This window comes from Canis lupus, chromosome 35 (assembly GCF_011100685.1).
Source record: "Canis lupus familiaris isolate Mischka breed German Shepherd chromosome 35, alternate assembly UU_Cfam_GSD_1.0, whole genome shotgun sequence".
In the NCBI taxonomy this organism is placed as follows: Eukaryota; Metazoa; Chordata; class Mammalia; order Carnivora; family Canidae; genus Canis; species Canis lupus.
The window spans coordinates 26,827,036-26,970,119 of record NC_049256.1 but is presented as its reverse complement, the minus strand read 5'-3'; the positions used below and the strand labels follow the sequence as shown (position 1 = coordinate 26,970,119).

Here is a 143,084-nt window from a genome sequence, read left to right as displayed (position 1 = left end):
TTGAAATATATATTAAAGTTGAAAATGATATGCATGATAGCCCAGCAGCTTCAAAATATCTATCTTGTAAGAGCTCTGAACTTAGAGTGTTCATTGAATATTCTAAGCTAGACAGCTTTTGATGCTTATGATACAAAAGCGCCTCCTCCCACAAAAGAGACAAAGATCCCTGCCCCCATAGAGCTAATAGTGGAGATTGACACCCACCCCCCCAAAAAAATCCCAAATTTAAACAGAATAATACATAAATAGAATGGGAGAATGGAAGCTGATGAGCACCATGATGAAAGAGGGTGGAGAGAACAAAATAAAATCAGGATAGGGAGATTAGAAGTTGTGGCATGAGGATGGATGGTTGGCTGAAGTATCAGATAGAGAAGTCAGTATAAATCACATTGAGGAGGTGATATTTTCACCGAAGTCTGAAAGAGATGGAGTTAGCCATATCTGGATATGGAATGCATATATGGATAAGAGTGTTCCTGGTAGAAGGAACACCAAGGAAGCCAGAGTGGCTGTGAGATAATAGGTGGTTGGTCTCTGCCCCTGGTTCCTGGCACATAGCTCCTAAAACCCTCATGATTTCCTAAGTGATAAGAACATTAAGAGCATCTCTTGTTCTACTGACATGACTCTGAATGGGCTTCTGAATGGGGGCTTGTCACCCGACAGAGCAAGCCATGATTAGGAGCTTAGAATTTTCAACCCATTTGCATTTCTCCAGAAAGTTAATGATGGAGAAATGGAGTTAATATTGGAAATGGAGATAATAATTCATCTGCCTATGCGAGGAAGCCTCCATAACACCCCAGAGGGAGAGTTCAGGGAGCTTCCAGGCTGGTGAGCATGTGCACACCAGGAGGGCGATGCATCTCAACTCCATGGGGACAGAAGTTCCTGTTCTGGGGATCCTCCCAGACTTCACCCTATGCATCTCTTTTCCTGGCTGTTCATCTGCATTCTTTATCATAGCCTTTAATAAATTGGTAAATGTAAGTGAGTGTTTCTCTGAGTTCTGTGAGCCACTGTAGCAAATTAATCAAACCCAAGGAGCTAGTTGGTGGAACCTCTGGTCTATAGCTGATCTGCCAGAAGCACAGGTGATTATCTGAGCTTGTGACCAAGATCCAAAATCCAGGGGGAAAGCGTTGTGGGACTGAGCCCTCAACCTGTGGGATCCGATGCTGTTTTCAGGTAGAGAGGTTAGAATTGAGTTAAATTATAGGATTCTCAGGTAGTGTCACAGAGAAATGCTTGAATAAGGGAAAAACCTCTGCACGTTTGGTGACCCAAAGTGTCACAAGTGAAGTATTTTGTGTAAAAATAAAGGAGACACATAGGAAAGAAACAAAGTAGGGAAGAATTAGTTTTTCCCTTACCTAGAAAGGAAAAAACTGAGTCTTTCCATTTTAGTTCCTGAGCTAGAGTGAGCAAGAGAGAGAGAGCACAAGAGACAAGGTTAGGAAGACAACAGGTCAGATCCTATAAATTCCTGTAGGTCTTTGCAAGGGTTGGCTTCTGAGTGAAATGGGGAGTCTTTGCAGGGTTTCAAGGAAGAGTGACATTCTGACTTAAATGATCATTCTGGCTGCTGTGTTGAGAATATTCTGTAGAAAAACAAGAACAGGGGCAGGGGATCATTGGAAAGTTATCACAGTTCCCACAGGAGAGAAGACAGTTCAGACCAGAGTGGTAGTAGTAAAGTTGGTAAGAATTCCAGGTATATTCTGATGGTAAAACCAACATCATTTCCTGACAAACTGGGTATGCGATGTGGAAAAAAAAAAATCCAGCAGATCCAAAGATGATGACAAGGTTGAGTGATTTCAAGGATAGAATTACCATCAACTGAGATATGGATGATTACTGGGTGGATCATTGAGAGGGGTCATCGATATGTGGCTTTGGGTCAGCTGAAATTGGACATGCCAATTAGACATGTCAAGTTAAGACTCTGAGATTTGTGGGGCACCTGAGTGGCTCAGCATTTGGGTGTCTGCCTTCAGCTCAGGGCATGATCCTGGAGTTCTGGGATCAAGTCCCGCATCGGGCTCCTCTCAGGGAGCCAGCTTCTCCCTCTGCCTGTGTCTCTGCCTCTCTCTCTCAGTGTCTCTCATGAATAAATAAATAGTATCTTAAAAAAAAAAAAGACTCTGGGATTTGGGAGTTTTTTTAGATTTTATTTATTTATTCCTGAGAGAGGGAGAGAGAGAGAGAGAGGCAGAGACACAGGCAGAGGGAGAAGCAGGCTCCATGCAGGGAGCCTGACGTGGGACTTGATCCCAGGATTCTGGGATCGAGCCCTAGGCCGAAGGCAGACTCTAAACCGCTGAGCTACCCAGGGATCCCCAGACTGTAAGATTTGTTTATAGGAATTTTACTGAGACATATGTTCAGGAATAAGATTCATGAGAGAATTAAGGAAATAGGACCAGGCAGAGCAGTTGAACTGTGATACAGTTCACAAAAGAAGCTCCAGCTGATCTTATCAGAGGCTCATGAGGTGGGATGGTCCTTTAGAATTGCCCTGCCTTACTGCGTGGTGTTTGAGAGTAGAGTACATCCTCATGTGAGGCAACTCTTTGTATGAGGGCAATTCCCACAGACTCAAATAGGAGTCATTGTCAACCAGTTCTCCAAACAGCCGGGGAAGCACATGCCTTGTTTGGGGTACTGTAGCACGGCATGTGAACCACTCTGATCCATTTGTTTGCTATAATAAGAGGTAGGAACAACTACATCAGAATTTTCTTCTCTTCCTGGGGAAATTCACAAAGGTAGACAAGTAGGAAGAATTGCAGCTCCTGCAGACATAGCACATCTTAAAGTCATAAGGAATATTCATTTTGTCCCTACTCTATGACCCCGTCTAGATTCCCCTTATCCTTGACTACTACCTCTGATGATCTGGGTGGTATTCCTGATAGGTGACACTCATCCCTGACAGGTCTAAACTTCTGGTTACTATACTCCTTTCAGGTGATAGCTGTTGAACTGGTCCATTTAATATAAAAATTTCTCAGTGGAGAACCAAGACACATCCCCTCAAGTGGATCACCTGAGTGACAAACTTTTTTTCCCTGTCTTTGTTGTATAACAGCGCCCCTATATTCTTCTGATGATGAGACCATCAATTTCTGCTGGGTGATGACCCCTCTCCTTGCTGCTGGAGTCTTGGAAAAAGGAGGCTAAAATATCTGGGCACCAGCCCCCACCTTTAAGTTTACAGAGAGTCTCCCTCTTTCTCATGACAGAACTTTCCAGGAACTGAGACATCCAGACTCAGAAGGAAATTTCCTCACTTAGGTCATTAAGGGGGAAGGATTTCAGTGACACTGCTATTCCATAGATGGAATGGGCAAGCCCAGAGCTGGAGGGCAATTAAGCTTTCTGAGCAGATGCTCTACATTCTACTGTCTCCTACCTCTGGGGCATCTGCACTTATCCCTCAGCTCATCCCTATGGGTATATGGCTATGCAATGGTGGTGGCTGATGGGGGCTACCTTACAACCAATTAACAGAGAGGGAAACTGCTGAGTTTAGGCCATATATGAATTGGTATAGTCTGTCAGTACAGGAATTCTACCCAGAGGGCAGAGCTTTGGGTGGTGCACCCAGACAAAATTCAGTGGAAGGAAAAAAGTCTGCAAGTAAGAATACATATACATTCAAGGCAATGATGGACATCTTGGCTAATTTGCAGGGGCCTGGATGGAAGAAGATTGGAAGATCAAAAACAAGGTCTGAGGAAGAGGTATGTGGATGAACCTATGAGAATGAGTAGAAAGTCTGAAGATCATTATGTTAAAGCTTCTCACAGAACACACATCATGGAGGAGGCAATAAGCAAGTAGATAGAATGATCCAGACCGTTCATATCAGCTAGCCTCTGTCATTTGCCACCCCACTGCTGGTAAGTGGGTTCATGAACAGGGTAAACATGGCAGCAGAGAAAGAGGCTCTCCCTGTCATCAATGCTGTAGAGCTACTGCTGAGTGTCCAATTTAACTGCAGAGGTATCAACACTGAGTAGTTGATATGGTGCCATATCATGAGGGGATCAATTGCATTGGTGGCAAGTGATTACATAAGACCTCTTCCTCTCTCCAAGGGGAAGTAATTCAGCTTGACAGGCATTAACACGTGTTTTGGGCATGCATTTTGCTTTCCTTCTCACTGGACACAGCACATTATTCAAGGACATGCAGAATCTTCGATTCACCGAGATAAATCTACATAATTTCACAGAAGTGTAGCAATGAACATGAGACATGTGAAAGATATTTTATCTATTCATGAGAGACACAGAGAGGCAGGGACATAGGCAGATGGAAAAGCAGGCTTCTCATAGGGAGCCTGATGTGAGCCTGATGTGGGACTCGATCCCAGGCCCCTGGGATCACGACCTGAGCTATAGGCAGATGCTCAACCACTGGGTGCAGGCATCCCTGGTAATGTCCTATATTTTGAAAGAGGCCTGAATTACACAGGGGCATGCACTTATAAAACCTCGATTAATGTATAATTAAGATATGCACATTTAATTATGTAAATTTTACCTCAGAAGAAAACAGCTATAAACAATTATTGAAATCTAGTTAATTACATACATGCTGAAGTATTTTGGGAGAATTGTACTAATGTCTACAATGGATTCTGAAATATATTTAAAAAATGTAAATATAGGGATGCCTGGGTGGCTCAATGGTTGAGCATCTGCCTTTGGCTCAGGGTGTGGTCTGGAGTCCCCAGATCAAGTCTCACATTGGGCTACTTGCAAGGAGCCTGCTTCTCCCTCTACCTATGTCTCTACCTCTCTCTCTTTCTCTCTCTCTCTTTCTCTCTCTGTGTGTGTGTCTCTCACAAATAAATAAATAAAATCTTTTAAAAAATGTGAATATATTAAGAAAAATGAAATTGAGAAAAATGAGCAGCATTGATTGTTGGGCCATATAACAAGTATTACAGGTACTGAAGATGTCCATTTTAGAAAACATGCTGTGTGGAGTTCATGGCACATCCTAATAAGAGAATCATTATATAGACCCCTACAGTTCTGGAGTAAGGTGATAAGATACATTATACATCTTTTTTTTTTATTATTATACATCTTTTGATAAACATTTCCTGCTGTGCAACTAGGTCCTGGTACAGAAAGAACTCCTGACTGTATGGCATCAAATAAGCCAGAATTGCTCTTTCTAAACTGAGTTCTAGCAGATTTACCAAGACATAAGATTGCATGTATCTGGGAACAATGTATGGTTGGTCAGACAACCAACTGACTGAGCCATGCAGGCACCCATCCAGGGCCAAGATATTAAATGCTACATCATGAGAGAGTGCATCTATCTTGACACACTCTTCCTTACCTTACCAAATCTATATCTCACCCTCTTCATTCCATCGTCTCAGACTCATACATACACTCTCAGTTCCTGTCGATATTGGCTAGCTCCTTTAGGATATAGCCTCTTCCCTTCCTTAGCAGACCCCAGTGCTAACCCAACCAGATTTTGCTGCATGTAATCCTAGGAACTGACTAGTGGCCAGATGTGGATGTGGATAGACTCTCAAGGGGCATCTGATGTCTTGCAGAGCAGAGGCTCTACCTCATCTTCAAGCAAGCAGCAACACTAGTTTTTTTTTTTTTTTTTTTTAATTCATGATAGGCACACAGTGAGAGAGAGAGGCAGAGACACAGGCAGAGGGAGAAGCAGGCTCCATGCACCGGGAGCCTGACGTGGGATTCGATCCCGGATCTCCAGGATCGCGCCCTGGGCCAAAGGCAGGTGCCAAACCACTGCGCCACCCAGGGATCCCGCAACACTAGTTTTTAACTTACAGTGATGGAATAATTTTGCAGGCACAGAGGGTTCATTGAGGAATCTGAGGATCCATGACTCTGGAGACTTTGACTGAGGTATCCCTGCCTGAGGTCTCAGAGTTGCATTCCCTCCCAGTCAGCTCTCTGGCAGTAGCTTGGTATGCCTACCAGGTTTGATAATAACTTTGTCTGGAGCTCTGCCACTCTTTCACTTGAGTCCTGGGTCTGATCCTCTGCTTTTTCTGCCCTCTGGCTGAAGGAGATAAGACTTTATATGGTGCCAGAGAAGCCCTCTGGATTTTACACTTGGCCTTATATTGGAGACTAGTCACCTCAGAATTTCACTACCTTCCTTTAATACATCAGTGGCCAACAGTGCAACAGCTTCGTAATTCTTTAGTCCAAGCCATTTCTCAGAGTTGTTTATGCAGCTTACAACTTTGAGAAATAAGGTAACATTTTCCTCTAGACAAAGTGTAAATTTAGTTAACTACATACTGCAAACATGGCAGATTCCCTAAGCTTAGGTTTCCCCCTCCCAGCTCACACACACACACACACACACACACACACACACGCAACACAGACTCATTGCGTGCATCTCATCCATATGGATCCATCTGGTGATTTCTTTTTTTTTTTTTTTTAAGATTTTATTTACTCATGAGAGATACAGAGCGAGAGAGAGAGAGGCAGAGGGAGAAGCAGGCTCCATGCAGGGAGCCCAACGTGGGGCTCGATCCTCGGTCTCCAGGATCACTCCGTGGGCTGCAGGTGGCGCTAAACCGCTGCGCCACTGGGGCTGCCCCATCTGGTAATTTCTTTCAGATTTGGGGGCAATTGGAGCTGGCACATATATGAATATTCATGCCGCTTGCTATCTATGGATAATAAAGCCCTTTGTTTCTGACCGTGAAGTCTTATATCTTTTGAAATCATCCATAAAACTTTAGCAGGCTAGTTTTTAGTTTGTGAGATGAATAAAATAAAATCCCAGACTCACATCATCTGAAATAATGCACCCACAAATTCATTACCTCCCACGAATATCCTATCTTACTTTCACCACCATTAAGTTTTTAACAATTGTACTGCAATCTTCTGTCAGGGCTATGGGGGCTCAACCTATCTCCATGCCCTGGATTTTCAATGCCAGTTGACATCAGGTCTCCAACTCCCAAATACCATTTTTGAAACTACTTCCTAGGATCATTTCTATTTTTTTTTATTTTTTATTTATTTATGATAGTCACAGAGAGAGAGAGAGAGAGAGGCAGAGACACAGGCAGAGGGAGAAGCAGGCTCCATGCACCGGGAGCCCGACGTGGGAATCGATCCTGGATCTCCAGGATCGCGCCCTGGGCCAAAGGCAGGCGCCAAACCGCTGCGCCACCCAGGGATCCCCCTAGGATCATTTCTAGTATCAAATATAGGTTCAGTTCTCTATGCAAGAAATTCTGAGATGTATGTGCAAGAAATTGATTAGGTCAGTGCTGTACAGAGCAGTATTGGGTGGAGAGGGAGGTGGAACAGAAACATTAACTCTACAAGAAGCTTTGGAACCAGAGCAATTGTCCTCAGAATTGTCTTGCCTAAAAGCAAGGAGTCAAGATTACATATACCTCTCAGCAATGATTGGCTACTGAACATGAGGTGCCATGTTTGAGGACATGATCTTGAGCTCCGGAGTTGTCATTGTGGCTGAGAGACCTGCATGAAGAGCTTCTCACTCACTGTAAGCAAGGTGGGGAATGCATGTCTCAGTTGTGACAGAAGGAACTGACCATCAAGCAATAGATTCTCTACAAGAATCAATGACTGAACTCTAACATTCTAACATTGAGAGTTAAATGATATAGAAAGGATCCATAATGGAAATGATGCAGTAAACAATAAGGTAGGAAAACTATGAGAGAAAGTGGTCCCCCAAAGAAGAGTGTGTTTCAAGGAAGGAGGAGTATTCAAAAATGTGAAATGTTGCCAAGAGACTAGATTGACACTTTATCATTAGAGTTGGAAATGTGGAGGTCAAGAAGTTTCACTGGAATGGCAGAGACAAAACCTTGATTTCAGTGGGTTTATAAAAGAAAGGGTATGTTTCCATTTTTGAAACATGAAGCTTAGTTATTCAGATCCACTCTCTTAGTGAAAGCAACCCATGCAGCATACATTATTTACAAGTAACTTCTAAAAAGCATTGCAGAGCTGGTAAGATAGTAAGGAATCTCAACTTAAAATCTAAGTAGAAGTGGAAATTCAGAGAGGCAACATTTAAGCTGATTTTTACCCTGAGACTTTTGCCAAACAGCAATTTGATCTTCAGTGTGATGATCTTGAAAGTATAAGACAGTGACGCCTGGGTGGCTCAGTCTGGGGGTTGAGAGTCGGCCTTCGAATCAGGTCGTGATCCCAGGTCCTGGGATCAAGTCCTGCATTGGGTTCCCAGAATGGAGTCTGTTTTTCTCTCTTCCTATGTCTCTGCCTCTCTGTGTGTCTCTCGTGAATAAATAAATAAAATCTTTTTTTAAAAAAAGAAAGCATAAAACAAAGCCTCAGACCTACCTAAGGTGAGCATCTGATGAGAAATCTGCCTTTGATAAACCCAACTTCCGTAGGGCAGTGGCATGGTGAACCAAAAGTAATCCTACTCCTATCTATATCTACCTTTAGCTGACTGTAAAGGAAGTTGCCTTGGCATAAACAGAACAGAACACAATAGTGCCTGAGAATTATAACTGCAAGCCTACTATTGCACAGATTGTCATTCCAAATTCACAAAACCAAGATGGGCTGAAAAGTCTCAAATCATGAATTCAGTTTAAAACATTCCTCTACTTAACTGACAGAGGCAAATGCAAATCCTCTTAGGGGTACCCATTGTGTTCCTTCATTCTACTTGCTTTGAGTTTAGTTTGTTCTCCTTTATCTAGTTTCTTATGGTGAGAAGATAGGCTATTGATTGAGATCTTTCTTTTTTGATACAGGTGTTTACAGCTATAAATTTCCCACTAAGTATGGCTTTCACTACATCCCATACATTTTGGTATGCTGTCATTTGGTTATCAGTCATCTCAAGGTTTTTTCTAATTTTCCTTGAAGCTTCTTCTTTGACTCATTGGTTACTTAGGAGTGTGTTTTCTAATTTCCAAATATATGTGAATTTCCCAAATTTCCTTTGGATAACTGATCTCTAATTTCATTCCAGTGTGGTTGGAGAACATACTCTATATGATTTCTGTAAATTTGAATGTTACTGGGGCTTGTTTTATGACATATCATAAGTCTGTCTTTGAGAATGTTCCATGTACATTTTAGATCTCCATTGTTTTTACTTGTTTAACGCCAGTATGATTACTGAACAGTGTTATAGTAGTTTCAGGTGTATGATGTAGTGACTTAACAATTCTATACATTATTTTGTGCTCATCACAGTAAATGTATCCTTAATCCCCTTCACTTACTTCACCCATCCCCCTGCTCATCTTTGTTCTCTATTTTTTTTTAAGATTTTATTTATTTATTCGTAGAGAGACACAGAGAGAGAGAGGCAGAGACACTGGCAGAGGGAGAAGCAGGCTCCATGCAGAGAGCCCGAACCTGGGATTCGATCCAGGGTCTCCAGGATCACGCCCTGGGCTGCAGGAGGCGCTAAACCGCTGCGCCACCGGGGCTGCCCTGTTCTCTATTTTTGAGTGTGGTTTTTTTTGTCTCCTTTTTTCCTTTGATTATTTATTTTGTTTCTTAAATTCCACATATCAGTGTGAAATCACATGGTACTTGTGTTTCTCTGACTGACTTATTTCACTTAACATTATACCCTCTACCCTTACTCATCTATCTACATTTCTACATTTCTCAGCCCCTTGCATTTCGTAGTACTATGTGATTGTCACCAAAGCCACATGCGTGGAAGTGATATATCACTTTCATCCAGAGCACCCTCTCTCCATGCTCTCTATGGAGGGCTCAGGGAATATAGATTCCAGAGGACATAGCTACAAGATGGAGGACGGTGGCCCAGGCTGTTTTAGACATGTGATGTAAATGAGAAATAAACTTTTAATGCCAGTGTCACAAAAGGCAGAGAAAGACTGTGGCAATATTCCAGATTAAAAGAGGCAACTAACTAATTGCGGTATCTGCCCCTAGAGTGGATTATTTACCAGAAGGGGGATAATGCTACAAGGAATATTATTAGATCAACTGATGAAATTAAAATATGAATATTAGAATAAAATTTAAGAAGTATTGGATTAGTGTAAACCTGTGAAGATGACAATTATACTATAGTTATGTAAGAGATCTCTCTATTCTTTGGATATATACACCAAAGTGTTTAGGGACAAAGAGCCACATGTTATGTAAGTTAAACGCAAATATGGGTAAAATGTTAATAACAGGAAAATCTAGGTAAAAGGTATTTGGATGTTTCTTGTACTATTTTTAGTTTTCCGACTTTTTGTAAGTTTTATTGAAATTATTTCCAAATTAAATATTAAAAATAAAAAGTCGGGCAGCCCAGGTGGCTCAGTGGTTTAGCGCTGCCTTTGGCCCAGGGTGTGATCCTGGAAAACTGGAAGCGAGTCCCACATCAGGCTCCCTGCATGGAGCCTGCTCCTCCCTCTGCCTGTGTCTCTGCCTCTGTGTGTGTGTGTGTGTGTGTGTGTGTGTGTACTATCATAAATAAATAAATAAATAAAATTTATTTTAAAAAAGTCATTAAGTAAAGAAAATAATATTATGCCCTCTAGATCCATCCATATCAGCAAAATGGCAATATTTCCTTCTATGTTATGGCTGAGTAATATTCTATTGTATATAAATACCACTTTTTCATAATCCATTCATCAATCAATGGACACTTAAGCTGCTTCCGTATATTGACTATTGTTAACAATGCTGCTATAAACATAGGGGTGTTTATATCTTTTTCAAGTAGTGTTTTCATTTTCTTTGGGCAAATACTCAGTAGTGGAATTAAAGATTATATAGTAATTCTATTTTTAATTTTTCAAGGATCCCCATACTGTTTTCCACAGTGACTCTGTCAATTTACATTCCTACCAACAGTTCACAAGGGTTCCTTTTTCTCCACATCCTCGCCAACATCTGTTGTTTCTTAGGTTTTTGAGTTTAGTCATTCTAACAGGTATGAGGTGATATCTCATTGTAGTTTTGATTTGTATTTCCCTGATGATGAGTGATGTTAAACATCTTTTTATGTGTTTGTTGGTCATGTGTATGTCTTCTTTGGAGAAATGTCCATTCATGTCTAATGCCCATTTTTAATTTATTTTTTGAGATTTATTTATTTGAAAGAGAGAGTGTGAGCACTTTTGGTGGGAGGCGCAGGAGGAGAGAATCTCCAGCAGACTCCTCACTGAGCATGGAGCCCCACAAAGGGCTCAACACTGACCCATGAGATCATGGACCTGAACCAAAACCAAGAGTCGAGACTCAACCAACTGAGCCACTCAGGTGTCCCTTTTGCTCATTTTTAAAATGGATTATTTGTTTTACTAAGTGTTGAATTTTATAAGTCCTTTATATATTTTGGAAACTAACCTTTTGTTGGATATGGCATTTGCAAATGTCTTCTCTCATTCTATAGATTGCCTTATAGTTTTGTTGATTGTTTCCTTGTTGTGCAGAAGCTTTTTATCTTGATGAAGTTCCAATAGTTCATTTTTGCTTTTGTTTCCCTTGCCTCATGAGACATATCTAGAAAAATATTACTACATCCAATATCAAAGGAATTACTGCCTATGCCCTTTTCTAGGAATTTTATGGTTTCAGGATTCTTATGTAAGTCTTTTATCCACTTTGAGTTTATTTTTGTGTATAGTGAAAGAAAGTGGTTTAGTTTCATTCTTTTGCATGTAGCTATCCAGTTTCCCTACACCATTTGTTGAAGAGACTTTTTCTCATTGCATATTCTTGCCTCTTTTGTTGAAGATTAATAGACCATATAATTGTGGGTTTATTTCTGGGCCCTCTATTCTGTTCCAATGATCTGTCTATTTTTGTGCCAGTACCATATTGTTTTCATCACTACAGTTTTGTATTATATCCCGAAAACTGGAATTGTGATGGCTCCAGTTTTGTTCTTTTTCCTCTTTCTTTGGCTATTCAAGGTCTTCTATACAAATTTTAGCATTATTTGTTCTAGGTCTTTCACCTCCTTTGTTAAGTTTATTCCTAGGTATTTTATTGGTTTTGGTGCAATTGTAAGTGAGATTGTTTTCTTAATTTCTTTTTTCTACTGCTTAAGGATTAATGTAGAAATGCAACAGATCTTTGTATATTGATTTTGTATCCTACAACTTCACTGAATTTATCAGGTCTGGCAGTTTTTTGGTGGAGTCTTTAGGGTTTTCTCTGTGTAGCATCATGTCATCTACAAATATTAGAAGTTATGCTTCTTACCAATTTGGTTGCTTTTTATTCCTTTTTCTTGCCTGATTGTTGTGGTTAGGACTTCCAGTACTATGTTGAATAAAGGTGGTGAGAGTGGACATCTTTTTCTTCTCCCTGACCTTATGGGAAAAGATCTCAGTTTTTCCCCATTGAGGATGATATTAGCTGTGGGTTTTTCATATACAGCCTTTATTATGTTGAGGTATGTTCCCTCTAAATGTACTTAAAGGTTTATATCATGAATGGACTGTACTTTGTCTAATAGTTTTCTTGCATTTATTGAAATGATCATGTGATTTTTATTTGTTTGTTTTGTTGATGTGACATATCACATTGATTGGTTTGTAGATATTGCACCCCAGGAATAAATCCCACTTGATTGTCATATATGATTTTTTTCAATGTATCATTGGATTTGGTTTGCTAATACTTTGTTGGGGATTTTTTGCATCTGTGTTCATCAGAGATGTTGGCCTGTAGTTCTCCTTTTTTTTGGTAGTGTTTTTATCTGTTTTTGTTATCAGGGTAATGCTGACCTCATAGCATTAATTTATTTTTTATTATTTTTTAAAGATTTTATTTATTTATTTGAAAGAAAGCAAGAACACATGAGCAGGGGGAGGGGCAAAGAGAGAAGGAGACGCAGACTTCCCACTAAGTAGGGGACATTGGACATGGGGCTCAATCTCAGGACCCTGGGATCATAACCTGAGCTGAAGGCAGATGCTTAACTGACTGAGCCACCCATGGGCTCCTAGATGTTTTTTTTTTTTTTGTTTTTTGTTTTTGTTTTTTTTGGGCTCCTAGATGTTAATCTTCATTAAGTGTTTAGTAGAATTCAACTGTGAAGCCATCTGGTCCTGGATCTTTTTTTTTTTTTTTTTTTTTTTTTGTTGAGAGAGAGAGTGTGTGTGTATGTATATGTAAGTGGGGGGCGGGGGCGGGGAGCAGAAAGAATGAAGGAGAGAGAAAAATCCCAAGCAGGATCCACAATCAGCATGGAGTCTGATCTCACGACCCTAAGATCATGATCTGAGCCAAAATCAGAAGTTAAATGTGTAACTGACTGAGCCACCCAGGGGCCCCCAGTCCAGGACCTTTTTTTTGTTGGGAATTGTTTGGTTACTCACTTCATTTCATTGCTGGTAATTGACCTGTTTAAATTTTCTATTTGTTCCCGATTTAGTTTGGGGAGGTTATCTATTTTTAGGAATTAATCTGTTTCTTCTTGGTTGTCCAATTTGTTGGCATATAACTTTTCATAACATTCTCTTATCATTTTTATTTCTGAGATGTCATTTGTTATTTCTTCTCTTTCATTTCTGATTTTGAGTCCTCTCTGTCTCTCTCTGTGTGTGGCTAAAGGTTTTTCAATTTTGTTGATCTTTTCAAAGATCTGGTTTCATTTATCCATTCTGTTGTTTCTGGTTTCATTTATCCGTTCTCTTGTTTTCTTAGTTTCTGTATGATTTATTTCTGCTCTAATCTTTATTATTCCCTTTCTTCTATTGGTTTTGTGGTTTTTGTTCTTCTTTTTCTAGCTCCTTTAGGTGTAAGGTTAAGTTGTTTACTTGAGATTTTTCTTGTTTCTTGAGGTAAGCTTGTATTGTCATAAACTTCCTTCTTAGTAGAGCTTTTGTTGCTCCTAATATTTTAGACTGTTATGTTTTTATTTTCATTTCTATGTATTTTTTTATTTCCTCTTTGATTTCTAGGTCAACTATTCAGTGTTTAATAGCATGTTATTTAACCTCCATGTATTTGTATTCTTTCCAGATTTTTTTTCTTTTGGTTGATTTCTAGTTTAATAGCATTGTGATAATAAAAGATTTATGATATGACTTCAGTTTTTTTTTTAAGTTATTGAGACTTGTTTTGTAGCCTAACATATAATCTGTTCTGGAGAATGTTCCATGAAAAGAATGTGTATTCTAGTTTTAGGATGAAATATTCTTTTTTTAAAAAAAAGATTTTATTTATTTATTCATGAGAATACACAGAGAGGAGAGAGAGAGGCAGAGACACAGGCAGAAGGAGAAGCAGGCTCCATGCAGGGAGCCTGATGTGGGACTCGACCCCGGGTCTCCAGGATCATGCCCTGGGCTGAAGACGATGCTAAACCACTGAGCCACCCAGGCTGCCCAGGATGAAATATTCTGAATATATCTGTCAGATGTATCTGGTCCAATGTGTCACTCAAAGCCAGTGTTCTTTTTGATTTTCTGTTTTGGATGAGCTGTCTGTGATGTAAATGGGATGTTAAAGTCCCCTTCTGTTATTGTATCACTATCAGTTCCATTATGTTTGTTATTAACTGTTTTATGTAGGTGGGTGCTCCCATGTTGGGTGCATAAATATTTACAATTGTTATATTTTCTTGTTCAATTTTTCCCTATGATATAGTGGCCTTGTTTGTCACTTGTTGCTGTCTTTGTTTTTTTATTTTTATTTTTATTTTTTTGCTCTGTCTTTATTTTAAGCACTATTTTGTCCCATATAGGTATTGCTACCCAGCTTTCTTTTCACTTCTACATGCATGAGAAATGCTTTTCCATCCCTTCACTTTCAATCTGCATGTGATTTTAGATCTGAAGTGAGTCTCCTGTGGGCAGCATATAAGCTTTGCTTTTTTCTCCACTCTGTCACCCTATGTCTTTGGAGCATTTAGCCCATTCACATTCCAAGTAATTGTTTTTTAAAATATTTATTTATTTATTTATTTATTTATTTATTTATTTATTTGAGAGAGAGTGAGAGAGCAGGCGGCAAGGAGAGGGAGAAACAGGCTCTCTCAGCACAGAGCCCAACGTGGGGCTTGATCCCAGGACTCTAGGATCATGACCTGAGCTGAAGGCAGACATTAAACCAACTGAGTCACCCAGACACCCCCCGGTAATTACTGATAGGTATGTACTTATTGCCATTTTGTTACTAGTTTTGTAGTTGTTTGTATAGTTCTTCTCTTTTGTTTTCTTCTCTTGCTCCCTCCTCTCATGGTTTGCTAGCTTTGTTTATTGATATGCATGGATTTCCTTTTATCTTTATTTTTTGCACAACTGCTATCATTTTCTTTCAATTTATGGTATGTGGTAACCGTTAGTTTTATATATAACATTTTATGCATACAGCAGTCTATATTTAGTTAGTGATCACTTAAAATTGAACTCAATCTAAAAGGACTAAATTTTTACTCCTTTCTCCACCATATTTTAGATATACTGTGTCATACTCTATGTTCTTTTATTTTGTGAATCCCTTGACTGATTTCTATAAATATGCTTAATTCTACTGCTTTTGTGCTTCCTATTTTTCTTACTCTTGCTGTGGTCTTTCCTTTTCCCTGAAAGAATCCCTTTAACATTTCTTGTAAGACTAGTTTAGTGGTCATGAGTTCCTTTACCTTTTGTTGTCTGGGAAACTTTATCTCTCCTTCTGTTCTGAACAAGAGCCTCTCTGGATAGAATATTCTGGGTCGCAGGTCTCTTTCTTTCAGCATTTTGAATATATTATGACAGTCCCTTCTGACCTGCAAAGTTTCTACTAAAAAATCAGCTGATAATCTTATGGGGGTTCCCTCGTATGTAATTGTTTTCTTTTGTCTTGCTGCTTTCAAAATTCTTTATCATGACTTTTTGTCATTTTACTTACTGTAGTCTTGGTGTGATCCTCCTTGGGTTGATTTTCTTGGGAACTTTATGTGCCTCCTGGCTCTGAATGTCTGTTTCCTTCCCTAGATTTAAGAAGTTTTCAGCTATTATTTCTTCAAATAAACTTTCTGTCCCCTTTTCTCTCTTCTTTTTTTTATATCCTTATAATGTGATTGTTATTATGCTTGACAATGTTGCTGAGTTCCCTTAGTCTATTTTCATTTATTATTTTTTAAGATTTTATTTATTGATTCATGAGAGACACACAGAGAGAGCCAGAGACACATAGGCGGGGGAGAGGCAGGCTCCCACAGGGATCCTGATGTGGGACTTGATCTCAGGACTCTGGGATCACAACCGGAGCCAAAGGCAGATACTCTACCACTGAGCCACCCAGATGCTCCTCTCTTTTCATTTCTAATTATTTTTTCTCTCTTCTACTCATCTTGATTGCTTTCTATTACTCTGTCCTCCAGAACACTGATCCATTCCTCTTCTTCCTCTATTTATTCCCTCTAATGTGTTTTTCATTTCAGTTATTGAATTCTTAATCAATTGGTGCCTGCAGGTGCCTGTTGATATGCAAATATCAACAATTTAAAATGTTGCATTTAAAATGTTGATCAGAGGGGATCCCTGGGTGGCTCAGCGGTTTGGCACCTGCCTTTGGCCCAGGGCGCGATCCTGGAGTCCTGGGATGGAGTCCTGTGTCGGGCTCCGGGCATGGAGCCTGCTTCTCCCTCTGCCTGTCTGCCTCTCTTTCTGTGTGTGTATCATTCATTAATAAATAAATAAATAAATAAATAAATAAATAAATAAATAAATCTTTAAAAAAATGTTGATCAGGGGCGCCTGGGTGGCTCAGTCAGTTTAGTGGCCAACACTTGATTTCAGCTCAGATCATAATCTCAGGGTGGTGAGACTGAGCTCTACTGAGCATGGAGCCTGCTTAAGATTCTCCTTCTCCCTCTGCCCCTCTCTCCAACTCCCATTCACATGTGTGCTCTCTCTCCCTCTCTCCAAATAAATAATAAGTAGTTTCCTTCAGCCATGCTAAAGGAAAGACTACATTATCTTTGTATTCTTTGCAGAAAATTTTACTCTTTTTTATTTTTTATTTTTTAAAGATTTAATTTATTTATTCACGAGAGAGAGAGAGAGGCACAGACGCAGGGAGAAGCAGCCTCCATCCATGCATGGAGCCTGATGTGAGACTGGACCCCAGGTCTCCAGGACCACACCCTGGGCTGAAGGCAGTGCTAAACGCTGAGCCACCCAGGCTGCCCATGTAGAAAATTTTAAACGACAAAATTAGCATATAAAGAGATATTTCAAGAATATAAAGCCAACAATTTAGGAAAAATATTACAGAGATGCATCAGGTAGTAAATAAAAATATTTAAATTTTTTTTCCGATTTGTGTTTGTGATGTAAGACTTTAAGGTTTATTAAATGATGTGACTTCCCCCCTCAATATCTCTATTTTCAAACCTATGTTTCACCAAATTGTATAAACTGGATTTCCCACTGTCTTTACTTCTCTATTATAAACTTCATAAGGGTGAGGACCTTGTATTCATTATTATTTCCAGTACCTAGAGAAAACCCTTAGCACAGAGAATGAATTCAGCTGGAGTTTGTGGGAAAATAAATGAATAGGTCAGTTCAACTTAACGCATATATCTGTCCCCTTCTCCCACTTCTGCTTTGCTTCAGGATTTGGAAGTAGTCCCCTAACTGGTCCCCCTGCCTGTCATCTCAGGCTCTTCCCATCCTCCTACTGCGGCCTCTGCAATGTGTCCAAGTGCAAATGCTCTCATAACTGAATTCCTGTGAGGGTCGGGAAGGAGTCCCATCCCACTCCCTCTAGCTTCATGGGTGCCCCAGTGCTGTGTTCTGGCTGCAACAGAGCCTCCCACACTCCCACGTTGTGCCATCTGCAATCCTGGCATGCCCCCTGCTCCTCCCCCACGCGCTCCTCCCCTGGTCCTCCTCCGATGCCCCCCCGGCCCCCACCCCGCTCCTCCTCGGTCCTCTGATGCTCCCTGTGCTCCTCCCCATCCTTCTCCGATGCTCCCTGCACGCTCCTCCCTGGTCCTTGCCCCTTCATCCTCCCCCGACGCTCCCCAGGCTCCTCCCTGGGCCTCCGATGCTTCTCGAGCTCCTCCCCTGATTCCGCCCCCCTCCCCCCCCCGCCCCGCTCTTCGGGTTACCCCGAGAGGTCCGCTAGGTCTCCTCGGCCACCAGTTAGGCTTAGTACTGGTACCTGTGTCCTAATTGCACAGCGGTAACTACAGCCTAATCGACTTATAAACCTTAATTTCATTTCACGTTCACATCCGCTTTATGAAGTTACTTGTTCACCTGCCCACGTCTCCTCGACTCGGAGAATCCAGAGACAATCACAACAGAGTGCCCCGTACTGTCACCCCTACAAGCACTCTCTCCTCTAGCGCTGTCCACACCAAGGAAGCCCCGGGGGGCAAGCACTAGAATTAGATGAACTGCTGCATTCCCGAGGCCGCCTGACCCCGAGGGCTGGGCGTCCTGCAGCGGAGCCGGAGCTGGGCGGGGAGGTGGCCACCGAGACGCAGGGACCTCTGAGGTCCTAGAGAGGACCGGAAAGCTCCCGGAAGGCGACTGGGCTCAGGCTGCTGACGCACTTCCGGCCTCCGTGGCTGCTCAGCTGTTGGGGATCCGCTGCCCGCGGCGGCCCTGAAGTTTCCCTGGTCCGAAGGTGAGTCTCGGCCCTGGGCCCCTTACTCCGGGAAATGGAAGGTCCGCGCCTTGGCGTAGGGGCCCGGGACGCCTTCTGAAGTCGGGGCCGAGTGGGAGTCCCGTGGGAGGGACCCCCACTGGGGGTGTCTGAGAGCGGCCGTGCGCGGGGGCGGTTGTTGGCCTTTGAACAGTATCAACTGCTCTTGCTGTCCCTGGCTTCTGCTCTTTGCATGGCTCCTTTTCTCTCTTAAGGGCTCCACTTAGATGTTTATCACCTCCCACCACCCTATCTTCTAGGCCTTCCATTTATTTGATAACTCGGTGTCACATTGGTTTTCCTTACAGTACTTATATCACCTAGTTCTTACTTCATTTGCTTAGCTCCTTACCCACTTTTGTCGTTGTTAATGTTACTCTTGGTTTTCCTCTTGGAACGTAAGCTCCAGCAAAACAGAGATTCTGTGTTTTTCACAGTTGTATCTCTAGCGCCTCACAAAGTGGCCTGGAATGTTGTAGGTGCTTGGGAAACAATTGTTGAGTAAAATGAGTGAATAAATGGCAATAACATCTATCTAGAACACAAACAGGAATCAGGATATCAGAAGAAATCAAATGGGAAACCTTGGCGTAATATAAACAGCCCCAAATTTATGCAGTATATTTAAAAAATACTAGAGTCTTAAACAGTTGTCAAAATTCAGTTTCTTGTGGTTGTAGGACTGAAGTTCCTGGTAGAACTGAGGTCCCCCCTGCTTGCTGGCTGCCAGCAGGAGACTGACCTCAGCTTCTAGAGGTTGCCGGCATTTCTTTACACTGACTTCCCTCCACTGACAAGCCAGGAAATGAGCCTCAAATCCTCCTCAGAGCTTCGTTTGACATCTTCTGCTACCAGCCAGGGACTACTCTACTTTTAAAGAGCTCAAGTACGTAGTTTAGCCCTACCCAGAGATCAGCTGGTGTCTCCCCATCATAAGATCAACTAATTAGTAACCTGAATTATGTTGCTGGGTGAATTTAGGAGACCCCAGGCCCTGAGGCTTTGACCTAGCCCATCCGAAAGGTTCTTGGTTTTGTCATATGAAGAATTCAAGGACAGACACAGCACAGTAATGATACATCCTCAAGATGTGAGCGAGGTGAGTTCCAGTGAGTGAGCAAGTGAGTGCCAATGCATTGCTGGCCACTGCTATTTATTTGGGTTTCTTTTATTGACAGTTGTCAGTAAGGGAATGGAATATTCACTATTTGGGGCAGGGATTTCTTGGAAGTAGGGTTTTGTGCTGCTTTGATTGGCTTCTTGTGGCTTTGTTTTGGAGTGCTGCCAGGACAAGTCTCTGACCTTCCCAACAGGGCCCTCCAGGCATCCTGTTAGAGCCTTACTGCCTGCTCTAAAACTTTCATCTTAATTATACCTTTTGCCATATAAACCAACAATGAGAAGAGAAATACTAGAAGACAGAGATCATGAGTCCATCTTTGAATTCTGCCTACTACAATAATATATTCATTTTGCAGTTGATGGATTTTGGGGTTGTTTCTAGTTTGGAACTATTATGAATAAAGCTGCTCTGAACATGTATTTAGCTTTTAGTGGAGTAAACTCTCATTTCTATAGGAACTGTATCCAGGAGTGGAATTACTCAGTCGTAGTGTACACCTGTGTGCCACCTGTTAAAGAATGACAGCACTGTTCCTCAGTATCTGAGATACAGAGCTGAAGACGTATGCTGACTGGGTGCAGAGGAGATTGCTGATCTTGTGAAGCATGCAGTTCAATATTGCTGGGGTTAGGTGGACTGATACCATCTGTGGAAGCACGATTTCATGGAACAGACTATTGTCCATTAGTTGGCACTCAGATGTATTTATTGGAGTGAGTTATTCTGAATGGGCTGATTTTCAAAAGCTATGGATTGTCATGAATTGATTGACTTGCAGAAACATGTTCTCTGAAGTGAATTGTTGAGTGATTGAATAAACTAGATCTGGGTGACTTGACACAATGGGTACAGACCAAGCAGTCTTTTCCTAGAAGGAGGGTACTTTTTTTTTTTTTTTTCATTCTAAAGCTTTAGTAGGTAATTCTTTTTTTTTTTTTTTTAATTTATTTATGATAGTCACAGAGAGAGAGAGAGAGGCAGAGACACAGGCAGAGGGAGAAGCAGGCTCCATGCACTGGGAGCCTGATGTGGGATTCGATCCGGGGTCTCCAGGATCGCGCCCTGGGCCAAAGGCAGGCGCCAAACTGCTGCGCCACCCAGGGATCCCCTTTAGTAGGTAATTCTAAAGAATTTTCCAAAGTGTTTGCATATACTGAACTATCAGCATTCATATGTAAGCATTCCATTTGTTCCATATGCTTGCGATTTACCTTTAAATTATGAGAGGTGTATTTACTTTAAGAATTTTTTACATTAAGTGCATAATTCTTCAGTATTTCTATTCTCCTGACAAGAACCTTAAGACACTGTAACATTTTACTGAGCTGCACATCCACCACATCTTGTCATTATACATTAGATTTTAATTTCATATCCTTCTTTTGTGTCATAAAACATTCTTATGTAAAAAAAAAAATGTGACAAAATCTATCCTTTGGATAGAAGGATGTGAAAATTGCACATCTTCCCTGCCCCAATTACTCTTTTTCCGTCCCCAAAGACCAGGGAATTCAAATGTATTCTTTTTTTTATATACAACTAATAGCATGTTAATCATACTCCTTCTTCCCCTAGCTCTTTTCACTTAACTGTATTTTGGCAGTCCTTTCATATCTGTACATAAAGAACTTTCTCAGATTTATTTATTTATTTATTTATTTATTTATTTATTTATTTTCTCAGTTTTAAAACTGCATCATAATCCAATACACTGATGACTATAATCTGTCTAAGCAGCCCTGTACTGGCCACCATTCATGTTGTTCCCAGTCTTTTCTGTCACAAAGCAGCGCTTCAGTAAGCAACCTTGAACATAGAGCATTTTACATATGACTGAATAGAGACTTTTTACCATAATCATTTCAACTTATTGTCATATTTTGTTGGTTCTTAGGGTTCTGTTATTTCTTCTATTTTACACCTTCTCTCTGAGTTCACTTTTGTTTGCTAAACTGCATCCTTGACTTTTAGGAGGGGGTCTCTGGGTAGCATATGACTTTACTTTGCTCCCACTGTTTACTTCTCTTTGGCTGGGGGCAGATTCTGTGTTGACAGTCCTTTTTCCCACCCCGATTGCATTCAGGACTCCCTCCACTTCTGCTCATGAGTGGTTTGCTGTGTCCTTAGGGGGTATCTGGCTCTGTTTCTAGGGCAGCTTTTAAGGCTGTCTCTTGTTCTCAGTAGGCTGTGGTTTCACTGTATTCTGTCTCCATGTGTACTCTTGATCCGAGAAGTCATGCCTTCATTTCTGGAAAATTTTGTTTTATTCTCAGTGATTTATTTCTCAGCCATTCGCCACATTCTTCTCTCTTGAGCCTCCTATATTAAAGTCATATTCTCTCAACATAGCCCCTTTCTTATTAATTGCTCTGTAATTTTCATCTCTTGCTGCATTCAGAGTGAAGTCTAGTGTTGTCAAATACTAAACAGTTAAAAATCACTGTTTTTTCTTCAAATGTATTCTTTCTGTTATCTTCTAATGTATTTTCAGTGTTAAAGTTTTTTGGTTTTTTTTTTTTTTTTTAAGTTTCTAATTCTTTTTTATATCTACCTGATAACTACATTTTACCTGTTTTGGTTTCACTGTATTTCTCAAAATCACTTTTTTAAAAAAAATTTATTTATGATAGTCACACACAGAGAGAGAGAGGCAGAGACACAGGCAGAGGGAGAAACAGGCTCCATGCACCGGGAGCCCGACGTGGGATTCGATCCCGGGTCTCCAGGATCGTGCCCTGGGCCAAAGGCAGGTGCCAAACCGCTGTGCCACCCAGGAATCCCCTCAAAATCACTTTAAAAATTTCTTGGACTATAGAATAAATTTCATTCCAAGAGAATTACTATTTTAACTGTTGATTGGTTTTCTTAGGGTTAGAGTTTTACATGTTTTGGAATTTCTTTTGAGTGGAAAACTGTTGTAGATTTCTCTCACTTAGATGTAGTGCTATATGCTGAGCATGGTAGGTTACATCTAAGACCCTTCTTGGGTCTTATATCTAGTGCTTTCGTGTTGCTGTCCCCAGCAATTATTAGGGTGTGCAGACCTAGTATGGGGCCACCAGCTTCTGGGCTTCATTACTGCAAATGAGGCTGGTCCTGTCCGTTGGCCCCTGGGCCTGTAACTTCTGATAAAGCTGTAGGCTGTCAGCATCAGAAAGTTAGCCTGAATGCCTATAGTCTGACACACACCACTCTGAGTCTTTAATCCCCGGGAGTTGAATTCTAAGCTGTCCCTGGCTGATTTTTATCTTGTGTTTGTGGCTGGCCATTTCTTTTTCTTTCTTTTTATATATCATCTTTTAATGTTTGGAGCCAGTTGGTAATTAAGCATAACTGGCTATGCTGTGTTACTCTGGAAATCTGAATCCAGTCTTTGATTTGTTGCTTTTGAGCTGCCATTGGGATGTTCAGGGTTATAAGCTTCGCGGGATCTAGAGGAAGGTCACCACTGGTCATAGTTTGTCCTGACCTTTATCGAATATTTCTTCCAGGTTTTTCAACTATCTACTAAATATTGGCCTATGAATTCAGTGTTTTATTTTATTCGAGCTAAAAAGGAGGATATTCAATTCATTAATACTGCTTTGCTAATAATACCAGGTAATTTTTATTTAGCAGTTGCTATGGGCCAGGTAAGCTTTGTGCTAAGCTTTTTATATGCATTACCTTATATAATTATCAGAATAGTCTTAAAAGTGGAGTGCTTTGGTCACTCCCACTTTTGAGAGGCCACATGATTTGAATATTACTCACTTGGCAGCACTGTTTCTCTAAAGACGATTTTAAAGAACTCATTCCATTTGGTTCATCAGATGTGTATTAAGTACTTGCTTCTTCCTCGGAAATGAGACAATGCCAAATTGTGCATAATTGAATCCGGGCACATAAGTGAATAAATCAGGTAAATAAAACATTGACAAGTCATCCATAATTTTGTGGCAAATCTAGACTTGTAAATCTTCTAGGCATTTTGTCATAAGAGGTGTTTGGGATCTGTAGCAGGTTGGGATGTAGTTGGGAGTGTAGACAGATGGGAGGGCTGCTTGGGAACTCTGGATAATGCATACAGATCCTGGGTGTGGCAGAGACTTGGGGAGAATAGAAAGAGGCTGTTTCTGTTTCCCCGTCCTTCTTCCTTTCCATTTCCTTGCTATAGCATGATGCAGTGAAAAGGGAGAATTTATTTACTCATCCAGAAAACATCCATAGAGCACTTGCAGTGGACTAGCACTGTATTAGGCATACAGGTAAAGACAGGGTTCACGGTGGCACAAGACCAGGAGGTAAATCCTAAGCCCAGGCACTGTGGGGAGAGCAACACAGAAAATTGAGAGGCTGCCCCACCCAAGGCCTTGGGTATGTGAGGAATCTGCTTGTTCTGCTCCATGGTGTCTCAGTAGCATTCAGGTGCAACCCCATAATCACAGACCAGTTTTTGCCTGTAAATCTAATCCCATGGGAAACCACATTTTTAATAATAATGAAACCCAATGCCAAGTCATAGGGATTCTCAGACTTATAGTCTTCCTGTACTGAAGACTCAAAAATCCTGACACCTAAATCCTGCAGTAAGGAGTAAAAACAGTGCAGTTGTTGGCCATGGACATTGGCAAAGGGTAAGCTCCACAATCTTTGTTAACTTACCATATTCTCATCACAATTTTATGTAAATATTGCACTAATGTCTGTCCCACTGTAAATGCCATGAAGACAAGGACCGTGTGTTTTTCCTCTCACTGCTATGGCCTCGGCACCCCACACCACGCCAGGCATCTGGTAGGCACATGGCATTTGCATGAATGGAATATAAATACATATTCCCACAATAAAGCATATCTGAAAAACTTCTAAATTGTCTCAGACATTAAGAATTCTGTTAACACAAGACTGAAGTAATCTATAAAACTCAAATTCTACCATGAAAGTAAACTGCCTTTGTAACCACCATTCTACCTCCCAACTTAAGTGCTACAGCCCTACAAATACTCTTACCATTTCCTTCCTGAATCATACTCCGTTTTTCTTTAAAATACAGATCTGACAATGAAGTAAAGCTTTAATGCCCCTTGGTTTTCCATATACTAAACTCTAAACATCTTAGTCTAGAGTTCAGGCTGCTTTCTACTGCAGTGTATCTTTCCATCCTGACCTCTTCGCACACCTTCTACCCATTCTCTGTGGCCTGGCAGTCAGCCTCCAAGACCCCTGCACAGTGTGCCTGCAAATAGCTGAGGTCCTGTTGTTTGCTTGGCCTGTCATGTTGAACCCCCTCTCAGTGCCCTGTCCGTGCCTGACAAGTTTCTTTTTGTTCTTTCAGACCTAATTCAAACCCACTTGCTCCTAAGCCACATTCTTTCAGTGCTCCATACCCAGTCAGAATTATTTTTTTCTACTCTTTGCTTTCTAGTTATCTAGTTGAATCCTCTGTGATAGCACTCATCATTTGATTTTATCACTAGTTTTACGTGTTCGGTTCTTTACCTGATGCTACTGTAATTTGTCTACCAGGCTTTCCAATTACTACTATTTGTTTGTTTTCTTGCAGTAAGAATTTCAAATAATACAAAAGTCAGAAGAAGTACAGAGAGTATTCTGTGAAAAGTAAATTTCCCTTCTCTTGTTTGCACTTAACCTAGTTCCCTCCCTAGTAGCCAGCCCTGGGCATCAGGTTTTCTTTGCTATAATAATGTGGTGTACAAACAGATATAAAATTCTGATGGCCTGTGGCAGTAAACATTTAATTAGCACATGAATCTGTGGGTTCACCTGATCCACGCAGGGCTGGCTTGTGTACCTGCAGTGAGCTGTGGGTCCGCCAAGCAGTTCTACAGACCTCATCCTGGCTTACGCACATGTCTGGGGGTTGGCTGGCTGTCAGCTGAACCAGGTGGGTCCATCTGTCCCATTGGGATGGCGGGTCCGGTCCCACAGGCCTCTTTCATCGGGAAGCCAGCAGATCCTCCTTGCAGTTGTGGGGGGGAAGGGCAAGCCAGCTAGCTGAGTCACACAAGTACTTCCCAAGCCTTTGTTTGGGTGACATTTGCTGGTGTACCACTGGGCAAGTCTGGTCATATGTTTGAGGACAGAATCAGTGGGAGGCCACTGCAATACGTGGCTATGGGGAAGAGTGAAGACTTGAGACAAGTGATGTATTCTGCCATATGCTTTTTTCCAGGTTCTAGACTATATTAGTAAAACCCTATATACGTTTTTATGAACATAAATGATAGCATGATATTCATTGTTCCTATACTTCACTTTTTCCTCCACTACTTTTTAATTTCCATGAATATATAATGTTTCATCATCAGGTGTATCCTCTTAAAAAGAATATCTCAGGAAATCTTAAATGAGGCTCCCCTTCATCCCAGGCTGGAGTGAACCTTCCAAATTAACCCCAGAATGGCTTCAACAGAGGGACAGGATGGACTTACTATTGTGAAGGTGGAGGAAGACCCTATCTGGGACCAGGAAACCTACCTTCGAGAGAACAGCTTTTCTAGCCAGGAGGTCTCCCGCCAACTTTTTAGGCACTTCTGTTACCAGGAGACCCCTGGGCCCCGAGAGGCCCTCACCCAGCTCCGGGAGCTGTGCCGACGCTGGCTGCGCCCGGAAACCCACAGCAAGGAGCAGATCCTGGAGCTGCTGGTGCTGGAGCAGTTCCTGATCATCCTGCCTGAGGAGCTCCAGGCCTGGGTGCGGGAGCAGCACCCCGAGAGTGGGGAGCAGGCCGTGGCTGTGGTTGAAGATCTGGAGAGGGAGCTTAGTGAGCCTGAGAACCAGGTGAGAGGAGGAATGTGGACTCTCCAACACTGAGTTCTATGAAGGGTGAAGTTTGCTGACTCAGGCTGGCTGCAGCCAATTCTCAGCTGCTGTTGAACAAACTGCCCCAAGCCTTAGTGGCTTAAAAAACCCAAATATTATCTCATGGTTTCTATAAGTCAGGATTTAGGACATTACTTAGGAGGATCTCTCCTGAGGTTGCAGTGAAAAAAAAAAAATTTTTTTTTTAACATGGATTCCCTTTTTACCAGTCTTATAAGGCTGGGGTGATCTCATCCACTCTCCCAAGGTAGAGAGGGAAACTGAGGATACACAGTGAGTCAGGGCAACTCTTGTTAATCCCCATTACCCAGAACCCAGACACAATGAGGCAAGGGGTAGCTCTGGGGTGCAGAGCTTCTTTGTGATTACCTGTCTCAGCCCTGTGCCGTGAGGAGCCTGCCCCAGGAGAGTATCTGAATGCTTGACTGGGGCTGGTGGATTCCCCTCCAGGATGGCTCCCTCCCATGATTGCTAGGAGGGGCACCAGTTCCTCAGTGGCTTTTGGCAGGAGGCTTAGGTTCTTTGCTATGTGGATTTCTGCCTAGGCCTCATTGAGTATCCTCTGGCATCAGCCAGCTTCTAGAGAGACAGAGAAGGAGAATGAGGGTGCTTTCTATGACTTGGTCTCTGAAATTTGTAGCATCACTTCTGCCATGTATTTTATTCTGTGGCAATGAGTCACTAAGTACAGTGCACTCTCAAGGATGGGGAATTAGGCTCCACCTTTTAAAGGAAGGAGTATCCAAGAACTTAGGAAAAACATTGTAAACCAGCACAAACACACCAGGCCCCCTTGATCTCCCCATCTGCTTGTGCATGTGAAATCAACCTCTGGGCCTCTCCCTGTGCCATTCCTCGACAGAATGTTCCATATGCTTCCATTTGATGTCTTTCAGTGAGTATTAGCCTGGGTTCCTGTGTCCCTTCTCATGATCCCAAATATACTTACCTGCCTCCAGGCCCCAGATGACGAACATGGCCATTCTGGAGCGCTCTCAGAGGATGTGGTGTGTTTGAAGGCCAAGCAGGAATCGATAGCCATCCAGCTTCAGTCTGTGGTGACTCAGTTCAAAGGTGAATCTTTAGATCCCCACAGATTTGGAGAACAAGGTAAGGATTTTGAGGGGTCCACTCGGTGTTTCTGGTGGCTCTGCAGAGAATAATAGTTAAGGCTGTGGATTCTGGGGTCAGTTTGCCTGGGTTAGAACTTTCTACTTCTCTGTAGCTCTGACAACAGGCCGGTCAGGTAAACTTCCCTGTCCTTCAGTTTATGTGACTGTAGGATGGACGTAATCACAGTCCCTTAATCTTAGAGTTGTGTGGACATTTAGTAAGTTAATACAGGTAAAACAGATAGATCAGTGCCTGCTTACCTTTCTGGCCCCTCACCCTCCAGCCGTGTTAGCAGGGCTGCTCACCCTGCTCTGGTCTCAGTATCCTCATTGATCCCTGTTGTACTTCCCACCGCCCGTTTTGCATTCTGAGAACATGTGTGTTTTGATAGGGACTTCCTGTGCCCATCTTGGTGCTCTTTTATAAAGGGAGAAGGATGACATTATCTGGTGCATTTATTATCCCAGGTGGCGAAACTGTACCGGAAAGCCAGGAATCAGGATTGAAGGAAGAAGTCTTGAAAGAAATGGAACATTTTGGAAATGGCAGACTCCAAAGAGATGCTCCTCTAGATTCTAAGTACGGAGAAATTTGTAAGCAGGAGAGCAGAGTAGAAGAGTGGAGGGGACAGGCCACTGGAGAGAGACGACACAGGTGCAGTGAGTGTGGGAAAGGCTTTACTCAGAGTTCGGTCCTCATTCAGCACCAGAGAACCCACACGGGGGAGAAGCCATATGAGTGTGAGGAGTGTGGGAAAGCCTTCAGCCAGAGATCAGGCCTGATGGAACACCAGCGGAGCCACACCGGAGAGAAGCCCTATCAGTGTAAGGAGTGCGGGAAGGCCTTCAGTGCCAGCAATGGTCTCATTAGACACAGGAGAATCCACACGGGGGAGAAACCCTATGAGTGTGAGGCATGTGGGAAAGCCTTCCGCCTGAGCTCATACCTCGTTCAGCATCAGAGAATACACACTGGGGAGAAACGCTACCGGTGTCACGAGTGTGGGAAGGCCTTCAGTCAGAATGCAGGGCTTTTCCAGCACCTGCGCATCCACACAGGGGAGAAGCCCTATCCGTGTAGCCAGTGTGGGAAGCGCTTTAGCAGGCGAACACTCCTCATCAAGCACCAGAGAAGCCACACCGGGGAGAGGCCGTACGAGTGTGAGGAGTGTGGGAAGGCCTTCAGTCACCACTGCAACCTTATGAGGCATTTTAGAATCCATACTGTTGCCAAACTAGACTCATTCCACGAACTCCCAGACCCTTAAATCGGGCCATCTTGGATAGTAAGATTTTCAAGTGGGTTATTTTGTTTTTACCAAGTGTATTCTGCTCTGGAATGCATAGCTTTGTCTGCAGACTGGGTGCTGGTGTCTTCTGGGTGAATGGCTGTGGGCACAGGTTACCTGGCAGCGTCTTCCTTCTCTGTCCCTTGGTTCATTTCTGATCATTTCCCTAAAAAGAGACCAAAAGTTACCTGGAAATAAGTTGGTATGGAGGGCTGTTCTTGAGTAACACTGAATGCCAAGCAACTCAAAAAGACTAGCATCTGTGTATACTTTTTTTTTTTTTTTTTTTTTTTTATTCATGAGAGACGGGGCGGGGGTGGGAGGCAGAGACATAGGCAGAGGGAGAAGCAGGCACCATGCAGGGAGTCTGATGTTGGACTCAATCCTGGGACTCAGTATCACGCCCTGAGCCGAAGGCAGATGCTTAGCGGCTGAGCCACCCAGGCATCCCTTTGTGTATACTTTTTAAAGATGGGCAGACTAAAAGGATATTTAGATGTGAAGGTTCCCCCCACCCCCGTAAAAGTACATTTTAAACACACTGAAGGTTTTGGGAATAAGAATCCTTGCCATTCGCATAGGCAGTCGTCACCATAGTCTGAGGAAAGAGGTAGATGATCTCCTTGGTGCTTTCATCAGAACGAGCAGCGTGCTCACCAACTATGCTGCATGACACTTGCAGTCACGGCATTTAGGGCCGCATGCCTTTGATACCTACATGCAGGTCGATACCATATTTAAAGTCCTCCATTTTGTTATCAGTAATAAGGGGTGCTTGAAAGTGTACACACTATACTCTTCCTGTCGGCATCACTGCCCTGCCCCTGCCCTTTGGAGATTAGTCGGGTGCCTTAGCAGACAGCATCACCGAAGCTCTGTAAAGAGGACCCATAGCCCTCAGGCCGCCTGCTCTTAGCTGGGGAGACCAGCTTGCCCAGGCCACTTACTGTCAGAGTAACACACCAGCTCTGGCACCAGATGTCTGGGCTCCAATCCTGCCCATCTGGTTGGGAGCCTTGTGACCTTGGGTAACTTAGTCGAATGACCTGATGCTATGGTCTCCCCATCTGTAATAAGGGGTGATTAATGTGCCCTTCCAACAGGGCACACAGGATTAAATTAATGCAAACTTTAAAACACTTAAGACAGCTCTCAGAAAATGTGCATTAGGATTTATAAAAGAAATAATATTGTCTAATGAGTGCAGGTGGAGTTGTAAGTATGTTGGAACTAAGGATATTAAATGCCTCTGCTGGTATTCTCATTATACTTTTCCCAAAGGTCAAAATCAGAAGCTGAACTTCCAAAGAGAGGAAATAAAAGTTCAGCTTAAAATATGCTGTACTAAATCTTTGTCTTTGGAGTTTATAAAAAGCTAGGGATGTGTGTATATATATTTGGTTTTCCTTAGAGCTTGGGGACCATAGCAAAAGAAAAACTCTTTAAAATTCCTGGACTGTTTTATCTGTGAATAGAACAATTAGTTAAAATCCGATTATCTGTAACAATGCTTACCGATTTTTAGAGTATCTACAAATCACCTGGGATCTTCTTAAAATACAGACTAAAAAATTCAGACTGGAGGCTAGAATCAGCATTTTCAGCAAGCTTCCCGTGCTGCTGCTGCTGCTGCTGCTGCTACTGCTGGTTCCCAGAGCACACTCAGTGCCACCACAAGCCCTGAATACTGGTGTGGTCCTTCAGATAAGCGAAGGGCGCCAAGCAGATCTGCTCTCCTTCCCATGCCTCTTTCCCCTGTAGCCTCCTTGGACAGCAGTGTGTAATCCCTGAACTGGGCTCCCCACAGGCAAATGCAGCCTGATCTTCACCCGGCGGTGTTTGCCTAGAGGAGGCTGCTCCTCATCCTTCCTCCATACACACCCTAAGAGAGAGGGCAGAGCAGCTGTTCAGTGCTTGTGAGCATGCTGTAGACCTGCCGGTCCTCACCCTTGGCCGTCTCATGGGCTTTCTGGGCAGTCAGGACACAAGAGCCAGGTCTCCACTGAGATGTCCTTACCTGTGGTGCTACCATATGCCACCCTGAACTTGTTTGGTTCCTCTGGGTCTCCTTCTCCAGTTCTCAGACAGCCCCTTCCCTTCTCAACTACTCACAACAGCAAAGGAAAGCTTACAGGGGAGAGCAGCCACAAGAGGCCAGGGGGTAAAGGAGAAAAGGAGAGGCCTTCCAATGGGTGTGTGGGGGGAGAGAGGAGAAAGGCCTGAAAGGGCAAGCCTGCTGCAAGGGGAAAATTGAAGGGGGAATTTGGGAATGTTTCGTTTATTTCAGATCCTGTTTCAATGACCTGGTCCAAATGGTGCCCAGTGGACTAGGGAGACATTGGGCCCTGGGGTCACAACCCAGCCATCCCAAGGATGTCACCAAAGGCTCTGGGTCTCATCACAACAAAGAATTCAAGCACAGATGCAGCACAGTGGATGAGTAGTGACACAAGGAGGGTTGTTTTTTTTAAGGTTTTATTTGTGCACGTGGGGAGAGAGAGAAGCGGGCTCCCAAGCAGGGAGCCCACATGACAGGGCTTGATCACAAGACCCTGAGATTAGGACCCTAGCTGAGGGCACACACTTAACTACCCAGGCACCCAAACAGGAAAGTTTATTAAAGCCAAAGTACACTTGAGATGTGAGAGCAGGGCAGATTCAAGAGAGAGTGCTGCATTCCTGGGGTTTGGCTTTCTACCCCCCTTTTTTTTTTTTTTTTTTTAATTATGATAGTCACACAGAGAGAGAGAGGCAGAGACATAGGCAGAGGGAGAAGCAGGCTCCATGCACCGGGAGCCTGACGTGGGATTCGATCCCGGGTCTCCAGGATCGCGCCCTGGGCCAAAGGCAGGCGCTAAACTGCTGCGCCACCCAGGGATCCCTCTACCTTTTATTAATAGCTCTTAAGGGGATGGGATATTCATTGTTTGAGATGGGAATTTCTTAGTAGCAAAATTTTGTGCTTTTTCCTTATTTTACCAGGGGTTCCTGTCATGGCACTGCCATCTGGGGCTGTCTGGTGTGTGTCTGGCTCCTTGTGGAGTGTTGCCAGGAAGGCCTGGACCTTCCCCATGGCTGGCCACAGCCTCCTTGCTGGCCTCTGGGCATCCCGTTCGAGCCCCTCCCTAACTGCCTACTCTGACAGGTTCACTAATATTTGTGTAGAAAACATTAAAGACTCAATTTCCAAACAGTCCCCCCTTTTTAAAAAACTAATCGTAAGATAACATAATTTCTGAATCTATTATTTTCCAGTTAAAAATGGTCTTTTTGGTCCAAAGATACCAAAAACTACAGCAGCAAACAAATCAGATGAAGTGGGATCCTTGGGTGGCTCAGCAGTTTAGTGCCTGCCTTCGGTCCAGGGCGTAATACTGGAGACCCGGGATCGAGTCCCACATCGGGCTCCCAGCATGGAGCCTGCTTCTCCCTCTGCCTGTGTCTCTGCCTCTCTCTCTCTCTCTCTCTCTCTCTCTCTCTGATGAATAAAATCTTTAAAAAAAAAAAATCAGATGAAGTCCAGAGTGTGAGTGTTGGTTCCACCCAAAAGTTGGGGGCTTTACTGACAACCAAATGGCTTCCGGGTTTGTGATGGCTTAGTTTTACAACGGGCTTTCACTAATGGTACACACAAGAAACATTCAGGCACGTCAAAAGAGCTCCAGTTGGGCCATGTGGCTCGGGTTGTCCTTATATTTTCTCATTAGTAACTACTTGCAAGTAGAAGCTAACATGCATTGTTCATACACATATATTCCTGTTGGAGTTCTCTGGTTGGTGGTGGGTTTTCCAGGGGTTTTGAAACATGGTTCCCTGGTCCTTTTAGTTTCAGTTGTATTTGTAGATGAAGGCTGGGAAAAGATCCAGGGATATTAAATGTGGACGGAGAGGGTGCCGCATGTGTCACTTCTCTTCTGTGTCTTTGGTTTCTCCTAGCAAAGTCTAAGACCACTGATGGTGCTCAGAGCACTGGATGACCAGTCCTTAGGTGTGCATCCCTGGACAAGCCAATCAGTCACTTTAGGAGACCGGAAATTCCTATGGGAGGGCTCCACATCTTAAGTACCACCCTTATACACGTCTGGTGGGAGCAAGTGCCCCTTCTCTTTGGAGCTGAATGATTCCGTCTCATTTTTCTAACCAGAAAACTTGATTCAAGCCTTCTATTATGTCAATTAATTTAATGCCAAATCAAGCAATCCATAAGCTCCGCTCTGGGTTATTCCCACCTAGAGAACATTATCAGTAACCCTCAACAGCTCAAGTAGAATCAGATCTGTCCACTCATTGAGGTCTGGCTATTGGGAGAATTCAGCAGGTACACCTGTGAAGGGCTGAGAAGTTGGGGCTCCTGCTGGCGCGAAGCGCCCGTTTCCAGAGGACCCCCACCCAGGTGTTTTTAGGCAAGTTGCTCTGAGATCCTACAGTGATGACAAAAAATGATGCAAAATGAACAAACCTTTTAGATTTTTTTTTTTTTTTTTTAAGGAAGAGTTTTTTAATTCAAGCCCAAGTTAGGACAGCTACCAAGGTTACAGTCTTCACAAAGAGAGTAGTCTGGTAAGGGAACATTCGGTGTAGGGCTGTACAGGTTTATTACATGAAGTTAGGAACTGTTAGACGAGGCATTCCAGAAGGCTGCAGGGCTTATGTTAGTTTTCCAGTATCTGCAGGGCTGTAGGACTCATGACCCTTTGGTTCAGAAGACTCTTTTTGGTTATTTTCATTAGGAAGCACATGCACAAAGTGTGTGGGGTCGAAACGAGTCTCGTTGTGAGGTTTTGCAGTCATTCTAACTTTGGTGAAGGCCCTGAGAGCCCAGGAGCAGGGCGAACGCAGGAAAACTTGAAGGTTCCCTTCATCCCGGGAGGTGAAGGGGTCCGTGAGATCTCGGAGGAGGGCGCGCCCTCCCCGCGGAAGTAAGCAGCCCGGGCAAAGGCCCGAAGGATGGGGTGCAAATGGTTTTCCGCTGGGTTTGCGTACGGCCCTTACGGTCGCCCTAAAAGAGGAAGAGCGGGTATTTCGCGTCACAGGTGGACTCCTGTGTCCTGGGAGGCGCTGGGGAAAGTGTCGGCTTCCTGCTCCGGAGCTGTTGGGTTGTGGGGTGGGGGTGGGGTGGGGGGTGGGGGGCGGTGGCGGGTCCTTAGCCCTCAAGCGGCCTTCCCTAGAGCCGCGGCGTGCTGCAGCGAGCGCCGGGCAGGTGGGCAGGTGGGCAGGTGGGAGGGGCCGCTTGCTCGCCGACGCCCGGCGCCCCAGGGTGCTCTCGCCCGTGAACGCGGCCTGGTTCCGAAGGGACCTCGCGGAGCGGGGGGGCGGGGGGGGTGGAGGTGTGGGACCCAGGAAATTTAACAAAAACCCCCTGCCCCTGGACAAGCAGAGCAGGACTGATTCCATTTTGTGCTACACCCGCCACCTCCCCTATGACCCCCCCCATGACCTGCTTATGGCTTAAGGCGCTGCCCCACCCGAGTCAGGCCGCTGGGCACACCCTAATGGGAAATCGGCTCATGACAGTGTAACCCCGCTTTGTGCCCCCCAAAACTGCGCGCCGATTCTGCCCAAAGTAATAGGCCAGCTCAAGTGGATGCTACAGGGTAAGGTGTCATTCAATCGGCCACCTGCGTGTGGACCCACATGACTGTGCAACTTTCTGTGTATCCCATGGGCCACTGGCCCCCCTAAAGCTGCTACGCCTCTTAGTCTCGGGGTCCGAGTCCCTGCTCCGCTGTGTCGGGTGCACGTGGACCCAGGCTCGAGCTTGTAAATAAACCCTCGTGTGTTTGCATCGGTGTCGGCTCCCTGGCGGTTTCTCGGATTCGCAATCTTGGGCACAACAGAGGAACCCCGGGAAGGTGAGCCCCCGCATCTCGGGCATGGTCACGCCACCGCCACTGCAGCGGGTGTCCCTGAGCCCATTTCCAGGAGAAGAGGGGAGCTTCCTGAGGGGGCCGGCCGCGCCCCTGCAGAACGGGCGTTGAGGTGGTGCCCAGTGTCGGCGGAGGCTTGGGGGGCGGTACTGGACGGGGTTGGGATTCCCCTCGGCTCCCTGGGGGTACGTGCGTGCGCTCCCTCCGCCCCCGCAGTCGTTATTCTGAAGCCCCCCGGGCACGCTGTTTGCACCTGTGCCTGGCTGGCGGCGCGCCTGCAGCCTAAGGGCTCTCGCAGGTGCTTTCGCAGATGCACCTCATTATCGTGCTTCTCCGTGAAGTACGTCGTCGCTCGCATTGTGTTCTTCGCTGTGCACAAGCCCTTGACTTCCGCGGAGTCCCAGTGGTTTATTTTTGTTTGCCCTGCCTCCAGCGGTACCCAGAAATCCTTTGCTACGGGTGTCAGGGACATTACTGCTTGTGCTCTCCTGCAGGATTTTAAGTCCTTCATTTATTTTGGTTTTATTTTTGCCTGGTAGTCAGGATTCATTCTTTTACGTGCGCTGTCCAGTTTTCCCAACACCATTTGTGAAGAGACCTTTTCCCACTAGATAGTCTCGCCTCCTTTGTCAAACTCCAATTAACCATATAATTGTGAGTTTATTTTCTGGGATCTCTATTCCTGTTCTAGAGACTTGTGTATTTTTGTGCCAGTACCGTACTATTTTAATTACTACAGTTATGAAGTATAGTTTGAAATCTGAGATTGTGACCTCTAGGTTTGTTCTTTTTCAAGATTGCTTTAGCTATTCGGGAACTTCTGTGCTTCCACACAAATTTCAGGATCATTTGTTCTAGTTCTGTGAAAAATACTGTTGGTGTTTTCATAGCGGTTGCATTATTTTTTTCTTAAGACTGTATTTGAGGGAGAGAGTGAGGTGGGAGGAGGAGCAAAGGGAGAGGGAGAAGCAGGCTCCTGGTTGAGCAGGGGAGCCTGGTGTCAGAAAGCCAGAAAGCTGGGATCATGTCCTGAGCAAAGGCGGGCCCTTAACGGATGGATCCACCCAGGCACCCCAATAGGAGTTACATTAAATCGGTACATCCTATTCATTTTAAAAGTAATTGTTCTCCCATTCCACCAGCATGGAATGTGTTTGGTTGTGTCATCATCAGTTTCTTTCACCAGCGGTTTATAGTTTTCACAGTATAGGTCTCACACCTCCTTGATTGTTACTAGGTATATATTTTTGATTCAGTTGTATGTAAATGGAACAGTTTTCTTAATTTCTCTTTGCTACTTCATTATACAAATACAGTGGTTTCTGTGTATTGATTTTTACTTTCTTGTATTTTTACTGAATTATCAGTTCTCATGGTTTTCTGGTTTCTCATGGTGTCTTTAGAGTTTTCTCTATGTAGTGTCATGTCATCTGCAAATACTGCAAGTTTCCTTCTTCCTTACTAGTTTCAGTGCTTTTATTTCGTTTTCTGTTCTGATTGCTGAGGCTAGGATTTCTAGTACTATGTTGAATAAAAGTGGTGAGAGTGGACATCATGGTCTTGTTCCTGATCTGAGGAGAAAAGCTTGTTTTTTGCTACTGAGTGTGATGTTGGCTGTGGATTTTTCATATTAGGCCTTAATTATGTTGAGATATGTTCCTTCTAGATCTATTTTGCAGAGGGTTTTTATCATGAATGGGTGTTGTACTTTGTCAGATGCTTTTTCTGCATCTACTGAAATTATCATATGGCTTTTATCCTTTCTTATTGATATGAGAGATCACATTGTTTTGTGAATATTGAACCACCTTGCAGCCAGGGAATTAATCCACTTGATAGCAGTTATGATTTTTTTGATATACTATTTCAGTTTGCTAATATTTCATTGAGGATTTTTCCATCTGTATTCATCACAACCTATTTATCCTACACAAAGGGAGCTTACTAGGACTTTCCTCTCCTACTGAGTTCCCATGAGATATGGCCCAAGATCTTGTGAGATTTGGGCTGAAATCTTGTGAGATTTGCCCCAAGATTAAGTGAGATCTGGCAATGGAAAGAGATGGCTTGTTTTTGGGGGTGTGAATCACAGACTGCCCTGAAGTCGACAGCCTGGGAGAGCACTCAGGCAGCCTGCCTGTGTTCTCAAATGCGCCAGCTCTCATACACGTTGTTCTATCCTACACCTACTGCCCTCCGGTTTCTGTCACCTACTTTAGTGTGGCTAAGGGGCCACAAGGCCCATTCGTCCCTATTTCTGTGCTGTAGCCTGCAGGTTTTCTGTGTGTGTGTGTGTGTGTGTGTGTGTGTGTGTGTATGTGTGTGTGCGCTGTCTTTATTTGGTTTTGGTATCACAGAATGATTTGCAAGTTTTCCTTGAGAAAAATAGGTATTAACTCTTCTTTAAATGTTTCATAGAATTCCCCTGAATCCATCTGGTCTCAGACTTTGTTGGGAGATTTTTGATTACTGATTCAATTTCTTTGCTGGTTATAGGTCTGTTCAGGTTTTCTATTTCTTCCTGATTCAGTTTTGGTAGTTAATATGTTTCTAGGAATTTACCTATTTCTTCTAGGCTGTTCAGTTTGTTAGCATACAGGTTTTTCTCCCTGGGCTTTATGTCAGCTTCACCCTACTGCTGACTTTTCCTTTCTTCTCCTGCTGATGCCACTGTTACCTGATTTGCTTCCTATTTCCTCAGTTTTCTTTATTCTTAGCTGCTTCTGCCAACTCCCACAGTCCCAACAAGATACACCTTTCATTTCAGTATTCAGAGGCACTACTTTACTTCCAAATTCTCCTTTATAATACTCTCCTTCAGTATCCCTGCCTGGCCCTTCTCTCCTACACACTGTCTGATCCAGTTTTATACCAATGCTGAGGTCTTTAGCCTCCTATCACCTCAGGGTTTTTTTAGATCATCCTTATGTCATGGACTCTGCCTCAATTTTTTTTTTTTTTTATGATAGTCACACACACACAGAGAGAGAGAGAGAGGCAGAGACACAGGCAGAGGGAGAAGCAGGCTCCATGCAGCGGGAGCCCGATGTGGGATTCGATCCCGGGTCTCCAGGATCACGCCCTGGGCCAAAGGCAGGCGCTAAACCACTGCGCCACCCAGGGATCCCTCTGCCTCAATTTTTAACTGTAGATTCAGCCACCATTCTATGGTTACTATGACAGTGCATGCATTTAAAACAAAATCTCCACAAAAAAATTAGAGACACAATTTCATTCTATGTACAAATTAATCAATTCAACGAATGACTTCCCACATCTTGCACCAAAAATTAGTCATAGAAAAAAGGTAGCACTCAAGTTCAACACTGTAATTTAAAAAAAATTTTTTTAGTTCCTTGTTATAATAGTCTTTGAAACTCTATATAGATGTTTGACTTTTGAAAATATAAATTACTTAATAATTTCATCACATATACCAGGTTTGCTTTGGAAGGGTAAAGTCTGATTTGTACCTGTAATTTGTCTTAATATTGGCACCATGTTCATTTTATCTGCCTTAATCTGATGGATTAGCATTGTGCTCCAAGTAGAAATGTGCAACATATTTCCGAAAATCCAGGAGGTCTAGAGAAGTACCTGGGTTACAGGTTCTGTGTAGCTGCCATGCATTGTTCATGGCTACATCAATTATGTAGCTCACCAAAACTGAGTACCATTTCTTGTTTCTTACTCTTACCCTGTATTTGGAAATGATTTGATCCATTTTAGATACACCTTCCCTGCATTCACCATACAATTTCACTATAGATGGTTGAGCTATCTGATGGATCTCTTCCTCATCAGAACAGCTTAGCTCACTGGCTGGTTCTATGCCCACAGCATTGGAGCAGAGACTGATAATGCCATCACCATGCCAGCGACACAAAATTACCTCCTCATTTTCTTCGACTCGGAAATCGAAATACCCCTTCTTCATTTTTCGCATATGTTCTACATTCATGAGGGGACATTTTTCAGTCCTATTTTCACGAATTGTTCCTGTGGCCCTCACTCCTTTCTTCTTCAAGGCTGATACCAATTTGACGCTTGTAAAGAAGCTATCAAAACACAGGTGATAGGGATATTGGCCTCTCTCTAAAAGAACATCAGCAAAATGCATCACTAGATTTCCACCTAAACCAAGATCAAGATCCTTATCCACCGTCACCATTGATTCTTCTTGATAGGGCTCAAACCACACCAGATAACCCTGTGTGGTTGTGCCACACCAAATTTTATAGCCAATTCTAATAGGTTTCCCATTCAGGAATTGGTCACTATCAAAACATTCACACATTGTCTTATCAAAATAATAGTATTCTTCCAGGGGAGCATACAGGAGGAAATTTCTGTTCATTTGCTTTATGAGAGGCCTCAATTTTGTAAACTTATCTTTTTGATCTAGGTGGCTATTATCTGCAAAATGTAGATATGAGAAAATCAATTCAAATCTGTCCCTTCTAATTGCATCTCTAACCAGGTTCTGGTCAGCATCAGAGATTTCCCAATACATTCCCCTTCTGGGACGCCTCACAAATCCACTCAAAAGCAGGATACCAAACACACACCTTACTTCCTGAACTGTGACTTCCAAGTTTACATTTTTCTGAGATGCGTAATTATTGGTTTCATTGACAATCAAGTTGAATACTTCATCATCAAAAAACAATTCAAAGAGTTCTACTGGGTTCAGCTTCTCATTCTTGAGATTCAAGAGTCCAGAATCTAGTGCTAACCAGCTTGGGAAGTTAGGTTTAATGTCTCTTTTGGTCCAATTCTTCTCTGGCACATTTGACAGCCTTAGCTTTTTTTGAGCATGGTAGGCCTCAAGCTTGTTATCTTCTTCCACATCTGAGTCACCAGAAAATGCAAGGCCTTGGAGCAGTTCACTCACTCGAGCTTTGTCCTTTTTTCTCCCTTTTCGCATCATGTCTCCTGCAGCATATTCCAAGGAGGAGATGTGCATTTGGGCCCACAAGTCACCCGGGTGACGGTCCTTCAGGGTGTTCAAATGTGCAACTGTCTTGTCGGTGTGGACAGAAGTATAACAAGGTGGCTGGGGCACACAATCTCTAGGAATGAAAAACAACAACATACTATAAAAATCCTCAGTCTTACTACAACATGAATCTGATGACACCTAAGTATTCTTGGGTGGAGATTAACCACTTCTCACTCCTAGGACTTTGGCCAGACCTAACACTTCTGGCCTCTCCCTAGCTTGGTCTCACTGGTCAAGACCGTGAGTTGTTAGCCTGAAAGAAAGAAAGAACTGGGCATCTTAGTACAGTGCCTCCCTCCTCTTCAGGAGCAAGTGGCAGATATCCCATGTACCTTTTGGCCCCAGGTTCTATTGGGCAGGCCTGTGCAAGGGGAGGTCTGTTCTCTTTCTGCTCTAGAGCTCCTTTTCTAGCTGAGCTTCTATCAGTAATGAAGTCAAGGTTTCCACAATCATCTGTTTTACTCCTGTATCTCCATCGATTGGTTCTAAACTTGGACAAGGAAGAGGGTTGTTATTGACTGAGCTCCCTCACACCTCTCTCAGAATTTCTGAACATGGAAAGATTTAGCCTCTCCTAGCTCTACAATGATCTGGAGGACAAACTGCTCTGGGGAGAAACTTAAGAGAAACTCGAACTTCCTGCTGTTGAACTGATTTTTATGGTGTTTACAAGGAAGGAAGATAAAGTTACCAAAGTGAAAAGTATTATACACAAGCTTCTCTCTTAACATGAGAAATTTGCCATTTCACTTACTAAAGTCTCATTGGTAAATAGCCTAGTTGCAGAAGACATAAGGGGGAAAAAGCAGTGACGAGTATGCTACAATTTATAGTACATGCATTTACTTATTTGCTTAAAGCATTTATAATCCTGGGTGTCTCCAGTGTGTGCATACAGCCCATTCAACAGTTCCCTAACGTTCTCAACTGCAGGGACCCTGCCTTGATGCCACCATCATGCTGAATCTTTTCAGTCTAACCTGCTCATGCCTCTGCTCTCCCATCTCACAGACTCCTCCCTTCCCTCCTGCTTCCACTGCCCTTCCTACTCCATTAACCGACCCCAAAACCCATCACCTGCCAGGATCATCAACCACCTGCCCCATTGTCCTTCTGTAGCATCATACTAGCCAAACTTCAGTACCTGGTAGAGCCCGTGGTTGGGTCTTCTCCAGTCCTCATGCCAGAGTGAGCGGCGCCACAGTACCCACACTACCGGGGAGACCGACACTGCTAAAAGTGCTGGTCTCCAAGATGCAGCTGGTCACTCACCCTGCCCAGGAGTCCTCCTTCCCCCTCACCTTTCCTCCCAGTTCCCAACATTTCACATCTTCATCATTCTTCTAAAAGCTTCGATCCCACAACTTCTTTTCCTACTCCAAAGAGAACCTAGAATTTCTCAGGCAGCAAAGTGCTTGTTGAAACAGTCTGCCTTCGATGGCTCCTATGATTCCTCTCCCAGTTCATCTCCAATCCTCTCCAGGCACTGGCATATTCACTTCTCTGCCTCTCTCCTTTCCACCTCCTCTGTCCAACAAACTCCCACCTCATCTCCCTGAGTCTTGTTTTAGGTGTCACCTCCTTCACAGGTACTTCTTTTTGCTGCACTGCAGCACCATCCCCTCTGCTGTGTCCTCATGGCACCTACTGAGGGTGGGGTCGTGGTAGCCATGGGATTCTGCGTAAGAGAGAAAAAATACTTCCTGAATAGGTGGATGACAGGAAAAAAAGTATGAAAGCTGGAACTTAAAAAAATGTGCCTGGAAGTCTTTTCAACAAAACCCTCTCTTGGTCTCTTATCAGTTCATCACTGATTCTCCAAACCTGACTCTTGATCCATACTTCTGTCTAGTTCATCTTGGCCTGTGACACCCTGAGAAAGTTTCCCTAATCATCTTCTCAGTGAGGGTGGCAGACTCACTGACTTTCCTGCCAATACTCCTTGCTCTCCCTTTTAGCCAGTGAGAAGCCCAGTTCTACTGGTGGCAGCAGTGTGTCCAGATAAAGGCCATGAATTGGTCTAAGCCAGTCCCAAAATCCCATTCCCCTTTCTAGATACTCTGTTCCCCTAGCCTCTCTTATAGCCAGAGTTGTTCCTATGAGTCGGTTTCAGCCAGTGAGAAGGAGGGGAAGACTGCTGAGGCTTTCTGGGAAGACATCTGTTTCCTTGGTGCCAGGAACCAACACTGGTAGAGGTGCCCTTCTACCCCCTTTCTGCTGTAACAGATTTAGTACTTGGAGTTGAAGGGATCATCCTATGGTCATGGGTTGATAAACAAGTCCTGGTTCCTTGAATGAGAAAACTGAATAATGACAAATCCTGGTGAGTATGAACCTTTTTAAACTGATCTGCGAGTACAGATGGTGCATTCTTTTCAGAAGCCAGTTTAGCAGTACTGAGTTAAATTTAGTAAAAACACACCCTAAGGCCCAGCAGTTCTGTTCGTAGGTATTAGTCCCAAAGAAATTTTCCCACAAGGGGTAGGTAGAGACTGCTCACAGTAGCAGTGTTCCTGCTGATGGGAGACCCAGAGGCAACAGCGTGACCACCTTTGGGGAAGCTGACGGGCAGGCCATGAGAGATGAGCCCGCAGATACGATGTAGCAGCTCTGAGTAAAGGGATAAATGTTTACTCAGAAATACAGATAGGCCTTGAAACATTATACTGATAAGAATATTCAAAATACTATTTAAATAACTTAAAACACTCACATAAAGAAAAAGTGCATATTTTACACAAACAGATATTGATAGTGGATACACATCATGGCCCAAAATGGTGGGAAGAAAGGGGAGTGAGTGGGGGAAAAGGAGGTAAAGAAACTGTGGGGCAGCTCAGGTGGCCCAGCGGTTTAGCGCCACCTTCAGCCCAGGCCGTGATCCTGGAGATCGGGGATGGAGTCCCACGTCGCATGGAGCCTGCTTCTCCCTCTGCCGGGGTCTCTGCCTCTCTATCTGTGTCTGTCATGAATAAATAAATCTTAAAAAAAAAAAAAAAAAAGAAAAAAAGAAAAGAAAGAAAAAAGAAACTGTGTTGCAAGGCTGTGGCGGGGTGAAGACGGAGTCAGATTTCTGGTCACTAAGGTTAAATGTGCCTGACAGGCACACCACCAGATTCCTATTTTGCAGTTACAATTACGTCACAAAATATTTCCTTTGGCTCAGACCTCCTGGGCTTTGAGACATTTCCATTTTCACGAAGAATTTAGCCCTAATTCCCTACCCTAAACATATGTCCCCTCTGCTACCCTGCATTGTCAAGCTAATTATTTTATACTGTTTCCTTTCTCACCTCCAAAGACTTAAGGGCCTCACCCAAACCCGCCCTCTGCCTGTAAGCAGGTTCCTCCCATTATGCTTTAGGAGGATCTGTGCTACATATCCATTCATTCATTCCCACAACCAACACTCAGTTGTTGTTGTAAAGTTGTTGATAGTAAAGTACCTATTACTATCTTTAATTTCTGCCTCATCAGCTACTTTCCTTTCAATTCTTGTTCAGGATTTTCCTATGCTATTTCTTTCTTGTTGCCATGACAGCCCTCACTCTCATCTAAATTCTCTGCCTTGGGGCAGCCAGGGTGGCTCAGCAGTTGAGCACCCCCTTCAGCCCAAGGCCTAATTCTGGAGACCCGGGATTGAGTCCCACATCGGGCTCCCTGCATGGAGCCTGCTTCTCCCTCTGCCTGTGTCTGTGCCTCTCGTTCTCTCTCTGTGTCTCTCATGAATAAATAAAATATTTTTTAAAAAATAAATAAAAATAAATTATCTGCCTTTTCTGGTTTCTCTTATCTGTAGCTCCACAAAGATATAAGGATGCTCAGGGAAGGGTGACCAGGCAGGGTAAACAGAGTCAGAATAGGATTCTTGGAAGCAGTTGTACACCAACTGAAAGTTTTGTGCAATGAGGATATTAGTAGGTCACCAAGGCATGGGGCCTCCTATGATTACAGAATTGAGAGCAGCACTCTTACTACATTATTCCAGAGAAGCAGCTTTGGTCCACCTGGTTTCTCTGGTTCCATTCCAATTTGTTCTTACAGCTGCAGGATTTAGTGATCAAAAATTCTTTCAGTTTCTGGTTGTTCTGGAAGCTTTTTTATCTCTCCTATTTTGAACAAGATCCTAGCTGGATAAAGTATTCTTGGCTGGATATTTTTCTCATTTTGGAACTTGAATATATCATGCCAGTCCTTTCTGGCCTGCCAGGTATCTGGATAGGTCTGCTGCTAGTCTAATGTTTCTACCCTTTTAGGTTATAGACCTCTTGTCCCAAGCTGCCTTCAGGATTTTCTCTCTGTTTCTGGGATTTGTAAGTTTCACTATTATATGTCAGGGTGTTGACCTATTTTTATTGGTTTTGAGGGAGGGGTTCTCTTTGCCTCTTGGACTTGGATGCCTGTTTTCTTCCACCAGATTACAGGAGTTCTCTGCTTTAATTTGCTCTATATGGTATACCTTCTGCCCCCCTCCTTTCCTTTTCTTCTGGGATCCCAATTATTCTAATATTGTTTTGCTTTATGGTACCACTTACCTTTCGAATTCTCCCCCGCTGATCAAGTAGTTGTTTATCTCTCTTTTTCTCAGCTTCTTTATTCTCCATCATTTTGTCTTCTATATCACTAATTCTCTCTTCTGCCTCATTTGTCCTAGCAGTTAGAGCCTCCATTTTTTATTGCATCTCATTAAGAGCCTTTTTTATTTCAACTTGATTAGATTTTAGTTCTTTTATTTCTACAGAAAGGGATTCTCTAGTGTCTTCTATGCTTGTTTCAAGCCCAGCTAGTATCTTTATAATCATTATTCTGAACTCTAGTTCTGACATTTTACTTATATCCATACTGATTAGGTCCCTCGCAGTCAGTACTACTTCCTATCCTCTCTCTTTTTTTAAAGACTTTATTTATCCATTCATGAGAGACACAGAGAGAGAGGCAGACACACAGGCAGAGGGAGAAGCTGGCTCCACACAGGGAGCCCAATATGGGACTCGATCCCAGGACCCAGGATCACACCCTAAGCCAAAGGCAGATGCCCAACTACTGAGCACCCAGGTGTCCCGTTCTCTTTTTCGAGTGAGTTTTTGTTTTGTCATGCTACCCAGAAGAATAGATGGACAAGGGAACAAAATTGTTCCCTTGACTAAAATGTCAACAACCACCCCAGAGAAATATACACTAATCAGAAGAGACCCAAAACCAAAGAGAGAGAGAGAGAGAGAGAGAGACTGACTATAATTAAACAGGTGAACAGACCAACACACTGGATCCTGTGTGTATTTTGACCCGTTTGTTAGAAAACTTAGTCCCAAAATTGTAACAAAAGAAAAACTTAGTGTATTTCAATTTTTTGTGGATAAAAGGATAGAAAGGATAGAATGTATCTAAAAGGATAGAATGTAACTGCAAAAATGAAAATTAAGTTTTTTAAAAAAAGGACTACAAACAGAAAGGTGAACAGAACACACCAATACACTATATCCTGAGTGTATTTTGGTCTGTTACTAAAAACTACATCTCAAAATTGTATGGAAAGAAAAATACATATATATGCAAAAACTAAATATATTGAATAGACAGAATGTAACTGTAGAGATGAAAATTTAAAAAAAGGCTTTAACAGAAAAAAAAATAATATGATCAGACAAGTGAGGAGAAAAGAGCCATACACTAATACACTAGATTCTGGGTGTATTTTGATCTGTTAGAAGAAACTGCATCCCAAAGTTGTAAAAAAAAAAAAATAAATAAAAAGACAGACATATATAGAAGATAAAATTAAATATAATGAAAGAGTAGAATATAACAGTAAAGATGAAAATTAAAAAAGATTTAGAAAAAAGTTGATAAAATAAGAATTTGGTTGAAAAAGAAAGAGAAAAAAAATTAATATTAAAAAACTAAAGAATCATGGGGGGAGGCGGAGGGACCCAAACGATGATTTCTATATGCTATGTTCCCCTAGCACTGGAGTTTTGCAGTTCTCAATGCTTGGTAGTCTTGGACTTAGCTGCATGATCTTACTGATCTTCTGGGAGAGGGGCCTTTTGTGTTGATTGTCAAGTGTCTTTGTCCTGGGGCAGAGCTGCACCACCCTCACCAGGGGGCTAGGCTAAGTAATTTCCAGATTGCTCAATGTGGCTTTTTTTGCTCCCTGAAGGCTTTCCGTGCCACTCTAGAAGATGAGAGTGAAAATGGTAGCCTCCCAATTTCCAGCCTCAGAGCTGAAAGCTCAGGGCCCTACTCCTCAGTGCACCCTCAGGGAAAAGCAGCCAATCACTCTGTCTCCCTGGTCTCTGTCCACATTCTGTGCTCACCCAGCCTGTGACTGAATGTCTTTATCTCAGACACGAGACCCCCGTTTCGAGTCCCCTAACCCTGCAGACTCTTGTGGCCCACTCCCACACCACTCCTCCCTGAGGAGAAGGGGGGTCTCAGGTTCTGCCGCTCGCTGGGGCCCTGATTGGAGAGCAGTCGCGCCGACTGTGCCCCACCCCAGTTCATGGTTTATGGCCACCCTGAGCTGGGAGCCCACTCCCAGACCTGCTGATTGCAGCCAGCTTCCCCTCTTCTAAATCCTGGGAATTCTGTCACACTCAGGCACCCCCGAGCTTCCTGTGGCCCTGAGGATCCTGAGACCACTCTGCCCACCTAGGATTCTGCCCTGTTTTATCACCTGAGTGCCTTTCATCCCTCCACATTCCCTGAACCCTTCACCTAAGCAGACTTCTAAAAGTTCTTATTTTGTGCTGCACTGCTCTGTCACTTTCTAGTAGCTGGAGGCTGGAGGCTCCCACCTCCCGTGGTCTAGCTTCCCATATATCACCTCAGATTCACTTCTCTGCACTTCCTTCCTTGCAGAAAGTGGTTGCTTTTCCATTTGTAGAGTTGCAGCTATTTTTTCAGATCTCTGGTTGAGTTTGCAGGTGTTCAGAACAATTTGATAGCTGTCTAACTGAATTCCTGGGATCAGATGAAACTAAGGTCTCCTACTCCTCTGCCATCTTGGACTCCTCCCAGCTGCAGGATTTATTTACGTACAAGCGTGGACACTCACCTGCTGGGTATTCCTGAGGTCCTCAGCACTGTGCTGCAGTTCTTCAGAAGTTTCTTGCTTTGCATTAAATAATGCATCTTTAGTTACAACTTCTTCAGCTAAAATGATACAATAATTTAAATGTCATTTGTTGTGTGAATTGAGAAAGAAGAAAAAAAATCTCCAGAGTAGGGAGGGAATAGGATTTTTTTCAGTGAGCTCTGTGCCCAATATGGGGCTCAAATTGACAAGATTCTGAGATTGAGTTGTATGCTCTACTGACTGAGCCATCCAGGTGATTTAATAGGGGAATAGAATTTTCAAATTAAAATAATCATCAGGTGTCCCAGGAGTGCCGTCACAACAGTCCTACAAAATGTGGTATAATATGGGAAGATAATAAAGGTCAGTGAGCTGGGGAGAAGGTCTAACAAGGCAAAGCATATTTAACGAAAAATCATACATGGATAATAATTTTCTCAGAGCGTGGGGAGAACTTCATCTGAGATAAAGAAGTGTGTGGGTCTTCCAGATATGAAGAGATGTCTGAACATGACAATTACATGGAAGCTTTTACAGGGAAGAAGATGGGAAGCAAAGGAGTGGTGAGGGGTTCAGGGAATATGGAGGGATGATCAGAGAAGATAACAAGAATCACTAAGCTGAGTGATCTGTGACCAGGAGGGATGCGAAAAGGTAAGGGCTGAGAGAAGTCAGCAGGCAGAGGGCAGAGACGGGGAGGGAGGGCGATGGTGGATAGGCAATGTTGCCTCACAAGGGCCACATCAGAGTTGATGATGGGAAAAGGTGCTCATACACATGGGACCTGCCAGAAGCCGTCCTCACCCACTGGACTGATGTTTGTAACCTTCTCTTGAGCTGAGTTTCTACAGGGGCTCCTGTGAGCCAGACTCCAAGGCGGCCGTTCCTCTGTGACAAGGGCCTGGATGGCTTCTTCCTCCATCTTCAATGATGTCTGAAAAGGCAAAAAGAGGCTCTTAGTCTACACTGAGGTAAGGATGGGGGCTCCGGTTGAAGGGTATGGACTACCCCACCTTCAGTAAAGCAGTGGTACCAGCCCTTTGGCGTGGCCTTGCTCTGTCTAGAGGTCTTTGGGAGGATCATCCTCACCGTTCTCCTGGCTGGTGGTGGTTGGCAAGGATCAGTGTTCTCTGGCTTGTAGATGTGTCACTTCAATCTCTCCCTCTGCCTTCACACAGCCTTCTCATAAGACACCACTTACCAGATCTGGGGCCCACGCAGATCCAGGATAATCTCACCTTCATTACATCTACAGAGTTTCTTACAAAATAAGATTGCATTCACAGGTACCTGGAATGTTAGGGCCTCAATATATCTTTCAGGGGGACACAGTTCAAACCACATCATCAACTATATTGTTCTAAAAACACGTACAGGTAACTTTTATTCTCTGTACAACTATTTTCATAAAGATAAAATATTTCTGAAAAATAGAAAGCACCAGGTCTGACAGAATTAAGAACAAATTAGAAGCCAGAAAAAAACACCAAGTAATGAGAGGACTCCACAAGGACCATGTTTTGAGGAAAACTGAATTAGAAACACAGGACTTCATGGAAGATTCAATTATTTTTTAACTAAATGACTAGGAAAATGACTAAACCACTGAGAAATTGAGGGGGAAAACAAAATCCATTTGTGGTGATGTCAAGTTTTGCCCTGGATACACAGAATTAACATTACCATCATAAATGTCAGGTCTGTGCAAGAACACTAAGAATATAAAGCAAGAATCCGGGAGGTCAGGCTCGGGAGACAAAGCAGAGGCCCTCAAAGAGAAAACATGAGGCACTAAGCCTCAAATGAATGGAGGTACTTTCTGAAAAGAAGGGTCTAACTGCCCCTTCCCTGTCCTACTTAAGATGTGGATGTGCCTCTTAAGCTTGGCCCACAATGAGGCAACAGCATGTCATCCACACGAGCCCCTTGCATGAGGCATCCTTGATCTGACACCTGTTACAAGGTGAAGGTAGAGGGGCAGAGGTGCCTAAAAAGCTCCCACAGGTGAGAAGGGCAAGGAGGAGGTGGCCAGAAGGAGGGCTGCTACCTGCCACATTCCCATGAGCTGGGCACCTTGCTCTCCTGGGACCCAGCTGAGTCCTTGCCTCTAGCTGGTCCCTAGGGGAGCAGGCCTTGTGGGGGCACAGCCTGCATAGCCTCTGATGTATATGAAACAGGTCAGAACCAAGACATGCCTCTGACTGACATGGGACACCACAACTGTCCCCATTCTGTCAGGAATCCTACAGTTCTAAAACTTTAGGGTCTGTTCACAACTATTCACAAACTCGACTATTCACAAACTCTTCAAGTGCTTTACGGTGATGCACTTTCACATACAGCAAATTTTAAAGTCATAGATGAAAATAAGGAGGAGAAAGAAGCTTGTGCTATAGGAAAACTTAAGCAAAGAGTAGAGCTACTCAACAAAGGGGAGACAGGAAAGAAGAAATGAAACAGGAGTTGACAGAGGAGGTGGCTGTGTGTGGATGAGTGCAGGGTGCTTTCTGGGAAATGAAGACACACACACCCCCACACACACCCATACACACACAAACAAAAAGAAGCAACCTGAAGTGGAAATGCTGGGAATCTACCATGTTGGAAGCTGCTGATTCCAAAAGGACCCACAATAATCGAAACAGGAACAATGACTGCACAGTGCATGCAACTCTTGATCTCAGAAGTTGTCAGTTTGAGCCCCATACTGGGCATAGAGCTCACTGAAAAAAATCCTATTCCCTCCCTACTCTGGAGATTTTTTTTCTTCTTTTCTCAATTCAGGCAACAAATGACAAAAAGTCTGCTTAGGTGAAGGGTTCAGGGAATGTGGAGGGATGAAAGGCACTCAGGTGATAAAACAGGGCAGAATCCTAGGTGGGCAGAGTGGTCTCAGGATCCTCAGGGCCACAGGAAGCTCGGGGGTGCCTGAGTGTGACAGAATTCCCAGGATTTAGAAGAGGGGAAGCTGGCTGCAATCAGCAGGTCTGGGAGTGGGCTCCCAGCTCAGGGTGGCCATAAACCATGAACTGGGGCACAGTCGGCGCAACTGCTCTCCAATCAGGGCCCCAGCGAGCGGCAGAACCTGAGACCCCCCTTCTCCTCAGGGAGGAGTGGTGTGGGAGTGGGCCACAAGAGTCTGCAGGGTTAGGGGACTCGAAACGGGGGTCTCGTGTCTGAGATAAAGACATTCAGTCACAGGCTGGGTGAGCACAGAATGTGGACAGAGACCAGGGAGACAGAGTGATTGGCTGCTTTTCCCTGAGGGTGCACTGAGGAGTAGGGCCCTGAGCTTTCAGCTCTGAGGCTGGAAATTGGGAGGCTACCATTTTCACTCTCATCTTCTAGAGTGGCACGGAAAGCCTTCAGGGAGCAAAAAAAGCCACATTGAGCAATCTGGAAATTACTTAGCCTAGCCCCCTGGTGAGGGTGGTGCAGCTCTGCCCCAGGACAAAGACACTTGACAATCAACACAAAAGGCCCCTCTCCCAGAAGATCAGTAAGATCATGCAGCTAAGTCCAAGACTACCAAGCATTGAGAACTGCAAAACTCCAGTGCTAGGAGAACATAGCATATAGAAATCATCGTTTGGGTCCCTCCGCCTCCCCCCATGATTCTTTAGTTTTTTAATATTAATTTTTTTCTCTTTCTTTTTCAACCAAATTCTTATTTTATCAACTTTTTTCTGGACAGATCATCCAAATAGAAAATCAACAAGGAAACAATAACTTTGAATGTTACACTAGATCAGATGGATCTAACAGATATTCAAAACATTTCATACTGGAATGCTTGGGTGGCTCAGCGGTTGGGCGTCTGCCTTCAGCTCAGGGCATGATCCTGGAGTGCCAGGATGGAGTCCCACATCAGGCTCCCTGCATGGAGCCTGCTTCTCCCTCTGCCCGTGTCTCTGCCTCTCTCTCTCTCTCATGAATAAATAAATAAAATATTTTTTAAAAATTCATACTAAAACAGCAGAATACACATTCTTTTCAAGTGCACACAAAACATTGTCCAGAATGAATAACTTTTTGGGCCACAAAACAAGTCTTACAAATTCAAAAGACTAAAGCCACTGTCATTTCAATAAACGCAGAAAAAATATTTGACAAAGTACAACATTCATTCATGATACAAACCCCCAACAAAGAAGGTTTATAAAGAGGGAACATACCTCAACCTAATGCTGTATACAAAAAAAATCAAAGCCAACATCATACTCAGTGATGAAAACCTGAGAGCTTTTCCCCTAAGATCAGGAAAAAGACAAGAATTTCTACTCTCACCACTGTATTCAACATAGTACTAGAAATACAAGCCACAGCAATCAGGACAGAAAATAAAAGGCATCTAAACTCACTATTTGCAGATGACATCACACTATACAGAGTCTAAAGACTGCCAGAAACCTATGAGAACTGATAAATGAATTCAGTAAAGCCACTAGGGATGCCTGGGTGGCTCAGTGGTAGAGCATCTGCGTTTGGCTCACGGGGTGATCCTGGATTCCTGGGATCAGAGTCCCACATGGGGCTCTTGCATGGAGCCTGCTTCTCCTTCCTCTGTGTTGTGTCTCTGTCTCTTTCTGCGTCTCTCATGAATAAATAAAATCTTTAAAAAAATAAAAATAAAGCCACAAGATACAAAATCCGTAAACAAAAATCCACTGCATTTCTATACATGCACTTACAACAAAGCAGGAAAAAGAGAAATTAAGAAAACAGTCCCATTTTACAACTACATCAAAAATAATGAAATACCTGGGAACAAACTTAACAAAGGAACTGAAAGACCTGTACTCTGAAAATTATAAATCATGAGGGAAATAAATTGACAATGACACAATCAGAAATACTCATCCTCCTCATGTAGTGGGAGAAGATTATTATTAAAATATCCCTACTATGCAAAGAAACCTACAGATTTAATGTAATCCCTATCAAAACACCAACAGTATTTTTCACAGAACAAGAATAATCCTAAAATTTGTATGGTACAACAAAGGTTCCCAAATAGCCAAAGCAATCTTCAAGAAGAACAACAAAACTGAAGGTGTGACAATCTCAGATTTCAAGCTACACTCGGTAACTGTAGTAATTAAAACAGTATGGTATGGGCACAAAAATAATAGACACATAGATCATTAGAACAGACTAGAGATCCCAGAAATAAACCCACGATCATATGGTCAATTACTCTTCAACAAAGTAGGAAGAACATGCAATAGGAAAAAGACAGTCTCCTCACAAATGGTGTTGGGAAAACTGTACAGCCACATGGAAAAGAACAAAACTTCAACACTTTCTTATGCCATACAGAAAAATCAACTCCAAATGGATTAGAAACGTTAATGTGAGACCTGATAGCATAAAAATCCTAGATAAGAGAACAGGCAGTAATTTCTCTGATATCCATTCATACCATTTTTCTAGATGTGTCTCCTGAGGCAAGGTCCAAAGGCAAAAATAAATTAAATAAAAAAAAAGCTTCTGCACAGCAAAGGAAACAATCAACAAGGTTAAAAGAAAACCTACTGGGGGTGACTGAGTGGCTCAGTAGGTTAAGTGTCTGCCTTTGACTCAGGACATAATCCTGGGGTCCTGGGATCAAGCCCCACATGGGGCTCCTGCTCAGCGGGGAGTCTGCTTCTCCCCCTCCCTCTGCCCTTTCCCTTGCCCCCTTGCCGGTGCTATCTCTCTCTAATAAATAAAATCTTAAAAAAAAAAAAAAAAAGACAACTCTAAAGAACAAACTGGTGGTTACAGAGAGGAGGTAGGTGGGGGGATGGGTGAAACAGGTGAAGGGAATTAAGAGTACAGTTATCATAATGAACACTGAGTAATATATAGAATCATTGAATCACTATATTGGACCCATGAAACTAATATAACATTGCACGTTGACTATACTAGAGATAAAATTAAACTTTTTAAAGGCACATAAAGTCAGAGGTGCCTGGCTGGTTCAGTTAGTAGAGCATGTAACTTTTTTTTTTTTTAAGATTTTATTTATTCATGAGAGATGCAGAGACATAGACAGAGGGAGAAGCAGGCTCCCTGTGGGTAGCCTGAAGCAGGACTCAATCTGGAGACCCTGTGATCACCACCTGAGCCAAAGGCAGATGCTCAGCCACTGAGCCACCCAGGCACCCTCATGCAACTTTTAATCTCAAGGTTGTGAGTTCAGACCTCATGTTGGGCATGGAGCCTCCTTAAAATAAAAATTTTAAAAATAATAAATAGATAAATAAAGGCACATAAAGTTAAACAGACATTTGTTGAGTGACTGGACCCTAGGATCACAAACTGAGCCAAAGGCAGATGCTCAACACTGAGCCACCCAGGCACCCTCATGCAACTTTTAATCTCAAGGTTGTGAGTTCAGACCTCATGTTGGGCATGGAGCCTCCTTAAAATAAAAATTTTAAAAATAATAAATAGATAAATAAAGGCACATAAAGTTAAACAGACATTTGTTGAGTGACTGGACCCTAGGATCACAAACTGAGCCAAAGGCAGAAAGATCTGAGAAAATCTAAAGAAACCATTAAAAGGGTAAAAAATGGCAATATATATCTATCAATAATTACTTTGAATGTAAATGGACTAAATAAATCCAATCAAAAGACATAGGGTAAGAGGATGGATTAAAAAAACAATATCCATCTATATGCTGCCTACAAGAGACTCATTTCAGACCTAAAGACATCTGCAGATTGAAAGTGAGGTGATGGAGGAACACTTATCATGCAAATAGATGTCAAAGGAAAGCCAGGGTAGCAATACTTCTATTGGACAAAGTAGACTTTATTTATTTATTTTTTTTAATTTTTTATGATAGTCACAGAGAGAGAGAGAGAGAGAGGCAGAGACACAGGCAGAGGGAGAAGCAGGCTCCATGCACCGGGAGCCTGATGTGGGATTCGATCCCGGGTCTCCAGGATCGCGCCCTGGGCCAAAGGCAGGCGCTAAACCGCTGCGCCACCCAGGGATCCCCAAAGTAGACTTTAAAACATAGACTGTAACAAGCAACAAAGAGGGGCACTATATAATCAAAAAGAGGAAACTTCAACAAGAAGACATAACATTCATTTATGGATGAATAAAATATTTTAAAAAGAAAGAAAAAAAACTATATGTCAACAAATAAGACAACTTGGAAGAAATGTATTCATTCCTAGAAACATACAAACTACCAAAACAGAATCAAGAAGAAATAGAAAATTTGAACAGACTGATTAACAGCAAGATTAAATAAAGAATCAAGAAACTCCCAACAAATGAAAGTCCAAAACCACATGGCTTCAAAGGCAAATTCTACTGAACATTTATTTTTTTAAAGATTTTATTTATTTATTTATTCATGAGAGACAGAGGCAGAGACTAAGTAGAGGGAGAAGCAGACCATGCAGACAGCCCAATGCAGTACTCAATACCGGGACTCCAGGATCACACCCTGAGCTGAAGGCAGACACTCAACCGCTGAGCCACCCACCTAGGCGTCCCTCTACTGAACATTTAAAGAAGAGTTAGGGGACACCTGGGTGGCTCAGTGGTTGAGTGCCTGCCTTCAGCCCAGGGCGTGATCCTGGAGACTGGGGATCGAGTCCTGCATTGGGCTATCTACATGGAGCCTGCTTCTCCCTCTGCCTATGTCTCTGCCTCTGTGTGTATGTCTCTTATGAATAAATAAATAAATCTTTAAAAAATAAAGATTTTAAAAAAAGAAGAGTTAGCACCTCTTCTCAAATGATTCCAAAAGGTAGAACAAGGCTTCCAAACTCATTCTATGAGGACAGCATTACCCTGATACCAAAACCAAATAAAGACACTACCAAAAAAGAGAGCTCTAGGGAAATATCTCTGATGAGCACAGATGCAAAAATCTTCAACAAAATATTAGCAAACCAAAGCCAACAATACAGTTTTAAAAATCATGCACCATAATCAGGTGGGATTTATTCCCAGGATGCAAGAGTGGTTCAGTATTCACAAATCCATCAGTGTGATATATCATATCAATAAGAGAAAGGATAAAAACCATATGATCATTTCAATAGAGGCAGAAAAAAATATCTGACAAAGTACAACATCCATTCATGATATAAACCCTTGACAACGAAGGTTGAGAGAACATACCTCAACATAATAAGGGCCATATATGAAAAACTCACAGCTAACATCAGACTCAATGTGGAAAAACAGAGCTTTTCCACTCAGGTGAGGAATAGGACTAGGATGTCTACTCTCACTTTTGTTTGTTTGTTTCAAAAGAGACTGAGGGGAGGGGAGGAAAGGGGCAGAGAGAGGAAGAGAATCTTAAGCAGGCTCCACTGTGGAGCCTGAATGCAGGGCTCAGTCTCACAACCCTAAGAGAGAGATCATGACCTAAGCCACAATCAGGAGTCAGACATTTAACTGACTGAACCACCCAGGCAACCCTACCCTCACCACTTTTATTTAACATAATACTGGAAGTCCTAGCCATAGCAATCAGACAAGAAAAAGGAATAAAGGATATCCAAACTGCTTAGGAAGCAGTAAAACATTCATATTTGCAGATGACACAATACTATATATACTATATAGAGAAAACCCTAAAGACTCCACTAAGAAACTACTAAAAATGATAAATGAATTCAGTAAGGTCACAGGATACAAAATCAATATGCAAAAATCCACTGCATTCCTGTAAACTAATGATGAAGCAGCAGAAAGAGAAATTAGGAAAACAATCCCTGGGCACTTGGGTGGCTCAGCCCATTAAGCAGCAACCCTCCAAGCTCAGCAGGGAGTCTGCCTGAGGATTCTCTCTCCTTCTCTCTCTGCAGCCTCCCCCTGCTTGCAGACACGTGTGCTCTCTCTCTCTAAAATAAATAAATAAATCTTTTAAAAATCCCATTTAGAATTCCACCAAAAAAAGGAAAAAAAATGAAGTATCTAATAAACTTAACCAAGGAGGTGAAAGACCTGTACTCTGAAAATCATAAAACACTGATGAAAGAAACTGAAGACAACACAAATGAATGACTTCCATGCTCATAGGTTGGAAGAACAAATATAACTGAAATGTCTATACTATCCATAGCAATCTACAGATTTAATGCAATCCCTATCAAAATACCAACAGCATTTTCCAAAGAACTAGAACAAATAATTCTAAAATATGTATGGAACCACAAAAGACCCCCACATAGCAAAATCAGTCTTGAAAAAGAAAAAGTGGGAGGTATCACAATTCCAGATTTCAAGTTATATTACAAAGCTATAGTAATTAAAACATTATGGTACTGGCACAATCAATGGAATAGAATAGAAAGCTCAGAAATAAATGAATGATTATAATCATTGACCAAAGAGTCAAAAATATGCAATGGGAAAAAGTATCTTCAACAAATGGTGTTGGGAAAACTGGACAGCAATATGCAAAAGAGTGAAACCACAACTTTCTTATACCACACACAAAAATAAACTCAAAATGGATTAAATGGGAGAGCTGAAATCATAACATTCTAGACAAGAGCACCAGCAGTAATTTCTCTGACATTGGCCATAGCAAAATCTTTCTGGATAGGTCTCCTGAGGCAAAGGGAAAAAAAAAACAAAATAAACTATTACAACTACACCAAGATAAAAGCTTCTGCACAACAAAGGAAACAGTCAACTAAAAACAATCTACCGAGTGGGAGAACACATTTGTAAATGGCATATCTGATAAAGGATTAATATCCAAAATATATAAAGAACTTAGGTAGCTCAACACTAACAAATAATTCAATTTTAAAAATGGGTAGAAAACACAAACAGACATTTACACATGGCCAACAGACACACAAAAAGATGCTCAACATCACTTATCATCAGGGAAAAACACATCAAAACCTCAATGACATATCACCTCAGATCTGTCAGAATGGCTAAACCTAAAAACACAAGAAACAAGTATATTGGTAAGGATGTGGAGAAAAAGGAATCTTCCTACACTGTTGGTGGAGATGCAAACTGATGCAGCTACTATGAAAAATAGTATGGCAGTCCCTCAAAAAAAAAAAGAAAGAATTACCATATGATTCAGCAATTGCGCTATTATTTACCCAAAGAAAGTGAAAACACGGACTTGAAAGGATATATGTACCCCTGTGTTTATAGCAGTATTATTTATAATAGCCAAACTAGGGAAACAGTCCAAGTGTCCAGTGATAGATGACTGGATAAAGATGTGGTAGACACACACGCACAATGTAGTATCACTCAGCCATGGAAAGGATGAAATCTTGCCATTTGCAACAACATGTATAATGCTAAGTGAAATAAGTCAGAGAAAGACAAACACCATGATTCCACTTATACGTAGAATTTTAAAAACAAAAGGGAAAACAGAGACAAACCAAAACAGACTCTTAACTACATAGAACAGATAGATGGTTAGTAGAGGGGAAGTGGATTGGGGGTGATGGGTGAAATAGGTGAACAGGATTAAAAGTACACTTATCTTGGTGAACACTGACTCAGTGTTCAATATAGGAAACTGCTGAATCACTATTAATTATTATCTAATCACTATTAGATACGTCAAACTAATAGAATACTGTAATGTTAACTACATTGGAATTAAAAGAAAATATAAAGAACTGACTTACAGGTGCAGCTGTGTGATCTTGGGCCTGCCAGTCTTGCTAAGCCTCCAATTCCTTATCTGTGCAATGGGGAGAACATAGTCCCTTTACAGAGTTCATGAAGATCCAATGAGATAATGAACACAAAAGCCCTCTATAAACTGCAAGACCCCCCATGAGGTAATGTATTATTATATTTTAAGATTGGCTTAATACCAGATACACAAAATTACTAAAATGAAGAGGATTTGATCATTCTAACGCAAAATATATCCAAGACTATGGCATCACTTTTTTTTTTTCTCCAGACACAATGGATCCTCATAGAACTTTTTTGTTTCTGTTATTTGGGATCTAGAGAAACCAGAGTTTGCTGGAAAAAGAGACTCGTCCCTGATAACTATTAACTGCCTGACCTCCCCCAGAACACATACATGCCAAACCTCTCACTTGAAAAATTACAATGTAAAACAGACCTGCTGACAGAGAAAGGGCTGAGTTGAGAATGGGGAGGATGGGACAGAAAATGGAAGCAGGAAAAGATAAAATGCAAGGAAAGAGCAAACACAGTGGAAGATGTGAGACTGCAAAGGTCAGATCAGACTTTGTGTCTGCTTATCATCTTCCTGAGGTGGAAGAGCATTAAGGTTAAGCCTGAGAAAGAGGCAGAAGAATGTTTTCACATATAGGAAAGTTCATTACAAACACCACACTGATCTACTGCTCTACATCTCTGTTAAAGACACAACAGGAGTACTGAATACAGGGTTATGTTGCAATTCAGATGATATCTTAAGGTCCCTTCTACTTCTCCATCAACATATCCAAACACTCAACAATGTGTCTGACAATAAAATTCTATCAAACCGAGCAATAAGAAACTGGGAAAAATAAAGTTCTCAAGAGTTTTCATTTAAATCTAGTGTTCTATGACAGGTAAGAATGCCCCTCCACAAACACACCCAAATGTGTGCATGTGCACACACATGCTATAACTGCTTATAAATCCTATTTTTGATTAAAAAATAAGGCTTCCATGGCACCCAACTATTTTTTTAAGATTTTATTTATTTATTTGAGAAAGAGAGAGAGAGAGTGAGAGTATGAACAGAGGGAGAAGCAGACTCTTCACAGAGCAGGGAGCCTGACTTGGGCTCAATCCCAGGACCCCAGGATCATGACGTGAGCTGAAGGTCACCTGCTGCTCAACTGACTGAGCCACCCAGGTACCCCACCCAACTTTTTTAAGGTTTTTTTTGTTTTGTTTGTTTTGTTTTGTTTTGAGAGGGAGAGAGAGAGAAAGCATAAGGTGGGGGGTTGCGGGTGGAGAGATGCAGACTGCCTGCTGAGCAGTGAGCCTGACACGGGCTCAGCAGAGGCCTGAGATCATGGCCTCAACCAAAAGAAGACACTCAACCAACTGAGCCACCCAGGCATCCAGCACCCAACTTTTTTTTTTTTTTTTTTAAGATTTTATTTATTTATTCATGAGAGACACAGAGAGAGAGGGGCAGAGACACAGGCAGAGGGAGAAGCAGGCCCCATGCAGGGAGCCTGATGTGGGACTCCACCCCGGGTCTTCAGGATCACACCCTGGGCTGAAGGCGGCGCTAAACCGATGAGCCACCCAGGCTGCCCCAGCACCCAACTTTTTAGCAAGAGTCCAAACTTTAACAACCCTGCAAGATGTTTCCACGTAATCTCCCTATTTCTTCCCACACTCTTCGCCAAACAAACCCTACTCTTTAGCCATGCTGGTTGACTTGCTATTCCTTAAAAATACCAGCAAGGAGGGATACCAATAGCCTGGGAAATTGGTCTTTAGTTCATGTGGTCTCAGGTAACCTGGATAAATGTGCTGAGATTATAAGTGGTAGGTAGATCTTTAGCTAGAGTCTAAAGGTCTAAATCCTAGCTAAAAGGATATACTTTTTTTTTTTTTTTTAAAGCCCTTGAAAATGACAAGACCTGCTTCCTGAGGGCCCAGAGAGCATTCTCATCCTGTTCGCACACTTCACAGCAGTGGTGCCTCCCTGTGAGGACACAGAAAACCGCAAGAGGCCGTCACTCTGCCCAGAATGCCCCTGGGGTCCAGTTCTATGAGCCATCTTACACAGCTTTTAAGCATTCACTTAACATGAGAGAATCTTACGTCTTATGACCACTGCTATCTTTTAGTCAATTATCATCCTCACCATTCTGACAACTGCCTACTTCCATTCATTACCTTCCCATCTCCAGTCGAAATGAAATGAAATCACTTGGAACAGATGGGTGCTCATCGTCTCATAGGTAAGTAGGAATGTCTGCCCACTGTGGGGCTCCCTACCTCCTCTCAACTTCTTCACATAAACAATTCTGGGGCTTTATGTAATGCTGGCTTTTCATAGCTGAAGAAATATGATAGAACCATTAGCCATGTCAGTAGGTAAATATCAAGTCCTATTTATGCTACATTATATGGGTAAACACCATAAGTAATGCAAGCCCTATACATTTTATCTCACTCTAGTGATTTTATTTCATGAATCATTTATTCTCCACTTATTGTCAAAATATCAATATTCACAGATTACCAATGTGGTAACTGATAAACCATGAATGACTGGGGTATATCATGAACCCTCTGAAATCATACACATAATTTTGAATGTACCCACATTTTCCAGGGAAAAGAGTCAAGTTTTCAACAACTTCTGGGGAAAAACCTGTAGCACCTCTCACCAGAGGTTAAAAAACACCACACTGTGGAGTTCTTAGTTCTTCTCTTTGAACTTTCTGTGTACTTTTTCTGTTCTCGATCCATCTGCAGACCACAGATTTTGTATTCACTGCATGGCTTATCCCATTGCCAGAGGCCCGCACAGAGCTGAACAATAACCAATAACCACCAGCAGGGGTGGTTTACCTGGAGGTAAAGACTGGAGATGGAAAGTGGGGGAGCTCTGCATATAGGAGATTGCACTCGAAACAGAAAAGAGAGAACCTGCTTAAGCCCAAAGCTGCACTTAAAATGGTCCAAGAGGGGATCCCTGGGTGGCTCAGCGGTTTGGCGCCTGTCTTTGGCCCAGGGCGCAGTCCTGGAGACCCTGGATCGCGTCCCACGTCAGGCTCCCGGCATGGAGCCTGATTGTCCCTCTGCCTGTGTCTCTGCCTCTCTCTCTCATGAATAAATAAAACTTAAATAAATAAATAAAATAAAATGGTCCAAGATTAGAGGCAGGGAGGATACTGAAGAAATGTTACTAAGGGAAAAAGGTAAATCTGGAAGGCTACCATCCAAACAGGTATAGAATTAGATATGTAGAGCAGAGGTATATAGCAGAGACACTTCTGGTCAGAAGGTCAGGTGACATGAATTCTAGATGTTGCTATGTCTGTTGAACCTGGACAACTCATTAAACAACCTGAGTTTGGTTTTCCCAACTATTGGGAAGGGTATCGGACAAGAAGATTTTAGGATTCCAACATTTTACAATTCCAAATGTCCTTAGAAGCTTGCTTAGATACAGGGTTAGACTAAAATATACATATAAAAACTCGAGGACACAGATAAACAAACACCAGTCAGCGTCTGCTCCCAACATCCACACTAAACACCGACTGGTGCTCACCACTTACTTCTTCAGGGTTTTCTTGGCAGAGTTCAGGAAGTTCACATTTCAAGGGGGGTTTCCTGGGCAGGAGCTGGAGACTCTGACACTCCAAAGAGGCTCCTTGATCATCTGTCACCAGTGGGTACAGGCCCTGTCCCTGAGTATAGATACACGCCTAGAGACAAAAGATTCGAATACCTTGAAGAGGCACCCTGACCCAGACTGAACAGCAGTTAGGGACAACTCCCAGGGAACACCAGACGAGCCCCATTTTATCTTTGAGAGAAGCAGCAAGTAAGACAGAGGAGCAACACAGAGAAATTCATCCATTTGATAAACAAGAACTGCACACCTACTAAGACTCAGACTTTGTGCTACATTCTGAGGATATCGTGGCAAACAAGAAACAAGGCAAAGAATCCCTGCCCAGAAAACAGAACAAACCCAAGTGGATGCTTACACTAGTAGATGGGACTTTAATGAGGACCAGGGTGTGTTACACTATCTCAAAACATCTTCCAAGAATTACTTGTTAATTACAAAGGGAAAACAGTAACTTTATAATACAGAAATCCAAGAGATACCACCTTAACCTCATCAGTAACAGGACAACCCATCACCATGGGCCTCCTGATGTGATGCACTTATCATGACAAAATAAAGACAAACCCAAATTTATGGGCATTCTGTAAAAAAACTGGTTTTGTATTCTTCAAAAATATCAATCTTATGACAGACAAAGAAAGACCAAGAACTGTTCCAGATTCAAGGAAACTAAAGAAGAGGCAACTAAAATGCAACATGTGAGGCTGGACTGTATCCTGGATCAGGGTAAAATTGGCAAAAAAAAAAACACTGCTGGGATGATACGGCAAAATGTGAACAAGGACTACTGTGTATATGATAGTATCATAACAATTTTAATTTCCTAAAATGAAATCTTTGTATTCTGGTTATACAAAAGAATGCCCTTGTTCCTCAGAGGGGGCACATGAGGATACAATGGTTACAACTAGTGAATCTGGGTGAAGAGGATACAGGAGTTCTCTATAAGATACTTCTGTAAGTTATAAATCATTTAAAAATAGTAACTTAAAAATTAACAGACAAGTGTTCCCCAACCTGCTGTCCTGGGTCTCCTGTGTCTTTCTGTAGATTCTCCAGCATAGTCACGACATCCTTCCTGCTCTCCAGATGACAGGCCTGCACCCGGGCCTGGAGCTCTTTGGGCAGGATGGTCAGGAACTGCTCCAACACGAGCAGCTCCAGGATCTCCTCCTTGCTGTGGGTCTCAGGCCGCAGCCACTGATGGCAAAGTTCTTGGAGTTGGGCCAGAGCCTCTCGGGGTCCTGTTACCTCCTGGTAGCAGAACTGCCGGAAGCGCAGGCGGCAAAGTTCCCGAGTGTCGCAGCTGCTTTCCTGGAAGCTGCACATCTGCTCCCAGGTGGGGTCTTCCTCCTTCACTTTCACAAGGCTGTCTCCATTTTCAGAGGTGGGGCCTGGCAAAGCTTCACCCATGCTGAGCTTTAAGGCTTCAAGGAAAAGGCTCATTTAGCCCACTTTTGCACTTCAGAAATGTTTTTCCAAATGTACATCTAAGGAATAAGAATGGATGTAAGTTACATGTAAGTTACAAGAGCTTCAAAATTCTATGAAACCTATTTTTGTTCCTATTGTACTTTTGTTCCTATTGTACCTCTCACTCAGAGCCTCTCACTCAGAGCCTCTCACTCAGAGCCGGCTTGCCTATGTTACCAGTGAGATTAATCAGAAATATATCTTGAATCCTAAAGGGGTTGAGCCAGGAGGTGATGGATGTAAGTAAAGGATGTGAGGGAAACAGGGTTAGCAGTAAGAATGCCTGAGCAGCCTACACTTCAGCTGGAGAGAAATAATTGTATTCAGTGCAGAGCTATAACATACTTTTTCACCTGTGTACTTCTCACAGAATATTCCACCTTAAAAGCAGGGAAGGTTTCCAGTCTCCTGTCCCCTAAAAGTTCTTATGATGAGATTTCATCACTCCTTTCATCAAGAGGTGGAGTCTATTTCTCCTTCCCTTGAATCTGTGCTGGCCTATGACTTGCTTTAGCCAAGAAAATATGGCAGAAATGGCTCTGCAAGAGGAAGTGAACACTGCTATGAGCCTGCCATGCTGTGAGAAAGCCCAAGCTGGCCATGCAGAGGTCATGTGGATTGGAATCCAGGTGCCCCAACTGAAATCCAGCAGCATCTAACTCCCAGCTGATAGCAACCATAGGTAACTCCAGCAGTAGAAATCCTCAGTCAACCAACAGAATCATGAAAAATAATTTCAATATGTTTTACAGCACTAAGTTTGGGGTTTCAATTTATTACATTTTTAATGTAAGAATAGGTAATTGAAATACATGCTTCGTGTTCTTTTTCTCTCCCTCCTTACTATCTCCTTTTGTGTTCTCATTAATCACAATTTCAGCGTATCTCTATTCCAAGAACACTCAAATCTGGCTGACTCCAGCTAACCTTTACATTCCTGACTCAGATCTTAAAATGCCAGTAGGATGCCTTCCAGTTTCCAGCTTCTCCTGGTCATAATTTCAACACATCCCAAACTGAAATCCAAGTCCCTCAAAGCTGTCCTCACTGCTCTCCCCATTCCATTGGCATCACCACCATCGCCCCAGGCTGAAAACCAGTCTCTACACATTGAGTCCAGCCGATCCTTCCTCGGAAGCACCTGGTGCTGCCATCCCCTCCCCTTTCATTCTCCTATTACCTTTACTTACATTCACGACTACAATAATGTCCTGACCTTCGCCGGGTTTTTACTGGTTTTTACTGGTTTGTCTGCCATTCGGTGAACATTTGAGCACGTCATTATTTTCCTGGCAAAACGCTAATCCCGGAATAAAAGACACAGCCTCTACCTCCTGGAAAGCCATGGTCTTCGCAAACTCAAGTCACCGCTGACTGCTCGGGCTTTTCCTAGCCACCTCGTCCTCCACGGCCAGGACTGCCCTTCTAGGGAGGCACATTTCCCAAGTCACGGTGCATACGCCATCCTACAACTCCTGTCCGGACGAAGGAAACTCCTTTGTGCTCCAGACTATTCGTGGGAGAGCGAGCCCGACCCTCAGCGCCCACCGGGTCCTTCTCCGGCTCTCGCCGCCCCCCCCTCCCCGTGCCCACCCCGGGGGCAGAGGCCCCGTCCCCACAGCCCCAGCGAGCCCGCCCCCACCTGGCGTCCAGGCAGCAGGGCCGTCCGAGTCACCGAGGGGCACCTGCGCCCCCGAGGCACCCCGAGGCACCCCGAGGCACCCCGCAGGCGCCGGATACCAGCACGTCCTCCTGCTCTTCAGCGGAGGAAACAGCTCAAGGATGTTGCTCAGCAAAGACGCGGCTCTCCCGACCGCACAGGCTCCCGAAGCCGCAGAGCCCGACCCGCCGGCAGCCGAGCGGGGCTTTTGTAGGAACGCGGTCCCGCCTCTCTAGGATCCCGCCGCCACCACCCCGCGCAGGCGCGGCGCGAAGCCCAGAGCGCGCCGCTCGTCTCCGTGGGCCCTTTCCATCAGCAACGGGATGGCAAAGCCGAGACCCTTTTGTGAGGCTCCTCTCGGGCTTCTGGTTAGACGATGAAGGAACAAGTACAATATGGCAAGCAGCACAAATTCCTAAAATTTAAATATGCAGGTGATACTATTCCCAATAAAAATTCAATTTGCATAGAGACCATAAATGAAGAATGCCCCATCCCTAAAGTTAACCATTGTTAATATCGTGTATGGGTTTCCCAGCACACTATCAGCCACGTAGTAGCACCCAATCAATCAACGTTTGTTTACTGAACGTTTATGGGATCACAACATGAATTTGCATCTCAGCCTTTTCTGTTACCTTGGAGATCTTTCCATACGAATTTATTTAACAGCCTAATAGTTTTCCATTGTATGGATGCACCACAGTTTACTCAACTATCCTACTGTTTTATAGTACACGTGTACACATATATATGTGTATATGCGCACATATATATATACACATACACTAAGTAATGCTGCAGAGAACATTTAATAGCTTTACATGCTCTTATAACTCCAGGTTAACTACTACACATTAGAATTGATCTGTCAAAGAGCATGTGCGTTTAAAATTTTATATACAGAACCCCTATTTTGAAGGGCAGTGCTGTTTAAAAGCAGAAGAATCTAAGAGAAAAATCCAGAAAAAAATGTAAGTATGGCTGTTCACAAAATCAGAATTATAAATGACCAATTAACATCCAAGAGACCAACGCTGACAGCAAAAATATTCTTTAAAAACCGCTTAAAATACTTATTTTGTATCCACCAGAATGTCATATATGCAAAAGGATAATTCCCAGGTTTGATGTAGGCATGGAAAAATGGGCATTTTCAGACTAACAGAAGGTACAGATTAGTATAACCATCCTGGAGGGCAATCTGGAAAATGAATCAAAAAGCCTTAGAAAAATGTGCCTACCTCTTTGTCTCATTAATTTTAGTCACAGGAATTGAATGAAGGAAAATTCTACAAAGTGAGCAAAGCTGTATGTCCAAGGATGTTCACTGAAATACTGTTTATGGTGACAAACTATAAACTAAAATGACTAATGGTAGGAACATGTACCACAGAATGTTGAGCGACCTTTCTTAGAAATTGTCTTCAATGAAGACTTTTAGTTATCTGGTGTCTTAATCAGGGCTTTCTTTTATTTGCTGGCAAGGAAACAAGGGCATTTCTTGGACTCCCAGGACCCACTGGGAATATAGTGGACCTCAGGAGAGGAGGGTCAGAGTCACTTCTCCAGAGTCTCTGAGTCTTCATTCTTTTACTTCTCACTGGGCTGGTTTGTTTCTATTTGGTTTTCATAAGACCACAAAAATGGTTCCAGCTCTAGATTAGTTTCTTGTTCAAATGCCTAACGAAGACCAAACAGAATCTGTGATCCAGTATGAAACTTCTGGGGGTATCCAAATGACCAAGCCTGGCTAAGAGGTCCCCCACCCTGGTCTAATGCTCAGTGGTCAGAGAAGGGTCACATGGCAAGCTGCCCACTCAGGATCGTGGCAGAAATGATAGAATGGACTTGGGCAGACAGGCAAATTGTCCTTTTCTTTTACAAATCAAAACTGTTAATGATATGAAGTCCAGTGAGAAAAGTGAAGTGTTTCTATGCATAAAAAAGATCAGTATCTCAGAATACATTAAGAGATTATGTCTAGACCACGCAGCAGGATGATTTAGTTTTTTTTTTTTACATGTTTTCAGGTCTTTACAAAGTATATGAATTTCTATAATAAATATAATGGGCAATTATATATTAAAATTAAGCAGAAATTATCAGTACTAATCACGATTCATTTGATTGTCATATATATACATGTATGCACGAATGTATACATGCATACATGCATGTATATACATGCATATACATACATACACTAAACAATGATTATTTTTGACAGGTGAAAATTAGGATGCTTTATTTTTTCCTTTCCTGTTTCTCCATACTACATGAATTAACGGCACATTTACTAATAACTGTATCAGTTTTTTAAACAGGAGTGAGCAGGAAATGTTCTTTTTTGAACATTACAGGATACTATCCCAACAGAAAAGCTGATCAGTAGAAGATACTTCACAATACAGCTCATCCTTTCTGGGCTGCTATCCTCTGAATAGACTTACAGCTTTCCTTTTAGGGCACCTAACAAGTGTTGCATTGCAAGCAAAACCTTCAAGATCTGTTATAACATTTGCCCTTTGTTCAATGTTTCTATAATCTTTGAGAAATAGAGAAGAAAAGCACATTATCAAAATATACCTATATCCAGGGGTGCCTGGTTGGCTGTCGGTTAAGAGCCTGGCTCCTAGTTTTGGCTCAGGTGATGATCTCAGGGTTCTGGAATCCAACCCTGAGTTGGGCTCTGCGCTGGGTGTGGGGCCTGCTTGAGATTCTCTTCCCCCTCTCCCTTTACCCCTCCCTGCCCCCATGCTCTCTCAAAAAAAATTTAAAATATTCCTGTATCCAACATATATGTTCAAGTGGTTATGAGTGCGCCCCCAGGGCACCGATGAGAAGACAATTTCCTTTGGGACTGTGAGAGGGAGTAGGCTAGTTAAGGTGTCCATGAATTTAGAACACTTATAATGTGTGTACTATAGAATCATCACAAAGAAAGCTAAATTTTCCAGTTATTGAAGGGTATGTCATTCTTCATGCTTTGACTCTTGTCATTGTCATTTATTTTTCATGAGAAAAATAAAGACATTCTGTTCTTTCCTTCTTAAATGGAACAGAATCAAACAGATTTAAACTATGACTCAGAGCTGAATGATAGGTACTGACTTCAGCACAGCCATCAAAACACTTGGGGGAAAATCTTCAATACCAACTTAATTTTATCCATCAAGGCAGAATAAAAGAAACACAGCTTTATGACCCCGTAAGGAATGGAATATGACTGTTCCATGAAATTCTTTAGTGTCTCAAAAAGTTGCTCTGCCTCTACAGATTTGGTCCTCCTCCAGGAAACAGTATTTTTTTTTTTTATTTTTTTTAATGATAGTCACACACACAGAGAGAGAGAGGCAGAGACATAGGCAGAGGGAGAAGCAGGCTCCATGCACCGGGAGCCCGACGTGGGATTCGATCCCGGGTCTCCAGGATCGTGCCCTGGGCCAAAGGCAGGCGCCAAACCGCTGCGCCACCCAGGGATCCCCAGGAAACAGTATTAACTGTGGCACCTGGTCAGCCTGCACGCAGCCATACACAGGTGGAACGAAATGGATCAAAGACTGCAAAGTGGCTGTTCCAGCCTTCATGCTCCCCTTTCTTCTTAGTGACAGAAGCTTAGTTTTCAGCGATTCACTCTGCAAACTGGAACAAGACACTCTCCAGACTCCCTTTCCTAAGTTTTGGCCTGCAATCTATGCTGAAGTGACTTCTGGGAGGCTGTTCACAGAGGGCTGGCTGAACTTGGAGGACTCTTTGTCCTTATGCGTCTTTTTGCATGTGATGGCTGGAGCTTCAGCAGCCACCAAGGATCATGTGATGTCAGGACTGATGGTGTGCACCAGGATGATGGAGCAGAAGAGCAGAGGCAGGATCCCTAGCGGTGTCACAGAACCACTTTATCAGTCCTGGACTGCTTGTCTCCAGATTTTTCTATCTGAGAGAAAAACAAGCTTTTGTGAAGTCACTCTTACTTTGTTTCTAAATTATATGCAGCTGAACCAAATCCTCACCAATACACAAGTGTTCATTCCCATGGCAGACTAAGACGCTGTTTCCAGACATAATATCCTATGCAGCTACTGCCAAACAGCAAGCAATGAGGATTCAGGAGTGCACCCCCCCTAAGCTCAATATTCTTCATCATTACCACAACATTTTAGTATTCACAGTATAAAATCATGATCTCCTCTCAATTGACTTTATTGACCTCCAAGGAATTCCAGAACAAGCAATATTTTAAAATTACATTATTAGATGGCATCTGGGGGACTCAGTCGGCTAAACGTCAGACTCTTGATTTTGGCTCAGGTCATAATCTCAAGAGTCCTGGGATTGAGCCCCATGTCAGGCTCTGTGCTCAGCAGTCTGCATCTATCCCTCTGCCTTTCCCCTACTCATGCTCTCTCTTTCTCAAATAAATACATAAAATCTTTTAAAAATAAATAAAAAATAAAATAAATTATCATTATCAGTATTAAAGGAAAAAAGTCTAATTTCTTTCCCCAGTTACTAAACAGTGTCTATGCAGGAGCCACTCTCCTGTCACTGGAGTTATCAAGTAAGACAGTTGCTACCTGGATTAATTCAGCACTATTCACTCATATGACTTATGAAATCTCTTCTGTACTTCAAATAAAACCTTGATTTCTAACTTCAATCAGTGAAGTATTGTAGCAAGAATGGGGTGGGAAGTGGTCAAATTAAATTTTCTTTCCCTTCCAAAATGCTTCTGCTGGCTGGGGGTGGGGGATGGCAGGCAGATGCCAGTAGGGGGTGGTTAGTAAAATCATGGAAGAAATGCCCACCATTAACCTGCACTTTAAGACACTTTTGAAAGTGCTATATTTTCAAACATCATTAGTTTTATTTTACAGTTGTTTCTGTAGCAGATGCAAAAATATTGACCTCCTCTTGTTCTGTTGAGCCTATAAATCCATAGATACTTGAATCACTGCTGACTTCAAAGCCCTAACTCAATCAGAAGGCTCTCTGCTACTTGAAGTACGCAGTCATGTATTTACCACGGTCAAGGCTCAGAGAAGTCCTGCAGTGAAGCGTGCTGGTTAGCTGGTTCTCACAGTCCCATCATGGGTCAAATCATTGTGGCCCAAAGGCTGAGCACAAGTGGAGGTGGAAAGTCTCCTGCTCGGCCCCCTAGAGTTCTCTGGGGCTAGAATCAGGCTGTGATTCTTCCTAAAGTGCTGTTTGCTCGTCAACATAGCCTCTGTGATATTCCTTGCGGAGATGATGCCCCATCAAGCCAGACTGTCTTTATGGTGATATCCTCTGATGCTGAAAAAGACCCGACCTCTGCCTGAAGGCTTCACCACATTCGTTACACTGATAGGGTTTTTCTTCATTGTGGATCCGCACATGCTGAGCCAGGTGGGAGTTCAGTCGGAATGCTTTCTGGCATATGTCACACTTGAACGGCTTCTCTCCAGTGTGAATCCTGTGATGTCGAATCAGGTCTGAGGTCAAATTGAAGGCTTTTCCACACTCATTACAGCGATGGCTTCTGGAGTGGCTATGGATTCGCTGGTGGTGAGTGAGAAAAAGGGCCTGACTGAAGGTTTTTCCACACTCCTTGCACTCACAGGGCTCCTCCTGACTATGGACTCTCTGGTGCCGGTTGAGGTGGGAGCTGCGCCTGAAGTTCTTCCCACAATGGATACATAGGTAAGGCTTCTCTCCAGTATGGATCCTGAGGTGTTCCAAAAGGCCTGCATTCTGGCTAAAGACCTTTCCACACTCTTTGCACTGATAGGGCTTCTCACCAAGATGGATTTTCTGGTGTCTAACAAGGTGTGAACTTCTCTGAAAGGCTTTCCCACACTCGTGACACTGATGACCTTTCTCTCTAGAGCGAATTTTCTGATGTCCAGTGGGACTCGAAGTCTGACACACCTCAGATTCATAGAGCTTTCCTTGTATGTGTGTACCTTCATGCGTAATCAGGTCTGAGTGCTGGATGAACCCCTTTCCACATTCTGAGCATTTATACTCAGTCTTTGCCTTGAGCTTGACCTGCTGCCTTTCCAAGTTAGGGTCCTCATAACGAGGCTCTAAGGGTTCAGATACTTTCCTAGATGATTCCACTTCTCCACAAGAGTCTGTCTCTACAACCATCTTCTCATTCTCAGTCCTTGTCTCCTCACCTGAAACATTAAATATATACCACCAATTATTTGTTTTTTTGATGCTTTGGGAAGGGAATCTGCATTTGGGAGGAATAAATCTAAATCAAGCCATGTGTGCCAAGTGGAAATGCTGTGAATGCTTGTGTTTGCACAAAATATATAAGAGCAATGGTTCATGAGAACTTGTCAACAGCGGCTACTCAAGGGAGGATGGGTATTGTGGTAGGAGGCAGCTTATCTTAAATGGTTTGAATTTTATCATGTGACATGCAGCACACATTCTGCAAGCAAACTGGCTCAAAGGGCTTAGCTGTACATCCTTGAAAATGGTTTGTCAGCCGCAGTATAAAAAAGCAAAGTCAACTGATGGCCCTGAGGCCAATAAGAAAGAAAAAGTACTGGAGATGAGGAAATGCAGACAGAATGCCCATTTTATCACTGATTAGCTATGTAATCTAAGACAGGTAATTTAAACCCTCTGGGCTCAGCATCCTCACCAATAAATCAAAACCACTGGACCACAAGACCTTGATGTAACATGAAGTTCACAAAAATGTCTTGGACTTTCCTGATCTCCTTGGACAGCAGCAGCTGCTCCCCTGTGTGGCTCAACAGGGACAGGGCATCTCAGTGCTGTAATAATTTGCTCATAGGTCTGGTACATAAAAGACCATAAGAAATGTCTTCTGAATAAAATCTAAGAGCAGACACATGGGCACAAGTGGGCAAGTAGAACAGGCCTTCCCAGGCTAGGAACCTGAACGAGGACACGAGAAAGCAGGAGAGAGAGGTCCTCAGTAGCATTAATGACAAGTTAGTACGAGTTTATCAGTGTAAGCCAGATTAAAGCAGCAGATCAACTGCAAAGTGAGAGCACATGAGCGCCAAAGGTAACAGTGGAGGACTGGCCATAAGACTCCAGAGACAGTGAGTCCTGTGTGGGGCAAGCCACATGTGTGTCCTCCTGCAGCCATCCATGGGGGAGGGAGGGCGGCTTGAAGGAAGAGAAGAGCAATCCTTCTCCAGCAACAATCTAATGACATAAGCAACTAAAAAGAAGGAGTGGCTCTAAAACCAGAAAACAACCTAAACTTTGAGTGTAAAATAGCATTTTCAGGGCAAGGAACAGTGTCAAGGATCTACTGTGACTACATTTATTTGTCATATTGAAAATACATGCGCATGATGGACGACATGGGATAAATTCATTTCTACAAGACTATTTACAAAAGGCAGGCCCCCTCACTAGAACTCATATAAAAATTTGAAAACAAAAACAAAAAAACAAAACAAAAAGGCAGGCCTCCTCTCTTTCAGCTACTTTGCACAGCAAGCTTCCAGAAGATGAGGACCTTTGAAGCAGGCTCAGAAATTAAACAGGGGAATCAGATAGTAGGTAACAGAAGCTTTAGAATCACAATCAGCCATTCATCAAACATTTATTGAGGATCTGCTCGAGGCCAGGAGCCATGACAGATTCAGGAAACAAAACAAAGCCCAGCTTTTTACCAGCAGGAGAAAGACATACACCAGCAATGATATTACGATATGATCCGTTCTCTGATGGGAGACATCTTGGAGCTCTAGGAGCCTAGGTGGGGAAGTCAGTCACATTAGGAGGACTTAGGGAAGGATGGAGGCAGGGAGGTCTAAGACAAATCCTGAAGGGTGAGTAGGAATAGTCAGGGAAAGCAAGGAAAAAGTAGTGTAGACAGAAAAAACATGGCAGGAAGAGGCTCAGAGGAGAGAAGCAGCAAGGAACAAGCAGGAGTCAAAACACAGCTCAGAAAGATGGGAACCCGCAGCGTGACGAGGACATAGGTGACTGACTGTCCTGATCTGTCTGGGACTGAAGGGTTTCCCAGGATGTGGAGCCGATAGGGCCAAAAGTCTCAAGCAAACTGGCACAAAGTTCATGCTTATGGATATGTGGCTGAGAAGCCAGCAGACACAACATTCAGGGGAGGCCTCTGTTACTGGCTGTCAGGAATTTCTGCAGGTCGTGGGTTTTTTTCTTGTTTTTATTTTTTTCCTTTTTATTATGGAATTTTTCAAATATTAAAAAATATATATATGTAGAAAGAATAGCATTACTCAGCTCACTGAAGGGCTTTAAGGACGGGAGCAGCATGAATGAATTTGTGTATAAATGATGGAGGATCAACAGGAGGTAAGAGACCCAACAGAAGCACCAGGAGGACAGTGAAGGACACAAGAAAAAGCAGGCCTACAAGACAGCCACATGGCTTCTGGCAGCCTGGAGAGAGGAGAAAAACATAAGCGACAGAAGGAGTGCCTGGGGGTACTCGGTTGGTGAGGTGTCTGCCTTTGGCTCAGGTTATGATGCCGGGGTCCTGGGATGGAGCCCCGCATCAGGCTCTTTGCTCAGTGGGGAGTCTGCCTCTCCCTCCCCACACCTCCCTCCCACCCCTGCGCTCGCTTGTGCTCTCTGTCACAAATAAATCTTAAAAAAAAAAAAAAATGGAAGCAACAGAAACAAGAAAGAGGGATTTCAATGACAAATACAATATAGAAAAAAACTAATCTAGGTGCCATTTAGAAACAAAAGACAGTAAAAATACTACAATAATTTGAAGGAAACAAAAGAATAATGAGTAATAGAGCATTTGGCTGGATTCTTTGCCTGAGGTGAGAAACCACCAATCCTTTTTCATTGACTGCTACGGTGAAAGGAAGAAGATGGTGAAGGGCAGCCAAGAGAAGCCTCTGGTTTCAGCTGAACAGAAACATCAAGGAAAGGATGGGAGGAAATGTTTAGTGTGACAAGAATCTTCTAGATCTTGACTGTGGTGGTGATCAGAGGACTGAGTTTTATCACATTTGTGAAAACTCACTGACCCAGACACATACAGAGTGAAGTCCACCTGGTGTAGATTATTCCTCGATAAACCTGACTCAAAGCAAACACAAATGTCAAGCCTCTGGAGGGACCGCCAAGCCCGTCTGTCACACGTCAGAAGCCACAGCTGTTTCTCACCCTTCTCTCGTTCTGGCTCCAGAACTTCACCCTCAGCCTGGACCCACGGCTCCTGCACTGCTTCCATGGCAGCTGCCTCCTCCACAAGCACCTCCTGCTTCTTTGCCTGGTCTGGGTTCTAGGGGCAAGTATAGACACATAGGGACGGTTAGGGACATGTGGCTTAGCAGAACACTGCTCAGAAAACACTGCCATGTAAGAAAAGAGTAAAGAGAAACCCCAGGGAGGAGGCAAAGTGGAAAGAGACCAAACCAAAGCTTAACAGGTCTGCTGCTCAGCTCACACCCGCCTCTCTGGCCCAAGGTCTTAATCCCTGCTTTTCTGTACAAGAGCATATCTGGTCCTTAACCACCTGCTGTTGGGGCTTGTCCAGCTCCCTCTCCAGGTCCTCCAGAATGGCCACCACCTCGTCCCCGCTCTCGGGGTGCTGCTCCCGCACCCAGGCCTGGAGCTTCTCAGGCAGGATGGTCAGGAACTGCTCCAGCACCAGCAGCTCCAGAATCTGCTCCTTGCTGCGGGTCTCAGGGCGCAGCCAGCGTCGACACAGCTCCCGGAGCCAGGTGAGGGCCTCACGGGGTCCTGTGGTCTCTTCATAGCGCAACTGCCTGAACTGTTTGCACAGCGGTTCTTGTCCAAGGCCTGTGCTATCTCCTGGCAGCTTGACTACCTGTTCCCAAGTAGAGCAGGGATCCTTCACTGTCCAAAGCCCCTTCTTCAGATTCAGAGGAGCCTGGGAATGGGCATTCACCAGTGCAGTCGCCATCCCCAGTGTCAGCCTGTGCTCTCTCTGCTCAAAAACTTCCTTGGACTGTCTCCTGAAAATGTGAAAACAAGAATCACAGAAACAGGGGCACCTGGGTGGCTCAGTCAGTTGAGTGTCTGCTTTCAGCTCAGATCACGAGCGCTGCATCCCTACATCGGGCTCCCTGCTCAACAGAGTCTACTTCTCTCTCTCCCTCTGCCCCTCCCCCGGCTTGTGTGCTTTCTCTCTTTCTCTCTCATACTCAAATAAATAAATCATGGAAAAAAAAAAAAGAACCACAGAAAGGGTAGCAGTAGTAGTAACAGCAGCAGCAGTACTCCTTTGTTGGGTTCATACATTTCCAATAATTACTATCAATTTCTTTCTCTGAAACAACCATTTCTAAAAACAGAACACACATACAAAATGAGAAAACTGTTCTGTACAAGATTGCCAGCTGAAGGAGCACAAATAACAAATCTGAAAAATCACCATTTTGCATCTTGATGAAATAACTGATTGAATCAAGTGCCACAAATGGGTGAAGCCACTGGGCAAAAAGACACTCTCACAGTCTCAAAGAATCACCATGTTGATTGCTTATTAATTGCAAAAGAAACAATGGAGATATCTGGCAGACACAAACTCAATCGAATGATCAAGCCCAGCAACACCAACAGTGAGACAAGTGACCTTGTGCCGTATCACTTATGCAGCATTTTTACTAAATGGTTAACATGAATCTAATAATGAGGAGACTTTTAGATAAATCCTGAATGCAGCTCATCTACAGCAATTTCACAGAGATAAAAAGAGGGATTCCTCTAGAATACCTAGTTCTCATCTAAATGAATTATGAAAATCGGCTCCTGGGTTTGTTTGTTTGTTCTTAAGATTTTATTTACTTATTCATGATAGACAGAGAGAGAGGCAGAGACACAGGAGGAGGGAAGAGCAGGCTCCATGCAGGGAGGGACTGTATGGACGAGGGACTCGATCCCGGGACTCCAGGATTGCACACCTGGGTGGAAGGCAGGAGCCAAACCGCTGAGCCACCCAGGGATCCCCTCGGCTCCTGGGTTTAAAAAACAGTATAAAACCTAGTTAGGGTCCAAATACTGCTTGCTGCTACTATATAGTCCTGGATGTATGTGTACATGGTAACTCCCAGCTGATATAGGTTTTAGAGGAGATGTTATATATATGAGAAGTCAAATATATGTTAAAAAATGGACTTAAAATTTAAAAAGTCAAATCCTACTGTTCTTAATAGAAGTGAAAAAGTCTAAGAAAGTGATGATCATTAGTCAGAAATAAAAGTTGGAGGGCAGCCCCAGTGGCCCAGGGTTTAGCACTGCCTTCAGCCTGGGGTGTGATCCTGGACACCCGGGATCGAGTCCCACGTCGGGCTCCCGGCGCGGAGCCTGCCTCTCCCTCTCTCTCTCTCTCTCTCTGTCATAGATAAATAAAGAAAATCTTTAAAAAAATAAATAAAAATTTGGTATTGTGATGGTTAACTTTATGTGAAAACTTGACTGGACCATGAGATGCCTAGATATTTGGTCAAACATTATTTTGAGTGCTTCTGTGAGAGTGTTTTTGGATGCAAGTAACATTTAAATCAGTAGAGTAAAACAGATGCCCTCTATAATGTAGGTGGGCTTTATCCAATCGGTTGAAGGTCTCAATAGAACAAAAACGCTGACTCTCCCTCAGGTAAGAGAATTCTCCCTGCTTGACTGTCTTCACACAGGAACATCAGCTTTTTTCCTGCCTTCAGATTCAAATGGAAACATCAGCTCTTCCTGGATCTCGAACCTGCTGGCCTTCCTACTTCCTACTGTAACTGTACCATCAGATCACCCAGTTCTCAGGCCTTTGGACTCAGAATGGAACTAAGCCATCGGCTTTCCCGGTCTCTGTCACTGACCCATCCTGAAGATCTTGGGGACTTGACAATCTCTGTAACTTCTGGATCCAATTCCTTATAATAAATCTGTCTCTACGTGTCTATGTCTGTGTATTTCCTATTGGTTCTGCTTCTCTGGAGAACTCTAATACAGATGTATAGCATAGGTTGCTGAATTAGTGGTGGTCATTTCTATAATGTGATTAAACACATCAAATACAATATATAATAAATAATATGATAAACTGACCCTTCCATTCTCCTATGATATCTTGTATATCAGATCAATCAAGATCTACTGATTCTGCCTACCAAACCCATCCTCTCCTCTTCATCCCCTTGACACCATCTTCTATCCAGACTACTGTGACTGGCCTTTCTGACCATCAATCTATTTCCCACACTGTGAACAGTTATATTTCTAAAAAGGAAAAGGATTGTGTCTCTGCTGTGCATTTACTGCATTTAGTGGTTCATCACTATCTTTAGAATTAAGTAAAAGACATCTAATATGGCTTAAAAATTTCTTATGATCTAATGAACTTTTAGTTCCTCAAATTTCCGATACTCTTTCCTGTTCCCGGGTCCTTCCCCATCTTATTCCTTCTGCCTGGAAGGAGTAATTCTCCAATTTTTTCTCATTAGCGCACATATACTCATATATACTCACATATACTCTTCGTGTCTCAGCATAATAAAACATAATAAAACAGTAAGGCAGCACAATTGGTACTTAACGAGAACTAATGCATTTTATCCTCACACAATTGCCAACTTCGTTTCACAAAGAAGGATCCTGAGACATGGAGAGTTTAATAACTTACACAAGGTCCCCAAGCTCAACCTCAGATCTTTCCCTCAAGAGCTCTAAACCCTTGACTTGACTTTGCCTTCTCTCTCGCATAATCCACGTGTGATCCAACAGCAAAGCCTGCTGGCTCCGTTTCCAGGTAGATCATTAATCTGGCCACTACTAACCACGTCTACCAAAGTTCAAGATACCCTCATCTCCTACATGAAGTACTTGTGATAGTTTCCCCAATTCCATCCTCGCGCCCCTATGGTCTAATCCCATCGTAGTTCTCAGCTACAGATGCTTTAAAACATGAGTCAGATCATGTTTTTCCTCTGCTCAAAACCCTTCAAACACTCTTCACACCAAAAAACGACCAAATTACTTAAACAGTACACGTCACAGCTCTTGCACACAGCTCCTCGCAGTCCCAGGCCTCTGGATACCGTTGTCTACAGTTCGGCCCCCGTTCGCTGCCCTCCTGGTCCGCCTGTGATTCCTGAGTGTGGCAAGCAGGCTTGGAGGCCTCTGAATTTGCTGTTCAGCTGCCTGACAGCTCGTGCCCCTAGAGGCCACACAGGTCTTTTCGGGTCCTTAAGGTTTCTGCTTAGGCACTACCCTGTAAGGCTTACCTTCAACATGTGTTGAAAACTGCAGTCAGCGGATGACACAGGCGAAGCCTACGCGGTGCCCAGTTCAGCAGACGCGCAGCTGCGGGACCCCCCCGCCCGGCCCTCGCCCTGGCCCGCGGGCCCTCGGTCGCAGAAGGCTCCCTGCACCCGGAGAGCAGCGGCTCCCCAGCCCCGGGCTGCAGGGCCTTCCTCGCCAGAGCGCACACACCGAGCACCCCAGCACCTGGCTGCAGGAAGAGCCAGACAGGCTCCTGCACCTACTCGGCTCCTAGTCCAGCGGCAACGCCCACTCGCCCGCGCCCCGTCGCCTCCGCTCTAGGCGGCCGAGAGGACCGCAGCTCAATGGTGCCTGGTTCCGGCGCGCGGCAGGGAGGGCGGGAGCTCCGCCGGGCCGCAGCGCCCCCCGCGGCGTGCAGGGGCGAGCACCCGCCGTTCTCGCCTGCGAGCGATGTGTGTTATATCCAAGTTACAGGCCGGCTCAGCTTCATGTACCGCGAAGAGCCAGCGTTTCTACTTTGCGCGCTCACAAATTTAACATACTTTTCCATTTCTCCCCAATTTAAAAAATCAAACACAATGGCAAAAATAAATGTCAGCGTAGGGGGATGGTTTTTTTTTTTTTTCATAGCAGCAAAGAATTGATTAAATTGAACAGTGAAAATATCTTTGGATTGAAGGATTTAAGGTAATGAAAGCTTAAGTATATTACTGTAAAAGTATAATTAGCAATACTTTGCAGTGAATGTAGGTTTCAGAGGAAAAAACATCAGATACCACTTTAGCAAAATAATTCTGCAGAAGAAAACAGAAATATTCCCTCTTGTTCATCTTACCAAAAACGTTTTTATACTCTTTCAATAAATTAAATACTTTTAAAAATCTAAACAAATTTCTGTTTAATGATAGTTTTGAAAAATCATTAAATATACTAATCATTGTTTTATGACAGGTAATTTATTCAGTGTTTTCAGCATTGAAATTATCACAACAAAAGGAGAAAACGTTTCGTTATGACAAGGAGAAAACCTTTCCTTCTTGGGTGCCAGAAGCTTGGAAGTATCTTTTAAAAGTTAATTAAATACTAAATTAAATAATAATAACAAATATAATATATATTATAAATAATAATTATATTCACCTTAAAACTTCTCTAGGCAAACAAATGCAATCAATGCAAGTATTTTACTAATTAGAAGCTAACATTTTTTCTTGAACGAAAAACTCATGTCTGATTTTCTTTCTAAAGAAGGGCTTATATATTTTTCAAAAATTATATAAGGAATAAACAAAATTTAATTTTATTTATTTATTCATGAAAGACACGGAGAGAGAGAGGCAGAGACACACGCAGAGGGAGAAGCAGGCTACGTGCAGGGGGCCTGGTGTGGGACTCAATCCTGCAACTCCAGGATCATGCCCTGGGCTGAAGGCAGATGCTCAACCACTGAGCCACCCAGGCATCCCAACAAAATTTAATTTTAAAAGGAAGTAAATATATCTTAATTCATTTACTGCCCGTTTTAAATTCCCTACCATGGATGGCTCCTTAAACATCATTCATCAGCTCAGATTATTGGCAGTGTGTTGGCTATCCCATGAAAATCAAAACCGTTACTATAGCTTAACAAAGCAGAGTTTTAAAAACTCTGTTAAAAAATTCAAAGTTTGCATTTCTTATTTAGTAGTCTATATCTTTTGGAAGGGGTAAGGGACAAATGAGAATAAATAAAAATACCATCTTTATGGGATAGACTACATGTGCTAATTTTTAAAAATCAATTTTCAAAATTGAGATTTTTCATTTTCCAGGATTATCCTTATTTTTGTAAATAAAATGGTGGTTCATATGTTTCCATCAGGTCCATTCTTAAAATATTCAAAATAAAAGCCTTCTGTAGGATCTATAGAGGGACTAGTGCATTGTGAGTCATGCTACCATGCTATAGCATAAGATAGCAGTGCTAATCTTTTTGTAATGATGTTTTCTGCTTTTCTCTCTGCTTCCGTGCATCTCTCAAGATATTATTAATTGTTCTGAATTTTAAATAGAAAATTAATTGACCAGTGATTGTTCCAAACAATCAAAAACCTACAAATGAAAAAAAAAAACCTATAAATGAGTCCAATAAACTTAACCCATGGTTTAATATTATGAACCCTATAACTTTTTTTTTTGAACCCTATAACTTTAAACCATCATATTAATAGGCTAATAAAGAAAAATCCTAGGGGTGTCTGAGTGGCTTATTTGGTTAAGCATCCAACCCTTGATTTTGGCTCCGGTTGTAATCTCAGGTTCATAAGATCGAGCCCCATGTTGGTCTGCACTCAGTGGGGAGTCTCAGTGGGGCTTAAGATTGTCTCTCCCTCAAAACTGGACAGTCACATGCAGAAGAATGAAACTGGACCATTTCCTCACACCATACATGAAAATAGGCTCAAAATGGATGCAAGACCTAAATGTGAGACAGGAATCCATCAAAATCCTAGAGTAGAACACAGGCAACAACCTCTTTGACCTTGGCCATAGCAACTTCTTGCTAAATACATCTCTAAAAGCAGGGAAACAAAGGCAGAAATGAACTACTGGGACTTCATCAAGATAAAAAGCTTTTGCACAGCAAAGTAAACAGTTGACAAAACCAAAAGGCAACCTAGAGAATGGGAGAAGATATTTGCAAATGTCTTGTTAGATAAAGGGTTAATATCCAAAATCTATAAAGAACTTATCAAACCCAACCCCAAGAAACAAATAATCCAATCAAGAAATGGGCAGAAGACATGAACAGAGAAATTTCTCCAAAGAAGACGTATAAATGGCCAACAGACACATGAAAAAAATGCTCCATTTCACTTGTCAGGGAAATACAAACCAAAACTATGAGCTATCACCTCACACCAGTCCACCACACACACACACACAATGGACTATTTTTTCATCAGAAATAATGAAATCTTGTCATTTGCAATGCCATGGATGGAACTAGAGAATATTATGCTAAGTGAAATAAGCCAGTCAGAGAAAGACAATTATATGATCTCACTCATATGTGGAATTTAAGAAACAAAACAGAGGATCATAGCAGAAGAGAGGGAAAAAAACATGACAAAATCAGAGAGGGAGACAAACCATAAGACACCCTTAAGCATAAGAAACAAACTGAGGACCACTGGAGGGGAAGGAGGTAGTAGGATGGGGTACCTGGGGGATGAACATTTAGGGAGGGCATGTGATGTAATGAGCACTGGGTATAAGACTGATGAATCATTGACCTCTACCTCTTAAACCAATTATACATTATATGTTAATTGAGCGTATTTTTTTTTGAGATTTTATTTATTCATGAGAGACACAGATAAAGAGATGTGGAGACACAGGCAGAGGGAGAAGCAGGCTCTTCTGCAAGGAGCCCAATATGGGACTCAATCCCCAACCCCAGGATCATGTCCTGAGCCGAAGGCAGACAGTCAACCACTGAGCCACCAGGTATCCCTGTTAATTGATTTTAAATAAAATTAAACAAAAGACTGTCTCTCCTTCTCCCTCTGCCTGTTCCCTAACCTCGCTCTCGTTCTCTTAAAAAAAAAAAAAAAGAAATGAAATGCCATTTTTCATTTATTAGACTGGCAAAGATCAAGATTTAAAAGTACAATATTGTTGGTGATGTAGGTGTGTAAACTGGTACATCTTGTTTGCAAAATGTTGCAGTATCTATTAAAATGTGAAAGCACATAGAACTTATATGTGACATTCTTAGGCATTTCCTGACCACCCTATCAAACATATCCCCCTATTATTGTCTCTGGTCCCTTATTTTCTTCATAGAATGCTGCAATTAATAGATATTTTTCTGTTTTTTTTTTAAATTTTTTTTAATTTTTATTTATTTATGATAGTCACAGAGAGAGAGAGAGAGGCAGAGACACAGGCAGAGGGAGAAGCAGGCTCCATGCACCGGGAACCCGATGTGGGATTCGATCCCGGGTCTCCGGGATCGCGCCCTGGGCCAAAGGCAGGCGCCAAACCGCTGAGCCACCCAGGGATCCCTATTTTTCTGTTTTTAAAGGTCTGTCTCCTCCGTAGAATATAAAATTCTGGGATCCCTGGGTGGTGCAGTGGTTTAGCGCCTGCCTTTGGCCCAGGGCGTGATCCTGGAGACCCGGGATCGAATCCCACATCGGGCTCCCGGCACATGGAGCCTGCTTCTCCCTCTGCCTGTGTCTCTGCCTGTGTCTCTGCCTGTGTCTCTGCCTCTCTCTCTCTCTCTCTGTGACTATCATAAATAAATAAAAAATTAAAAAAATTATTTCGAATATAAAATTCTGTGATGGCAAGTATCAAACTTAACTTGCTCTCTGATTTATAACCAGTACCTGCCATAGTACCTAGCATATAAAAAGCACCTGTTAATAAATTTTCCTTTTGATCTGAGAACTCCACCTCGAGGTGGCCATTTTTAGATGATCCTGAGGATTCTTTTTGACCTAATAATTCTATTTCTAGATGAGGATGCTACAGATAATGCTGTCACATATCCACGAAGATTTTCAATTCAGTACTATGTAATTATAAAATATAGGAAACATTTTAAACATCCAATAAAATATGGTCCTCCCGTTCAATAGAATGTTATAAAGTCAATAAAAAGAATAAAGTACTGGGTGACGGGCACTGAGGGGGCACTTGATAGGATGAGCACTGGGTGTTATTCTATATGTTGGCAAGTTGAACACCAATAAAAAATAAATTTATTTTTAAAAAAGAATAAAGTAGATTTATATGCATTGATTAAGAAATCTCCAAGAGGGCAGCCTGGGTGGCTCAGTGGTTTAGCACCGCCTTCACCCCAGGGCATGATCCTGGAGACCCAGGATCGAGTCCCACGTCGGGCTCCCTGCATGGAGCCTGCTTCTCCCTCTGCCTGTGTCTCTGCCTCTCTCTCTCTGTGTGTGTCTCTCATGAATAAATAAATAAAAATCTTAAAAAAAAATCTCCAAGATGTATTAAGTGAAAAAAGCAAGGTCTAAGCCCATGCTGTAATGTGGTATGGCTTGTTTCTAAAGACAGAAATACACATATGTATCATTGACTTATACCAGTGTTCCCCAACACTGTTTGGGGAAATTCTCAAGGTATGTGGTCCAGTGGCAATCAAGTCATCTAATAGGATGAAGGTGCCCTTCCACATCATGCTATCCTGTGAAATTCTAGAACCCTACTTTTTCACCTTCAACTCTGTGGGGCTTAGTAGGGTCTTGAGTCCTGAAAAGGTGACCCCTTTTCAAATGAGATAGTTTGCTTAGTAATGAAATGAAGTCTTAGTATTCAGGCAGATGTCACTAGATGACAATGAACACTTTATCATAAACCAAGAGTGGAGCTCATTCTAAAGTCTTCTGTGACACTGGTGCTCTCAATGTTAATTTTGTTGTCCATGAAGTTCTTCCTGATTGGATCTTTTCCTGAAGTCCACCAACTGCATTCTTCTTTGTACCTTCTCATTATTTTCTTTCTCCTTTCAGTCTAAGGTGGCATCTAATCTACTCTTTGGAAGACCCAAGCATCATGGACCTTTATCTTTTAGATCATGTTAATGGATAAACCCAATGTCCCCTTCAACCAGATGTTCCTTTTCTAATAGTCAAAACCAAGCATCAAGAAAATTTGGGCTTTCAGCACATGTACTGTTTTTTAAGAAATCAAACTTATAGTGGGTGCCTACACACCTTCCTAACATTACCCTGATTTTCATTCAGCTATCCACTTCTTCTCCAAGTAGCCTATAAATTCACTATACCCACATCTCCAGGAGAAGGCCAATTTTCATAGCAATAGAACCTTTCTTGAGAGTGGACATGTGACCTAAGCTAATCCAATTAGGATCCATCTCAGGATTCTTGTTTGGAATGCCAAGACAGAAACATTTTTTAGCTCTTCAGAGTGGACCAAGAAGTACATAACCAAACTCAGGATGTTTGGCAATCGTTTTGTTATTTAAAGGAAACCAGGCTAAGGAGGAAAATGACCCATGGAGAACAAAAAAGTCAAAGTCCCATAAAACCACAGGAAACTCATTCTCCTGCAGTACTTTTCAGTTACATGAACCAATAAATCTCCCTTATTTTTTAACTCAGTTAACTGCAACCAGAAGTATACACTCAGTTGAATCCTTAGTTATTTCTGGGGTTCTTCTGTTCCTCCTAGGGGCAAATGAAGGGCTCCATGAGACCCTTCACGAGAGAGAAAAGTCAGGGCAACAGGGAAAATAACGTTCACGTTAATAGCTCCAACATTTATCCTACAACATTCTTGTATATACACAAAACTTGTGAATAGATCTAAAATACATCAAAAACAGATTTCTTTGGGGAGAAGAGACAAGGACTAGGATGACTAGGACTAGGATGACAGACCTTTTATTAACTCTCCAACTGTAGTACTTAAATATCTGCTAAACCATGTGCACATTTTAAGTTAAAAATAAAGAGGCCTCAGCAGCTTTTTTCTTGAAGGACTTTCTAATGTAGTAGGTATAGTAGCACCATAAAGTCTTTTCATACTATTTTGGTCATATAAAATTGTTGTTAAAAGTCCTGCTGAAAGATAAAAAGTCCTTACTTGTCATCTTTCCCTTTTGTCTTCCTGTACACCATCTCTCGGAAACTGGCTAGAATCTTATTCTCTCTCTTCCGCCTCTCTTCCTGGTTAAAGGATGCAAGCGCTCTCTTCTCATCAGCACTGTAGATCTGGTTCTCTTTACGCAGTCGCACAGCCTCCATCCTACGATGCCTGCTACCACTCATAACATAACCTGAGCATTCAAATGAAGCAATCTCTTCACTTGTCAGCCCAATTTCACCTCTTCGTGGGATTCGCTTTCCAGCTTTTACATACTCAGCCATTGCTGCACCTTCACCTGGGAGCAGAGCATGGCCATAGTTCAAAGGTTTCTCCTCTTGAGACGTGTGTATTATGGGTGCTTCTGGACCTATCAGATCCATGGTATCTGCAATCTTTGACTGCTTAATCCAAATATCTTCCAGCAACTCCCCTTCTGAATCTTTAAAGCTTGAGTCACTGGATTCTTTTTTAGTCTTCTTCTTTTTCTTGTTTTTTCTTGCCCTGTGTTTCTTTTTCTTCTCCTTCTTCCTGGCTTTTTTGGCTCTCTTTTTATCATCATCAGAGCTAGAATCCATGTCGGAGTCTGAATTACCATCACTATCATTAGAATATTTCCTGTGTTTCTTTTTGGACTTTTTCTTTCTCTTCTTCTTGCTTTTTGAACGACTGGCCTTTTTCCTCTTTCCCTCGGAGCTGGATTCTGAACTGGCGGTCTTCTGAGCCTTCGCCCGGTCATCCTCCACGGGGGTGTGCTCATCAGAATCCAGCTCAGGAAACTTCGGAGACAGCCCCCACACCTCAGGGGCGCCCAACTCCCCAATCCTTTCTCTCTCCTTCAGCCTCCTCTGACGATAGCTCTCCTCCTCCTCCTGGTACTCCTCCGCCCACTGCCGGTCCCTCGGGGAGTGGCGGTGATGGCAGTGGTACCCGCTGCCGCTGCCGTAATAGACGGAGGACGACGAGAACGCATAGTCGCAGGGCCCCGGCGGTGGTTCTCGAAACTCAGAGCGGCCGAGCGGGTAACGGGCGCCAACGCCCGACCCTCCCCACGGAGGTCTGAGGGCCTCGCGGCCGCAGGAGTAAGAACGGACGAGGCCTCCCCACGGGGAGCGTCTGGCCTGCGCCAAAGGCGGGCTCCCCGACGAGCGGCGTCGCCACCTCCGAGAGCCCACAGCTTCCTTGGAGTAGCGGGACCGGGACACCGGGGCCATGAGTGACGCCTTCACCGGGTACCGAAGGGCCAACGCCAGTCAGTTCATACAGAGATCGTAGTTAGCACCAGCCCTTCCGGCCCACGCAGGCACGTCAGCAACGGTCCGCTCGTGACTTCCGCTTCCGGCGGGTTGGTAGGCGCGGGCGGAAGGCGCGCCCCGGGGGAGGCGAGCGGCTCTAGTCTTAGGGTTTGGATCTGTGCCTTGAGCCCTCGGGAACACAAGAGGACTGTGCAGTGTCACCCTCTATTCTTCCCACGTCTTCTACGCTGCTTGGCTATTCGCCTTCAACCATCTTGACACCCTTCGCTCCTCCTTGGTCCCTTCCACCCTTCTTACCATTTCCCCTTGGTGGAGGTTCCCTACGTCCTTTGGTCCTTTCGTTGATCCCCTAGAAAGAACCTGTCCGTTTCTTCATGGTGGAAATACTTTTATTAATGAATTGCAACACCCCCCCCCCCCCCCCGCCGCCCTTGTGCCTACTGGAAGCAAGAACCAGAACTTCTTTTGGAATTGAAGTTTAAAGTCAGCCTCTGAGCCAAGTGAAGGCCAGAGTCGTGATTTTAATTCTTAAAATCACACACTTTTCTACCCCTGAAACACAGGGAAACATCCTACTCAGTCTTGTAGATGTTTCCTAATCTGGTTAATTTTCACCAGAAATTTTGTGATTAGGAGCCACTTTCTGTACACACTTTTTTCACTGTCTGAAATGGCCAGTATTTCATGCAAGATCATTTTCTTTTGATCTTAAAATGTATGTAGGCAACACCATCATCTTAGTTCTCTATACTTAAGTTCACCTGTTCAGTTATTTGACAAACTCATAAAATCACAGGAAAGCTAAGTCAACGGGATCCCTCGGTGGCTCAGGGGTTTAGCGCCTGCCTTCCACCCAGGGTGAAATCCTGGAGTCCAGGGATTGAGTTCCATATCAGACTCCCTGCATGGAGTCTTCTCCCTCTGCCTGTGTCTCCGCCTCTCTGTGTGTCTCTTAGGAATAAATAAATAAAATCTTTAAAAAAAAAAAGCTAAGTCAGAATTTAGAAATAATGCTTTCCTGATTTTAAATAGTATAGTAAAGTGGGGAAATTAAATTGAAGAGGATCAAATTAGATTTTTAGATGACATTTACCAGCAATATGAGATGCTCAGCATGGAAGTCAGCAACCTGCAAACCTCAAATTTGTTATCAACATTCCCATGGCCTATCATTTCCTGTGCAGATATGCTAGATATCTCCATGCAGCATGAAGACATTGACTTGTCCCACTTCATCCCTGAGATGACTGCGGAGCTAAGAATATATCCAGGAAAGCGCTTCCAAGCTAGCTCTGACTCCTTCCTCCTGGCCCTCTACATGAAGAAGTTCAGACACTGGGCTCCTACCCTGGAGTATTACAGTGGCTACAAGACCTCTGATCTTCACCCGTGGACAAGCAGTTGAATATCCCGCTGTTTTTGCATCTTTGCAGTAGGCTCAAGACTGTGCATTCCAAATATTCTCACAAGGTCTTCTCTGAACTCACCAAAATCTCTCCCTGGGAAATGTGAAGCTGGAGGAGATTTTGAACTACTACTAACTCTGAGGATTAGAATTAGCACTCTGGCAGCATCCACCAGGGCCAGGCAGGCTATATTTATTGTCTATAAATTTGTCTTTTGATCACTTTGCTCCATTTTTAATCTATGTCTTCCCAAACTGATAATGTTATAAACTCTTAATTTTTAATGAAAGAAAATAAATTATTCTAGTATTTGATTAGAAATTTAATTTAAAAAACTATTTTTAAGGGTATATAATAATACATTTTTTTTGTAATACAAGTCTTCTAATGGGAAAAATAAAAAAATTGAGGGGGGATGCCTGGGTGGCTCAGTGGTTGAGTGTCTGCCTTTGGCTCAGGGCGTGATCCTGGAGTCCCAGGACTGAATCCCAAATTGGGCTTCCTGCATGGAGCCTGCTTGTCCCTCTGCCTGTGCCTCTGCCTCTCTCTCTTTCTCTCTCTGTTTCTCATGAATGAATAAATAAAACTTTTTTTAAAAATTGAGGAATAGCATTTGCTTAATTAGGATTCTACCATTGTAAGGCAAATGCAGCCATAGATAATATGTAAGTAAATGAATGTGTTGTAATAAAACTATTTATAGACATTGAAATGTGAAAGTCTGTAATTTTCATGTCACAAACTTTTATTATTCTGATTTTTCAACAATTAAAAAATATAAAATAGTTTCTTGTTCTTGCCACACAAAAACAGACAGTGGGCCAATTTTGGTCTGTAGTTTGTTGACCCTGACTTAGTAGAGAAAGCAGTGGTATAAAAAATATGCTGATAAAATAAAAAATAAATACCTACAATACCTTTTTCAGGGGAGAGGCTTTATTTTCTTAATTTTATTTATAGGTGAGCAAATATTCATTCAGATAGAGCACAAAAATGTATTTGAAGATCTGTAAGAAAAATGGTAGTTTTGGGGGCACCTGGGTGGCTCAGTTGGTTAGGTGGCTGACTCTTGATTTCTGCTCAGGTAGTGATCTCAGAGTCCTGGGATCAAACCCTGCATAGCGGGGGGTGGGGGACAGGGAGGGTAGTCCATGCTCAGCAGGGAGTCTGCTTGAGGATTCTCTCTGTTCCTCTGCCCCTCCCCCTACTTGTGCACACACACACACACACTCTCTCTCTCTCAAATAAATATATAAATAAATCTTGAAAAAGAAAAAATAGGTAGTTTTTGAAATAGCAATACATTCTAATCATTAAGAAAAGCACCAGATGTTGAAAGCTCAGCTAAAATGAAATTGCTCTCACAGGTATTATTTTACTATCTTTCTCAAAATTGTTTTCCATAAATTTCCCCAAAATTTTTGTTTTAAAAGATTTCAAACCTACAGAAAAGTTAAACACTTGTATGTTTAACTTGTGTGTCCTTTACCTAGATTCACTAATTGTCAAGATTATATTTCTTACTTGATTGAAGGAAAATTAGAAATTATTAATATTACTGAATACTTTAGTAATCAACATCTAAGGAAAGGGACATTCTCCTTCGCAACCATAATGCCATCTTTACTCTTAAGAACCTTAATATTAGGGATCCCTAGGTGGCTAAGTGGTTTGGCATGTGCCTTTGGCCCAGGGCATGATCCTGGAGTCCTGGGATTGAGTCCCGCGTTGGGCTCCCTACATGGAGCCTGCTTCTCCCTCTGCCTGTGTCTCTGCCTCTCTCTCTCAGTCTGTGTCTCTCATGAATAAATAAAATATTTTTTTAAAAAAATAACTTTATTTTTTTTTTTTAATTTTTTTTAAAATTTATTTATGATAGGCACACAGTGAGAGAGAGAGAGGCAGAGACACAGGCAGAGGGAGAAGCAGGCTCCATGCACCGGGAGCCCGACGTGGGATTCGATCCCGGGTCTCCAGGATCGCGCCCTGGGTCAAAGGCAGGCGCCAAACCGCTGCGCCACCCAGGGATCCCAAAAAAATAACTTTAATATTATTATTAAATATTAGGTGGTGTTATCTAACATGCAGGATATGTTCAAAATTCTTCAATTGTTCCAATCATGTCCTTAAAATGGGATTAAAAATCCAATCAAGTTTCTTGCATTTGATTGTGATTACTCTCTAGTGTGTTGAATGTAGAATGGTTTCTCTGCCTACACTCCCACCTCCACTTTTTAAAAATTATTTGACACAGTTTTGCAGGGTCTGGGGTGATGTTTTGTAAAATGTCTGGCAGGTTGAATTTATCTGATAATTTTCTCCTGATTAGATTTAGGGTAATTCTGTTTGGCAAGACCACACAGGTCTTCTTGTGGTACCTCCTCAGGAAGCACAGAACATTAGTTTGTTACAATCTATATTTATTACTAAGAAATTCCTAACAAGCCAGTTCTATAGAGCTCTGAGGACAAGCTGGAATTAAACATCCCTCCAAATTACTTCATATTTGCTGTCTTCACAATATTTAGTGATTTTTACCCACCAAGCCAGCAACAACAAAGGCACTCACTAATGAGACTTACACCACCTGATAGTGCCCTCCTGCTGCTCACCTACCCTCCTGCGCACAGTGCTCTGATTGACACTTTACACAGTATTTCTACAAGGCTTAGCTCACTTGATATGCCCATGGTTGCCTAAATATATGTTGGGAAGAGGAAACAAATACTTGTGTTATGACTACAACCTGTTTCTTACCGCCACCCCCTAATAAAAGCAGATACAATGGGACTAAATTAAAATGTTGATCCTTGTGTAACATGGGTTTGAACTGTAGGAGTCCACCCATATGCCACTTTTTTTTATTTTTAAGAGTTGACAGCTTTTGCTGTCAAGCAAAAACCTCAAGGCATTTATTGACAACTGCATAACCCAGTCTCCATGGGTCGCCTGCTGCCCTCTGAGTACCTTGGCAGCCCCCAGAGCCCCAGGATGGGGCAGGACAGCAAGTCTCTGCGTGTACTCACCAGGTGGTCCTGCCCAGGCTGGGGCCTAGCAGACAGAGGCTGGGCTGAGGCAGAGGACTTGTTTAGACCGCAGGGACCGCGCTGGGCCAGGATCCCAGGCCCAGCCCGTAGCCTTAGGGCGGCAGAGGCCGCCCAAACCCAGGCGCCCCCCTCGGGATTCCTCCCCAAGTGGGCGTCCAACCCCGCAGCATTCCGAGGTGGCGCTCGCACAGTGGCGCGGCGGTGCACCTGCTGGCCAGTGCAATGGCTGCTGCGCCCAAGCCTCCAGGCGCGGGAAGGCCACCCAAGAAGAGCAATGACCACACTTTGGGGCACCTATACATGAAGGTTTTATGTTGATTTGTCTGTTTTTTACAATAAATGTACATGCGGTATTGTAAATGTGTTTTCTCTTCCTTATGATTTTGTGAAGGGTGGACTGCGCCTGGGCCAGTGCACCTAACCGCTGCGATGTTGGAGGGGCAACCGTACAGCTTAAACACGCAGTTTTTAGGGAAAAGACTGGTAATGGAAGTTAGGAATAGAGTGTGAAGAGACATGAGGGAGACTCCTAGCAATGCCATTTACTCACCACTTCAAGAGTCAGGGGAGATAAATATAAAAATGCTTAATGGGGGCAGCCCCGGTGGCGCAGCGTTTTAGCGCCGCCTGCAGCCCGGGGCTTGATCATGGGGACCCTGGATCGAGTCCCACGTCTGGTTCCCTGCATGGAGCCTGCTTCTCCCTCTGCCTGTGCCTCTGCCTCTCTCTCCCTCTCTGTGTGTCTCTATGAATAAATAAATAAAATCTTTAAAATAAATAAATAAATAAATAAATAAATAAATAAATAAATAAATAAATAAATAAAAACGCTTAATGGCCTCTAGCGCTGGGCAGCCTGGGTGGCTCAGCGGTTTAGCGCCGCCTTTAGCCCAGGGCTTGATCCTGGAGACCCGGGATTGAGTCCCACGTCCGGCTCCCTGCATGGAGCCTGCTTCTCCCTCTGCTTGTGTCTCTGCTTCTCTCTCTGTGTGTGTCTCATTAATAAGTAAACAAAATCTTTTTTTAAAATGGCCTCTAGCTCTGTGTCAATACAGAGCCAGGAAGAGGGTGAGATAGGCACTGAGGGCCCAAATTTAAGGATGAATCCACACTCTTTAAATTCTGTGACCTAAGTGCCTCACTCTCCTCACCCTACTCCCAGTTCTATAAACATTAGATGTAGACAAAGGAGCATCTCATTTTTCTTCATGAAACATATAGAAGAAATTCTTTGGAATTCTCTATGGTCTTATACAGAGGATACAGAATTAGGAAAAATGCTGTATAATTTTGGAACTATATACAGTTCATGTTGTAACAGTTTGGTGAGAATCCATATAGTTGATTCTCTTAATACGCAGGATGACAAAATACTTAAGATATGGGCATTTTAAGGTTTCTGTGCAGATTGGAGAATTGTTTCTTCTTAATTGTTCTGAAGATTTCTATATATTGATGCCTAGAAGGGTCAGATCTGCCTCTAACACTTATAGCAACATCTCAACTGTTACTTAGACAGTTAATTTTATCTTAATCTTACCATTAAGGTGTGTCAGGATTAAGTTTTTATATCTTTAAGCAATAATCAAGAAGAAACATACCATTTAAGGGACTTTTAGAGACCTCAGAGTTAAATCAAAGATAACCTACTTATAGTTTTCAACATAATGAATATAATGGGAAAATAGAACATATGTAAATGGGAAAAAATACAGAAACAAAGAATGAGAAGCTATGGGGAAAAGTAGAGAAATGTATATCCATAATCTATTTAAGGATTAAGCACCAACATTGAACAATTTGCTCCCTTGCTATCTTAATTATGGGAGGAAACAGGGTTTCTAGAAACGTTGATTCCCCACTGCCTCAGTGATATGGTAGCCCGTTCCCTTGCCAACTTCTTAAAGGGAGTAGGGATCATAGGGCTAGAGGTAAAATTTCAGGAATTCCTAAACTGCTTGGAGACATAATAACCCCTTCTTGCCAATTTCCTGCCCAAGAAGATCTACAATGTCCTAAGAGTAATTAAGAACATTTAGACTCAAAAGGTCATCACTATGGGAATATGAGTACACTGAGGACCCACAGTGTCCCTCTTTTTTTTTTTTTTTTGAAAGGGTCTGAGAACTAAATAAAGTCAATAACCACTGCTCTTGGGGTGGTGGAATGACAAGATGGAAAGGCAGAGACAACAGGATTGGTGGAGTCTATTCAGAATCACTTTCTCCCTCCCTCCCTTCCTCTCTGTCTCACACACACACACATACTCCCACATCAATCTTTCACTTACTCTCCCTGCTCAGCCCACTCTCTCTCCAGAACCTTCTGCACAGTCACCAAGTTGTTCCATATTCTGGATGATGTTCTCACACTCAAACCAGTTGTTGGTCATCCTGCCCTTGAACAGTTCACAAGATGATATCCAATGCAGCAGAGCTCAGAGCTTCATGAGTACTTCCAAGGTATAGAAATAACTGTTCAAGACAAAGGAATTAATATCAGATGAACTTAGGTGAAAACTGTAGCCCAGAGAGTCTCCAAAGCTCATGTATGAAGAAGTTAACCCAGAATTCAACCCAAAATTCGGGAAATACTAGATATCTTCTATATTCTATTTACCTTTAGGAACCTTTTTCTTGGTTCACTTACTCATAAATAAAATGCAAGCATCTAGGACAGTGTCTCCAGGTCGTCTCTACCTCCTTGGGCAAGGTGAGAAAATGGAGAAAAAGGAGTATACTAGGCTTCTCTCTAAGGCTGGTTTTCATCATGTTTCATGTTGTAGCCTTCACAGTGGAAGTACAGATCCAAGCACTTGTTGTCATGTATGTCTCTCCAGTGTTCTCAAATTCCATTTTCTACTCCCCTGAATCTGCTTCCTCAGGTATGACTGAGATTCCAATCTTATTCAGGGGACTCTACATTCCCCAAACCAGGAGAGTCTTCCTTGTTACCATCACTACAGTGAAGAATGGTATAAATGAGGGGTGTTATTCATGAATTCATGAGAAACAATAGTGGGTAAAAGTTTCACTGGATAACTGAAGTTCTGAACAACAAAGCTTCTAGTACTAACATTGCTACCAGTTAGATGTGGAACTTGAGAAGCCCTGAAATTTCTCTGTGCTCAGTGGAGAAGTGAGTCTTATAGCTTCTAGCGGTCTTTAAAAGCTGATCATATTGGGGAACCTGGCTGGCTCAGTCAGGGGATCATGGGACTCCTGGCCTTGGGGCTAGGAGTTTAATCCCCATGTTGGGTATAGAGATGACTTTAAAAAAAACTTTAAAAAAGTTGATTGTATTTTTAAAAGGCCACATAGCCATACTAACATGCTTTCATTTTCTCTGGCTGCAAGGTAACTGCTCCTCAACAGGTAAAAGCAGTGCAGGAGTTAAAATATGTCTACAGTGAATAGTGACCTACTATACCTATATATCTATATATCTTGGGAGGATGAGAATTATTTTTTAAGGATTTTATCTATTTATTTGAGAGAGAGCACAGCAGGGGGGCAGAGGGAGAGGAAGAAGCAGACTCCCCTCTGAGCAGAGAGCCCCATGAAGTGGGACTCAATCCCAAGATCCTGAGATCATGACTTGAGCCAAAGCAGACGCTTAACCAACTGAGCCACCCACGCACCCTGGGAATGGAAAGTCTTAAAAAATAGTTATGCATGCAAAGCATTATCACCATAATACTTAAAGGGAATATATAAGTCAAAGGAAAATTTATAAGTAATGCTCCAGATCATGAGATATATGTGTATGCATAACCAGAGTCATAGCCCCAAGAACTAACAAGACCAAAAGGGGAATCAACAAGACTGGTGGATGTATTTTCTCAGAGTTTTGGGGCTTGGACTTTGATTTTATTCTACTAGCAAGCTAATTAACTTAGCTTGTCATTGTTTCAAGAAATTCAGCATGAAATATGAGTTTCCTGCGTCAGAAAACTTGAATGGGGTCTTTAGGAAGAGACGGTAGTAATGGATCAGTGTTGGTTTTCTGGGGCCATTGCTCTCTCCCCCATGCCTATGAACAATCTCCTCACTCCACCTGGGCTCCAAACTCAATCCAAGCTGGGCTGCTGCCTCCTCTACCACTTCCTCTGGCACCACCTAAAGATTTTTGGACTGAATAACTCAAGAAAGAGGGGAGGACTTTGTTTAATTAAAAAGCAAATTTCTATGGAAAATTTCAAATATGTATAAGCATAAAAAGTATATTACAGTGAATCCCAATGCCTCTTCCCCAACTTCAGCAGTCATGTGGTACCTTTCTTTGTGTGTTTTCTTTAGTTTTGAGTATTTTATTTATCTATTTATTTAAGTAGGCTCCATGCCCAGTATGGAGCCCAACGCTGGGCACAAACTCACAACCCTGAGATCAAGATCTGAGCTGATAGGCAGCCCAGGTGGCTCAGTGGTTTAGCGCTGCCTTCAGCCCAGGGCCTGATCCTGGAGACCAGCGATCAAGTCCCATGTTGGACTCCCTGCATGGAGCCTGCTTCTCCCTCTGCCTGTGTCTCTGCCTCTCTCTCTCTCTGTGTCTCTCATGAATAAATAAATAAAATCTTAAAAAAAAAGATCTGAGGTCAAGAGTCTGAGGCTCAGTTGAGCTGCCCAGATGCCCCTAGTTCTGAGTATTCAAAAGCAAATCTAGACATTATATCAGTTCACCTATAAGTACTTCAGTATAAATTTCTAATAAATGACACTTTTTTCCTTAACATAACCAAAGTATCATTAGGACAACTAAATTGATAGTAACTCCTTAATATCATTGCATTTTAGTTTTCCCAGCTGTCCCAAATATGTTTTTTACAGCTGTTTTCTTCTGATCAGGTACCAAATAATGTTTACCATTGCATTTGGCTCATATATCTATTCAGTTTCTTTTAATCATAGACATTTCCTACTTTTTCCTCTACCTTTTCAAGAAATACCATTTATTTGTTGAGGATCGAGGTTCTTCTGTCCTATTGAATATCCCACATTCTGAATTTTATTTATTGCTTCTTTTAAGTATCACTTAACTAATTAACTCTCAAATGTACCTGCATATCACAATCATCTAGGAAAATTCTATAGTTATGCACACCTGAGTTCCATTCTTCGACATTCTGATTTAATTGGTCTTGTTTACAGCCAAGATATCAGGATGTTTTAAAGCTCCTCAATAATTCTAATATGCCACACAGTGTGAAAACTGCTAACTTGCTTCTGAATCCCACCTATATGCAACTATTAGGAACTAGAAAGTTAATTAGATTCAGGTTCACTTATTTTGCCAACAATACTTCATAGTAGTGCCTTGCACCTCTGTGGCATCTTATCAAGAGGAAAATATTTTCTAGTGGTTTTCATTTGTAACAACCTTTGGAATCTCTCATTTTCTTCAATTCTATCCCCTCTTTGCTATCCATTGAACTGCGGAGGGGTAGGCTGAGGTACCAGCATGGTATTTTTCCACTTAATAAACTTCTACCAAACTTGCATTCCATTGAGTAGAAAGAGGACTTACTGACATCAGTCCAGCAAAATAACTGCTGTCACATCTGGCTTAAATCTAGTCACTTCTGGCTCAAAGAAATGTCAGGTTTTCCTTCCATTTTAGTATAGGCCATTATTCTAAGAACTTTACACACACACACACACACACACACAAAAAAAAAAACCTCACTTACTGCTCACAACAAACCTATCTACTATTAGTATCCCCGAGTTATAGATTGGGAAAGTCAGGCAGAAAGACGTTAAGTGGAAAATCGAGGTCACCCAGCTACTAAGTGGTAAATAAACCAGGATTTTTTAAAAAAAGATTCTACTTATTTATTCATGACACACACACACACAGAGAAAGAGAGAGAGAGAGAGAGAGACAGGCAGAGGGAGAAGCAGGCTCCATGCAGGGATCCCGATGTGGGACTCGATCCTGGGTCTCCAGGACGACGCCCTGAGCCAAAGGCAGGCGCTAAACCGCTGAGCCACCCAGGGATCCCCTAAATCAGGATTTTGGCTTTAGAGTCTGTGGATCTACTCACCGAGCTAGACTGTGAATGGGAACTGGGAAGAAGCAAGAAGAAAGAGAGGAGAGAAGAGGATCCCGGAAGTCAGCGATACCAGATTCCCAGAAGTACGGAGCAGCATGAACCTGGCTGCTGAGAGGAGGCCCTAGAAGACGGAAAGTGGAAAGCTGTGGGGAGAGGGGCGATCTCTAGTGAATTGAGTTGGAGGGATGAGAATGCCTTGTTGGCGGTTTGCTGCCTACAATGTGGTAAGGATGAATGGCAGAGGACTAAAACCAAACTTAGGGAAGTCTTTCTTCCAAGCCATTTGTCCTAAAAGGGAAGGAAAGAGAGAGACAGCTAGAGGCGGGCAAGGTCCAAGGGCAGCCACTGCTCTCCCCCAAGCAAGGGCCCGGTGATCGTTCTGGCTTGCTCGGCCAGCCCTCCTGCCGGAGCGCTAAGGATGCCGGGAAGCGCGTCTTCTGAACCTTAGCGTCCGTTGCCGGCCACCCCGTTGGCCCAGCTTACATCAGAGCCGGGGCATCTGGAGGTGAGCTCTTATTTCCTGTCCGTAGCCAGCCGCCCCTTAGTCCCTCTTGCCCTGGGTGCGCCCTAGTCCTGCGACGGGCCTGACAGCGGAAGGGCTAACTCGGGGCTACCGCGAGAGTCGCGTCCTAAGAGCCGGGGAAGGGGCGAGAGTCCCCGACTTCCGGTCCCCGGCTTCCGGCTTCCGGCGTCCGGCTTGGGCGCACTCCCGGGAGGGGACGGCTACCTGTTGAAGTCGGAGGCTGGGCCCCCGGCTGCGCGCCTTGCTGCGGGTCGGGTCCGGGTGCGGAGGGCGCAGGGGACGCCGCGGTGCGGCAGCCACCGGCACTCGTCGGCCGGGAAGGGGGGCCGCCTCTCGGCGCGAGCCCGGGGATGGCCAGAGAGTCGAAGTGCAGCGCCGCCTTGGACGCCCACACTGCAGAGGAGCGACCGGGGCTCCTGAGCCGCGTTCTGACGGTGAAGGTGGAGGAGGAGGACGGCCCGTACCCGGCCGCAGAGGCGGGCGCGCCCCGCAGCCCTGCCCCCGGCACCGAACGCTCCCGCCGGCGCTTCCGGAGCTTCCGCTACCCCGAAGCCGAGGGGCCCCGCGAGGCCCTCACCCGGCTCCGCGAGCTGTGCCGACGCTGGCTGCGCCCCGAGTCCCGCAGCAAGGAGCAGATCCTGGAGCTGCTGGTGCTGGAGCAGTTCCTGACCATCCTGCCCGAGGAGCTCCGGGGCTGGGTGCGGGAGCAGCACCCCGAGAGCGGGGACGAGGCGGTGGTGCTCCTGGAGTATCTGCAGAGGCAGCTGGACGAGCGGGGGCCGCAGGTAGAGGCAAAAGGCTGAGTATCTGAGAGCCGCGCTCTGTTTCTTCTTCCTGAAGTCTCAAGATCCGAGTGAGGGCCGTTTCTGTCAGATTGAGAAGGTCTCGGGCTCTTTTGGTCTGGTGAACCTCTTTGCCATTCGGGAAGAGTCCACGGACCCCTCCTCATGCTAGTATTTTTGAGAACATAAGGGATTACAAAAGTACTCGAATATATTGGGATACAGTTAACAGCATGAAACCAATTAGTGATAAAATTATATATATGCTTTTTTATTTTTTTATTTTTATTTTTTTTTTATTTTTTATTTTTTATTTTTTTTATATATGTGCTTTTTTAAAGTTAATGCACCAAAGAGTAAGCCGTAGCGACCCGCCCCTAACCGGTACAGTTTCACAGGGTGCTGAATGACCTTGACAGGGTTTGCCTGGCTGTGCCTGCTTCGGCTGATAACATTTTGGTTTGTTGCTGCCATTCATAATCGAAAGAATGACTGAATTTTGCTTAGACACTAGTAAAAGTAGAAATACGTTTCGTTTTTACATTCATAGAACACTTGGAAGGGAGTGGATGAACCACAGGTTCCTCTTAGGAACCTCTGGGTTCATTTTTAACAGCATCTTCCTGCTTCTTGTAGACCATTTTCTATGTGCATTATCCCGTATTTTTGTGTGATCCTTTCGCGGGACACATACCAGATAGCTGGTGACCAGGAGACCAAGCTTCTTCAATTGGCACTATTGTTCTCGAGCCCTAGAACAGTGAAAAGTCATTTCAAGTCCCTTTCAGGTTTTGCATCTTGTACAAAGGACGTGGAAATTCTCAGCTGCACATAAGCTAATGATAATGAAAGTGACTTCAGAACTAATTACAAGTGTCCGGAAAGGAACTTGCATTTAATAAGGACAGACCATATACCAGGCTCTGTGTTAGGTGATTTCACATACTGTCATCTAAGTTGCCGGCCCTTCAGGCCTTGTGAGCTAGAAATTATTGTCCTCACTTTTCAGTGAAAAGAAAAAAATTCAAGTAGTCGGAAACTTAACACTAATTTCCAAAGAGCACAATGTGTATAACGAGGGAGCACCTGGTAGTGGTTAAGAGCTTGGGCTCTGGGGTCCTGCCTGTGCCCCCATCCTAGCACCTTCACGTATTAGCGGGGTGACCTTGGGCAACCTGTTTCAGCCCCGGGCCTGTACAGGGTTTTATCTCTAAAACTACAGATAATACTAGTACCTGGCTCATAGAGTTGTTGTTTTCTGCATTAAGAGAATTAATCTTCATAAAGCTCTTAGAAATAGTGCCTGGAAATAGAAGGTACTAGCAAGCACATGGAAAGCATAATAGAAGTTTTTATAAATACAAAGTGAATGCCTTCCAGATCCCAGGTGGTGTTGAGGGGCAACTACTCTGTTGTAAGGTGGCAGCGTTGACACCAGCTCAGAGGCCACGGAACACCCAGTTGCAGCCAATGAAGGCTTTGCTCAAGCATGAATCTCTGGGATCCCAGGCCTCGCCAGACAGAGGTGAGTGTTATCTTCTGGGGACTATGAATTCTAGAGTTCACCCAACTTCATTTAAAAGCCAGACGTGTTGGCATGCCTGGGTGGCTCAGAGGTTGGCGTCTGTCTTTGGCTCAGGGCATGATCCCGGTTCAGGGATCGAGTCCCGCATCCGGCTCCCTGCAGGGAGTCTGCTTGTCCCTCCTGTCTGTGTCTCTGTCCCTTTCTCTGTGTCTCTCAGGAATAAAAAAATAAAATCTTAAAAAAAAATAGCCAGACCTGTTGACAGGTTCTTTATATGCCCATCAGAGACCTACTTTACTTTGAGACTGAGATGACAGGGAAAGTTCGGGAAGTAAACAAGACTTCATTAAATTGGTGACTGGAATGACTCGATTAACACTGGTGTTTGGGAAGAATTGACTTCTTAATATCACAGTGATCTCCATTCATTGAACGTGAATTTGTGGAGATGACCTATGTGGTAGCTAGTGTTCTGGCCCCAGGGTGACAGTTGTCAGTAGACAGATTTCTTGCTCCACTGGAGCTTACACTCTAATAGGAAAGATGGCAAATAAAGTAATGATAATTTTAGTTATTGGTAAGTGCTATGAAGACCATAAGGCAAGAAATGTAAAGCCAGCCATAATATCCCAGACAGCGTAGGACTCTGCAAGTCAAAGAGTGTAAGTCTCCTATATCCTTGGTGTGTAACTAGGACAGGGTGAAATCACTCCATGGGAAAGCACTGGGTGCCCTTCTGCTGTACACATTTGGGCCTGTTCCCAAGACACGCAGCCCTGGGACACACCAGCCAACAGGCAGTCTTTATTTTTCCACAGAGGTTCTGACCTAAACTAATCGGTTTTCTGCCCCTTGCAAAGTTCAGCTCTTCCAGGAAAACTGGAAGTTACCCACACCTCCTTATATAAGACTTCATTTTCTTCTTTCTGGGCCTAGCCTCATCTGACTCTTCTTAGTTTTTTAAAACTAAAGCAGAAACACACTAAGAGCTACTAAAGAGTTATTTTAAATCAAGAATCTTCTTATCCGTTCTCTCAGCGAAATTCAAGACTAAAGATCTTCAAATGGAAAGCTTTGTTGTCTTTCTACGTTGCTTTCCTGTCACCGTCCCTCCCTCCCTCCCCGCTCCCCAGGACCCTGCCTGCTGAGGTTGCAGGTTGCATATCTGCAGGGGCTCATCACGCCTCTTCAGGCCCTAGTATGGGAGCCGGTAGGGACCAGGCATTCAGGAAAGGAGCGCATTCTGTAGGAGCCTGCTGACAGGAATTTACGGGCCCCATTTTTGCACTGGGAATCTACAGGTCAGGGAGGCTGGGTACCAGGGTCCATCTCATCCAGAGCGTCTTTCCTTCTTAGTTCTCCAGGTTCCTGGGCTTGGCCCAGGAGGGCGTTGCAGAGGAGACACAGTGGTGGCTGCCAGGCTGCCCCCAGAGTCCCAGGTGAGCTGGAGCCCCCTCCCTAGCAGCCCTCCTGCCCGTGGGATTCCCAGTAGGTCCCTTTCTCCCCACTCCTCCTCCCTCATCCTCTGTCCCTGTGGACTTGGAGTTTTTTCATCTATCCCAAGGCTGTTCACTGTCCTCCGCCTTTATTTTGGAGCCCACTTACAAGAATTTTCCTGTTTTACTCCTAGAGCAGGGTGCTGTGTGATTCCCCAGTCTTACCCCATCTGTTTGGTCAGCTCCCATTATCAGTGGGATTTTCTTCTTCCACTGGGCAATTTAGCAAATACAAACAACGTTTTGTTGTGATGGTGATTTAGCTTTGTTTTTTAAAGATTCATCAATTGTGCTGTTAGAGCTATAAACACAGGACTTCTGCCCTCTAGGGACTGAAACTTGAAGGATTAGATGAGGCATGTTCTTTTAGGCTAAGCTAGAATACTAAAATCTGAATGCTCTTTACTGAACCTGGACTTTAATACCTTACCCGGTCTTTCACGTCCTCTTCAGCATTTGAGGCCCTATAATGTTTTCCCTGGTTTTCTTCACTTCAGACTGAGGTCTCCTTGTATTTTAAAAAATCGCTACTATAAATAAGCCCCCACTAGCACTCTGCCAAAGCACAGCACAAATATTTTGAAAGCTTTGTGTATGCTTCCCCTCCTTTCACTGTCCTGGTCCTTGTGTCCCAAACCCTTTTACATTCTGAACTATTTAGATCCAAATACGAAAGTATTTTTCCTAATGTGTGTGATATTTCTTTTCTTAATGGTTACATATATGTGTATATATTTACAAAGACGTTCTCAGAGAGCGGGTGAAGGAGGCATAGTGGGCCACACTTGATCTTTTTAAAGAGAGCCCCTTTAGAAGGGATGTTCACTGCCTGTGCCCAGCTGTGGGTGTGACTTTGGAGAAGAAGAACGAGGTGGGCTCATGTCCTGTTTCAGGGCTTGCTGAAAACTGAAGATATGGCCCTGGCTTTCTGCTCTGTGTGGACACAGCTGGATTCATCTCGGGGCAGCTTCCACAGAGATGAGAGGCAGGAGAACTGTGGCGGCCCGACTCCCCTGGGTAAGAGTGTTGGGGGCTGGTTTCCTAGGGCTTCTTGGCATCCTTTGTCGGTTCAAACCTCCTGGGCTGCTGAGAAGCTGTTGGGACTGTGTTTGCATTCAGAGCCACCATTTCTGAACCCCAGCTGCTAAGCACATGTGTGACTGGCTCTTTCACCCTCACCCTCGTGACCTTGCTTCTCCTGTGCTGCCGGTGTTCTGGTTAAGTGGGATGCAGCAGGATGCAACTCCCAGCACGGGCCGGCTCACAGGAGGTGTACGGGGAGTGTTCACCCCTCCCTGCTGCTGGCCTCAACAGAGGCCAGCTGGGTCCTCCTCAGGAAATGGGCCCTGGGACCACAGAGCCTGAGAGCGACAGGTGACTTGGAACCGACGGCAGAACTGACCTGGAGATGGGGGCACAGGACACACAGGGTGACAACCTACCTCGTCTGAGCTGCCACAGCTCCATGACAGTTTGGCAGGAGCTCCAGCTCAGATCTTTCCTCACCCAAGCCAGTTCTGCTGGAGACCTGCCCTTGTCTGGGAGCAGAATCCCTGCTGCTATTCCTTGTGAGGGATCAGTGTCTAAGTTCCTGCTTGCACCACTTCTTACAGAAACGTCTCACAAGGTGGACATCTCACAAGCTGCCCTGGCCTGCTCACTGCTGTCTTCTGCCCCGCCCTCCCAGCATCAACCCCAGTGCAGGGTCTGCCTTTGTCCTCGGGACTGAGAGCCTCTGCATGTGTCCCCAGCGCCCAGTCCTCCCCACCTTCCTCCACGCCCGGGGTGAACCCTGCTCCTGACGGCCCCATGCCTATGCTCAGGTCTCCTTCCTCCCCAGCACCCGTCGTCCTCATCCCAGCACCTGGAAGGCTGTGGCAGGGCATAACTGAATTGTCTGGCCACTTGTTATTTCAGGTGGGGACACACAGGCTGAGATCACGGACCTGCTCCCAGGGGAGGAACGTCCAGGACAAGAGCCTGGGGAAATACCCTGCCACCTGGGTGAAGACGTCTCCCGCATTCCTGCCTGTGCAGAAGCTGGTGAACAGGAGGGCCGGTTACCAAGAAAGCAGAAAAATGCCACAGGAAATAGGCGGCACTATTGTCATGAATGTGGAAAGAGTTTTGCTCAGAGTTCAGGCCTGACCAAACATAGGAGAATCCACACTGGGGAGAAACCCTACGAATGTGAAGACTGTGGCAAGACCTTCATTGGGAGCTCTGCCCTTGTCATCCATCAGAGGGTCCACACTGGGGAGAAACCGTATGAGTGTGAGGAATGTGGCAAGGTCTTTAGTCACAGCTCAAACCTCATCAAACACCAGAGAACCCACACTGGGGAAAAGCCCTATGAGTGTGAGGACTGTGGCAAGACGTTCAGCCAGAGCTGCAGCCTCCTTGAACATCACAAAATCCACACGGGGGAGAAGCCATACCAGTGTAGCCTGTGTGGCAAGGCTTTTAGGCGGAACTCACACCTCCTGAGACACCGGAGGATCCATGCTGACAAAAACGTGCAGGATCCTGAACGTGGAGAGACCTGGGAGTATCAGGGGAGGGGGGAGGGCCAGTGGGAAAATAACGAGGCTCCCGTGTCTTATAAGTGTACCGAGTGTGAGAGAAGTTTCACTCAGAATAGAAGCCTTCTCGAACACCACAAAATCCACACTGGTGAGAAACCCTTTCAGTGTGACACGTGTGGAAAAGGCTTCACACGAACTTCCTACCTTGTTCAACATCAGAGAAGCCACGTTGGGAAAAAAGTTCCATCACAGTGACCCCCGTCGTACATGTGAGAGCTGGTGCTCATTGCTCATTGGCCTGAAGCCACTGGGAACCCTTTCTGACCACAGAAACTGGGCTGGGACTTTGTTTACCACTTCCCATCATCTTATGTCAGAAGACGGAGTCTGGCTGAGATGTATGGTCTTCTGCATTCTAGAAGGTGGGTGGGGAGCAGCTTGTTTGATAGGAGGCTACGGGAGAGTTGTCTGGAAGGGGTAGGACCTGAAATGTTTATTCTTACCTACTGGACTGAAGTGGGCTTCCAGACTGGCTAACCACCTCCAGCTGGCACCTTAGGATGTCTCCTGGGCAGAAGGCTCTGTTGGGAGCTGCTGCTCTGACCGTTTTGCTTATAAAGAATCCTCCATCAGTCGGTCAGATCCATGACATCTTCTACTCCCCATTGTGCCTTGAACACAGGTGCTCATAAAAATACATTAAATATACCAGTGAGGTGACCTCCACAGCTCTCCGAATGCAATGTGCTTTCAGATTTCTGAGGCCTAACTAAGGCCACTTGGTCTGTGTCTAATTCTCTGAGTTTCTAGATTTTGGGTCAGTTGTGTATTTATTGCTATGTACATAGGATTGTCAGAGTTGAAGTGGGGGAAATCCATATTTCTTCACCACCATAGTACTTGTAGAAGAATGCTGTAAGCAGCTGATCATGCAGACATGGTGAGACTGCTCCATTCATAGAACTCCATTTTTCAATGTTAATTATGTTTGCCCACATTAATTTTGCTACTTTTTAGGGGGAAACCTTTCACATTCAGGTAAATAAAAGTGAATCAAGTTAGATCAAAGTGATTATGGATTTTGATAAAAATTCTGTGATGTTGAACAGCTTGTTTCTCACCTTTTAGTTATCTTGGGCCTAACAGATTGCTAAGACCCTATTTGTATCCCTTTTTCCCAACTTAGAGCAACTTGAATCACAGCTTATGCTAGCTAAACAAGTTTCCTCCAGGTCAGAGGATTCACACTACATGTGTATAGCAAGTTTCATATTTTTGGAACTGCTCTCTTGGTTTGGGATAGGAAGATTGGGTCAGAGGCAGCCAATGAGGATGGGAGCCCAAGTCTGAGCTGTAGGAGAAAATGTGTATCTATTCAGAATTACATTGGAATCCTACTCTACAATATCCAAAGTATTAACATGTGAAGCCACAGTAAGAATTTTGTGATACCTCTTCTTTTCACCCAAATCACCTACTGTGTTCTTCAAAGACTGACAGCTTCCTGATATCACCAGCTTACAGCTTTACCAGGCTGTGCCAAGAATGGATTCCATTTCTCCTGGATCTCAGGACCAGAGATCAGGACAATGTTTTATTCAGTTATCAGCATAGTGTTCTCCGTGCTCTCAAGTACCCTTTCTGGGTTCCTACTCTGAAGCACCACAGGCTGACTAGAGACTTTGCAGACTGTGGGGCTCTCCCTCTATCACTTTCCTGTAGTCTTTCATTGCCTTAATTTCCCCTCATTGCAGTCTAATTTAAAACTTCTTTAGCTTTCCAAAATTCTATAGACTTTCTCCATTTAATCTTTTCTGGCTCTAAATTTTCCTTAAGTTTTTTACTTCCACAAAGCTAGCAATTTCCTTTTCTCTATTTTTCCTGAATATTGGCTAATAGCCTTGATCTTAAACACTGTTCATTTTTCTTTTCACTCTTTATGTCATGGAGAGAAATATATGTGAAAGCTTTTTATAAACCAGAAAGCATTACACTCAATATAATTTACTGAGATTAACAAGGGACCCTATGCCTCCTTCACTCTTTCTGCTCCCTCTCAGCCTTAAAAACTTCTCTGTAGAGGAAGAAATTTAGAAAAATAATTCCAAATGCCTATTCTGTCTGATAATGAAAGATAAAGCATATACATACATACATACATACATACATACATACATACTTACTTGGGCTTAGGGTTTCAGCATACTAAAGTTGATAAGACCTGCACATAGATTGGATAGTACCATGAGAATGATAAGCTGAATGGTACAGAATCTCAGGAAAAGGTTATTTCAGGCTGTGAAATTATTATCACATGGATAGGGTGATGTGTGAAAGAGCTGGGAAGACTAAAGGAATTTGTAAGTAAGGCAAGTTTGAAATAGGTACATTGTAGGGGTCTGGGGTCTTCAGTGCCAGAGCAAGGAGTTTAAATTTTATTCAGTAAGTACCAGGGAGCCACTGACAAGATCAAAATACCGTCTGGCAGCATTGTGTAATTTCAACTCAAAAAATTATTTGCTGGTAGTCTTGGACGTACTGCTTTAGTAAAAGCAAAAGTAAGATTATAAGATGGCTTCAACTCTAGCCTATTTAATAGGCCTGTCAAAAAATTTGTTTCCAGATGAAATTAAAACTAGTAAACTGCTTAGTTAAGATACAACCAGTACTTAGAGTAGAATAAAATGCCACTTTTTATGCTGTTGAAAATTGTTTTTATGAATTTTAGTGTTGATTAGTCAGCTGTTCTACTTCATTTCTCCAACTGCTGCAATGCAGAAATCCTCCATTTTATCTTTCTCCCTTTGCAGAAGTAGTTTTTTTCCACTTGGGTAGAATGAATAGTTATTATGAAAAGAGCTTTTGATGAATAGCCTTCCTGGATGTGTTCTTAATTTTGATCAAGAATATAACCCTATGAAAGACTGTTTATTCCTTTAGAAGGAAAAAAACAGGGAAGCCTGGGTGGCTCAGCAGTTAAGTGTCTGCCTTCAGCTCAGGGCATGATCCTGGAGTCCCTGGATCCCGTCCTGCATTGGGCTCCCTGCAGGGAGCCTGCTTCTACCTCTGCCTATGTCTCTCCTCTCTCTCCCTGTGTCTCTCATGAATAAATAAATAAAATCATTTTTTTTAAAATAAGGGACAGTTTACCCATAGGGTTATGAAGACCACTTATACAAACAAATGCTGAGAATTTCTAGTTCCAAGTGGGGCTGTAGTAAACCCTGAACTCACCTCCTCCCACAGACCCATTGAATCAAGCTACAGTGGAACAATTTCCTCTGAAAAAGCAAAGGCTGGCTGAATGACAATCATACACCTGGCAAACAAGAAGAAAATCACTTGGAACCATGTAGAAGAGTTGGAACACAACCTTGCCATAAAGCCCACCCCTGGCACAGTGATCGACAACTTGGAAGGAACCCAAAATCTGGAGCTTCTCCCTGAGGAGCAATGGGTTCAAACCCACATCAGGTATACCAGCTTTTAAGACACACTTGAGAGACAATTCCTCAAAACCCAACAGGGCCTGTATCCCAAGATCCACAAGACTGAAGGGATCTGAGAAAGTGCTCTTACAGGACTCAGAAGCGGCTGATAGTACTCAGATTGAAAGTGAAGGAGAGGGATCCCTGGGTGGCGCAGCGGTTTAGCGCCTGCCTTTGGCCCAGGGTGCGATTCTCGAGACCCAGGATCAAATCCCACGTAGGGCTCCCGGTGCATGGAGCCTGCTTCTCCCTCTGCCTATGTCTCTGCCTCTCTCTCTCTGTGTGACTATCATAAATAAATAAAAATTAAAAAAAAAGAACTTCTTTAAGAAAGTGAAGGAGAATCACCTGCTTCTTTTAAAACACTGGCCTAAGGAGCAGCTTCAAACTGAATATATACTTAGGAGCCTACTGAAACATTCCAGAGAAGAAACTGGCAGGTGCCATCTTTGCAATCTGTCTTTACCATGCTCCAGAGCACCAGTATCTTTCATAAGGGAGCTTTTACATGCCTCTAGTGTCCTAAGTTTTGCGGCTGCCACCTAGGGCATGCCTCTAGATCACTTGGCTCTGGAGACCAGGGGAGCTTCCATCCCTAGTCTCTTCAGGCTATATTTGGTGTCCCCCCAAAAGGAGCTCATACCCAGCCTGGTGCCCCAATTTTTGTGATTGCAAGAGAAGAAGAAAGGAACAGAAAGAGACTACAAAAACAGCCAGAAAACAATGAACAAAATGGCAATAAATACATACCTATCCATAATTACCTTAAACATAAATGGACTAAATTCTCGAATCGAAAGACACAGAGTGGTTAAATGGATAGAGACAAGACCCATCTCTATGCTGCCTACAAGAGACTCACTATATATATGAGAACACACAAGACTGAAAGTGAAAGGGATGGAAAAAGATACTCTATGCAAGTGGAAAACAAAAGAAAGCTAGAGTAGCTAAACTTAATGAGATAAACTAGACTTTAAAACAAAGACTAATGACATAATGATAAAGGGGTCAATCCAACAAGAAGATATAACATTTGTAAATATTTATGCACCCAACTTAGGAGCACTTGAGTATATAAGCAAATATTAAACAGGAATAAAGGGAGAAATAGCTCCACAAACCAATATTTCACTCTATATGTTAACTAAAATTTAAATTTTTAAAAAAGGAATAAAGTGAGAAATAGCAATATAACAATACTAGGGTCTTACATTGATGGACAAATAATCCAGACAGAAAATAAGGAAACATTGGCCTTACATATGTTAGGCCAGGTAAACTTAACATATTTATGGAACATTCCACCCTAAGGCAACAGAATACACATTCTTCTCAGAAGCACATGGAACATTTTCCAAAATACACCATATATTATGCCACAAAACAAGTCTTAATAAATTTGAAACGAATGCATCATATAAGTATCTTCCAGCCACGCTGGTATGAGATTAATTATACAAAGAAAACTAAAATTTCACAAATATGTGAAGATTAAATGACTTGCTACTGAACAGCTAATAGATCAAAGGAGATAACAAAAAATACCTTGAGACATGAAAATGGGAATATAACACTATATGGGATGCAGCAAAAGCAGTTCTAAGAGACAAGTTCAGAGTGATAAATGCCTATCTCAAAAAACAAGAAAAGTCTCAAAAAATCTAACTTTACACATCAAGAAACTAGAAAAAGAAGAACAAATGAAGGCCAAAGTTAGCAGAAGAAAGAAAGATTACAGCAGAAATAAATAGAGACTAAAGAGACAGTAGGAAAGATTAATGAAACTAAAAGCTGGCTCTTTGTAAAGAAAATTGACAAACCTCTAGCTAGACTCACGGGGCGGAGGGGAGACTGAGAAGAGGACTCAAAAATCAGAAATGAAAGAGATGTTACAACTGATACCACAGAAACACATAGGAACAATTTTAGGCCAACAGCTTGGATAACCTAGAAGAAATGGGTTCTAGAAGAAATTCCTAGAAATATACAACCTACCAAGACTGAATCATGATGAAATAGAAAATCTGAACAAAAACAGTTACTAATAAGGAAATTTGAATTAGTAATCAAAAATGTCCCAACAACAACAAAAAGTCCAAGACCAGACAGCTTCACTGGTTAATTCTACCAAATATTCAAAGAATAACGATCTTTCTCAAATTCAAAAAAAAGAGAAGGGGAAGGAATTTCACACTCATTTTGAGGCCAGCGTTACCCTGTTATCAAAACCAGATAAGGATGGCACAAGAAAGGAAAATTATAGCCCAATATTCCTATTGAATATAGATGCAAAAATCCTCAAAATATTAGCAAACCAAATTCAACAATACATTAAAAGAATCATATAGACAATTAAATGGGATTTATTCCAGGGATGCAAGGATGGTTCAACTTCTGCAAATCAGTCAATATGAAACACCATCACATTAACAAAATGAAAGAGAAAGATAGCATGATCATCTCAATAGATAGAGAAAAAGCATTTGACAAAATTTATCATTTATGTTAAAAATTCTCAACAAGGTGGGTGTAGAGGGAACATAACAATGAAGGCTGTACACAACAAGCCCACAGCTAACATCATACTCCAAAGTGAAAATGTTTTCTCTAAAATCAGGAACCAGGGATCCCTGGGTGGCGCAGTGGTTTAGCGCCTGCCTTTGGCCCAGGGCGCGATCCTGGAGACCCGGGATCGAATCCCACATCGGGCTCCTGGTGCATGGAGCCTGCTTCTCCCTCTGCCTATGTCTCTGCCTCTCTCTCTCTCTCTCTCTGTGTGACTATCATAAATAAATAAAAATTAAAAAAAATAATAATAAAATAAAATCAGGAACCAGACAAGGCTGCCCACTCACTACTTTTATTCAACGTGGTATTGAAAGTCCTAAAAGAAAAAAGAAAAAAAAAAAAAAGAGAAGAAGAAAAAAAATAAGTCCTAGCCACAGCAATTAGGCAAGAAAAAGATATAAAATGTATCCAAATTAGAAAGGAAGAAATGAAACTGTCATTATTTGCAGATGACATTTCATACATAGAAAATACTGAAGACTACACATACACACACATACAATTAGAACCACTAAATGAATTCAATAAAGTTATAGGATATAAAACCAATACACAAAAATCTGTTGTGTTTCTATTCAATAATAATAAACTATCAGAGAGATTAAGAAAACAATACCATTTATAATTACACCAAAGAGATTAACATACCCAGAAATAAATTTAACTAAGGAGGTAAAAGATCTATATATTGAAGACTGTAAGACATTAATGAAAGAAACTGAAGACAAGTAAATGGAGATATTCAATGTTCACGAATTGGAAGAATTCATATTGTTAAAATGTCCATACTACTTGAAGCAATCTACAGATTCAATGAAATTCCTGTTAAGATTCCAATGACTTGGGATCCCTGGATGGCGCAGAGGTTTAGCGCCTGCCTTTGGCCCAGGGCGTGATTCTGGAGACCTGGGATCAAATCCCACGTCGGGCTCCCGGTACATGGAGCCTGCTTCACCTTCTGCCTATGTCTCTGCCTCTCTCTCTCTCTCTCTGTGTGACTATCATAAATAAATAAAAATTAAAAAAAAAAAAAGATTCCAATGACTTGGGAAACTTTTGCATTGGGTGGGAAATGGAATCATGGATTCAACAGGCCATAGTGGCACACTCACTCTTTGTCCTTTCACTTTGCATCAGTACCTATTGTTTCTCCTTTCAAGAATAGGATTTTTTCCATCTGAAAGAATTATCCTAGAATAAAATTTTAAAAATTCCAATGTCAGCTTCAGTTGAGAAACAGCCTTCTGCAGTCTCCTCTGCAAATGGGCTCCATGGCCATCCCCACCACTTGTGATCACCCACCAAGGCCTTGCATGGTGTCACCGCCGAGGTTTCCACCAGCCCACAAGTGACAGCAGCTCACTCCTGGCTATTGCTGGTGCCAACTAGGCTCCACTTCCAATAACTGCTTCTGCAGAAGTGCAGAGTAGGCTGGGGAAGCCATCCCTCACCACCCAAGTCTCTGCAAGGCTGACCTGGGTCACTGGTGGGCAAGCTTCTTTTTCAGGAAGTCCGCTTTCCCATTCATGGCTACAGTGTTCAAGTCCCCAGAAAGTTCAGAATCTTCTCAGGCCTCCAATAGCATGATCACCTGTAACTTGTTCTGGGAGCCATGAGGAAGCAGCCTGGTGGCCAGCCTGGCAAAGCCAACACCAGGCTCCAGGAGGTGCTAGGCCCATCAGTGAGTGCCCTTCCATTCCCCTCCTCTCCTTCCCCTTAGATTAGGCAGGCTGCACCAAGCAGAAGCAGTTGGGTTCTTTTATATCAAAATAGTAAAACACCAAAAGGAAGATGAGAGAATCCCATTCTTTTTTTTTTTTTTTTTCCCATTCTTTTTTATCCAAGCCATCCACAAGCCTTCCTGATACCCTGGAACCATGTGCCTTGCACCAAGTGAAAAATAAACTCCAAGCAGCCATTTGAAAAAAAAAATTCTAATGGCATTTTTCACAGAAATAGAACAATTTTAAAATTTGCATAGAACCATAAAAGACCCTGAATAGACAAAGGAATCTTGAAAAAGAAGACCAAAGCTGAAGTCATCATGCTCCTTGATTTCAAACTATATTATAAAATTACAGTAATTAAGAGTATGTCATTGGCATAACATTCACATAGAACAGTGAAACAAAATAGCCCAGAAAAAAGCCCACCCATATATGGCCAATTAATTTATGACAAAGGACCCAAGAATATATAGTGGGAAAAAGTCTCTTCTATAAAGGTGTTGGGAAAAGTAGACAGTCATATGCAAAATAATGAACCTGGACCACTATGTTATACCATATACAAAGATTTGGATTAGACTTGAATGTGAGGCCTGAAATGTAAAACTCCCAAAAGAAAACCCAGGCAGTAAGCCTCTTGATGTAGGTCTTGGCAGTGATTTCTTGAATCTGATACCAAAAGCAAAAGTAAATAAGTGGGCCTGCATCAAATTAAAAAGCTTTTGCAGACCAAAGGAAACTATCAACAAAATGAAAAGGCAACATATAGAATGGGAAAAGATATTTGCAAATCACATTATCTGATTAATGTCTAATATCCAAAATACATAAGGAACTCATACTACTCAATAGCAAGACAAAAAAAAAAAAAAAAAACCCAACTAATAAATGGGCAGAAGATCTGAATAGACATTTTTCCAAAGACATACAAATGGCCAATGGGCACCTGAAAAGATGTTCAATATTAATCATCAGGGAAATGCAAATCAAAACTGTAATGAGATATCCTCTCACACCTGTTAGAATGGTTACTATTAAAAAATAAAAAAGACACAAGAAATAACAAATGTTGGCAAGGATGTGGAGAAAAGGCAATCCTCATGCACTGTTTGTGGGCATGTTAATTTGATTCAGCCCCTATGGATACAGTATGGAGGTTCCTCAAAAAATTAAAAATTGAACCACCATATGACCCAGCAATTCCATGTCTAAATATTTATCAAAACAACCAACAACAACAACAAAAGACTAAACAAGGGACACTTGGGTGGCTCAGCAGTTGAGCATCTGCCTTCAGCTCAGGGCATGATCCCAGGTTTCTGGGATTGAGTCCTGCATCAGGTTCTCCCTGCCTATGTCTCTGTGCCTCTCATGAATAAATAAAGAAAATCTTTAAAAAATAAAAAGACAAACACACAAACAAAAAAACCAAAAACACTACTCAAAAAGATATATGTACTTTTGTGTTCAGTGCAGCATTATTTACGATAGCCAAAATATAGAAACAACCTAAGTGTCTGTTGATGGATAAATGGATAAGAAACTGTGGTATATATACACAACGGGATATATGACAGTGGTTTGGAAGGGCTATCTTCCCACTCACCTTTGTTTAGGAACCTGTCTTTGTTGGTATCACATCCAGCATTTAGGCATTATTAATTGGTGGCTGATTGCTCTATTGTTTTCAACAATACCTTGTGCCATAAAATATTCAAGTATGGGGATCCCTGGGTGGCGCAGCGGTTTAGCACCTGCCTTTGGCCCAGGGCGCGATCCTGGAGACCCGGGATCGAATCCCACGTCGGGCTCCCGGTGCATGGAGCCTGCTTCTCCCTCTGCCTATGTCTCTGCCTCTCTCTCTCTGACTATCATAAATAAAATAAAAATTAAAAAAAAAATATTCAAGTATGATACAATTAAATTTAAACCCCTTTTTATGGATAGTTTTTGAGGCCAATATGTATAACATTTCTGTCTCACCCCATGGGGGCTCTTCTCTCTTGTCTTTTTCCCTGGTTCTCATTGGTAAATTAGCCAGCCTCCTAAGATTTATTATTTAGCTTCCATGGAGTTATTAGCTTACTTTAAAATTGCCAACTACCAAAATCTACACTGTTTCAGAGAGTACCTTTAGGCTTGACCTTTCCCATAATCTGTTCCAAGTATAGTCAGTTCCACTGGGGAGAGCCTCAGAGCATTCTGCTCTTACACTCACCTCTTCCCCATGGCAAAATATGGGTTACTGCTCCAGAGCTGAGGACAGGAACAGTGACCCACTTCTCTCAGCGACACTTCTGCATTATGATTAGGGTGCTGGGCCAGGCAGCAGCCTCTAGTCTTCCCAGTATGAAACTTCTGCCTATGAGTGAGCTTCTGTGAGGACTTTTAAGGCTCCACTATTCTTAGCCTGCCATGGTGCCTCAAGTAGAGCCTCTGCTCTATGAATGTGGGCTGGGTGGAGGAAAGAGTGCTTGACTTACTGGTCATACTTGCCTGGAATTTAGTCTCTGAAAAATAGAACTTTGGAGGAATTGAAAAAAAGTGCTGGTGCCTTGTCCCTCTTGGGGTGGTACCTTAGCCTTCGCTAGACCCTGGGGAATTGGGAGCCCCATCTTTTTAGACATTCCCACCCAGACTGGAGCTTCCCTCATGCTGAGCCAGTGGATGGGGATAGGATAGGAAGTGGTTCACAGCACAAGTGCTACAAACTGTGTTCTTACGAAAATTTAGTACATTTTCTTTTTCATTTATTTGAGAGAAAGAGAGAGAGAGAGCACGCACAAGTGGGGGCGGGGGGGGCGCAGAGGGAAAGGGAGAAGCAACTCTCCACTGATAAGGGAGTCCAATGTGGTGCTTGATCCCAGGACCCTGAGATCATGACGGGAGCAGAAGGCAGACACCCAACTGACTGAGCCACCCAGGCGCCCCATGAAAATAGATTTTCTTGAACAAATGTTTCCCTATTTGCCTAATGCTCTTAGGACAATTTCGAGAGACTGTAAGTGATAGCATTCACCAGTAATGACTGTTTCACTCTGAGTGGGTCCATGGAGCTCCTATGCTGCCAATTCAGAAGTTGCTTTTAAGATTTAATTTGTAATTATTTATTCCTATTTTAATAATGGGTATTAAATTTTTATTAGTCTTTGTCCACCCTTCTTTTAATGTGCTATGGATTTTTTTTGGCTAGTATTTATTTGGGATTTTTGAATTAATATTTATAAGTAAATATGAATGGTAGTTCTCTCTATGCTAGTTCTGACAGATCTTAATATCAATGTAATATTTACTTTATAAAAAGAACTTGTCTTAAACTTATACAGTGATGTATGTCAATCATTTCTCAACAAAGCTGAAAAAAAAAAACAATTTGGAATAATTCCTTTTAAAAAAAATCTAATCTCCAGAAAAGTTTAAATAGAATGGCTTTATGTTCATTAGAGTTTTTTTTTTTTTTTTTTTAGAGTTTTTATACATTTTATACATTTTACTGTGAAATTCACTGAACCTGGTGCTGTCTTAGGGATAGAACTTTGACAATCTTTCTGTTTCTTCTCAGTCTCCGGCAGAGATTGCTCATTGTCCACCCAACATCCATTTTCCCTTTCCTACTCAGAGCCATAATCCTGATTCTATCTGGATGCAGTGTCTCGGGAATACAGGACCACATTTTGCAGTGCCATGATTATGTCATCAAGAAGGTTTCGCAGCATCTCAGAGAGAATGACAGTGAGGGATGGAGACCGGGCTACCGGGAAATGGTAAAGGTTGCCCACACCTTCCTCTTTGGATGCGCCCCCGAACCACAAGTCAGTACTTCTTCCTAAACACACGGAGAGGGGACGTGGGGACATGAAGCAAGGCATTTCCTAGCTTCCACCTGTGCGGACAACGCGGCCAGGGACCCGGAAAACCTGCACAAGGCAACCGTCAAGGCAGCTCAGCCCCGCGTGGGTCTTCTGATGTGGATGAGGTTGCAGTGGTGGCAAAAGCTCTTCCCACCCTTGCATCAGTGAGGCCACTCGCCTGTTGGCTCTTTGGGGCTCAGGGAGTAAGGCAGGCCCACAGCAACTCTTCCCGCACGGCTGCCCTGGTGGGGTCTCCCTGGCCCAGGGCTCCTCAGGTGCTGGGTCAGCCCCATGCTCTGAGGGAATGCCTTCCCACACTCCTGCACTCCTGAGAGTGGGGCCGCTTCTGTGGGCTGTGGCCCCTTGGGTTCCACTGGCAGGTCCTTCCTCCCTCCTCACGTACACAGCATCTCTCCCCAGGGGTGTTCTCCGCTGGCCAATGAGGCCGAGCTCTGGGCAAAGCTCTTCTCACACGCATGACATAGCTGCTGCCCTTCCTGCCCTGGGGGGCTGCCCAACCAGCAGGGCCCCAAGCACTCCATGTCGGGACCTTAGGGGCCTTCCTCCCAGGTCCATCCCTAGATATCCCCCCAGGAACTCAGCTGCCTCAGGGCCAGGTTCCTCTGCACCAGAGCTCCTGCTCAGCCGCTTGTTCGGCCTGAAACAGAAAGACCAGGCAAATGTCACCTGTTCTCGGAGTCTGCGGGAGGCTCACACTGTGTGCCCAAAAGGACAGGGTGCTCCTAACCTGCTGGACCCCACATCATAGAGCAGAGGCATTAGAAACCCAAGGGCTGGTGTGGGAAAACTTTCCTCTAGGTAATAAGGAAGTCTAGTGAATTCAGCAAAATACAGTTCAGCCCAGCCTTCCCTTCCACACAGCCTAGGCCTGGAGAGAATTCTTCATGGGGAGGGCTGATCCAGATCAGGGTGGCTTCTCTTAGTTCCCCTCAGAACTCCCTCCCCATGGAGCATCTGGGTGGTTCAGTTGGATCAGGTCACGCTCTCAGGGTCCTGGGATCGAGGCCCACATCAGGGTCCGTTCTGTGAGGAGTCTGCTTGAGATTCTCTCTCTGCCCCTCCCCCAACTGCACACACCTGTGCTTGCTCTCTCCCTCTCTCTGAAAAATAAGTAAATAAATCTTAAAAACAACAAAAACCTCCTTTTAAGGTGGTGAGCCTCACAGTGACCAAGGGGAGTCACCCCGTGGACTCATTCCTTTATGGGACAAGCATTCAATCGCACTCTTCCAGTGGCAGTGGCAGCACCCAACGACTATCAAATGGGCAACACCCCAAGTGTGTTCCTGGCATGAGGCCCTTACAGGCGCTGCCCTCTGCCTGGAAAGCTCTCAGCTCAGGTAACAGCAAGTCTCCTTCTCTCATCCCTTTGCTCAGCTCCCCCTTCCTTACTTCTTCCACTTACTACTGCAGTCAGCTCACTGGGGCCACGGCAACTCACTGTCTCCCTTCCCTGGGCCAGTCTGCTCATTCCTCACTGACCACCTTCTCACGCACTCATCACCCTTCTATTTGTCTCCCCCTTGCCACAACCAAATATCCACAGCAGCAGGATCTTCCTGTTCTGTTCCTGGAATCATGGCTGGCACAAGGCAGTTTTCAATAAATACTTGTCGCATGAGTAAAAGAGAAAGCACCAGAGCCAATCCAACTACTATGACCTCAAATGACTGGCTCAGAGTTGGCACCAGCAGCAAACCATGCCCCAGAGAACCAGCCCATGTGGGATAGCTGTCCAACCAGTCCAGTCAGATGCAGAGGAGTTGAGGGCAAGAAGGGAGACAAACAGGCCCAAACCATCTCAACACTGGGCAGCAGCCTCATGGTCCCCTGAGGATGCCTTGGTCCCCAGGGGTGAGTGTTGGGGATGCCATCAAGAACACATGACCATCCAGTGACCCATGAGCCAGACCCAAGCACTGGATGCTCCTGACCTCCTCTGACCCTGGAATGTGAGCTCCCCCTGCCTGCCCCACTCCCAGGAGCTGCCCCAAGGATAGCGACAGTGCAGGGGGTGGTATGGAGCAAAATGGACAGCATCTGACTGAGGCCAGTGAAGACCTCTACATTACTTTTCAGATCTGGCTGGTGGGTGTGGGTATCTACTCATTCTGCCACCACCTGGGAAGAGCCTCACCTGTGAGCCTCCTTTGCTTGGGAACACCACCAGCTTCCCTCTTTCCTGGGTCTCTCCCTGCCCCCCAAGGAGGGGCTAGTTTCAGATCACAACTAGAAAGCTTCCATGGAGCTTCCCAACTAACAGACTTCTATCTTGCAAACCAGAAAGCCCAGGGAAAACAGCCCCAGCCCTTCTCTTTATCAAAACATCCAGCTTTCTCCCACAGCTAACTGTCCTGTCCCTCCCTCACACCCCTGAACAAGTACCTCTGAGTACTCCTCTGTTGTCAGACCATGGTTCTCTCAGTCCTTATAGCTGAAGGATGGCAACAGGTTTGGAAAACAGAAATGTGTCTGCAGAGAAGAAATGGGCCACAAGTGGGATCAGTACTGCCCTTCTGCCCAAACTTCACACACACACACACACACATATATATATATTTTAAGAAGTCTTCCTTTATTAGCACTAACACAGAACTGAGTGAAGGTGTGATGGTTAATAAAAATTCAAGGTAAGATTAAGGAATTTAAATTATATAGCCTCTAAGGTCTTTTCCAACTGTTAGCATCATGCAACTCCATAAGGCTAATACATACTAAGGTATTAGTTAAGGAAATACTAATACTAAGGAATACTAATTCATACTAAGGTATTAGTTAAGGAAATATTATTATGCCCCTTAGGATATTTACAGTTTAGAAGACTATAGTGCCATAAACCTAAAACACATAGTTCTACACTTAAGAAAAAAAGGAGAGACAGGTCAAAAAGATACAGAAACCAACTTGGAAATTAACACTGGGAACTTTGACTTCGAATGGCAAAATCTGGAGAACCATTTGAAAAATAGATTAATAATGATAATAATGAATTGTAAACCAAAGAATAAGGTATCTGTAAGTCCAAAATAATACGAATGAAGGATCACTGGGTGGCTCAATGGTTTGGTGCCTGCCTTTAGCCCAGGGTATGGTCCTGGGTCCTGGGATCAAGTCCCACATCGGGCTCTCAGCATGGGGCCTGCTTCTCCATCTGCCTGTGTCTCTTCCTCTTTCTGTCTCTCATGAATAAGTAAATAAAATCTTAAAAAAAAAAAAAGATTGAATATAAGGAAAAGGAAAAAAAAAATCATCCTTAGAGAATTCCAATAAATGTAGAAGGAACAGGAAAGAAGAAAACCACCATGGAACTCCACAGTAATCTTTGTTGCACGGAAAATTCACCAATGAATGCTAAAATTAGTGGCACTTCTGAGCTCATGCACATTTAGAAACTGCCATTGTAAAAAAAAAAAAAAAAAAAAAAGGAAACTGCCATTGTATCCTGACTTGAAATTAGGAGCCATTATAGCATAGCAATTAGTTTTGTTCCAAGTAATAGTCATAATAGATTTTATTTTTAGAAAAATTATTTTTTTTTTTTACATTAAACTGTACAAACTTGAGAAATTGGAAGTTCACCTGGGTGTTAAGAACAAAAAAGTAGAGATCCTTGGGTGGCTCAGTGGTTTAGCACCTGCCTTCAGCCCAGGGCGTGATCCTAAAGTCCCAGGACTTTGTGGGAGTCCCACGTCAGGCTCCCTGCATGGAGCCTGTTTCTCCCTCAACCTCTCTCTCTCATGAATAAATAAATAAAATCTTAAAAAAAAAGGAACAAAAAAGCGTATCCCAAATTTGACCACTTCCCAACCACTCTATCAGCCATTCCCCTAGTCTGAGCTACCTCTTGCCTGTAGTAGTTTCCCAACTATTCTTCCTCCTTCCTATTCACGTATACTTTATTCTCAGCATTAGCCAGTAAACTTAAAAGAAAAAAAAAATCAGATCCCTTTAATCATTTATGTAAAACTATCCAATGGCTTTGTCTAGCTTAGAAGAAAATTTGCTTATTACTTTGGCCAAAGAGGCCTATATGATCTGACTCTTACCTACTTCTCTGAACTCATTTGTTACCATTCTCATCCTTCTTATTACTCCTTTCTAGCCCAAAAATAACCTTAGGAATATTAGGGAAGACCCTTCTGAGGTATGCTCCCCTGCCTTTTACCTGCTTAATTTTTTTCCCATGGCATTTATCACTACATGAAATACTATGTTTTGGTTCATTTTTTTACCTGATCTCCAATTTGAACGTAAGCTTATATGGGAAAAGATTTGGTTTGTCTTGCTTACAAACTATAGCCAAATACTTATTTTTAAAAAAGATTTTATTTATTTGTGAGAGGCACAGAGAGAGAGAGAAAGAGAGGCAGAGACACAGGGCAAAGGGAGAAACAAGCTCCATGCAGGGAGCCCAACGTGGGACTCGATCCCTAGTCTCCAGGATCACACCCTGGGCTGAAGGCGATGCTAAACTGCTGGGCCACCAGGGCTGCCCTAGACACAATACTTAAAACAATACCTATACTAGAGTGAGCCCTCAAATATCTGAATATTTTTAAAACATTGAAGCGTAAAAAGTGGGGAAAAAAGCAGAAGGCCTGTATTAACAGAAGTAGACTTCTATTTCTGAAGTCTGTGCAAAAAATGTAAGTCTTTAATATAAAGAAAAAGGAGTATTTTTAACTACATTAATTTTACAAATTCAGTTGCTTAAAAAAACCTTGAAAAATAACTATGACATTGCTGACTCAATTTGGAAATTTGCAAGAATCTTACATGAAAGAAAAATTTATTTATATAGATTACTGGTTTAAAAATACAAGGGAAAAGACAAATATACAAAAGCATTATTATACAACTGATTTCTAAACTCAATACTTCAGAAATACAAAACAATGATCATTACCCCCCAAAGTCACTTTATTGAAACAAATTGATTTTTCAGTTGGTCTGTAACTCTTTTCACTCAAGTTTACAAATATTACTGGATTTTTCAGTTTCATCCCACATCAGAACTTTATTTTTGACTGTCTTCTTCTCAAAGTAGTATATAGTTATTTCTGGCAATTAATGTCAACTATAGGAAGATTCTCTATAGAGAATCTAATATCTAAATATATAGAATTTAATATGGCTGCTGCTTTGGAAACAGTTACCACTCTGAGTTAATCTACACTAAGACTAAGACCTATGTAATGAAAGGCAAAACATTAATGGGCAATATATGAGGACTGAGATCGGAGAGTCTAAGAAAAGACAATGTTTTCTTATACTGCAGATCTGCTAGAGAAGACTCCACTATTTACTTTGGTATTACTGCTAGAGAAGCAGTTTCTGCTAGACCACAAGCTGGCCATATACTTGTCCATTTTATGTTTCCTTTTCTAAACAACAGCAGACTTTAACAATTAGACTGATGAACCAAATAAGCAGACACCTTTAAACTACCATATATTTTAACTGTAAAATAAATTATTTTCTAAATTGATTTTGCAGCCTTGTGTCTGGAAAGGCAATAAAACCCATTCTGTTCCAAAATTACAAAGCTGACTCAGAGGCTATTTGTAAAATGCCTGGCTGTCTTCTATCACCAGTCATGAAGGTGGGCCTTCATGAACTCAGTAACTTAATACATGTAAAAATGACCTCATCCATCAATATAATGTTGAACCAGTAAAAGCAAAAAAGTATAATCATAACGTAGGGATTGGGCTATATAAAGCAAGAGGGAAATATCCTCTTAAATAACATAAGAGGAATATACATGGTAATAAAAATTATAATAAACTTGTAAAGAGATGATTCTGGTTTACATGTATATCTGCTTAAACTGACTGAATGATTGGAAATTTTCTTCTCCTAACAGAACTCCTCCTCATTATAAACTAAGCTGGTCTTAGTGTCTTATAAATCTCTTATTTCCTCAGATTTATCTATTGTACCCTCACTTTACAGTGATTTAACTTATAAGCTGGACCTGCCCAGCTTGCCTATAAAGCCTCTCTTCAGAAAGATACCATATGCATTTTTCAGTAAATACTGCACTTCAAAACAGTTTATAAAGAACCAGCAACTGGCCCTCCAATGTAAATACTTCTCATTTCATATTATCACAGAAGCAGTGCAGTTTACTAACCACTCCTTCCTTACAGAAAACTCAGTAGCTATAAAAATTTTTTCTGTTTCAAAACAATTCAATACTTATTAATTCCAAAGATCCGATCACCATGTAGCTGTGGCATTTTAGGAATTAGCACACTCTGGAGAGAAGCTGTGTTTAGGATGAAGTGAGTCGGATCATACTTCGTATAGAAACTTGCCAGAAAATATCTGTAGAAATAAAAATTTTTAAATTATATCATATATAACATGTAAAACTTGTAAAAAAATTTAAAGGTTAACAAAAAGGTCACTGAAATACCTAATAAATACCTAAAAACAGAATCACTTCTGAGCACTAAAATAGTTTTACAGTTTGGGGCCTAAATTAATTTGGGATTAAAAATTTTTTTCATTTGTTTTTATTTAAGTTTGATTTGCCAACATATAACACCTAGTGCTCACCCCCATCAAGTGCCCTTCTCAGTGCCCATCACCGAGTTACCCCAACCCCCTGCTCACCTCCCCTTCCGCAACCCTTTGTTTCCCAGAATTAGGAGTCTCTCATGGTTTGTCTCCCTCTCTAATTTTTCCCACTCAGACAACATTTAAAGCCATCTATATAGCACTGATACTTTTCAGAGTGCTTTTGCATTTTCTTATTTGATCATCATTTGTCAGGTAGGTGGGGCATACAGTGTTATCCCAGATTTTTAGATAAAGAAACAGGCTCAAATGCATTACCTTGTTCAAGATCTTGTTGTTATATAAGGAATTTAATCACAGAATATTTGAAATCATACCTGTGGGTCAAAAATATATGTTTAGAAATATGGATGCTGTACACAGGTACATTTTAGTTGACTATTTTGTGATAACTTATTGAAAATTCAGGATAAATGTCAGGCTTTTTACATTAATTATAATGTAATCCTCAACACTGTATAGATGAGGAAACTGAGGTTTTCAAAGAAATGGCCAAAAATCATACAGCTAGAAAGCAGTAGAGCTAAAATCCAAATCTAGGGCTGTTTAAATAACTATTAAGACTGTTACTGCATTTATCTTTGTTTGATCATACAAATCATTTAGCTTTTGATGTTAATTTTATATAGGGCTGAAACAAAAATTTTAAAAATTTCCTCAAAGTGCTATCAATATAAGGAAAAAGAAACCTACCACTTTATCATCAATTTATTCTTTTCATTTGAAAATGCCTTCCTTTCTCTCACATCTGTCTAAAATCTACCCTTCCTTAAGTCCCAATTTAAGGAATCCTAATGCCTCCAAGAATTCTTTCCAGTTACTCCAGGCTGCACTGATTTTATCATTGATGCATTACTACATGTAATCTATGTGGTACACAGTGTTTGATTAAGATGTATTTAAAACATCCACTATACATACGCAACTATACTGAGTATGGAATTCAAAGCAATCTATGTACTTATAAATTTTTGCAGAAACAAACCATTTACAATAACAGATAATACAAAGTGGCATAAATAAGGGATATGTAATAATACTAAAGATGTTCAAAATAGGGCAGCCCTGGTGGCTCAGCGGTTTAGCGCCGCCTTCGGCCCAGGGTGTGATACTGGAGATTCGCGATCGAGTCCCACATCGGGCTCCCTGCATGGATCCTGCTTCTCCCTCTGCCTGTGTCTCTGCCTCTCTCTCTCTGTGTATCTCATGAATAAATCAGTAAAATCTTTAAAAAAAAAATAAAGATGTTCAAAATAGAGCATTATTACTTAAGGTTGGGTGCTAAGGAAAAGACCTCATTGAGGAGTTATGATATAAAACTTTATTTTTTAAAGATTTTATTCATCTATTCATGAGAGGCACACACACACACAGAGAGAGAGAGAGGCAGAGACACAGGCAGAGGGAGAAGCAGGCTCCATGTAGGAAGCCCAATGCAGGACTCGATCCCAGAACTCGGGGATCACATCCTGAGCCAAAGGCAGACATTTTTTTTTTTTTTAAGATTATTTATTTATTTATTCATGAGAGCCACAGAGAGAGAGGCAGAGACACAAGCAGAGTTCGAGAAGCAGGCTCCCTGCAGGGAGCCCGACATGGGACTCGATCCCGGGCCTCCAGGATCCGGCCCTGGGCTGAAGGCAGGCGCTAAACCGCTGAGCCACCTGGGCTGCCCAAAGGCAGACATTCAATCGTTGAGCCAACCAGACATCCCAATAGGATTTAAATCTTGAAAGACTAAGAAAGATAAATTAGGAAAGGAGAAGGTATTACAGGTAGGAGAAATGATTTGAACAAAAGCATAAACATAGGCCTATATATAAGTATCAAGAAATGCTGCTTAGAAGAACTAGACCAAGTGGGAGTTGGGTGGGGGTAAAATATTCACATAAAGAAAAAATGAGGTAAGAATCATTTTGTGGAAGGCCCTGATACCAGATAATAGGAGTTAATTTAAGGTTGAATGCTTTACAGATAGGTATTATCTATAATTTATTTCTTCTGGCATCATAGTGAGCTATGTACTATTAGTGAGAATTTCACTTATGAGCAAACCATGCAGGCTGGGCGATAAATACAGGATTCAAGCCAGGTCTGTTCTACAATGAAAACCTAACTTTTGTTGTCAAAAACTATACAGCAGTCTCTCCCAAGGAGTTTGAACATCTAATGTGGGGTGGAGGAGGTGTGGATCAATGAAATTCATCTGAAATTATCCAAATCCTCGTTTAGGGAGATTAATCTGATAGTGTAATACAGAATAAGATTATGTGTATAGCTTTCTTATAAGCAATTTAAAAATATGAACTAGAATACATTTTGACCTGTATATCCTAGAATGTCTAAAAATACTGATGGGCACATTATATTGTCTCCATATATTACTGACTGAAGTAAAAAATGGTTTATTACCAGCCTGTCAAAGATTTTGCTTGTATTTTATGCTCTAAGGTAGCTATCTATCAGTAGAGGTTTCAAAAAATATTGTTTCTAACTGAAATTCAATATAATATCCAATATCCAATCTTCTTCATACCTAAAAATTTCCATCACTTCAGAATTATTGGAGAAATTGTGAAAAACTTCCGTGAAGATGTAAACTGTACTCCATAGTCCAATTGTCCCCAATGAATTAAAAGCCTTGCTTTACCCTGCTTTACCCAGTTTCAAAAGGTGTTCCTTTAATGCATGCAAAAATACATACATCCCCAGATTATGGATAACATTCGTTAAGGTCCAAGCAACAGGAACACTGAAGAACAGAATGCTGAGTAGGATAATATAAAGCAAGCCAACTCCTAATGCATATGTCAGCCACAAACCTCATCTGCTCATTACACCTCACTGTGAGCAACTCCAATATTCATGTTTGCTCCGCCGCCCCACTGCAAGTGGTGGGCTTGGAACACCCACCCTTATATTTGAAATGTATGAGAGAACTGGGTAGATGACAAAACAAAGACATTTCTCACCTTTTAGCAATTAACCATTTACAGAGCCTTCTGGGACTTATGAAGCACTGTCACCCATGCTATTGAACTAACACGCCACAAAACCCCTTGATGTTATCACCCCACCTCTTAAAAGGAGTGAATAGCAAATAAAAGGCAGATACAAAGCTAGACAGACTCTATTTAGAGAAAGTCTAGAGAATACAGAACAATTTGACAAGAGTGGTTACTACTAGGGAATAAAATCTGGAGAACTTTCAAGTTTTACTATATAAACTTGTATATTACTTGGATGTTTTACCATCAGCAGGAATTCTAAAAGAAACTCAAACTCAGTGATACATAGTAACTTTAAATGTTGCTTGGTTAAGGAAAAATGTGAGCTGGAAAGTGTATTAATCCTTGTAATCTCAGACACTGTGTTGCTTTACAGAACTGGCTCTTCCTGAGTATAAGATGCATACCTGTAGTGACAGTCCTGTAAGAGAGCCCTTGGGTGCTCTCCAGCAGCCATATTCGATGCTTAATGGATGACTGGATGGAGGGAGGCGGCGAGCAATGGGCAGATGGGAGCAAGGACATGCTCAGATGTGCGTCCTGAAGAAAGGAGTCCCCAGTAGGTTCTAGATACAGCTTGGAAGGCAGAATAAAGGAAAAGATGGCTGGAAATAAAAAGTCCAAGTTAATAGGGAAACAAGAAAGAAACAAAGAAATGGACTGCAAAGATGTTCATGAAGGAGGGAAATTAAACCAAAGGACTTTATTTTAAAGATATATTTATTCTATATATAGAGAGAGAAAGCATGAGTATGGGGAGGGGCAGAGGATGAAGGAGAGACTCTCCAGCAGACTTCTCCACTGAGCGCAGAGCTCAGCGTAGGGCTCCATCCCACCACCCTGAGATCATGACCTGAGCTGAAATCAAGAGTTAGATATTTAGCCGACTGAGCCCTCCAGGACTTTTATCTGATGAGGTCATTGGAGCCAGAGGAAGGTCTGTAGAGCAACAGAAGTCATTCAAAAAATATCTTTTCAATTTAAGTCAAGAGATGTGTTCCAAGTGGCAGAAACCCATGGTATCTGTATGATTGCCAGGGCAGGCGAAACAGAGGCAGAAGCAGACAGCGTGGAAGTCGTGGCTTTGATACACATAGGGATGACGTGAAAATGGAAACAGCAGACCCACTGCACACAGACCTTTAGAAGGTTAACAGTCAGAGGCGACGACATCAGTGTGAGACATCAGGCAGAAGCTGGACCAGCTGCTGCAGAGACAGCCAGGACAGAGAGGCAACAGGCTCATCCCCTACGCCCAGGACTGCACCCATCACCAAGTCGCATAGGTGGTTCCACTGAGGCGGCAAAGGCTGGTTCCACTGGACTCTGCTATCTGGCACATCCTAAGCATACTCTCACCTTTCCACTGCTGATGTAAGCCCAGGCAGGTGAGGGCAGCCCACCAAGTGCTGCCCATCAGTTGTTCATGTCCAGTGCTCACAACCACCTTCTGTGGTACGTACTTGCGCCACTGAATTGTGACATCTCTGATACCCCAAGCACATGCTAAAGCCCTCACTGTGATAGGGCCTTTCAGAAAAGTAATTAAGGTAATTAAGACACACACAATTCACTCAGAATAGTTAAAAAGCTCAGACTCATTATGTAAAAGTCAAATTAGAGAATAGATGGAAATACTGTTCTTGTCTTTGATTAATAAATGAACTTACTTTTACTTGTCTCTTCATTAGTTTTCAAAATCAGAGTAGGGCTCTGATCCAGCAGGACTGATGTCCTTATGAGAAGAGACACCAGAACTCATTCTCTCTCTCTCTCTCTCCCCCACTCCCACCCCAGTACACACAGGCACAAAGGCACATGTGAGAACCAGGCAAGAAGGTGGTGTCAGCAACCCACCCTGCTCACACCTGGATCTTCAACATGTAGCCTCCAGCACTATAAGGAAATAAATGCTTGTTGTTCCTGCCCCCCAGTGAATGCTAGTCTATTAGGATAGCCCTAGCAACGAGAGCAATGCTATTACCTACCCCATTTTGGCGATGAGAACTGAGAGCCCATGTATAAGCAGCTTCCAAAGGCAAAGGCATGATTTGAACCTTTGGTCTGCTCCCCACAATGAAGCAGAAAGCCAGAGAGCCTCCAGGATGGTAGTCGGGAAGCCTGAACGCAGGGCAAGGGAGCGAAAGGAGTACTCCGGACACTCAGAGCACTGAGCATCGCTGTTACCTGTTTTTTGTTTTTTGTTTTTGTTTTTTTTTTCCGCTGTTACCTGTTGAGGAGACTTCTAACCCCCTGATTCCCCCCGGGGGAAGGGGGGGTGGCGGGGGGGGGGGCAGGCTGTATATCAACAGCAGGAAAACCTTGTCTCTTACCTGTCTCTCCAGGGATGGGCCTCCTGAGCAGCATCCCATGTGGGCTGGGGTCCTCTGGGCTGGGACTGAAGCCTCAGTGATGTCTGCTGTCCCAGAGGCACTGTCCCTCTGGAGAGGACTTCTTGCCCCTGTGTGTAGCTACCACCTGAAAACAAGGACACAAAATCTGACTTCTGAAGAAAAGACTGTCTAAAGGAAACAATTCCTGGAAATGAACACAGTCAGGGTTAGGGTTAGTCAAACAGACACAAAACAAAGCACACAAGGGTTGCTGATGCCTCACATATGTTTTTCCCTGGCAAAACTCCCTTCCTACCTCATGCTGTGATTCATCTAGCTCCCTCTCCAGGTCCACCAGCATGGTAGCCACCACTTTGTCCCCACTCTCGAGGTGCTGCTCCTGCACCCAGGCCTGGAGCTTCTCGGGAGGATGATCAGAAACAGTTCCTGCACCAGCAGCTCCAGGATCTGCTCCTTGCTGTGGGTCTCAGGGCGCAGCCAGTGTTGACACAGCTCCCAGAGCCAGGTGAGGGCCTCGCAGGGCCCAGGGATCTCCTGTCGAAAGTGCTTTCAGATAAATTTCCCTCGGTTAAAAATCCCTGAGGGGATTACTCCATCTCAGTCGGGATTCCTGCATTGGGAGGCGACTTTCCATCTCCACTTTCACTGTCAGCAGTTCCTCCCAGACCTCAGGAGCTTGCATGGTCCAGGGGTAAAGCCTCCTCTGAGTTTGATTCATCTTGACCTTGAAGAGTTTAAGCAGCACCTCCAGCTGGAGCTATGTTGCAGAAACACCTTTGAAAGTTTCCTCCTAAGCAGTAAAAATCACTGTTATATGTAGACAAATGTCAACAGCTAATGATGAGCACTGATAATATAAGCAACCATCACAGACCCCAGGGCTCTTCACTGAAGGTAAAGTCACTTGGTGACCAAAGGATGGGAATAATGGGAAATACAAGGTCATAATGTGTATAAAGCATACACTTTCAAGTCACTCAGAACTCCGTTTTATTCTGGTTCTAACATTTACTAATTGTGTGAGCTTCAGCCAATTTTTTTTTCTTTTTTTTTTTTATACCTTCAGCCAATTTCTTATCTTCTTTAGATCTCAATCTCTCAACATGAAGAAGACATAGTAATAAAAATACCCTACAGCGTTCATGGCAACATTAGGGCCCACACACAATACACTCAGAATAGTTAAAAAGCTCAGACTCCTTATGTAAAAGTCAAATTAGAGAATAGATGGAAATACTGTTCTTGTCTTTGATTAATAAACGAACTTACTTTTACTTGTCTCTTCATTAGTTTTCAAAATCAACCTCAAAACAGCTGAAGTTGCTGTCATTTTTGCTGAATTTACAGAAAAGGAAACTTGGGTAGATTCTACGTTCTGCGAGCTTTCCACTCTGCTCTGCTGCTTCCTAAGAGCAACAGCCAACACCAACCTGGTCTACAACATGCGTCCAACACAGGGCTAGGATGATCCTCAGGAGGTTTGATAACACCACGATTTCAGGAGATAAGAAACGGAGGCCAGGGGAAGTGAGGCAGGTTGCCTAAGGTTAAGTTCTCTGTGAGGACAGTCCTCAGAATCCACACAAGCCCAAGCAGTGCCTGCGACCCAGGAAGCCTGTATGTCTGCACAACGTCAAGAAGTGCAGCCTCGGGATCCCTGGGTGGCGCAGCGGTTTGGCGCCTGCCTTTGGCCCAGGGCGCGATCCTGGAGACCCGGGATCGAATCCCACGTCGGGCTCCCGGTGCATGGAGCCTGCTTCTCCCTCTGCCTGTGTCTCTGCCTCTCTCTCTCTCTCTCTGTGACTATCATAAATAAATAAAAATTAAAAAAAAAATTTAGAAAAAAAAAAAAAGAAGTGCAGCCTCAAAGCTGAATTCCCGCTTGGCAGGAGCTGTGGTGGACACTCAGGGAACTGGCACCTGGGGACGGGGTGGGTGGCAGGACAGGGAGCCCCGGGGCCCGCATCTCCAACAGGCTCCCGTGCTGTGTGCGCACACCTGGGCTCCAGCATCCTGGGGCTCAGGGGCAGGGAACCGGCCCCCGGCACATCCTGCACCTGAAATCCAGTCCGCTCACAGCCCTTTAACCCGCTCTAAAAACCAGAGTGTAAGAGATTGAACACCCTCTGCGCTTGGTCTGTCTCCCCGCCCCCCAGGCTGCCCGCCCCAGCTCCAGGTTCCCCACCCGGGCCAACCTGGGGCCGCTGCTCCCGGGGGCGCCCCTCCAGCCTCGCGAACCTCCCAGGCCCTGCCCGCGCGACGTCTCCCACCTGGGACCACGCGGCCTCCTCGGCGGCCTCTGCGGGCGGAGCCTCCCCTTCCACGGCCCACTCCCAGCCACGCCCGCCCCGGCTGCTCAGCGCTGACTCACCGGAGCCGGATGAGGCCGGAAAAAGGGGCCGCAGAGAGGAGGCCTCCCGCCGCGCGGGGCGCTCGGGGCAGAGGCACTTCCGGGCCGCTCTAGGCTCCCGCGTCTCGCCTCCCGCTCCCGCAGCGGGGCACGCGGTGGGAAAGTCGTGCGCAGGCGCGCCTCCTGCACGTTTGAAACCGGAGAAACGCTGCGGTCTAGGCCATTACGTTGAAAATGCTTATTTTTAAAACTTTTTTTTTTAATTTTTATTTATTTATGATAGTCACAGAGAGAGAGAGAGAGAGAGAGAGGCAGAGACACAGGCAGAGGGAGAAGCAGGCTCCATGCACCGGGAGCCCGACGTGGGATTCGATCCCGGGTCTCCAGGATCGCGCCCTGGGTCAAAGGCAGGGCGCCAAACCGCTGCACCACCCAGGGATCCCTAAAACTTTTTTAAAAAAAGAATCTATATGATTTTTAAGAAACCTCGGCCAATGCCAAAATGAATAAAGCAAGAGATGAAATCCCACCCTGGCCTACCTCAGACGCAGGGACCTGGGGTGGCCACTGTCACCGTTAGCTGGGCATTTGCGCATATAATTACGATCTCATTCTTACCTCTGGATAGAGAGGCATGAAGTTTTTTTTACAGTTAGCTTTTTCTCCCCTTATTTTAACTTCTTCACTTCGCGAATCTTGGACGTCTTTATTGTGGAGGCAGAGAAAATTAAGGCCATTCCACCTTAAGTTCAGCGTTAGCACAAGGACAGCCATCCCAGGCCCCTGTGAATAAGAACTAAATTTTACATTACTTCAGTTAAGCCCCATATTAGAGTGAGAACAGAGCTCAAGCCAGTGGCTGGAAGCCCCTTATCAGAATGAGAACAGAGCTTAAGAAATTCCTCCACCCCTTCTGGAAAATCCCTAGACCAGCCCCTAAAACTCAGCTGGAACCCACCTTGGGGTCCAAGCCCCTGCTCCTCCGGTGTGGGGTATACTTGGACCCAACCTCGAGCTTGTTAATAAACCCTCATGTACTTGCATCGTGTCGACTCCTTGGTGGTTTCTCGGATTAGCAAACTTGGGCACATTTATTGGTCATGTAGATCTACTCCTTTGGTGGCATATGTACTGCAATTCATTTGTCCAGGCCCTACCTATTGATAGACTTTCCTTCCTTCCTTTTTTCCTTCCTTCCTTCTGCTTTCCTTCTTTTCTCTTCCTTCCTTCCTTTGTTTTTTGCTACAAATCACTTGGCTTTTTAGCGGTAATACAAAATCAGTCCAAAATCAACTAAATTAGCTCTATTGGTACAAAACAGCACAATTATTAGTACTGTTAGTCATCCATCAATTTTATCATGCCAATCAGAATGATGGTATTGCATAAACCATGTTTTGTTGTGCCCAAGATTGTGAATCTGAGAAACCACTAAGGAGCCGACACTGATGCAAGCGCAAGGGTTTATTTGCAAGCTCGAGCTTGGGTCCAAGTGTACCTGACACAGCAGAGCAGGGACTTGGACCCCGAAGTGGGTTACAGCTGGGTTTTTTATGGGCTGGTCTAGGGGATTTTCAGAAGGGGTGGAGGAATTTTTTTCATTCTAATATGGGAGAAAGGGTGGGGGGAGTTTCTTAAGATCTGATATGGGTTTCTCTGCCAAGGGCCTGAGCTCTGTTGTCTTTCTGATATGGGATTCCCTGCTGAGGACATTCTGCAGTTTTTCCTATGAAGTTCAGCTCTTATTCACAGGGGCCTAAGATGGCTGTACTTGTGCTAATGCTAAACTTGGGGTGGAATGGCCTTAATTTTTCTTGGCCTCCACATGTTTTTGTTTTTTTTTTAAAGATTTTATTTATTCATGAGAGACACACAGAGAGAGGCAGAGACATAGGCAGAGGCAGAAACAGGCTCCCTGCAGGGAGCCTGATGTAGGATATTATCCCAAGACCCAGGAATCACTATCTAAGCCAAAGGCAGATGCTCAACCATTGAGCCACCCAGGTGCACGCCTGTTTGTTTGTTTTTTAAGAGAACCTTATTGTTTATTTTATCACAGCAGTAGGAAAGTATCTTGCATCTTAATGTAAATTATTTGATGGGGTGTTTTAACTCCAAAACTATAGCTTTGTAAATTTCTGTGGTTGTTTTCCTCAAACTAGCCATCTGAGGGCATTAAATAAAGTCAAGTTTCATCCTTTATTTTAACTTAATCTAAATATCTAATAAGTGTATAATCATTAAGAGTACCAGCATTAAGACACTACTCAAAATACTGATTGTTTTCTTCAACACACTCCCAAAGCCATCAGTACAAACTTTCCCAACAAACTATATAATGACTGAAAATTTTCAGCCTTTCTTTAACTGGAATACAGTTCAAATACATATTCTCTTGCATTTTGGATGCCCACCTGTGACAAGTAAACCGTTTCTATTTGCATGAAACTCTCAAATGTGTCACTGATAGTTGATTAGGCTCTCTAATTGGTTCATGTGTGCTCGTTAAGTAGGTCAACTATAGCACTCAGGCAGCTTCCTCCCTAGGATGAAGTTCGACAGTGTATTGGACTTCCCTGTAGTTAAACCGCTCTGAGAAACGCTGGGTCCCATTTGTCTGTTTGAAGGAAGATTCCCCTATATCACTACCTTAATGATTGTCCTGGGGCAGGAGGGATTATTTTTTCACTTAGAATTGGAAATCTCTACCAAAAATACTTAAACATCCCTCAGCTCAGACAAGAAGAAATGCTGACTACAAGACTAAAAAGATTGTTATGTGAATCTGCAAGCAGATATATTGTGATATTGACTCTTCGGTGGCTTATGTCATAAGTTAAAAAATATGGAGGAGGAGGAGGAGGAAGTGGATGTGGAGGAGGCAGAAAAAGGGAGAAGCAGGAGAAGGATGGAAAGAGAATTAGAGAATTGTTAACAGAGATTGAGGGAACTAGCTGGTATGTGGATAGACCCAAGTCTAAAAACATTTATGTCCCATATGAATCTTTACTAACCCAAGATGGTTTCAGTAAGTGGGCAAGCTGATCTGCTCTATGGATGTCACCAACCAATTCTTTTTTTTTTTTTTTTTTTACCAACCAATTCTAAACCCCTGATTATGATGTAATATCCCGGTGGGAACAGCCAGTCACCTGGTGGCAAGTTGATTACATTGGACTCTCTCTATGATGGAGAGAACAAAAGTTTGGTCCAAAGCAATAGATACTTGTTTTGGAAAATAAATGAAATGTCCACTCCCCCAACTGTACTTTCAACTGGATTCTTGGAATCCTTCTTTCCTGTCCTTTAATGATACTGTGGGCAGATCTCATAGCTTTCTGGTCAATTTTAAGTATTAAAGATACTACTCACTTTATTTATTTTTTAAAGATTTTATTTATTTATTCATGAGAGACACAGAGAGAGGCAGAGACATAGGCAGAGGGAGAAGGAGGCTCCATGCAGGGAGCCTGATGTGGGACTCTCCCATCTCAGGACTCTGGGATCACACCCTGAAGCAAAGGCAGACACTCAACTGCTGAGCCACCCAGGTGTCCCTCATTTTATTTTTAATTTGAAAATATATTTCTACTGAATAAGTTATATAGCCACAGATTCAAAATTTTTACAAAAAGTACATGTGGATGGCCACGGACTAGCTAGAGTTACTAAACCAAACCAAGCTCGGACTTGTGTCCCTCATTTACTCATAAGGCTCGGGAGCCCAAAGGGTAAATAGTTGGTTGACGCTTGAGAAAGGGCTTGAGCAATGGTTTCCGGAGCTCGCTTTTACGTGATCGCCCACATAATACAATTGATATAATGTGTTCTAGCCTGGTGGTAAAGTTAAATATGGGTCTGTGCTATTCTTACTGGTCTGTTAATCATATATATTGTCCTTTTGAAAGTGTATGTACCTAGAATAGCATGTTTATCTATAACTAGGACCCTCATGTGTCAGTAGGGTTTGTCATGCATGTAGGTATTCCTTTATTTTGTTCTGTTTGTGCTATATAATACCGTAAGAACCTGAATAAAGTTGACACTGCTTGGACATCATCCACTGCATCCCTCCTGCCCCCATCTCTTTACTTTTCTTTTATTTTCCTCATCCCCTTACCCTTGGGACCCTGATCGTGTTGCTGCAGAGCGCTCAACAAGTACACAATTGAAAAATCTAGCAAGTTTCCTGCTGAGCACATGCTTTTGCTTGGAGGAAACCACATTTTAAAAAAAAGATTTTATTTATTTATTTGAGAGAAAGAGACCAAGCATGAGTAGGGGTCAGAGAGAGAGAGAGAGAGAGAAAAGCAGGCTTCCTGCTGAGCAGAGAGCCCAATGTGGGACTCCATCCCAGGACCCCGGGATCATGACCTGAGCCTAAGGCAGACTCTTAACCAACTCAACCAGCCGGGCAGCCCAGAAACCACATTTTTGAGAACTAAGAAACTAGAGTCATGTCTTGTGTTGTATAAGATCTAATGCTTTGAATCCAATGGTCCAATTCAGACCCTCTGACTAGACATTTAAACATTTCATTCTAATACAACAATCAAGTTTTACCATCAAACCACACCAATCCCTGAAATCCATTAAATCTCAAATATTTAAGATATCATAGTCAAATATGGACACATTTACTTCTTTGTATAAGTAGCGTCTATATATTGTCTTGCACTGTGTCCTTTTTCATTTAATGATATATCTTGAGAGCTTAGTATATACACATACTTTGTTTCTGGAAGGATACATGAGGGCTAATAGTGTTTTCCTGGTGGGGAGGGCAACAGGTGACAAAATTTTCTGTAATGCTTTTTATATTTTTTGAGTCATATGAATGTAGAACTTATCAAAAATAGAAATAGGGCACCCAGTTGGCTCAGTCAGTAGAGCATGCAGCCCTTGATCCTGAGGTTGTGAGTCCAGCCCTGCATGGAGTATAGGGCTTCCTTAAATTAATTTATTTAAAAATAAATAAATAAAAAGCATGTGTCTTGGGAAAAAATGGAAATAATAAAATTCCCATTTTGGTCAGTCATCCTCCCCAGGACTCGGCGGGTGGTCCCCAGTGACACACAGCAGGTGAGAAGGAGTTTAGGGGAGCAGACTGGCGTGCGCCCCTCCTGGAAGGGACATCCCGCGGGCCCCCCCCCCCGGGGTCACCCCGGCCTCTCCCACTCGTAAGACTCTGTATGCTCCTTGATACTTACTGCAGAATTGTGGACGGGACATCTCTCAACTCTGTTCTCGATGGCCTTGCAAGAACTCCTCTCTCTCTCTCTTCTCTCTCTCTCTCTCTCTCTTTCCTTCACCGAATTTAAAAATGCCTCTAGTCAGCACAAAACTACCATTATTTGAGTTCCTTCACCCACGCGATTAAATGACACAGTTGTACGTGTTTCTCTAAGGGGAACTCGGGCGCATCACAGACACGCACCTTCAGAGACTCAGGGGCCACACCCTTTCACCCCGGGGACAGGTCCCAGAGGAGGCTGGGCGGAGGGGAAGAGGGGGTGCATACTGCTAATTAGGAGTACAGTTTCAGCTGCACCGCAGGGAATTAGTATATTTGTCTTTATCATCATTTTGCCCCGTGCCGATGACTGAGTAAGCAGGCAGTTACCATTCTTCAATGAAGGGATGAAATACTCTGGATTAAATATAAAATCTGAGTCCCAGAGTCAAGGTACCTAGAAAGGATATTTTCCCCAGTGTTTCCGCACTTTCCCCTCTTAGGTCCTAACCTTCCTGACCCTTCCACCTGGAAGCCCTCCGGATGATACCAGTGTCCTCTGTGCCTGTGATTCTAGTTTTGCTCTCCTTCCCTATCTGTATCAATAAGGCTTAATCGCTGAGTCGTCTGAGGATTTATGTTCAAGCTTGGAGCATCTGTTTGATGTCTGACCGTCTTTAACATTCCACAGTGCAGAAAGAGGAGAGACTGCAGCGAAGCGACCTCATGAATTTGTACTCTGAGCGTGATGGAATCACAGCACCACCATCCACACCTCCATTCTTTCGACAAGTGTTTAACAAATGTCTTCTCTCTTCCAGGCACTGTGCTGTGCACAATGTACATTGTCTAGGGGGAGGACAGATCTTGAAACAAAAAACACAAATCAGTACATGCTTGCAAATTTTGCTTAGGGATGTGAAAACTGTACAGAGTGGCATGAGAAAAATCACTGGGAGATCAGGAGTTGTATCTCTGAACAGAGACCCTTTAGACAAGTAGGTGACATTTAGGATAAAATTTGAGCAAAATGTAGGGACAGGCAGGGGCAAGCGAAGTGCAGCGTAGTCCAGGCGGAGTGAAAGGCATGTGGGGGATGTTAGGAAGCTTGAAAGGAGGTGGGTATGAGCTACGGTGGGGAAGGACACTGAAGGGGGCCACATACCCCAGGCATGGACCATGCCAAGGATTTCAGATTTTACCCAAACTGCAGTGGGAACCTATTGAAGCTTTATAGGTGGAGGAGAAATATGATCTGTTGAATCTTTCTGAAAGGTCGTTCTGGAGAGAACAGGTGTGAGCAGCCTAGTGGAGAGGCTGTGGCAGCAGTCCCCATGGGAGGTGGTGGTGGTGTGGACTGGAAGAGTGTCTGTAGGAATGGGGAGAGGTAGATGGATATAAGATGTTTTGGAGATAAGATCTCCTGTACCTACAGAGGCTTTGGATACACCTGACAGGGATGTGTCTCGGGTGACTACTCTTGGGTTGCTTTTAGCACGGAAACTACCTCTCAATCCCAGGCAAACCCAAGCTGGAGACAGGGTGAAGAATTTAGCTTTTTAGAGGACTGTAAAAAATATCAGACTTATATCTGTAATGAGTGACTCTCCCTACTCAAGATTTTAATCATCAATGATAAAGATTCTGGAATATACCCTTTTTTGCAGTATATTGAATTTACAGGAAATCATTTGCTGATTTCTTGGTTTCCCAGTTTGAATTATACTATTCTTTTGACTATTTTTAAATATTTTATTTATTCATGAGAGACACAGAGGCATAGGAAGAAGGAGAAGCAGGCTCCATGCAGGTATCCTAATGGGGGATCCAGGACTCCAGGATCACACCCGGGACCAAAGGCACGCCCCAACCGCTGAGCCACCCAAGGATCCGACACATTGATCCTTAAAAGGGAAATTATCTTGCTGCCCTCCCAACTTGGGCCACAGAATTGTTCACCAGATCTCTATCTTAAGACCATTTTAAGAAAAATGATCACACTGATTAAAATAAAAAAGGATAAAACAAAGAAATCTGAAGAATCCATTTTTTCCCTAATAGACATCCTAAGTAAGTAGCACTTACATTTTAAATTCCCATCTTTCGGGCAGCCGAGGTGGCTCAGTGGTTTAGCTCAGCCGACAGCCCAGGGCGGGATCGAGTCCCACTCGGGCTCCCTGCATGGAGCCTGCTTCTCCGTCTGCCTGGGTCTCTGCCTCTCTCTCTCTCTCTCTCTGTGTGTGTGTGTGTATCTCTCATGAATAAATAAATAAAATCTTTTAAAAAATTCCCATCTTTCTTCTGTTACATGTTGGAATATTTATGGATAAAATAATGTGATGCTTGGATTTTCTTTACAGGAGGAAAAATGTTATATATAGAAAGGGAGAGGTTGGGAAAACTTGCTAATCTTGCAGTTGGGAGATAGTCACATGAGGTTTTGTTTTCCTTGTTTTTGTGTGTGTGTGTTTAAAAATTTCCTTAATAGAGGCGCCTGGGGCATCTGGGTGGCTCAGTGGTTGAGCATCTGCCTTTGGCTCAGGTCGTGATCCCAGGGTCCTGGGATGGAGTCCCTCATTCCGCTTCCCAGCAGGAAGCCTGCTTCTCCCTCTGCCTGTGTCTCTCTGTCTCTCATGAATAAATAAAATCTTAAAAAAAAAAAAAAAAAAAAGTAGAGGCGCCTGGGTGGCTCAGTCAGCACACTGGACTCTTGATCTCAGAGTCATGGGTTCTAGCCCCGCTTTGGGGGTAGAGTTTACATAATAAATTTTTTTTATATATCTGTAATAAAAAAATATAATGTTTGACTTTGCTTCATGGCATTAATATGCCAGATGTTAGGATCCCTGTACAAGCAGAATTAATAAAATATTCATGGAGAGCATAAATAGATAAACAAAGACGTATGGAACTTTGATGACAAGAAAAGCTGAGGGAGAGGTTGAACACCTTAGTCAAAATTCCTTGCAGACCCCGTGAAGGCACATCTGTGAAACCAGTAACCTGGACAACTCTGCGGTGCACCCCAGGTGCAGCCCCAGGTGCGTGCACAGTGCTCCGCCGGCTGCGGGTCCCAGGCGTCTGCCCCAAGACCACCGAGGGGCCCCCAGCGACCTCAGCTCCCAGCTTGTTCCCGAGGAAGCGCAGAAGGTCGGTGTGGACGCCGCGGCAGCCGAGCCGCTCCGCAGGCTTGCGTAATTCCTGGGGTCTGCATCCTGGGGCCCCCGCAGCTGGGTAAGGAGGGGGCAAGCCCGCAGGCGCCTCCTCCCGCCCTAACCCCCCCGAGACCCCGGGGCCGCCCCTCGCACCCCTCCGGGCCCGCTCCCCCACCCCCGCCCCAGCCCCCGCCCCCGCAGCCCGCCTTCTCCCCTACGCGCGCGCTTTTGGCCGCTATAGGGTTCAGCAAGACACGGGGGTGCCCTGGAGCCCAAGCGGCGGCTCTCAGGCGTGAGAGGCTGGAGGGGAGCGCAAACCTCTCTGCCCCCACTTGCCTAGCCCCGGGGCTGGCGCGCAGGGGGCGCGCTCCGGACTCTCGGGGCTTCTCAAGGCCCTCCCCGGGCCCCCTGCGCAGGTCGCTGCCCCAGCCCGACCTTTCCCACCTGCTGGGTGCGTCTGGGCCCAGTCACAGGTCTCGCAGCTGCAGGTGCCCGAGCCAGCAGGAGACCTGGGGTTTTGGGGGTTCAGCGCTAGGCACGCAGGAGGCACTAGCCGGATGGGAGAGACACAGGTCGGATTGGGGATTAACACCCCGATACACGCATTCTTCATTTTATTGCACTTCACCTTATTGCACTTCACAGACGTTGCCTTTTTCCCTCCTGCAAGTTGAAGGTTGTGGCAGCCCTGCAGCAAGCCCCCTGGCATCTTTTTCAACACTTGTTCACTTCGTTTTGGTAATTCTCATAACCTTTTTCGACCTTTCATTTCACCTTTTTTTCAGTATGTTATTTTGTTATGGTGACTGTGATCAGTGATTACAGCTTGCAGAAATCTCAGACCATGGTTAGCATTTTTTAGCAATGAAGCATTTTTAAATTAAGATATATACTTTTTTTTTTACTTTTTAAAAGATTTATTTATTATTTATTTATTATTTATTTATTTATTTTATTATTACTATTTTTTAAAAGATTTATTTGTTGGAGGGGCAGATGGAGAGGGAGACAGGAAAATCTCAAACAGGCTCCACCCCCAGCATGGAGGAGGACTGAGGGGGGATTGATCCCACAACCCTGAGATCATAACCTGAGCTGAAATAGTCAATGCTTAATGGACCGCACCACCCAGGCGCCCCTGTTGTTGTTGTTGTTGTTTTTCTTTAGATATAATGCTACTGCACACTTAATAGACTGCAGTATAGTGTAAACATAACTTTATTCACAAGTGTTTTTTTTTATTCACAAGTTTTTAAAAGATTATTTATTTATTTATTCACGAGAGACACATACACAGAGAGAGGTAGAGACACAGGCAGAGGGAGAAGCAGGCTTCATGCAGGGAGCCGTCGGACGTGGAACGCTATCCTGCTCTCCAGGATCATGCCCTGGGCTGAAGGCAGCGCTAAACCTTGAGCCACCCAGACTGCCCACAAGTTTCTTTTTGTTTTTTGTGGGTTTTTTTTTTTTTTTTTAGGTTTTATTTATTTGACAGAGAGAGCAACAAAAGTTATTAAAGGTTGCATCAGGCTTTCAGGCTCAGGTGTTAGTTGCCATAATTCCAACTTTTAAAAAGTTGATATATAATTGACATATAACATGAACTAAGTTTCAGGTCTGCAACATAGTATTTGATATTTGTATATATTGTGGGACAATCACCACAGTAAATCTGGTTACCATCCATCACCATATAGTTACAATCTTTTTCTTTTAATGAGAACATTTAAGATCTACTCTTCTGGCAACTTTCAAATAGGCAATACAGCATTATTAACTACAGTCACCATGTGATACATTCTGTCTTCAGGCCTTGTTCATTTTATAACTGGAAATTTGTATCTCTTGATCCCCTTCACTCATTTCACCCAGTCCTATTCCTTCCCCCTAGTGACTATAAGTTTCTCTGTGTCTATGAATTTGGTTTGTTGTCCTTTTCCCTAGATTCACCTATCATTAAGGCTTGCCACTTGTTTTCTCCATCATATATACTTTACTGCTATTATCTGCTAACCCACTGACCACTTGAAAATGTGTTGCAGGGCGGCCCCGGTGGCGCAGCGGTTTAGCGCCGCCTACAGCCTGGGGTGTGATCCTGGAGACCCCGGGTCGAGTCCCGCATCGGGCTTCCTGCGTGGAGCCTGCTTCTCCCTCTGCCTGTGTCTCTGCCTCTCTCTTCGCTCTCTCTGAATGAATGAATGAATGAATGAATGAATAAATAAATAAATAAATAAATAAATAAATAAATAAATAAATAGAAAAGAAAATGTGTTGCAGCGATGCCTGGGTGGTTCAGTTGGTTAAGCATCTGCCTTCAGCTAAGGTCATGCTCTCAGGGTCCTGGAATGGAGTCTCCTGGGGCATCAGGCTCCCTGCTCAGCGGGAAGTCTGCTTCCCTCTGCCCCCCCCCCCCCCACTTGTGCTGTCTCTCAAATAAATAAAATAAAATAAAATAAAGAAAATGTGCAGCAGTATAAAGAACCTTCACCCGTAAACACTTCAGCATGCACCTTTTCAAAGCAGAGACATTTTGTCTTGTGACCACAAAACAATGATTGACTCAGGAAACAACACTGGTGCAATACTATTATTGAATGTATATGCCATGTCTACTTTATGCCAATTGTCCCAACAATGTTCTTTACATAAATTTTATTCCAATCTAGGACCCAACCTAGGCTCACACACTGACTTTATTATATTTCTTTAATCTCCTTTAATCTAAAACAATTCCTCAATGCTTCTTTTATAACGTAGATATTTTTGAAGAACACAGACCAGTTGTTCTGTTGAACCCTCCTACCCAAATTTGGGTTTGTCTGTTTCCTCATGATTAGATTTGGGTTACACATTTTTTGCCAGAAATCCCACAGAAGTTATGATGTGTCCTCAGTGAAGCAATTCTATCAGAAGTCCAGTAGCAGTTCATCCCATTACTAGTTGATTACTTACTTAGTTAAGGTGTCATTTGCCACATTTCTCCATATTATTTCATCTGGATTATGTTTTTGAGGGCAGCCCCCGTGGTGCAGCGGTTTAGCGCCTCCTGCAGCCTGAGGTGTGATCCTGGAGACCCAGGATCAAGTCCCACATCGGGCTCCCTGCATGGAGCCTGCTTCTCCCTCTGCCTCTCTCTCTCTCTCTCTCTCTGTGTGTGTCTCTATGAATAAATAAATAAAATCTTTAAAAAAATGTTTTTGAATTTAGGCCCATAGCTTCTTAGGCAGGATGGTCAAGAATCACTTAACACCAATAGTTCCAGGATAAGCACTGGGTTGTGTGTCTCTGGTCTCAGCCACTGGTCATTAACTCAGAGATGCACAAGGCCCAGGAACCTCCTTTTCTTCCTTCCTTCAATATTTATGGAGCAACTAATACTTGTCAGGTCCTGTTTGAAGTGCTGAGATATACAGAGAGAGAATAAAACAGTCCTGCTCTCAGTGATCCTTAGCTCAGGAAGTTCTGGAAGGCTCCCTCTGCTGGGTCTCATCAGTGGCTCTCCTAAGACCTAAGAGGTAACAGGTAACAAAAAAACTAACATAGACTTTGATAGGAACTCAACTGTTTAATCCCCCATATCTGTTTAGAATGTTTGTAGTATTGTCTAGGGTTGTTCTCAAATTAAGGTTAACAAAAATTGATGTATTTCTTGGAGGGAAATGTGCAGAATATATGTGGGTTGAAAGCCAGTTTAAAGTAACGGATTTTATCATGGACAATGATGCTATATAGATATATCTGAAAACATCATGAACAAATCAGATGGACTTCTAAAAAACATGTTCCAGTAACCCACAAGAAGGCTGGGAAGAGAACCTACAGAAATGCAATATAGGGAACAAAAAAAAAATAGTAAACTGAAGCCTTAAAATACCAATAATTACATTAAATGGAAATAATTTACATCCACCAATTAAAAGACAACAATGGGATGTTAATTTAAAAACATCATCCAAGCATATGCTGTCTATAAGAAACTCACCTCAAATTTAATAAGTAAATTGAAAGTAAAAGGACAGAAAAAGATACATCATGCAAACATAATCAAAGAAAAGCAGGGATTGTTCTTTTGCTGGCCATCCAGATTTCAGAAGGTGTTGAAGAAAATGTTAAAAGTGCACATTAAGTTTAAGGGATCCCTGGGTGGCGCAGCGGTTTGGCGCCTGCCTTTGGCCCAGGGCGCGATCCTGGAGATCCGGGATCGAATCCCACGTCGGGCTCCCGGTGCATGGAGCCTGCTTCTCCCTCTGCCTGTGTCTCTGCCTCTCTCTCTCTCTCTCTGTGACTATCATAAATAAAAAAATAATAATAATTAAAAAAATAAAAATGTGTCACATCTATAGCAGTTACATCGTGGATAGCAGCAAAAAATGAGAAAGTAGTCTTCCAGTATTTGAAAACTATCATGAGCTTCAGCAAAGAAGGGCCTCACATTATTGCCCAAGGGACACAGGTAGTGCTGAAGCTGAATGTTTCAGTTGTGTAAATATAATTTGCAGGAGGGTGAAAATGCTGTTAATTAAAAGTTTGGTTTTCTGTCTTCCCTTTCATCCTTCTCAGTTGTGAGCTCAAGGAGTATGTTCACAAGGAGAAAAGTATGCCCTGGGCTTTTGCAAAGTCTGGGGGTGGGGGTCAGGAAGGTCTGCAGGCTACCTACTTCTGGTTAAAGGCTGGTTCGGTAGGGAGGGAAACAGAACACTCGCTTCACCCATTCCAAACTTGGATATTCCAGTGTCCTTGACTATTACTCAGAGTAGTAATTTCAACACTGGGATAGGCTAAAGCTAATTAGAAATCAAAATGGTTTGAAAAGGGACACCTGGGTGGCTCAGTGGTTAGAAGTCTGCCTTTGGCTCAGGGCATGATCCTGGGGTCCTGGGATCGAGTCCCTCGTTGGGCTCCCTGCAGGGAGTCTGCTTCTCCCTCTGTGTATGTCTCTGCCTCTCTCTGTGTGTCTCTCATGAATAAATAAAATCTTTTTAAAAAATGGTTTGAAAAAATACAACATCAAAACTCATGAATTCAGTAGAAAAATAGAATTTTTTTTATCAATGGGCTTTTATATATTTTTCATATTAACCAATACTTCATTGTATTTAGTAAAAGTAATCACAGGTAAATTTCTTGTTAACATTTACTTTTCTAAATTCTCAACTTTTCCAGCATTTACAATCTTTATAAAAACTTTTTGATGTGACATCTCCAATTTTCTTTAATAATGAGTTTCAAGAAACATTTTATTTCAGATTAAAAAAAAAAGTCCTTGATTCTTCCTGTAGTTGTCACTGAACACCTGGGCAGGGTGTCCAGTTGTAGTGGATTCTCTAGGACTACATCAAGGCTGTGTTCCCACAGCAGGCTCCACTCAGTTCATGCTGCTGCCAGGGCTTAGAACAGTGTAATAGTGTTGCAACAGTGTTGCTCTCTGCCTATTGGCCTTTCCATATTCTTCATATTTATGGGGGTTTTCCTCAGAGTTTATGGAGATCTGACTTACAACTGAAAGCCTGCCCACATTCGGAACACTCAGTGTTTCTTTCCCATGTGGACTCTGAGATGGTGATTCAGACCTGTCTTCTGACAACTGAAGGCTTTCCCACACTCTTTACATTGATGGGGCTTCACCTTGTTGTGAATTCCCTGGTGTTCAAGAAGATGCTCTCCTCTTGTGAAGGCTTTCCCACACTCAGGACACTGCTAGGTTTTATCCCCAGTGTGAATTCTTTTATGGTTTCCCAGGCCAGTTGATCGAGTAAAGGTCTTCCCACACTTGTCACACTTATATTTTCTTGGCTCAGGGGGCTTACTGTGCTTCCCTCCTAACCTGTGTTTGTTAAGACCTGAGTGTTGACTACAGGCTTCACCACACTCATCACATTTATAGGGCTTCTCTCCAGTGT

The 143,084-nt window shown here is 43.2% G+C and overlaps 5 protein-coding genes, 2 long non-coding RNA genes and 2 pseudogenes across 14 annotated transcripts; 2 read left to right on the top strand and 7 right to left on the bottom strand.

The window, feature by feature from the left end:
• The first annotated feature begins 18,505 nt into the window (after window positions 1-18,505).
• Window positions 18,506-30,336, top strand: ZSCAN31 (zinc finger and SCAN domain containing 31). Of its 5 annotated transcripts, none has more exons than XM_038584450.1 (6): window positions 18,506-18,629; window positions 19,328-19,533; window positions 19,629-19,746; window positions 26,142-26,553; window positions 27,555-27,705; window positions 28,176-30,336. In XM_038584450.1, exons 4-6 carry the CDS (start codon window positions 26,173-26,175, stop codon window positions 28,973-28,975), a joined length of 1,332 nt encoding a protein of 443 aa, XP_038440378.1. In that variant the 5' UTR covers window positions 18,506-18,629; window positions 19,328-19,533; window positions 19,629-19,746; window positions 26,142-26,172; the 3' UTR covers window positions 28,976-30,336. The 5 variants fall into 5 exon arrangements, with proteins under 5 accessions (XP_038440378.1, XP_038440375.1, XP_038440374.1 ...); XM_038584447.1 differs by having other exon boundaries at window positions 26,082-26,553; XM_038584448.1 differs by lacking the exon at window positions 19,328-19,533 and having other exon boundaries at window positions 18,591-18,629; window positions 26,082-26,553.
• Window positions 30,337-38,080: 7,744 nt separating this feature from the next.
• On the bottom strand, window positions 38,081-66,378 carry PGBD1 (piggyBac transposable element derived 1). The gene is made up of 7 exons (XM_038583982.1): window positions 64,376-66,378; window positions 62,278-62,750; window positions 61,181-61,330; window positions 47,748-47,877; window positions 46,923-47,020; window positions 42,366-42,475; window positions 38,081-39,935 (listed from the first exon to the last, which is right to left on the bottom strand). The coding sequence occupies exons 2-7, from the start codon at window positions 62,704-62,706 to the stop codon at window positions 38,381-38,383; spliced, it is 2,472 nt and encodes an 823-aa protein (XP_038439910.1). The 5' UTR covers window positions 62,707-62,750; window positions 64,376-66,378; the 3' UTR covers window positions 38,081-38,380.
• Window positions 66,379-68,580: 2,202 nt separating this feature from the next.
• Window positions 68,581-77,940, bottom strand: ZSCAN26 (zinc finger and SCAN domain containing 26). Its single transcript, XM_038584445.1, has 4 exons — window positions 77,611-77,940; window positions 73,887-74,349; window positions 73,535-73,652; window positions 68,581-70,554 (listed from the first exon to the last, which is right to left on the bottom strand). The coding sequence occupies exons 2-4, from the start codon at window positions 74,295-74,297 to the stop codon at window positions 69,668-69,670; spliced, it is 1,416 nt and encodes a 471-aa protein (XP_038440373.1). The 5' UTR covers window positions 74,298-74,349; window positions 77,611-77,940; the 3' UTR covers window positions 68,581-69,667.
• Window positions 77,941-84,011: 6,071 nt separating this feature from the next.
• Window positions 84,012-85,544, bottom strand: NKAPL (NFKB activating protein like). The gene has a single exon (XM_038584452.1). The coding sequence runs from the start codon at window positions 85,441-85,443 to the stop codon at window positions 84,226-84,228; it is 1,218 nt and encodes a 405-aa protein (XP_038440380.1). The 5' UTR covers window positions 85,444-85,544; the 3' UTR covers window positions 84,012-84,225.
• A 6,583-nt stretch (window positions 85,545-92,127) lies between these two features.
• LOC119877884 lies at window positions 92,128-96,708 on the bottom strand. 2 transcript variants are annotated; one of them, XR_005384447.1, is made up of 3 exons: window positions 95,982-96,708; window positions 92,588-92,897; window positions 92,128-92,412 (listed from the first exon to the last, which is right to left on the bottom strand). It is a non-coding gene; the product is annotated as an uncharacterized LOC119877884 (long non-coding RNA). The 2 variants fall into 2 exon arrangements; XR_005384448.1 differs by lacking the exon at window positions 92,588-92,897.
• ZKSCAN4 (zinc finger with KRAB and SCAN domains 4) lies at window positions 96,435-103,947 on the top strand. The gene is made up of 5 exons (XM_038584444.1): window positions 96,435-97,298; window positions 98,676-98,820; window positions 100,177-100,259; window positions 101,210-101,333; window positions 102,234-103,947. Exons 1-5 carry the CDS (start codon window positions 96,864-96,866, stop codon window positions 103,094-103,096), a joined length of 1,650 nt encoding a protein of 549 aa, XP_038440372.1. The 5' UTR covers window positions 96,435-96,863; the 3' UTR covers window positions 103,097-103,947.
• LOC102154005 lies at window positions 97,132-128,845 on the bottom strand. Of its 3 annotated transcripts, XR_005384445.1 has the most exons (7): window positions 128,717-128,845; window positions 126,742-127,236; window positions 126,426-126,570; window positions 124,500-124,697; window positions 116,885-116,971; window positions 97,990-98,047; window positions 97,132-97,463 (listed from the first exon to the last, which is right to left on the bottom strand). It is a non-coding gene; the product is annotated as an uncharacterized LOC102154005 (long non-coding RNA). The 3 variants fall into 3 exon arrangements; XR_005384444.1 differs by lacking the exon at window positions 97,132-97,463 and having other exon boundaries at window positions 97,810-98,047; XR_005384446.1 differs by lacking the exons at window positions 97,132-97,463; window positions 97,990-98,047 and adding an exon at window positions 114,067-115,136.
• On the bottom strand, window positions 119,272-124,489 carry LOC100682612 (annotated as a pseudogene).
• Window positions 128,846-142,349: 13,504 nt separating the features above from the next.
• LOC119877869 overlaps window positions 142,350-143,084 on the bottom strand; it is an 8,573-nt pseudogene continuing 7,838 nt past the window's right edge.

Coding starts and splice junctions, on each gene's coding strand:
- ZSCAN31 (XM_038584450.1), top strand. CDS start 26,173: ATGGCTTCAACAGAGGGACAGGATGGACTTACTATTGTGAAGGTGGAG. Junction 26,554..27,554: donor TTAGTGAGCCTGAGAACCAG/GTGAGAGGAGGA, acceptor ACCTGCCTCCAG/GCCCCAGATGACGAACATGG. Junction 27,706..28,175: donor CCACAGATTTGGAGAACAAG/GTAAGGATTTTG, acceptor TTATTATCCCAG/GTGGCGAAACTGTACCGGAA.
- PGBD1 (XM_038583982.1), bottom strand. CDS start 62,706: ATGAGCCTTTTCCTTGAAGCCTTAAAGCTCAGCATGGGTGAAGCTTTG. Junction 61,331..62,277: donor CAGGAGACCCAGGACAGCAG/GTTGGGGAACAC, acceptor TTTTGTCTCTAG/GCGTGTATCTATACTCAGGG. Junction 42,476..46,922: donor ACCTCAGGAATACCCAGCAG/GTGAGTGTCCAC, acceptor CCCTTTACTCAG/AGCTGCTACATCGTATCTGC.
- ZSCAN26 (XM_038584445.1), bottom strand. CDS start 74,297: ATGGCGACTGCACTGGTGAATGCCCATTCCCAGGCTCCTCTGAATCTG. Junction 73,653..73,886: donor TGGACAAGCCCCAACAGCAG/GTGGTTAAGGAC, acceptor ACTTGCCCCTAG/AACCCAGACCAGGCAAAGAA. Junction 70,555..73,534: donor GGAGCCAGAACGAGAGAAGG/GTGAGAAACAGC, acceptor TTAATGTTTCAG/GTGAGGAGACAAGGACTGAG.
- NKAPL (XM_038584452.1), bottom strand. CDS start 85,443: ATGGCCCCGGTGTCCCGGTCCCGCTACTCCAAGGAAGCTGTGGGCTCT.
- ZKSCAN4 (XM_038584444.1), top strand. CDS start 96,864: ATGGCCAGAGAGTCGAAGTGCAGCGCCGCCTTGGACGCCCACACTGCA. Junction 98,821..100,176: donor CCAGGCCTCGCCAGACAGAG/GTGAGTGTTATC, acceptor TTTCCTTCTTAG/TTCTCCAGGTTCCTGGGCTT. Junction 100,260..101,209: donor GGCTGCCCCCAGAGTCCCAG/GTGAGCTGGAGC, acceptor GTCCTGTTTCAG/GGCTTGCTGAAAACTGAAGA.